This window comes from Cyprinus carpio, chromosome B8 (genome assembly GCF_018340385.1).
Source record: "Cyprinus carpio isolate SPL01 chromosome B8, ASM1834038v1, whole genome shotgun sequence".
Taxonomy (NCBI): Eukaryota; Metazoa; Chordata; class Actinopteri; order Cypriniformes; family Cyprinidae; genus Cyprinus; species Cyprinus carpio.
Window position 1 is genome coordinate 22,153,994 of NC_056604.1, and position 144,179 is coordinate 22,298,172.

The 144,179-nt window shown below is 37.3% G+C and overlaps 7 protein-coding genes, 2 long non-coding RNA genes and 1 pseudogene across 9 annotated transcripts; 9 read left to right on the forward strand and 1 right to left on the reverse strand.

The window, feature by feature from the left end:
- Positions 1–8,397: 8,397 nt before the first annotated feature.
- Positions 8,398–31,965, forward strand: aebp1b (AE binding protein 1b). Its single transcript, XM_042730135.1, has 22 exons — positions 8,398–8,661; positions 11,705–11,779; positions 12,417–12,626; positions 14,247–14,492; positions 15,109–15,231; positions 15,315–15,410; positions 15,507–15,587; positions 16,072–16,131; positions 17,636–17,701; positions 20,845–20,937; positions 21,942–22,051; positions 22,137–22,276; positions 22,394–22,478; positions 23,608–23,752; positions 23,925–24,013; positions 24,159–24,282; positions 26,824–27,020; positions 27,359–27,538; positions 28,939–29,635; positions 30,194–30,333; positions 30,605–30,704; positions 30,788–31,965. The coding sequence occupies exons 1-22, from the start codon at positions 8,514–8,516 to the stop codon at positions 31,360–31,362; spliced, it is 3,780 nt and encodes a 1,259-aa protein (XP_042586069.1). The 5' UTR covers positions 8,398–8,513; the 3' UTR covers positions 31,363–31,965.
- Positions 31,966–37,052: 5,087 nt separating this feature from the next.
- On the forward strand, positions 37,053–38,532 carry LOC122138265. Its single transcript, XR_006155460.1, has 4 exons — positions 37,053–37,308; positions 37,965–38,057; positions 38,150–38,219; positions 38,392–38,532. It is a non-coding gene; the product is annotated as an uncharacterized LOC122138265 (long non-coding RNA).
- Positions 38,319–40,617, reverse strand: LOC109103229. The gene is made up of 4 exons (XR_006155461.1): positions 40,341–40,617; positions 39,592–39,684; positions 39,415–39,498; positions 38,319–38,540 (listed from the first exon to the last, which is right to left on the reverse strand). It is a non-coding gene; the product is annotated as an uncharacterized LOC109103229 (long non-coding RNA).
- Positions 40,618–43,970: 3,353 nt separating this feature from the next.
- On the forward strand, positions 43,971–45,071 carry LOC122138180 (cystatin). Its single transcript, XM_042729124.1, has 3 exons — positions 43,971–44,256; positions 44,723–44,833; positions 44,924–45,071. Exons 1-3 carry the CDS (start codon positions 44,056–44,058, stop codon positions 44,999–45,001), a joined length of 390 nt encoding a protein of 129 aa, XP_042585058.1. The 5' UTR covers positions 43,971–44,055; the 3' UTR covers positions 45,002–45,071.
- Positions 45,072–52,842: 7,771 nt separating this feature from the next.
- Positions 52,843–53,897, forward strand: LOC109091649 (cystatin-like). The gene is made up of 3 exons (XM_042729125.1): positions 52,843–53,105; positions 53,560–53,670; positions 53,760–53,897. The coding sequence occupies exons 1-3, from the start codon at positions 52,905–52,907 to the stop codon at positions 53,835–53,837; spliced, it is 390 nt and encodes a 129-aa protein (XP_042585059.1). The 5' UTR covers positions 52,843–52,904; the 3' UTR covers positions 53,838–53,897.
- Positions 53,898–65,072: 11,175 nt separating this feature from the next.
- On the forward strand, positions 65,073–66,133 carry LOC122138181 (cystatin). The gene is made up of 3 exons (XM_042729128.1): positions 65,073–65,362; positions 65,785–65,895; positions 65,986–66,133. Exons 1-3 carry the CDS (start codon positions 65,162–65,164, stop codon positions 66,061–66,063), a joined length of 390 nt encoding a protein of 129 aa, XP_042585062.1. The 5' UTR covers positions 65,073–65,161; the 3' UTR covers positions 66,064–66,133.
- Positions 66,134–78,696: 12,563 nt separating this feature from the next.
- LOC109064282 lies at positions 78,697–79,805 on the forward strand (annotated as a pseudogene).
- A 9,400-nt stretch (positions 79,806–89,205) lies between these two features.
- LOC109092110 (cystatin-like) lies at positions 89,206–90,241 on the forward strand. Its single transcript, XM_042730136.1, has 3 exons — positions 89,206–89,467; positions 89,916–90,026; positions 90,097–90,241. The coding sequence occupies exons 1-3, from the start codon at positions 89,267–89,269 to the stop codon at positions 90,172–90,174; spliced, it is 390 nt and encodes a 129-aa protein (XP_042586070.1). The 5' UTR covers positions 89,206–89,266; the 3' UTR covers positions 90,175–90,241.
- An 8,365-nt stretch (positions 90,242–98,606) lies between these two features.
- On the forward strand, positions 98,607–99,688 carry LOC109087886 (cystatin). The gene is made up of 3 exons (XM_042729129.1): positions 98,607–98,873; positions 99,354–99,464; positions 99,554–99,688. The coding sequence occupies exons 1-3, from the start codon at positions 98,673–98,675 to the stop codon at positions 99,629–99,631; spliced, it is 390 nt and encodes a 129-aa protein (XP_042585063.1). The 5' UTR covers positions 98,607–98,672; the 3' UTR covers positions 99,632–99,688.
- Positions 99,689–110,432: 10,744 nt separating this feature from the next.
- LOC122138182 (cystatin-like) lies at positions 110,433–111,353 on the forward strand. Its single transcript, XM_042729130.1, has 2 exons — positions 110,433–110,694; positions 111,186–111,353. The coding sequence occupies exons 1-2, from the start codon at positions 110,494–110,496 to the stop codon at positions 111,336–111,338; spliced, it is 354 nt and encodes a 117-aa protein (XP_042585064.1). The 5' UTR covers positions 110,433–110,493; the 3' UTR covers positions 111,339–111,353.
- The last annotated feature ends 32,826 nt before the right edge of the window (positions 111,354–144,179 follow it).

Genomic DNA, 144,179 nt, shown 5'->3' on the forward strand with positions numbered 1-144,179 from the left:
CACGGAAACCTGGCTCAATGACACCATACCAGATAGCGCACTCCATCTGCCGGGCTTTCAGCTGTTCAGAGCGGACCGCGATGCAGAATCAATGGGGAAATCGCGCGACGGCGGGACATGCTTTTATATCAACGAAAGGTGGTGTACAGATGTAACTGTGTTAAAGAAGATGTGCTGTTCAGATCTAGAAGTGCTTTATGTCAACTGCAAGCCGTTCTATTCGCCGCGGGAGTTTCACTCGTTCATTCTGGTGAGCGTTTACATCCCTCCGCAAGCGCACGTAAGTCTGGGTTTACAGAAACTCGGTGATCAGATCACAGAGACAGAACAACAACACCCAGACTCTGTTTTAATCATTCTTGGGGACTTTAATAAAGCCAATCTCTCCCGTGAACTGCCAAAATACAGACAGCATGTTACATGTCCCACCAGAGACAGTAATATATTGGATCAGTGTTACACCACAATAAAGGATGCATATCACTCTGTTCCACGAGCAGCTTTGGGACTGTCTGATCACTGTCTGGTTCATCTTATACCGACCTACAGGCAAAAACTTAAATCTGCTAAACCTGTAGTAAAGACTGTAAAGAGATGGACCAACGAAACAGAGCAGGATTTAAAAGCCTGTTTTGACCTCACTGATTGGAGTGTTTTTGAAGCTGCTACCACTGATCTGGACGAACTCACAGAGACTGTAAAATCCTATATTAGTTTCTGTGAGGATATATGCATTCCTACCAGGACTTATTTAACATTCAACAATGATAAGCCATGGTTTACAGCAAAACTCAGACATCTTCGTCAGGCCAAAGAGGATGCCTACAGAAATGGGGACAGAGTCTTGTATAATCAGGCCAGAAACACACTGAACAAAGAGATTAGAGCAGCTAAAAGGACCTACTCTAAAAAGTTGGAAGACCAGTTTACTTCCAACAACTCAACTTCAGTATGGAAAGGAATGAGAGCCATTACCAACTACAAGACACCATCCCCCTGCACTGAGGCTAATCAACGACTTGCTAACGACCTGAATGAGTTTTATTGTAGATTTGAAACTCCCCACATCCATTCTGATCATCTCTCTACAGAACCGTTAACACCTCCTGAAATCCCCCTCTCCACACCTCCTGCTCTTCAAATTAGTGAAAACGATGTGCACCAGGTCTTCAGGAAGAACAAAAGAAGAAAAGCACCAGGCCCAGATGGTGTTACACCAGCCTGTCTGAGAACCTGTGCTGACCAATTGCCCCCCATATTTTCACAGATCTTCAACAGATCTCTGGAGTTGTGTGAAGTGCCGTCCTGCTTCAAACGCTCCACCATCATCCCCGTTCCAAAGAAAACCAAGATAACAGGACTTAACGACTACAGACCTGTGGCTCTAACGTCTGTCGTCATGAAGTCATTTGAAAAACTGGTTCTGGCTTATCTGAAGGACATCACTGGACCCTTACTGGACCCCCTGCAGTTTGCTTACCGAGCAAACAGGTCCGTGGATGATGCAATCAACATGGGATTGCACTTCATCCTGCAACATCTGGAAAAAACAGGGACTTATGTGAGGATCCTGTTTGTGGACTTTAGTTCGGCTTTCAACACCATCATCCCAACACCCCACAAAACCAAACTGACCAAAACCCCATCTCCTAGCTCTATCTGTCAGTGGATCACCAGCTTTCTGACAGATAGGCAACAGCTAGTGAGACCAGGGAAATTCATGTCAAACAGCTGCACCACCAGCACTGGTGTCCCTCAGGGATGTGTTCTCTCCCCACTGCTCTTCTCCCTGTACACCCAACGACTACACCTCTAAAGACCCCTCTGTCAAGCTCCTGAAGTTTGCAGACGACACTACACTCATCGGCCTCATTCAGGACGGTGACGAGTCTGCTTACAGACAAGAGGTTGAGCAGCTGGCTGTCTGGTGCAGTCTTAACAACCTGGAGCTGAACACTCTCAAAACAGTGGAGATGATTGTGGACTTCAGGAGAAACCCCCCTGCACTCCCCCCCCCACTCACCATCATGAACAGCACTGTGGCTGCAGTGGAGTCATTCAGATTCCTGGGAACCACCATCTCTCAGGACCTGAAGTGGGACAATCACATTGACTCCATTGTTAAAAAGGCCCAACAAAGGTTGTACTTCCTTCGCCAGCTGAGGAAGTTTAACCTGCCACAGCTGCTGAAACAGTTCTACTCAGCCGTCATTGAGTCTATCCTGTGCACTTCAGTAACTGTCTGGTTTGGTTCAGCTACAAAATCAGACATCAGAAGACTACAGAGAATGGTTCGGACTGCTGAAAGAATTATTGGTGCTCCCCTGCCCACCCTTCAAGAACTGTATACATCCAGAGTGAGGAAAAGGGCTCAGAAAATCACTCTGGATCCCTCTCATCCAAGTTACCCCCTTTTTGGAACTTTTGCCATCTGGCCGGCGCTTCAGAGCAGCAAATACCAGGACAGTCAGGCACAAGAGCAGTTTCTTCCCCCAGGCAATCTACCTCATGAACAGTTAAATGTTCACCACTTATGAAAAAATGTGCAATATTCTTATATTTATTTGTTACCCCTCCATCCAAGTACATCTCTGCATCTCACTCTATTCTATTCCATTATCATCTATAGCACAACTGGTCATACATTTTTTTGTGGTGTTGTTGTCTCTGTGTACTGGAAGCTTATGTCACTAAAACAAATTCCTTGTTATTTTTGCTGAGTTTCCGTTTTAAAAAATATCATCAATTTATTTTATAGTCATTTAGTCCAGGGGGACAGGGGGGTTGCAGGAGGTGTGAATGGTGTGAACGGTTGTGTGGAGCGGTGTTCAGGGTGGGTGTGAGGTGTTCTTTAAAACCTGCAGTAAAACTTGTTCAGATCGTTTGCCAGTTGTTGATTCTCCACAGTGCTGGGGGATGGTGTCTTATTGTTTGGTGATCTTCTTCAGACATTTCCACACTGATTCTGAGTCGCTGGAAGTGAATTGAGTCCTTATTTTTTCAGAATAATTTCTCTTTGCCACTCTGATCTCCTTTTCCAGTGTGTATGTAGCCTGTTTATACAAGACATTGTCCCCCTTCCTTCTTTGGCCTGACGGAGCTGTCTAAGTTTTGCAGTGAACCATGGTTTGTCATTGTTGTAAGTTAGATGAGTCCTGGTAGGAATGCACATGTCTTCACAGAAACTGATATAAGATGTTACAGTCTCTGTGAGTTCGTCCAGATCGGTGGCAGCAGCTTCAAAAATACTCCAATCAGTGAGGTCAAAACAAGCTTTTAAATCCTGCTCTGCTTCATTTGTCCATTTTTTTTACAGTCCTTAATACAGGTTTAGCTGGTTTTAGGTTCTGCCTGTAGATCGGTATAAGATGAACCAGACAGTGATCAGAGCGCCCCAAAGCTGCTCATGGAACAGAGTGATATGCATCCTTTATTGTGGTGTAACAGTGATCCAATATATTACTGTCTCTGGTGGGACATGTGATGTGCTGTCTGTATTTTGGTAGTTCACGGGAGAGATTGGCTTTATTAAAGTCCCAGAGAATGATTAAAACAGAGTCCGGGTGTTGTTTTTCTGTCTCTGTGATCTGATCAACGAGTTTCTGTAAAGCTGAGCTCACGTGCGCTTGCGGTGGGATGTAAATACTCACAAGAATGAACGAGTGAAACTCCCACGGCGAATAGAACGGCTTGCAGTTAATGAAGTGTTTCTAGATCTGAACAGCACATCTTCTTTAACACTGTTACATTTGTATACCACCTTTCATTGATGTAAAAGCATGTCCCGCTGCAACGCAATTTCCCCGTTGATTCTGCGTCGCGGTCCGCTCTGAAGAGCTGAAAGCCCGGCAGAAGGAGCGTGCTGTCTGGAATGGCATCGTTTAGCCAAGTTTCTGTGAAACACAGAGCAGCAGAGTGTGAGAAATCCTTATTTGTCCAGGAGAGCAGAAGGAGTTTGTCCATTTTGTTGGGTAGAAAGCAGAGGTTCGCCAGATGGATGCTAGTCAACGGCTTTCGAAATCCATGCTTTCTGAGCTTCACGAGGGCGCCGGCTCGCTTTCCCTGTCTGCGCGTCCTGAAGAGCGTGACCAGCGCAGCTGCTCCCCCGACAAAAATGTCCAGCAAAATATCAGAATAGTCAAAAACTGGTAATATATCGGGTGATGTGTTGTGCCGAATGTCCAACAATTCGTCTCTGGTATATAGGAATATAACTAAAGACAGGACAAACTAATAAAAACACAATAACAACTGCAGAGCATGTCACAGAGGCCGCCATCTTCATCGGCGCCAGGTAACAGAGCATCATCTAAATGCTCCTGTAGATCTTTGCAGTATTTATCAGTATTTAAATTATATAAATATAAAAAGCATACAGAAGCATTTTTGCCATCTACAATTTAGAATGCTTTAAATTTTGAGTTTTAATAAACTAATAAATCATGTGCATCACTGCTATCTATAGTATAGTTGATGCATTGTTTAAATGTTGACTAAAAACTTTTTACCCTAAAATGAATTTTGTAAATCCAGTGGTCAAATGCTGTGTGGCATCTCAGTTTTCTGTGTAATTGTAGCCACCTGACTAGTGACTTGTTTTTGTGTGAATTTTCACAAAACTGGAAGTCTTTCTGAATGTATTTAAGCAGTAGTCTCTTTTAGATGTTAAAATTTAAAAGATGAAAAAGGAGAATTAAAACAAATACCTTATTGCTAGTATGTGAAAAATATATAATCATGAAATCAATAAAAAAGTAATTAGTCTGATTACAAAGTACTTTAAAGTGAAATTTAATGACAATACTTGGAATCTAAATATGTAATCCACACTACATGTAATCAGTTACTACCAAGCACTGAGTATCTCCAAGTCAGTCTGTCTGTACAGTATCAATCTGTCTCTCCATCTGTCTGTCTGCTGTTGCTTCTTATGGTGGTGTTTTTTTTTTTTGTCCCCATTCACTTGGTATATTTTGCTATATTGGAAAAAGATCTGGACATTCTGCTAAACATCTCCTTTTGTGCTACATTCAAGAAACAAAGTTTTACAACTTTGCAAAGACATAAAGGTGCGTAAATGATAGAATTTTTTTTTTTTGGTGAACTGTCCCTTTAAATAATGATGTCATTTTGTGTGTCTGTCTAGCTGAGCAATTCTCTCTTTAAGTAGAAAACAAACTGATGTGCTGTGGACATTTAAAACAAGGGACATAGTGAAGATTTGCTTTTTGGGTCAGGAGATCAAGTCCAGGAAGGCTATGTGTGTGTGTGTGTGTGTTGGCGGATGATATATGAGGTGTCTTTTCCATATTGCTCAGATTTCCTTGCCTCCATGGGGATATTACATTAGTCTGTGACCAATAGCAATTCCATTCGAGATAGTGGAAGGAATTTTCTTACAGCAGTCAATCTGTGTGTGATAGTGATATAAGAATCTTTCTAAATTTACTTCAGTGACTAGTTTTCTTACAAAATCATGTTTTGCTAAGTATTGTTATACATGAAGTATTGTTATAATTTTTTGTTTTAATTCTCTTGGTAGGGGTTTTAATGACATTTTTAACTGCTATTTAATTCTTATCCACGTGAATTTATTTTTAGTGTCGCTCTTTTCTTACTAAAGCATATAATTTAAAGTTTAGTGTAAATTCTTTGGTTTAAAAATTAGACTACTGCTTAAATTCTCCACATTTTGCATAATGGCGGAGCTGGTGACATATTGCTTAAAGGGTTAATTCACCCAAAAAAGAAAATTCAGTCATCACTTACTCATCATGCATCATTTCAGATTGAATTGATTTTCCTTATTCTATGGAATGCATACAATGTTTTCTACATAATAATGAAAATTAAGTCTCAGAAATCTTCTTGTAGTCTTGCCCCTACTTCTCAAATTTAATTTGTGTATTTATATTCACATTTATCGGCAAGGAGACAGATCACATTACATTTGAGGTCAGCTTCATTAAAAAATTAAATCTAGGTTAAATAAATAAAATCTCCTCCTAAATGACAAGTAAATGTTTATAGGTAAAGGATTCATTCCAGCTTGAGCAGTTTTATGACACATTCAGTTTGGTTGGAACAGCTGCTGCAGTGACGACAGCCAAATGGCAAAACCAGGTCAACAAATCCCATATCTAGCTATCTATCTATCTATCTATCTATATATATATATAAATCTCTGTCCTCTGATTTGATCCAAACTGTAATGTTTCTCATAAATACAAAATAAATCAAAACTTAAACACTGCTCAAATTCTTCCCGATCCCCAGATCATGATATCACAATAATATTCCTCTGGAGACTCTTGTGTTGATGTACCTGTTTTTCAGAATCCATTCCCTTTGACTCATTCAAACTTTTTCTAGTTGTCTCTCATTCTGTACTTCCCCTTCATTCATCCCTTCCCCCAGTCTGCCACCAGACACTCTCGTTCACTCTTTCCTTTTTCTTCTTGGCTACCATTGGACTTCCAGCTTAAGGCTAATGGAAAAAGAAAACTGCACCCAAACCTGAAACAATTTAAAGTGGCGGTTGATCAGCTTTTTGTGAAGGCTTGATTGTGTTTATGGGGTGCACGGTAACATGTTCATGCCTCGTTTAAAAAAAAAAAAAAAAAAAAAAAAAATTATTTTCACATATTTTACCTTTATTCTACACTGCTGCTTCCGTTCTCCTGAAATGCTGACTTCCTGTTGAGTTCCTGGTTCTATAAAGCCCCTCCTTCAGAAATACACAATGGGCTCAGACTGGTTAGCTGGTGCAGTGTTTTGTGATTCGCTAACTGACTAGTGCACGTTGTCTTGAATCATCACGCCCCCTTACCATTACAGATAGTTGCATGTTCCTGGGGGCAGGATTTATGTAAACATCAAGGTTAGTGATGTTACAAACCCGGGAAGAAGCTTGTTGTAGTCCCTACCAGCCTTTTTCGTAGTCCTTTCTTTAAAAGAAAATATCTTCGTTTATATCTTTCAAATAAATAATTGATAACTACATAAATTATTCTGGTCACACTTTAGATTAGGGTCCAGTTCTCACTATTAACTAACTATTAACTATGACTTTCGCCTCAATATACTCCTAATTACTGCTTATTAATACTTAGTAAAGTAGTTGTTAAGTTTAAGAATTGGGTAGGATTAAAGATTTAGAATAAGGTCTTGCAGAATAAGACATTAATACGTGCTTTTTAAGTAATAATAAATAGCCACTATATGGGTATAGTGTAAAGGTATAAACACTGTGAGTCTCTGGCATTTTCAGCAGACTCTAATGGTTTGAGCACCCTAACATACCAATACTGGCTCAGCCATCTGCAAGAGTTTAAAACAGGATTATCTGCTTTGCAGATTCAGTTCAGTTTATTCATGTTATTTATGTTCCAAAGCAGCTGTACAAAGAATAGTACCTTACTACTACTACTACTTATTTATTATAATAATATTAGTAATAATTGAAAGGAAAAACTTGCAGGTAGTGGGAACCTTGAAGAAACAATTGTTATTTGTGCGATTCCGTTTTGAAGTATCAGTAAATAAAAACACACTACAGCTTTCATGTTTGCAATATTTTTTAAAAGAGCACATGCAGAATCTTTTGTGTAGAATATGAGTAAAACGTAATTAAATGTAGGTAACTTCAGTAATGTAGGGCTCCCAATTATTATTATTATTATTATTATTATTTTTTTTTTTTTGGATAGGACAGTACATAAGAGACATGAAGCAATGCAAATAGAGAGGTAATCGGGACAGGACCTTGAGTTGGGACTTGAACTCTGATCACCCAAAGCACAGCTGTGCCATATATCAAAGCATTGCCCTTAAGGCTTTGGCCATGATAATTAATTCAGTCTAGATGTCTAATCAATTGAAGGCTTTAATTCTTTATTGTAACATTGAAAATCCAACACTGAATTTAAATATTACATGACAAAATATATAATTCCAGACTCTGCCTTTTGCATAAGTCTATATAAGGTCTTCTTCATTGAATGATTCTCTGTTTATTCAGTTGACTGCATAAATTTTTCATCACCTAGTAAATCTCTTAAATGGATCTTAAATGGTTCTTTGCAGAACCTTGACTCAACAAAACATCCTCTACGTATCAACAACTAAACTTAGTTTTTTCTCCATATATGGTTCTTGAGTTTGCTCTTTGCAGAATAAAAAGGGTTAAAGCATCAATAAACTTTACAATAAAACTGTTCTTTTCTTTCTTTCTTTCTTTCTTTCTTTCTTTCTTTCTTTCTTTCTTTCTTTCTTTCTTTCTTTCTTTCTTTCTTTCTTTCTTTCTTTTTCTTTCTCCCACCCCCTCTCTTCAAGTCTGTTTTTACACTCCTCCATAGCTCCTCATGTGTCTCTCCCACCCTCCCCTTCTCCTTACACCCCTCTGTCTCTCTCGCACATTCTCTCTCTCCTTTTCCAGCGCTCACTCTCACTTCTCTCCTCAGAAATACTGTCCGTGGATCACCTCTTCTGTTTGCAGCAGTGAATAAGGCACCATGCTGGGACTGAGGGACCAGACAGCACTCTCAGTTCTCTTTCTGTCCCTGCTGGTTCGCTTCTGGACTGTAAACGGACTGACACAACTCAGCAACTCAGAGATCAGCCACACAGCCCCAGACCAACATGTGGAGGACAGAAGAGCAGGTACAAATGACAATATGCTGTTGTCTGTCATGTTCTTTTTTGCTCTGGTATATAAAAATGTACGTGCTCCTTTGCATGGAGAAGCCACGTTTAAGAAGGCAACTTATTGAGAAAGAAAAACGCTGCTGAACACCAGTACAATTTAATATTTAGCTGACACGGTGTGATGAATGGAGAAGCTGAAAACTAGTGCTGTACAAGTTGAAGACAGACTTTCATCCTTGTGTTTCCAAAGAATGTCATGGCTTCATTACGTTTGCAGTTCAGATTCGTTCTGGCTCAGTTTTGGAAAGTAATGCCAGCTTTTCACAAGCCAATAAATTAAATATAAGAAAATATAAGAAAATATAAGAAACTACAAAATCAGTCTCAACAGACCACAAGGGTTCAATGGGATGTCACCTTTAACCAAGTACAAATTTTCTGTGATTTGGAACAAAAACACTTAGTATACAGTTTTCCAGCAGCACACTGCATTTATGTTGACAGGTTATATTTTCCACATAGTTTACAGCACATTTTGAGTGGTACTTTACCAAAGACAGGGATTCTTCTTGAAGTATGCCAGATTTTTACAGTTATATTAGTAAAGCTCTTGGTGACAACAGCAGTAGGGTACTCAATACTTGCACCTGTGCTTGGAGAGGCCAAATCTAAGAAGCCAACTCACTGAGGAAGAAAACCTCTGCTGAACCCCAGTACAAATTAATATTTAGCTGGCACGGTGTGGCGAATAGAGAAACCGAAAAAATAGTGCGGTACACACTGCAGACAGACTTTCATCCTTGGGTTTCAAAAGAACATCACAACTTCATTACACTTGCAACATGGATAAGGAGTTAATTTAAGAGTTAATAGCAGCACTGTTGCTGAGGTTTGGAAAATATGGTTACTGGCAGGCTTTTGGTATTCAATAACACAGCATTTCCATTAAATGCAGGGAAGTAGACTCACTCTGACAAACTGGACAGATCAGTAAAATTATAAAAAGTAATGGGAAAAACAGAAGAACTATCCCAACGTGGTTGAATTACCCTGTGGAACCCAATAGGAATGCATGTGTTTACTATACATGTCTTAGACAGAAATATCTATAGTGTTATTGGTCATTCCTGAAGATGTGAGCAGCCTTTTCCTATATTTTCATAAAGGTTGCTGCCTTGGTGGGAGATTAAGAAAATTTTGGTTGTTAAAGTCAACGTGAAATCAATCATTTTTTTAACTTATTCACTTAATATATGTTCCTGGTCTTACTGTGAAGGATTCATCAATGTACGTTATTCCAAAGAAGAAAAGTTACTGAAATCTTTCATCAGAATGTAATAACTTGCTCTTCCTCTGAGATAAGTTTTGGTATTTATTTATTTATTTTTGTCACTAAGGCCTCACGGGCTATTGGCGTTAACTAATAGCTAGTATTATTTTAGCAAGCTCACATTCATTTTGGCTCTGTTTTGGTATGTAATGCCAACTTTTCACAATCCAATCAATTCCAAGTTGACAAAATCAAGTGCCACCCTATATTTTTTCCTTGTTGAATTTCGTTTTATTTAAAAATGTCACATCAACCTGTCACAAGTAAAATAAGTTTTGAACAGGGTTTCACATTGACATTAAAGGGATAGTTCACTCAAAAATAAAAACTCTGTCATTAATTACTCACTCTCATGTTGTTCCAAACTTGTAAGACCTTCGTTCATCTTCGGAACACAAATTAAAATATTTTTTAATGAAATCCGAGAGCTTTCTGACCCTGCATAGACAGCATCACAACTACCACGTTCAAGGCAGATGTTCCATGTTCATCTTGTTGTTGTATTGGGTTTGTGTACAGCGCATAAGGTTAATGTGCATGCTCTAAGTCTCTGTGGCAGAATTACAGCGCCACATACTGGTCTTGCATGAATACTACATCGATTTGAGTACATTTCAGTGATTTCGTCTGTACACAGATATTTCTGGAGACGATGCCATGTTTAAGGAAGAATAAGGAGAAAAAAAATACAAATTAAATAAGATAAAGGTTGAACCACTGATGTCACATGGACAATTTTAATGATGTCCTTACTACCTTTCTGGGCCTTGAACGTGTCAGTTGCATTACTGTCTATGCAGGGTCAGAAAGCTCTTAAGTTTTATCAAAAATATCTTAATTTGTGTTTCTGAAGATGATAATGACAGAAGTTCATTTTTGGGTGAACTATCCTTTTAAGATCTTTGGCTACTTGGCTCGGTTTTGGCACAACTGTGGCTCTTGAATCTGAAAAATGCTCTCATAGACCATCTAGGCTTCAAACACACCTGTGCACCAGCCCAGGCTTTGCTCCAGATGAGTATGACTGTCAGGCTGAAAAGGGTCAGATGTTTGATATTTTTCCAATCTGTAAAATCTGATCTTATAACTGACCTTCTGAAGTTGAAAAAGGAAACTGTTCTCCGGGAAACACTTGGAAGCTAGTATATTTTGGAAGTTTCTGAACAGTTTGAACCATTATGCATGGAAAGAAATGGTGAAACCTAGTGTCCGCTGTCGTTTGTCCCGTTTTGGCTTAGACTGTGGAGTAGTGGTTAGAGCATATGCTCTGGTGTTCATGTGGACAATATGAGTTTGACTGATCGTGTTCCTGCTTTTCTCCTCATTTTTTGTCCTCTCTGGCAATAAAAATCGCAAAAAGGGTAAAAAATAAAACAACTCTCCTGTTTGAACCCCCATTCTTTGCAAACCAGTGCTGATTGACAGCTAAGTAAACTTTTGCCAGATTACTCCTGAGGACTGGCGTTGTGGACTAGCTCTGTGTGGATAATGACTTCACAGCAACAGGCAAGAATGTTGCTCAAAACTTTCCCAGCAGGGAAGAAACTGCCCTTTGGAGACGGGACAGGATGAGTTTCAAGAGCCAGAGCGTCTGTGTCAGCACATGAGGTTTTGAACTCTAAATGAGACAGTCTGTGTGCCTATTAGTGTGCACCTTCAATTAAATATGAGATGACAATGTGGGAAAATGTGGAAATGAAGAGCCAAAAATAATTTATGTTTCTCTAGATCTTCTGCAAGTGAAGATAATCCCACGCTATGCAAAGATTCGAGTTGGACGAAACAAACGATTGACGTGCAAAGGTGAGAAGACAGTTTAACCATAAAATAATAGTTCTGTTATCATTTACTCAACCTCATGTTGTTCCGAACCCATTTCTTTTCTTCCATGGATAACAAAAGGTGAACTTTATGGAGAAGACCTTGGCTACTCTTTCCAATACAGTATATTGAAACTGAAGGGGATTGAATCAGTCAAAAGCTACATGTATTTTAAGTCATATGATAGGTTTGTGTGAGGGGTAGACTGAAATGTAAGTCATCATTTATTAAATAAACTAGCTAATAAAGCTCTAAATTGGACTACAGAAGTCAAATGCGTTACATTTGAGACTAAATTTCATTGACATTAATGGCACCATACAGTATTTCATTTGAGAGCATGGGGGACATTTTAACTGATGAAAACATACATTTCAGTCTGTTCTCCACACAAAGCTATCAAGTGCTTTGGAAAAGAGTGCAAAGGTATTTTGAAAAGAACAACTAGGAACAATTCATCCAAAAATTCTCCTTTTGTTTCCATGGAAGAAAAAAAAAAGGGTTCAGAACAGCATGAGACTGAATAATAAAAACATTAGGCAGTGGTTGGATATGCACTTGTTGTTGAACTAGCTCAGACGCTAGCTCAGTTCAATATTTTTTCTCTGTTCTTTGTTAGTTGTTGGGGGTGCAAAAGAGATTGACTGGTTTTCTCCTAATGGTGAGAAGATTCTAAGAATACCTGGCAATCTCATTGTGCTTAATCGTGGCAATTCCTGGTCGTCTCTCATTGTTATTAATGCCAATTTAAACAATGCTGGGATATACAAATGCGTGGCCAGAAATGGAGACCAAGAATTACAAGCCACGGTCAAGCTGGACATCCTTTGTAAGTATTTACTTTAATATTATCATTCTGCATTCAGTGTTTTGTCAGTAGCTATTAAAATACTGGACCATGTGACTTTAATATTACATGTATTCATTTAGCAGACGCTTTTATCCAAAGTGACTAACAAATAAGGAATACAACAAGTGGTTCACCATAAGGAGGCAATAATATGAAAAGTGCTACAGCATATTTAAGAATGATTAAATATTCTGCCATTTTGCAGAATATCCGACAACCACCCTTTCTCAAAACCTGCCCTTCAGTGTTAGCCAACCCAATATGAGCAAACCTGAACATGTAACATGAACCCCTAACAGAGTTTCTGTTGGATGTTCAAATATTAGAGATATTTATGCATTCTTTATAATAAAAAAGGGAATAATCTAACTGTATACAAGTAGAATATAGTTAAACAAACCTTAATATAGACTTGATTTTTGCTCAAAGATTTTTATTATTATTATGTATGTCATCGTAATTTCCTCTTTTAAAATCTGGAGCAGATGTGACTAGAGGCCCTGTGTGAATCATGCTTGAGTTAGTGAGTCGTCCAGAACAATGTGTTGGAAGTTTGAAGGGAATTATCAAAGTGTAGCCAGACATCCTAGGAGACACAGATACATTCCTTTCTCTTTGTACGCTCCTTATACAAAGCGTCCAAGAAGCGTGGGTTGATTGAGAGAGTCAGTATTGCAGAAAACTAGACCTAAGAAAGCCAGAATTGGCTGATTCTAGGTATGGTTTCCCGAAACTTCTTGCATTTGATTAAGCAGATCAAATCAATTAAGCCTGGCAGGATTTTGGTCATGACAGACATCTGTGAAATATGTCCACACTCTTTAAAATCACTCTTTAAAAAAGGTACTTAAATGATTTCTTCTTCAGATTATTCACACTGAGAAAAAATAACGGTACTTTTAGGAACTATTCTTAAGAGGACCTAAAATTGTTAAAACCTAAAAAAAAAAAAACACTTTGGATTATAAATTTTTAAGAGTGTAAAAGTAACCTAAAATCAGAGAAGTTTAACTCGGAGTGAAAACTTGAAAGAAAGCTTAAACTGGTGGGAAAAAGTACTTCCAAATAAGACTTGCAGTATACTTGGAGAATGTTTTGACTTTATTTATGTAGAGTCAATAAAAGTGAACTGAATAATGGAACCTAACTGTGTTGTTGTTGTTTTTATATTGTATATATATATATATAGAGAGAGAGAGAGAGAGAGAGAGAGAGAAAGACTTTTGACTGTGGGCATAAAGTATGGTCCACTTTGCAACTTATTCTAGCCACGAACCACCGACATAGACAGATCATCCAGCCGGCATGTGACAAAAACTTCTTTGTAAACACGGCCTGTAAACCCTGGAATGGAGATTGCATAAATGCAACCGATAAGATTAGCTTGCTGTTTTTGGAAAGTGACAGTTTTGTTTCCAATATGCATCAGACAGTTTGAGACTAACCACAAAGTAACCCTCAACTAGCTCTTACATGAACTTGATGTTCTAGTCTATGATTGAGCTATAAACTACAGTTTTCTCACTTGCTCCGAAATTCAATAGTTACTTCTGCCAGGTTGTTCTTTTCATTCTCTTTCATTTTCTCTGTGTTCTTTAGCTAAAAGAATGCGTCGAGAAACTGAGAGGGAGGGGAGAGGAAAACGACAGAAAGAACCCAAGCCCACCAAGAAACCCAAGGGTGAGAAGAAGAACAAAGGAGAGAAGGGTGGGAAGAAGAAAGGCAAGAAGAACAGGGTGGAGACCACCACAATGACCACCACCACTGTGGCTCCCACAACCACTGTGGTCACTGAGTACGATGAGGAGTATTATGACCCTGAACCTGACCAGTACTGGGATGAAGGTTAGAAAAGCCTTTCTCATTAAAATACTTGGTCTTTTAGATCTGTGTATTTTTGGTGCGGATTGGAGCAGAACTCTGACCGCCTTGGTTCCGTAGAAGTCCTTTTCCCACTTGTTTTCTCTTTATGGGGATTTCAAAACATTCTTTATAAAGACTAACCAAACCAAAAAAGCAACCAAACCAACAAGCTCAGAGATGAATTATAACATTGCACACTCTGATTTGATATAAATATCAAATTACATTATTTTACAAATGAATGAACTCGTGCAACCAACCATTGTGCATGGCAAACAATATAAAACTGCTGGAATAATTTTATTGAAAAAAATTCTAAGCATTTATAGACTTGTATGGTAACAGCAGCTTCTCTGATTGGTGGATCTCTCTTCAGGAATTATGAGTAGTTTAGTTCTTCACCCAGAATTCAGCAATTCGTCCATTTAAAAAATAAATAAAATTAAGGGAACTGTGGCTTCCACTGAAGCATGTATCATTGTTAAACAACTTTGGAGAACATGCTGCACCGGGAATAAGATCAAGATTTTATTCCGTGATCTGGATTATGACTCATAAGGATTGACTTGCATTCACAAAGACTGTTTGGTATCCACAGAATTTCCTGCAGAGACAACAACAGCAGCAAATCCCACAGACCCTCCAACAGAGAAAACCACAGGATTCCCAACAGACTTTCCTCCTGACACGGATGAGTATTCCCCACCTTATCCTGACTCATGTAAGCAGAATATCACTCATGTCTGTGTAAATAAACACCACTTTGGTTCATCATGATCAACATTTCCTTTAACCTAATTTTAGACGATGACTATTGGAAGGTGGATGAACCCACACCTACAACTTCTGTGATCACCAGCCGTCCACCTGATGAGGATGATGATTACTGGGATGCCAGATGTGAGTCTTCCAGTAATTTAGGTTTTTACATTAATTATGACCTGTAGTTAGTTAGTAACCGATTAATAAACATATACGTTTATTCTTTGGGAAAAGATGAGGTGGCAGAAAACATGCCTTTCCCTGATGACAAAGAGATCAGCTCTACTGACAATGACTGGCATTACACTACCACAGGTAGACCCATCATTATTACTAAACACTGTGTCCTATTCGATATAAAATGAGAATAAATTATGATTTATTACATTTTCTTGTGCTACTTCTTTGTTTTACTATTATTGCAGACTGCTGCTACTAACTGTGTCTTAAATTAACATTATGTACCCATTATGTAATTGTAACTATAGTTCTAAAACTTGTTAAACACAGACAAAAAAAGTATGTTTTAGTAATACATTTGACATTACAAAAGAGTGAATTTAAGCATCCTGTAAATTTGTGTGAATCAAATAAAACTTTTACCACAATATACACCCATCTCATAAAATATCCAGTTTTTACACCATTCAGAATCCACAATGTCTGGTGTGGTTCTTACAAAAGACAGGAGACCAGCAGCGACATTTTATGAGTCAAACATTTTATGAGTCATTAAAGTTTCTCTACTGTACTGTCAATAAAACTGCCAAATTGAACCTGCATTTCTTTTCTGTCACAGAAGAGCCCACCATCCCTCCATTTGAAAACAACTGGTATGAAGAATATGAATATGGACATGGTACATACTGCTTTGATACACTATTTTAAAAAGAAAACAAACATGCAGTGAGACGGCATGAGAGGTGTTGGCCTCGCTCTCGTCTTAATGATGGTACAAACAGAGTGACCTGTCATTTCTGCCCTCAAATAAACACTTTCAGAGACACAGAGGTGCCGCTTGATGTCAGGCTGAAAATTTTAAGTCATGTTGCAATTAGATGAAAATTATAAAAGGAAATATTTTTCCAACCACAAAATTACTGTTGTCTTGCAGCGTATCTCCTCACCAACTAAATCTTACTCATAAAACGGAAAGAAAAAACGGTAACACTTGGCAATATGGTTGATAAAATTGGTCAATGAAAAATACTTCAGTAACACTTTACAATAAGATTCCACTTATTAACTATATTTAATGCATTAACTAACAATGAGCATTACATTTAGTTTATAAAAATAAAACTGTTCATTGTTAGTCCCTGTTAGTTCAAGTCCATTAACTAACATTAATAGATAATACTTTTCATATTAATAATGTATTAGTAAATGTTGGAATCAACATGAAGTAAGATTAATAAATGCTTTAGAAGTATTTTTCATTGTTAGTTTGTTAACTAATGTGGTTAACTAATGTGTACAAATGGAACCTTATTGTAAAGTGTTACCAATACTTTTAAAGCATTTATTAATTTTGAAATGTACCAATACTTTATTAAAATCTAAAGTTGTATTTGTTAATATTTTGAGCTAATATGAACTAACAATGAATAGCTGTACTCTTTTTGACTCTTAACAAAGATTGTTAAATACTGTAACAAATGTAAGTTATTGTTAATTGATGAATTAACTAATGTTGTTAACTTATTGGACCTCATTGTAAAATACCTTAAGTGCATTTAGAAAAACCTTTTTATCTTTGTTATCAAGATTTATGAGGTAAGATGATATGTGGTGCATGGAACACTTAGCTTAGATACATTTTTCTTAAGTAACAAAACTCCTGGAGTAAAAATGAAAATGTCACACGTTTATGATTATGCAGCCAGAACCTGCTTTTATTACGGTATGAAAATGGAAATCTGGCAAAAGCTTTGAGGACAGTTTTCACTTGATTATCTGATTAAATTTTTAACTAATCAACTTAAATTGCAAATATGACTTTCAGCCAGTATTGTCTTATATATTTTGAATTTAGTATTTAGTTTATCCTCTTTTGCTTTAATGAAGATAGATAGATAGATAGATAGATAGATAGATAGATAGATAGATAGATAGATAGATAGATAGATAGATAGATAGATAGATAGATAGATAAATAATCTTGTGCCTCAATCTGACATTTTAACCTTTTGTACTAAACAGTTCGCATGATCCATGTCATTTACTTGATTAGTGACCTAAAAGCTCATAATTTGGATTATTTCCTACTCATATGTTGTAACTTCTAACTTTTCAGATTCAGTGGTCTCAAACATGTCAAATCTGCTGTACTTATTTAATGTTGGTTTCTGATTTGTCAACAGAAAGGAAACTGGAAGAGGAGCGAGAAAGAGAGAGAGAAAAAGAAAGAAAAGAGCTAGAGGAAAAAGGTAGTGTTTTATCCTCAAATAAGTTGTCATGTTTAAAAAGTGCTGTTGTACTAAACATGTAGACACTAAATTGCAGGTACTTACAGATGTACAGACATCCAGAACAACGATACAATTAAGAGGACCATAACTACTATTCAGTCTACCACAACAATAGTGTAGTAATGTGTTGTTTATTCCAGTAAGTGTATTGGATTTATTCAGATACTTGGACATACAATTCACAAGCAAGATCATGTAGTTTCATTTGTTCTTTCATTGTATTTCATTCCATTTGTTTGGATTGTCTTGAGCTGAAACTAAAAAATACTTTACTGATGAAAAACATTAATGTTTTTGGCCAACACTGACACAGTCCTCATCAAGTTTTCTAACTTGCCGTCTCCAAATTCTGTCTGCACTACAAATTATTTTAATAACACAGTTAGCATGGAAATCACCTCTGCTTTGTTTTCCAGCTGCCCCACAATCTGCTTACACTTGATTATAGACTTTGTGGGAAATTACCGAGTGACAAGCATTCATTAACAACTGTGAACCAGAACCTGTTCCCATGAGCTCTGTTTTAAGTTTTGGTTCCTAACAAACTGAATAATTTCCTTTTCACTGACCTAAGACAGTGGAGCAAGAAAGTTTTGATATGCAGGATATTGTAGAACAGGACTTGCCAACCAAAATTAGAAAGTGAACTGAAAAAGTAATGAAGAATAGTTCCAGGTTAAACAAAAGTTCAGCTCTATTAACAGCATCTGTGGCATTAATACTGAAAATAAGCATGTGGCATCCCTTGATTTGTATAAAGCGGTCAAAGAGCGGAAATACTGTGTACATTTTTGTACAAAAAAAAAAAAAAAGTATGGATAATCCAGTAAACCTAAATTGCTTCAGTACAGTAAATGTTCATCTTTAAACAATACTATCAATCTACGTTATTCTTACATTTTTATTTTTACATTTACTAAAAATTTAGCAAAAAGACGCATAAACCACAACCTGAAGTTGGACAGTTTTACTAACACTAAAAGGCTTTTTACTTGCTTAAAAAGCAAAGACTGATGCTAACTTACAGAGGACATTATATTTGATTTGCGAATGTATGGTCAAGATGTAACCTGGAAAACCATTATGTTACTATGATGGTTCTTTGAGCATTTTAAGAACTGTAACCTTCAGTTTTACAGGGCACAGATCTATGTTACATCCTCCCTTCTCTGGACTGTAAAGATAAATGTTAATGGAGCTCCAGAGGATTGTGAACAGTTTAGCAAGAATCTGAGTTTAGGATATTTGGTGCAAGAGTTATGTTTCTTCCTTTTTATTTTTAAAATGCTCACCTGATTGTTTGTAAAAAGGTAAGTTTGCTTATTTTTCATGTGTATTTTTTCAGCATACTTTCTCTTTTCAGTTTAATGTCCAGAAACTATTAGTGAGACACTCACATGTTGATTTATGTGTGGAGTGTTGCTCTGTGGCGCTCTTCAAACATTGATCTGTTGGTTTGAGCCAAGGAGATTTATATACAGTAATAACTGATGTAATTCATCAGAATGTGAATCCACTATTGGAATCATAACAGTTGTAGCTGATCAAATCTTTTTAACCAGTTAGCAATACGCCATGCTAGTGGCCAAGATGTTAATTTTCATCAATTTGCGCTTTTAGGAATCCTCTTAAGAAATTTGCACTGGTAAAATGTCTACTATAATGAGATAAAACAACTGTAAATGTTTAAATGTTGTTTTAGGTTTTGTGCTTTTGTCATTTTATTCATTTTTTTTTATTAATATTTCTGTCTAACTGCATTTTTTATTTCAGTATTAGTAATTTTATTACTTCAACTTACTCTTATTTCTTTCTTTCATTTGTTAGCAATAACAACACTGAATACTATCAGTTAAAGGGACAGTTCGCCAAAAAATTAAAATTTGCTGTTAATTTACTCCGTCAACCCATCCAAGATGTAGGTGACTTTTTCTTGAGTAGAACAGTAAAGATGATTTTTTTTAACTGAAAATGTGGTCCTTAAAGTGCCCCTATTATGGGTAATAAAAGGTTCATATTTTGGTTTTGGGAGTCCCTAATAACAGGATGACATGCATGCAAGGTCGAAAAACACTTTCATTGTCTTATAATATGCATTTATTTTTACCTTACTTGCCTTACCTTACTAACGACTCCCAAACGATTCACTCAACAATTAATTTTTCCAAACCCCTCCTTTGCGTGACTCAAATTGGCGGTGATTGGTCCGATTGGTCTCATTTTCATTTCATCATGAGCCTGTAATGCCTGATAAAGCAGCGTTTGTGAGCGCAGTGCTGCTTTGTGTACAGCGTTACCGGAGAAAACGCTATTTTTACCGCTCCAAAGTGGCACCTATTCATTCAGACCAACAAGAAAAGACCAACAAGTGGGCGTGCAATGTGCTAATGTTTCATGTTGACGTCAACATGAAACGACTTGGAATTTGTTTTAAAAACGACTCATTTCAATGATTTGGAGTCAACTCTTTTGAGGTACAATAACTTTATATACAGTGCACTTTCAGTTTTAAAACTTCCCAGGATGTTTTCATTCACTTAGAGCTGTGTTACACACTGCATAGAAGGTAATTTTCAAAAATCCATAATAGGGGCACTTTAATCATTCACATAATGCAAGTCAGGGGTTGCCCAATTTTGAGAATTAAAAAAACAAATACCAGGTAACATAAAATGAATTCACATGGCTCCTGACGATATATTAAGGTCTTATGAAGCGAAATGATCGGTCAGTGCAAGAAACTGAATGTTATTTACTACACAATTACCTGTAATCCAGAGCCTCAGACAAACAGTCTGGAGCGATGTCCAGTTCACGAATTAATCATTCTTTTACACCGGCTCAAGCAGCACAGATCTACAAGTTACTCAAATCAAAACTCACTTTTGGACATTCATGACAGTCACTCTGACTTGAAATGAGCCAAAATACCGGCATATATGTTCCTATGATGCTCGTTTTTTCCAACTTGTTCAGTGCTCCAGGTTTATTTTTGGGTAAACTATCCCTTTAACTACCAGGAACTTAAGAGCTCAATCTTTATATTTCATGCTCATATCAGTGGTGAACTTTGTGTTTTCTCCAATAATTTGTCTCCTCAGAAAGAGAAGAGAGGAGGTATGAGGAAGAGGAAGAGGAAGAGAGAAAACCCAGGATTCACAAACCTCCTCCACGCGTGTACAGAGAGCCTAAAAGTGAGTGGTGGGGATTAGGTTTAGGCACATAGCCAGATGGGATTCATCACGTTATAGATAACATAGAGCAATAAATACACTTGGGATCAAATAACTAAAAAAAAAAAATAAATAATAAAAAACTGACATGCAATAAACTTAAGAGCAGTGAAGTGATGTAATACTGAAGTTCTCCCAGCTCTCAGTTCTTACCAGACAAAGAAGATTCTAGAGCAAAACCTTGGCATTCAGTTCAATGTCTTAGACACAAATGCTAAAATAATTCATGCTAACAAACATAACTGCAATAGTGTTATCCTATCTTGACGAAGACTTCATTAGTTTCAAGTGAATATGAGTCCTTAAAACATTCTGTAGGACTTTTGTAGCTGTTTTTAAGTCATTACAGATGCTGAATCCTGCCAAATCCTGCTCCAATTCCACAGCTGGTTCTTTTCAAAGGAAATTCCAAATATCCTCCCTGCTTGTGAAACAGATGCATGGATGTAGTCCTTCATCTTCAGGCACATTACTCTGAATCAGGACAAGTGGCTGAGCAAATTGTTTTGAAGTTATACATTGTTAAATATAGCTTGTAAGGTATAGTTGTAAGTTAAATTTAAGTAATTTGGCTCCATTATAGTTAGTTTCATTATATCTCTATATTGTTTCCATTTATCTTGCTAGTTAAAAATAATATCAATATATATGTACCTGTAAATATTTATACATTGCCATACAAATTGGTGTCAGTTATAAAATAATATAAAAATGAATAAAATAGTAATAATATATGAAATTATGATACAAAGAAAAAAACATTTTAGAATGACTAAGAACATACAAAAAATATAAATTAAAAGGGTGTAAAAAAATAAAAAAAAATAACGTGGTGCAATCAGAAAATTGTAGCCCAGTGTTTAGTGAGAAAGCACAGATAAACCAATATCATTCTGTACTCCAGCTTATTGTGTGAAGGTATAGTCTATATTAAGTTTTTTTCTTTGGCTTGCATTGTCTGTCAGTATGTCCTCCTCTGGGTATGGAGTCTCATCGCATAGAGAATGACCAGCTACTGACTTCCTCTGTTTATCAACATCGCTACAGCTCACACAGAGCTCGTCTCAATATTCAGGTACAAACATATGCAGATACTCACTTTGAAAATTAATACTGGCATGAATGAAATGTATAGAAAAATGTAATGTGTCATCTCACAGGCATCTGGTGATGAAGATGATATGAATGGTGGGGCATGGTGTGCTAACCCTGAAGAGAAGATGCACTGGATTGAACTGGACGCTCGCACGCTAACAGAGTTCACTGGCGTTATCACTCAGGGTCGAGATGACCCCTTAGAGTAAGACATACAATAAAAACCTTGGAGTCTATGCACAGTATGCTTAATTGTGATTAGGACCTACCAAACTATCTAAAATTTACATCTACGGTCTTTGTTCTTGTTTTGTTGTTTCAGGAGCGACTACGTGTCTTCTTACTATGTGGCGTTTAGTAATGACAGCAGAGAGTGGACCGTCCTTGATGATGGATATGCTGAATGGGTAGGTTGCCAGATTGTCATTTTCGTCATCTTCTTTAGGTAGCCAAATCTGTCTGTGGTGCTCAAAAAGATAGTTCACCCAAAATGTAAAATTCTGTCATCAATTACTCACCTTCAAGTTGTTTCTTTCAGCTGAACACAAATTTTACGTTTTGAATAAAACAAGGATTACTGGAGTATGCTTCACAATAAAATGTCTTTTTACTTTAATTCTTCTTCAAAATGTCATGTTTAATTCAACGTGTTACTTGCTGTTTCCGAGTCATTTTGAGTGAAATTTGTTTCTATACATGTGTTACAGTAGGCCAGGCTTAAAGTGCCCCATTATGCCATTTTTAACGTTCCTAATATTGTTTTGGGCGTCTCCTACAATAGGTTTACATGCAAGGTCAAAAAATTATTTTGTTTTCTCAAAATATGCATTTAATATCACCTTATTTTCCAGTGATTCTCAAATGATTTCTTTCGAAGCAATTCTGAGATTCAATCTCTGTAAACCCATCCTTTCCGTGAGCCTACTCTGCTCCGATTTGTCAGATGGCCCAGTCTGTTGCAATTGGTCTACCGCATACAGCGCATGTCAGAAATGATAGGCGTATTGCCATAGTTTGTATTTTGAATGCGCAGTAGAAAATATAAACGTCTATTATTTCTCATAATTACAGGTTGTGTTTCAGTGGAGTCAGCTGGTCCAAATAAATTGGCTACTGAGCCACCTTTAAGAGCAAGTGTTTTGTGAATCCCACATTGAACTCCTTGAGATTAAAGAAGCAGTCGTCAGTAAAATGACGTGGTTGTGGGCTGGCCAACGTAGAACAGGCAAAAATTATGCAAATGTGTTACCCAGTGATGTGTAGCCATCACAGAAATGGGATTTGGATCACTAGGGACTCGTTCAGGCTGTTTGGAGTCGATTGTTTCTTTGGGAGACTATAACTTTAAAGTGCACTTTTGGTTTAACAACTTTGCAGAGTGTTTGCATTCACCTACAGCTTAATTACCCACTGCACGAAAGGCAATATTCGAAATGGCATAACAGGGGCACTTTAAAGTGCAGCACTTTTTCAAAATACATTATGTAATTTCAACAATTCAGTTTATTTTTTTGTTTTCCTTCTTTTTGCTCTCAGTTATTCTTTGGTAACTCTGATAAAAACACCCCAGTGTTGTCTCAGTTTATGGAGCCGGTAGTGGCACGTTATATCCGCATCTTGCCACAGAGCTGGAATGGCACTATGTGCATGAGGATGGAGGTTTTAGGCTGCCCAGTACCAGGTGAGAGACTCTGGACCTGTCTTTATTTTACTTTTTTTATTTGTTTTTGCATTGTGTGCTGACAAAGTATTTCCTATTACTAATATTCCTGTCTGGATCCACATTGTTTAAATACCTGTTTATCAATAGTTTATGTACATTACACAATATTGTGCATTTGCTCTTTACTCAGATCCTCTCAGCCAGTACCAGAGTCAGAATGAAGTGACGCATCGAGATGACTTGGACTATACCCATCACAACTACCTTGACATGGAGAAGGTAGTTTACATTTAAGAAAATTGTGGATGGCAACCAGGAAATTTCTCTCTTTCTAAGCCACAAAGTTTGAGGTGTCATTTGAATTTGTAGCAGAGACCATTTGGGATTAGTGGATTTGCAAATTTTACTTTTCTTATTGTCACAGCTCATGAAATCCATCTCTGATGAGTGTCCCAACATCACTAGATTCTACAGTTTGGGCAAGAGCTTTAAAGGTTTGGAAATTTATGCCATGGAGATTACTGACAATCCTGGGATGCATGAAACAGGTGAGGACCATTAGAGTAAATATGGAAGACACAGTATTATTACTCCAGTATGGTTACATGCAGGGCCGTCGCTAGTGGGGTGAAAGGTGGTGACGATTATATGGGTCCATGGCTGAGGGGGGGCCCCCAGCAATCTTAACTGACTGGCTAAGGCCAGGCTTATAAGTCGCTCAGGACAGTTATCATTATAATGGATGCATTGTCTCTTAAAGTGACCATGCCTAATTTACTAGCTGCTATAATTAGTGTTGCTTTCGGCAACGAAAATTATGACTAAATATCGTCGTCAACAAACCTTTATCATGTGACGAAGACGAGACGCAACGTAAATGCTGGTCATGTGACGATGACTATAATTAAATGTATAATGCAATATTGTTGACGAATAAAAACGAGACTAAATGTGGTTTACAAAATAAAAACTATGCTAAAATGTCTCTTCATTTTCGTTGACCAAAACGAGATGAAATGAAATGTTATAACATTTTTTCGTCTCGTTTAGTTGCGTTATTATTATTTAGCAGTATTTCTGTTTCTGCGCAGACGCAACCGACGTCACTTCCTCAAGCCCCACTTGCGGAATTATTTAGAAGATGACAACAAACAAAGTTAAGCGGGATTTATACTTTTGCCTGGCTCCGCTGAATGCGAGCACACCTTCCCAAATGGACGAGGCTTTTATACTTGTCGCAATCGCCGTTGTACTATTTGAAACGACAGGGGAGCGACGAGGAGTAATTGTCCCCTAAAACCGTCGGGAATCACCGGTGAGAAGTCATTTGCCAGTATGGCCAGTACAAGTCTTGTGTTGAATGAGTTGATGAATTAATAATTTCTTTATGTACAAACTTAAAACAATCTTAAACTATTGGCTGTATTTCGCATCAAACACAAGACAACTTTAAGCACATAGTGTATAATTAATATCTAAATGAATTCTATGAATGCTGTGGACTCCGCCACGCGAAATGAGTTCACGCGCACTCAAAGCAAACTTCTGGCAACACCGCGATGACGTCATATTTTCCACACTCACCCAAGCGAAATTGCGGACATGTCGAGTATAAATCAGCCTTGACACAGAGAACTGGCCCGAATGCTGGTCAGCCGGGTTCGTTTTTGGGAGAAAAATTTGCAGATTTTTTTATTTTTTATTTTATTTATTGTTTTTATATATCTTATTCAAATGTATGTGTGTGTACTTCTTACATGTTTGGTTGGTAAAGTAAATGTTGTAAAGTCAAATCAGAGCATCTTCCGTGTCTGGAATGGATGTATTCTTGAGTCTATAAGGTAACAATAATATAATAAGATAACCTTGTTTGAAATGGGTTTGGCTAAAATAAAATTTTGGTTTCGTCTATACTTCTAGGTACTTATACTAGATTGACTGGGTTAAATAGAATGCCATTACTAAAAAGAAACTAAAATACCATTTTCATTGACAAAAACTAGACTAAATGTCTAAAACTAGACTAAATGTCATCAGTTTTCGTCGACTAAAACTAGACTAAAATGTCATCAGTTTTCGTCGACTAAAACTAGACTAGACTAAAAAGAGTATGAACGTGACTAAAACTAATAAAAACTAAAATGACCTGATTCACATAAAGACTAGACAAAAACAAAAATTAAAAAAGGCCGCCAAAAACAACACTAGCTATAATGTTAATCCAAGAAAATGAAAGAAAGAAAATGACTCACTGCTCTTAACTGAATTTCTTTGTAGTTTTAACAAGAATTAATCCACAGTCAAACCAAAAATTATCCAGACACCAGATATATTTTTTTTTACTAGTGGGTGCAAGACACTATAGTTCATGTAAGTGAGTATAGTAAAATAAAGTAAACTGTGACATACCCAAAAATTCATACAGTGGACTACCAGTAAAACATTTGGGACCAAAAATGATTCAGACATTTGACCTGAGTATGTTTTGCGTAAGTGTTTTTTCTTTAATTGCTAATGTGAGCTTTTTACACCACAGATTGAACAAACTGAAGCATTACTCTGTAATTGGTTGACCTAAATTGGTATAATCTAATTGTGAACTTAAATTTAACAGCTGACAGCTATTCAACTGAATTCATTACATACACTTCTATCAAAGTTATCTGACATTATCAAGATGAATTTTTTCTGACACAGTTTAACTATTAGTTCTTGTCATATTGGATTACCATTTTCTAAATTATAGTAAATAAACTGTGATAATGTGAGAAATGTTGAAGGTGTCTGAATAGATTTTGGTTTGACTGTATATTTAATTTTTACAGTTAAGGCTATGCCGTGCTATTTTGCATTTGATTATTCGGTTTCTGTACCTGGACACCTTCAAACTTGAAAAAACTTAAACATTGTGTAAATAGCACAAATAAATAAATAGAACGAACATACAAATTAAACATTTTCAAACAGGGCCCACTGGTAAAACCTGCACTAGGGCCCCGCAAACCCCAGCTACGGCCCTGGTTACATGTACTGAAACGAGCAATGTGTGTTCATTATCCATTTCATGAACACATACCATTTTTCCTCAGGAGAGCCAGAGTTCAGGTACACAGCAGGCTATCATGGTAATGAGGCTTTGGGACGAGAGATTCTTCTGATGCTTATGCAGTACCTGTGTAGAGAGTATAAAGATGACAACCCTCGAGTTCGCCACCTTGTGGATGAGACACGAATTCATCTGGTGCCATCAGTCAATCCTGATGGACATATGAAAGCTTTTGAAAAGGTATGTTTAAAATGTATAAAAAGATAAAAAAAAAAAAATTGTGATTTCTGTGTTACTATGTTACAAATTGCTAAAATAATGAAGGCTTTCAAACAGATTTCCCCCAAATTCCACCACCTATCTTGGTTATTTAATATTTAGCATTTAATACATTACAAAAAAGCTAAAGTTAAGTTAAGCCAGAATTTGACATGCCTGACTTATCAATTGAACAGGATTAACTGATCAAAAATAGACAGCTAAATGTGGATAAAACAGTCTACTAAATCTACACATAGAAATGTTGATGCAACACTTTAATCACTAAGTACTGTAAGCAATATCACTTTGTTTCACAGGGCTCAGAGTTGGGTAGCTGGACATTAGGGCACTGGACTGAAGATGGCCATGACATCTTCCAGAACTTTCCAGACTTAAATAACATTCTTTGGGATGCAGAGGATAAGGGCATGGTGCCCAAATTGATACCAAATCACCATTTACCCATCCCTGAGGGTATACTGTCAAGCAATGGCTCAGTAAGTAAGGAAATAATGCTGTGTTATGTATGTAAATTTAATGAATCAAAGCACCACTCACATACTCTGGTCATGAACATATTGAAATTGGCAAGAGATCAGATTAAAGGGCACCTATTATGCCCATTTTTACAACATGTAATATTTGGGTGTCCCCAGAATTTGTCTGTGAAGTTTTAACCCAAAATACCCCACAGATCATTTATTATAACAGCTAGAAAATGTCATTTTTGGGGTGTGTCTAAAAAAAAAAGCTGTTTTGGAGTGTATTGCTTTAAATGCAAATGAGCTGCATATTCCCACCCCGTCTCCAGAAGAGGCGTAACATATACGTCATGGAATATGTGGAACTCTCTCAATGGACCAAGCCGCAAGTATAAAGAGCGAGGTGCAAACTAATCTCACAAGTGCGGCACTGATCAATTAAAATACTAAGATAACATAAGCACACAAATACTGTACAGTGAAAACGCTAACCACTATAACGACATGACATTCACAAAAGAGTCTGGAGTGATAAGCGTATTTAGGTATATTTTGAGGTGCATTACCTTGAAAAACGAAAGTAATCCACAGCATCCTCAGCAGCTCAGATGTTGGGAGAAAATAAAGACTCTTATGTTCAGCCTTACATTCAAATACAGAGCACCAGGATTGCTTACGAGACATTATTGACGTTACAGCTACCTGAGAGTGGAGAAAATGGAGGACAGCATACAGCCACTGAGGTCAGAAACTAAATAGCAATGCAGAGCTGTTAATCAACCCCTGTGGCCTGGTTCTATGCAATGTGATGTAACATTGCATAGAGAATCAAAACGGCTTGCCTAGTGAGACTGATTTGGTTTAAATGGGATTGAAAAATGAGGAGTGGGTGGATTTTTATCATTGTAGGGTGGTTGTGTTCACTCAATGCCAACACACATTTATGTCCAAAGTGGATTTTGCATAATAGGTCCTAGGGCTGCACGATTAATCGAATGTGATTGTCATCCGCATTTTCTTAGTAAAGCCGGTTCTGTAATCAACAGTAAATCATCAAGTACTTTCAGGTGGAGCAGCATTTACTACACAGAGCCGTAGTTCGCTGAAAAGTTACGCAAAAAAATCACAGACAATTTTATTGCACGATTATAAAATCAAAGAAAGAGAGCGCCCTCTGGCCTTTGGATGGAGATTAACTGGTGATCACAGGTTCTGTGATCAGCAGTAAATCTCCATTCAAAGGCCAGAGCCTGGAAGTTTTAATCTGGTGTTAAGTCTGATGTTGTAAGTTAACGTTTACGCATGACAATCGCAGCTTCTGTCAAATCGCGATTTCGATTCCATTTCAATTAATCATGCAGCCCTAAAAGGTACCCTTTAAAGGACATAAACTAACATAATGTTCTGCTTTGCAGGTTGCAGTGGAGACTCTTGCCCTAATCTCCTGGATGGAGAGCCATCCATTTGTGCTTGGTGCCAACCTGCAGGGTGGCGAGAGACTTGTGGCGTATCCCTTCGACATGCGCCGTCTCACCAAGGAATCTGAGGAGATGGAGAAAAAACTCAATTCTAGAGCAAACAGACGTAAGCGACAGTATGAAGAGGAAGAAGAAGAACCCAACCCTTACCTTCACATTGGATACCATCAGGAGAGCTACAGTGGCCCCAATGAAAATGCATATAATCAAGAGAACTATGGGTACCATCAAGAAAGTTATGGTTATCACCATCAAAACCAAGGATATCATGAGGAGAGCCAAGGGTATCATGATGAGAACCAAGGGTATCATGATGAGAACCAAGGCTATGACAATGAGAACCAAGGCTACCATGATGAGAGCCAAAGGTATCATCATGAGGATCGCTCTGAAGGGTACCATGAGAGTTATCAAGAAGGATACTCAGAGGGATATAGGGAGGGATATGGAGAGGGGGAACCAGAGGAGGAGATCAGAGTGATTGAGGACCAATCTTTGTTCCGCTGGTTGGCCATATCTTATGCCTCTACTCACCGCACCATGACTCAGACCTTTCAGGGAGGATGCCATGCTGATGACCCAACAGGTGGACTGGGAATTGTCAACCGTGCTAAGTGGAAGCCCATCCCAGGAAGTAAGCATTAGGAACTTGCGTTGCACCATCCTGTGATTGATCATTAATTTAATAATTTAGAAGAAGGTGTCCAATCCTGCTTCTGTGGGCCCTGCAAAGGATAGCTTCCCCTGGTCCAGCCTGGAAGTTTTTATATAGTGTCAAGTCTGATGTTGTAAGTCAACGTTTCGGGGTCCAAATGCTTTTTCTGATAGGAAGGTAGGAATTGCAGGAAGGTGGCCCGCAAAAAGCAGAATTGGACACCCTTGATCTAGGACACTGAGCAACTTTGGTCATGGAGGGCCACTGTCCTGCAGAGTTTAGCTCCAACCCTAATCAAACACACCTGAACAAGCTAATCAATGTCTTCAAGACCACTAGAAAGCTACAGGCAGGTCTGTTTGATCAGGCTTGGAGCTAAACTCTGCAGGACAGTGGCCTTCCAGGACCGAAGTTGCCCAGCCCTGATCTAGGAGGATCTGTGAGAATTGAATCTATATTGACACCCTAGAGACTCTAATTTGGATAATGTAGAGATTTTCTTTTTGATACCTGTTTCTGTCCCCTTTTCTCTTCTAGGTATGAATGACTTCAGCTACCTTCACACTAACTGTTTTGAGCTGTCCATTTTCCTGGGCTGTGATAAGTTTCCTCATCAGAGTGAACTTTTAAGAGAGTGGGAGCATAACAGAGAAGCCCTGCTGACCTTCATTACTCAGGTGAGCTACTCATATCCCCATCATGGGCACGGGACAGTTGCAAGTGCTTAGAAACAGAAAAACCCTTTAAGTTAAGACTTTGTGAACCCTGCGCCAGTGTTGTAGTACTTGAGCCTGGACAAAAACATATCAAATCTGTATCAAGTCCAAGTTCCTTGCTGAGTCCAAATACTCCTAAAAATACGGTCCTGGAATCAGGCATGAGATGTACTTCAGTCTGACTACAACACTGCCCTGTGCAACATTAAATTAACCATGGTCTTTTTCCCAGGTGCATCGGGGTATTAAGGGAGTTGTGAGGGATAAGGAGGGCAACCCTATTTCCAATGCCACTGTGTCTGTGGAGGGAATCAACCATGATGTTAGGACAGGTGAGATATTTTCTGTAGTTCTGAAAATTGCCTTGTTTTTAGGGTACTGAACAGTTTCAATAAAAAAAGTATTCCACTCTTAGGTGAATCTGGAGATTACTGGCGACTTTTAAACCCTGGTGAGTACCGTGTAACCGCCCGAGCAGAAGGCTACTCCCCCTTCACCCGTCTGTGTGTGGTAGGGTTCGACCCAGGCGCTACCTTGTGCAACTTTGACCTCAACAAATCTAACTGGGACCGCATTAAACAGATCATGGCTCTCCACGGCAATAGGCCCATCCGATTGCTGAGCAGTGGCAACAGGGGTAGTGGACAGCGCTATACACACAGCACTAACCAAATCCCAAATTCTAAATTCAGTAACAAAATTCCTAACGGTAATGGTGGGGACATGAATAGGGCTCGGCTTCATCGACTACGGCTAATGAGAATCCGCCGCCTAAGGCAACAGAGGCTTCTGGCCAGCAAAACAACAATGCTACCTACCACAACCACGATGACCACAACCACAGTTCCAACTACCACAGAGAGTACAACTCCCTGGTATGACTCTTGGCGTCTTGGGGAAACCTTTGAAGAGAACACAACCCCAACTGGAGAGATTGAGTTGACAGATTCACTGGACTACAACTACAATTACAAGATAGATGATTATTAAGAGTAAACTTCAGATCAAAGTTTTGCTCCAGAGATTGATTGTTTTGGACTAGTATAGGTCTTTATTGCCATGCTTTTGCCCCTTGGTTTGACTGGATCCAGTGACTATGAAGAGATATGAGCAAAGAGGTGTCACATCTAGAACCAAAGAATTCTGGCAACACTTAAAAAAAAAAAGAAAAAAAAAAGCTTTGCACAGTTTTGAAGTAATTACACATAAGATTTTTATTCCAGAATATAAATTATCATATTGATTATTAACACTCCATTTTCTGGTTGCAAAGCTGGTTGAAAGCAGCACTCAATGGTTTGCAAAGACTAGAAGTAGTAAGAATAATTTTGCTGTATATTCATGGCTAAACATCTGTACTGTACTACCAAAACGTAACAAAAACTTCTCATATTACCATCATGCCCACTGAGGGGAAATGAGAATGTTTGAACACAAGAGACGTGGCTGTATTACCACTTCTTTCTCACATAAACTGTCATCGTTTGTTGAAGGCAAGTGTACAGGGAAGATTTTCCCTCAAAGTTCCACCATATTTAATGGTCTGTGCTAAAAGACGGTTTCTTTTCAGTAAATAAAGTCTTTTCATATTCACACTGTTGTCGTTTTATCTACATGACAGTATCAAGTGCACATCAAGTCACTACCTTGATATTCTGTGTCATACTTGACAGTACATATAAGGGGTGACTGTATTCATAGTGTAGTCCAGCCTTACCTAGTACATTGATTCTTGTACTTAACATTTACATGCTAAATGTTAAGTAAATGTTGACTGAAGTCCACATAGGGGAGTCTTCCAAGATTAAGGGAAATTTATAATAATAACATTGTCATTTTTGAAACTTAAAATAATTTAGTTTAAAGGGAAAACAAGTAGTCAATCAAAATACTTGAATATGGACAAACTTTACATTAAGATTTCATTTCTTGACATTAGCATGATGCTCATGAGTAGCCTACATAGAAATTAACATTGGATACATGCTGTACAAGCAGGGTTGAACCTGGAAGATATTAGGCATTGTCAGATGGCACAACGACACGGACCATTTCAAATTGCTGATTTCTCTGGACCTGTATTGGGATGATGTAAGTAGCCTACAGAAGTCAATAAAATATATAAAATAGTTTTAGTGTTTTTTTTATGTTTTAATGCAAAAGTCTTACATATTGTGATGTAGGTTTTGATCCACTTGAATTACAAACTGCATTGGATCTATTGCATTGGATGCATGGCAATCACTTGGTCTGACCCAGCGGACATTAATTGGCCATGACGTTGGAACAAAATGTAGCCTATAAATAGATCCACTCAACCGATATCAACATTAGTACGCATTTCCCCTTTTATCGGCAACATGTTTGATCTTGGTATCTTCTTGCCTGTAAGTTAATTTGATTTAATCTTAGAATTGGTAAAGAAAAGGTGAATGAGGGTTTATTTCACTATTTTATCTTTCGGTGTTGTTTTGGTTGATCTGGTGTACAAGTACATACAGAGAAATAAAGACGCAGATTTATCCTTGATCTTAACTTTTTTTCCCTCATTTACTAAAAGTTATGTAGAAATGTTATGTATATAAATGCCTGAATCAGATCATCACCTCATTAGAGTACGTGTTTACTCATCAAACACCTTAAGTTAACTGTTAATATTTCGTTATTATCCACCTTATCCCGGAACGTGGAAGTCCCGCCCGACTCGTGCTGAAATGCTTTTCATTTCCGGTCTCTGGTGTTTTTAGCACAGACTCGGTGCATTCCAAATGGAATATATTGCCCTCTGAAGGGCACTTCGGAGTGAAAACAATCATATTGAAGGGTCGTTCCAAACCGAAGTGCTCAAAACTGGGCACTTCAAAGGACCTTTCGGAATTAAGGATTTTGAAGGGTACAACTGATGGACACTTCGGGCTCCCGTGATCCTTTGCGCAGATTGCTTGCATGATGACAGCTCCTCCGTGTGGGCACGTGATGGTGACGCAGAAGGGCACTTTAAGAAACAGTTGTTTGGTCCCCTACACCCTTCAAATCTTTGACGCGCTCACTCCGAAGTATAAACCCTTTGAAGGGATCAGGGCATAGGGATGAGCCTTTCCGAATGTAACGCAGGGTGTATAAAGATTTTTAGTCAAATTCCTAATCTAATTTCCGAGCTGATAATATAATGCTAAACCTATGAAAAGCTATTAATTATAATAATAATAAATATATTTAAAAAGTTTATGGGGCCGTATTTTCACTTTAGAGTGTCACAATGGCCGTCTTTTTTTAGTAATTCTGTCGCAGTTTAATGAAACAGCCGGAGGTTAGTTGCATTGAAAACACCTCACCGATAGGGGCGCCGTTCTGAGGACTGTGTCCACAAAATAAGAGCATACATCATTTAGCACACTGTTTTATTATTTCACATGCAGTATTTTAACTTAGGAGCTGCAAGCCATGCTAGTTTTTTCTTGTCGTTATGCAAGGCATAAAGTGGCAGACAGATTTGATGGTGCGCAAAATTACCTATAAAGGATACTTTACAGGAAATTAAGTTTATTTAAGGTAATAATAAAAAAAATAATAATATATTAATTCCATCATTGATTTCTACGGAGACCGCAACACGATGGCATCCTAACGGAAGTTATCCATCATGGTGGCGCTCATCTGTCAGGGATGGGTGGATACGTGGAGTTACGTTTTAAATCATTTTTAATAGTACAACGCTTCAGATAGTAGGCTACTAGATAGTTTCTTTGTATTAATTAGTGCCCATTTACTCGACATTAGGCTAAGTTTTAACCCTATAGAATACTTGAACCAAAAACCTACCTGAATTAAACAAACACACACACACATTGGTATTCATATCATTATGGGGACATTCCATAGCCGCAATGATTTTTCTACTGTACAAACTGCATTTTCAGTCAATTTATCCGAACCCTACACATAAACCTATCCCTCACACAAAACTTTCTCTTATATCATAATATAGATTCTCTGTTTTTAATTATAAATAAATGAAACAAATCTGTCTTTAAGACTTAAACCCTACATATAAAAGCGTAAACAAAGGGCTGGAGTTTAGCATCCTCAGCATCTTTTGGATCCTCCCACGTTAATAATGTTATGTGATGTCATAAAGCTTAAATTGCCATGAGGTAACTCAATACATACAAACACCCATTCGGTTCTGCTTGAAGTTTGATGACTTTTGCTCACACTCACCTTGTAACCAATGACAAATGAAACTCTGAAGCTGGAATCTCATCTTTTCAGAGACTGTAATAACATGTGATGGGTTTGTCCAGCATCTCAGTTGTGATAAGCTGTTGTACTGTCACACGATTATTTATTGTATTATATACAAAGTAGTCCATGATGTAATGATGCTTTTCTTTTATTCAGACTCTGGGGTGATCCATGTGCAGTCGGCAACCTGTGGCCGCACAAGCAGCCAAATCTGTAGCGTTGGACGATCCCAAAGTGAAACATCTGATGTTCAGTCTTTTTCACTATGGGCTGTGTTTGCACATTTTTTTTAAACTGACACCATCGCTGCATCCCAATATGCCTACTTCCGTACTATAAAGTAGGCGAAAAAACAGTACATGAAAATAGTGTCTGAATTTATTGTATTTAAAAAAAAACTTGTGAAAAGTACCTGGATGACCGATTATTTCTGCTGAGATTCTATGTGCATCTGATAGACACTTTAATGGTAAAAATAGATAAAAAAGTTTGTCAAGACAAACTTTAAGTTGGCTTGAGAAAGCCGGACCAGAAAGTTTGAACAAGTTTGAAAAGATTAAAAAGTTTAAGAAGTTTAAATAGTTTTAAGTTTGATGGTTTTCAGTCTCAAATACATAGTTTGAAGTTTAAAGTAGGTTTAAAAGCTTAAAGGGGTCATATGATGGGATTTAAATTTTTACATATTCTTTATAAAATTAAAAACTCTTGGTGCATGAAGAAGATCTGTAAAGTTGCAAAGACTAAAGTCTCAAATCCAAAGAGATATTCTTTATAAAAGTTAAGAGTCAACCACACGCCCTCCTAAAACGGCTCGTTCTAACACGCCTCCACATATCTATGTCAGTATGTGGGAAGATTTGCATAACACCACCCAAATGTTCACGCAAAAATAGAAAGTGCAACTTTTATTCTCGCAATGTTGTGGAGAAGCTGTGTTTCGTTGTGAAAGAGAAACTACTTTGTTTGGTCTTTCTAAAGGGGACGCAACTAGAAATCAGTGGTTAAGTTGTATTCCAGAACATCTCGACCCAAATATTCAAATGTGTGCAGCGCATTTTATGGAGGACAATGCCTCTCTGACTCACAGACTGTAAGCATGTTTACATTTAAATAATTTGCCACTTATGATTCAAACAGAGTTTTATGGAGTGAAGAGCAGACTGCTTGTTTGTTTTTCCACTCACAAATACAGAGTTGTGGACATTTAATAATTTCAGTTATTTAAATAATCAATTAATATTATTTTAATCAGTATGTATGTACTGCATGCAACAAATGGCTTGTTTGTAATGGATTTAATGTTTTTGTCTGGGCTGCGTTCAGCCCCGACAAAACGTTGCAAAACGTTTTTTAAACGGAAACGGTGGCGTGTTGAACACCCTGTTGTGATGACGCAAGCGTTGCAACTATGGCAGCTGAGAAGGCCATTCTCTGTGTTCTTTTTGAAGAATTTTCGGAGCCTGATGATATTGATATAAATACTTGTTTAATACTGCAAAGTACCGCTCGATGTTACAGTCACTGCCCTTGCCGTCCAGAATGAAAGAGAACATCTTACCAAATTCTGACTGAAAACACATCTATTTTATCTCCTGGTAGCTAATCAATTCTAATTTAAATTATTTTATTTCTAGTTCTTAATTTTTAAATACCTTGTATTAATTATCATTCACATTTTTTGTAAAGCACTTCATTACCACTGCGTATGAAATTTGGTATATAAATAAACTTGCCTTGCAATGAAGTTAAAAATATAAACAACTACATCATCATGGTGATATGCTATGTTTTACTATAAAACTCTTACGGCAAACATGTCTTCTAATGTCTTCAATTGTTGCATATACCGAGCTGCAGCGGTCACATTTGTAAACTACTTTACTAGGACCCATTGTGCTAGGTGTCTCTTTAATACTGCGTGGTTTATATACATGCTGCCGCTGATTGGCCCGACATTTCTGACACACCCACCAAACAAGAGAAAACGCATCTCAAACCCGTTGCACACCGTTTCCAGGAAACGTGTCGTTCAACCCGGAAAACGTAGCAAAACGTTGCGCACCGGTGTGAGCTTGAACGTGCCCCTGGTCTGCTGGGAGACGTCATCACAGTATGGTGAGGGGCGAAACATTTCCATCAACACACTTGAGGTATTCAGCCAATCACAACGCACTGGATAGCTGGCCAATCAGAGCACACCTCGCTTTTTATGGAATGATTTTTGTGTCTTTATTATTCAATCAAACATTCTGTGTTTGAAAGTAAAGCTAATTATTTTGTAATTAAAAAATAAAAGATTGCAAAAAAAGTCCTCTTAAGGCTCAAAAATGAAGAAATTCATAACAAAATTATTTGCAGCGCATATAAATCTTTGAAAATCTTTATTTTTCTTTATGCACTCCAATATTTTTTATAGCGAAACCACAAATGTTGCTCTTTTCTGCCGTATTTTTTTTGCGGGTCTAAAACTTTTATTTGCGAGTTGAAAAGTTTTGCTTGCGAGTTAAGCTGTCTCTCAGTGGGCAGTCTCTACCCACCAGGATGAAAGGCCTTTTCCTATTGGTCACTCTCGATTGAAGTCACAGGTTGACCACGCCCACTCAGTTTCCCCGGAATCCGCTGCACTGCCGCCGCAGTCTGACAGAAGAGCGAGCGAGGGTGCATCATGACGAGCAACAGGTCGTGTACTGGGTAAGATAACTAACTTAACATCTTAAACTCAGTGACAAGTCAACTTAATTATTATCTCATCTCATGCTCTCCCATCTAAATACGTAAGATTTGATTAGCCAACAGTATAGCTAGCTGCCAGAGCCCCCAATAGTAAAGCGTCAGGCCAATATTTTCAGAGATTATAGATTATCATAGCTTCAGTGAAGTAAGGTAAGTAACGCACATCAAATAACTAGCTCATTTGGCGGGTTATGATTCATCAATTATGACCGTATGCACACTCAAGTCTATTCGCGGCACCCCACAACTGTAGTCTGCCATTCAGTTTTCTAAAATACAACGATTTGGGACTGATGTCTGTACATTCTGACTTCACCCTAGTCTACAGAGCTGTGTATTGTGCATTTTAATAACAGGTTTGTTTTGTACTATCTTTAAGACCTGTGCAATGACAAATGCCAAACTTATTACTTCAATAGCAAGGACTGATATTCAGGACTTGTCAGCCAGTACCACTGTAGCCTTGCAAAGAATTTGCTTTGAAGACCTTTTAATGAACTAACTTCCACATTTCAATATGCCCCTGACTTCTAAGGGGTGTTTATATTTGTGACCACTCCAAAAAGCCTAGATTTCTATCAGTAGAACATCACATTTTTCTTTTCTGTTTGCAGGAAGATTTGGTGTTGATGGAGGAGGCAACATCTTCAAGGCAAAACCTTAGACCTGATGCAACATCATCCAGTGTCAAAATCACCCTTTAGGAGGTACACAAGCAAAAGCTAAATTGAACATCGCCAATTATCAATTCCTATTTTACAAAATTTGTCCTGCATACATTTTTATCTTTAATGTGTAGGCACTTGAAGACCAGTGCCCAATATGCACAGGAACATTTAGACCTGCCATGCCAGCTTTTGTGGAGACAGGTAATGGTAATAGGGACTCACATTGAAGCTTAAAAACACCTTTCAAAAAAAAAAAAAAAAAACTTACAAAACATCTAAAAGGGACACTTAAGACTGGAGTAATGGAGCTGTACATTTTGCTTTATTGTTTTTAGCTTTATATACATATAATTTTATTTATTTATTTTTACAGGCTCTCCAAGGAAGGTGATTTTCAGGGGATTGACTGGAATTCCTGGTTTTTTATGTTTCCACAACTTCAGACGTGTTATCTCGTGACAGACTTCAGATGTCTTTGTGGTGTTTATCTGTGCTGCTGCATGACGAATCACATCCTCCTCACTGTAAAAATAAATAAATAAAATCACATACATGTATATAAAAACAATAAAGCTAAATTTTCAGCATCATTACTCCAGTCTTAAGTGTCACAATATAACAATATGCTTTTTTCTTTTTTTTTTTTTGATCAACAAACATTATTATTGATGTTGAAAACAGTTGTGTACAATTTTTTTCAGGATTCTTTGATGAATAGAAAGTTCAAACGAGCATCATTTATCTGAAATAATATACACTACTGTTCAAATGTTTGGGGTAGGTAAGCCTTTTTTTTTTGAGGGGGGAACATTCTAATTATAAAAGAATCTTCAAAAGCAAATAAATGCTGTACAAAATAAAAAGTAAAGACATTTATAATGTTATAAACAGTTTTTACTTCAGATAAATTTCTATTCATCAAAGAATCCCCCCCAAAAAAAATTCAACATTGACAATAATAAATATTTTTTGAGCAACAAATCAGCATATTAGAATGCCTTCTGAATGATCATGTGACATTGAAGACTGGAGTAATGATGCTGAAAATTCAGCTTTGATCACAGGAATAAGTTACATTTTTAACATGTATTCAAATAGAAAAACAGTAATGGTAACAATATTTCACAATAATACTGTTTTACTGTATATTTGATCAAATTAATGCAGCTTTGATAAGCAGAAAACATTGTCAAAAAACATTTAAAAAAACGTAATGGTTCCAAACAACTGTGTGTGTGTATATATGTATATATACATTTTGATTTTTTATGACATTTGCAATGTACTGTTTTGAACGAATGTAATGAACAAAGGTAGGTTACCGTGAGGTATGATCCAAATCAGAGCACCTTTTAGGTGTTTTTAAGCTTCAATGTGAGTCCCTATTACCATTTACCTGTCTCCACAAAAGCTGGCATGGCAGGTCTACTTCTGACACTGGAAATGTTCCTGTGCATATTGGGCACTGGTCTTCAAGTGCCTACACATTAAAGATAAAAATGTATGCAGGACAAATTTTTGTAAAATAGGAATTGATAATTGGCGATGTTCAATTTAGCTTTTGCTTGTGTACCTCCTAAAGGGTGATTTTGACACTGGATGATGTTGCATCAGGTCTAAGGTTTTGCCTTGAAGATGTTGCCCCCTCCATCAACACCAAATCTTCCTGCAAACAGAAAAGAAAAATGTGATGTTCTACTGATAGAAATCTAGGCTTTTTGAAGTAGTCACAAATATAAACACCCCTTAGAAGTCAGGGGCATATTGAAATGTGGAAGTTAGTTCATTAAAAGGTCTTCAAAGCAAAGTCTTTGCAAGGCTACAATTGTACTGGCTGACAAGTCCTGAATATCAGTCCTTACTACTGAAGTAATAAGTTTGGCAATTGTCACTGCACAGGTCTTAAAGATAGTACAAAACAAACCTGTTATTAAAATGCACAATACACAGCTCTGTAGACTAGGGTGAAGTCAGAATGTACAGACATCAGTCCCAAATCGTTGTATTTTAGAAAACTAAATGGCATACTACAGTTGTGGGGTGCCGCGAATAGACTTGAGTGTGCATACGGTCATAATTGATTAATCATAACCCGCCAAATGAGCTAGTTATTTGATGTGCGTTACTTACCTTACTTCACTGAAGCTATAATAATCTATAATCTCTGAAAATATTGGCCTGACGCTTTACTATTGGGGGCTCTGGCAGCTAGCTATACTGTTGGCTAATCAAATCTTACGTATTTAGATGGTAGAGCATGAGAGGAGATAATAATTAAGTTGACTTGTCACTGAGTTTAAGATGTTAAGTTAGTTATCTTACCCAGTACACGACCTGTTGCTCGTCATGATGCACCCTCGCTCGCTCTTCTGTCAGACTGCGGCGGCAGTGCAGCGGATTCCGGGTAAACTGAGTGGGCGTGGTCAACCTGTGACTTCAATCGAGAGTGACCAATAGGAAAAGGCCTTTCATCCTGGTGGGTAGAGACTGCCCACTGAGAGACAGCTTAACTCGCAAGCAAAACTTTTCAACTCGCAAAAAAAAGTTTTAGAACCGCAAAAAAAAAAGACGGCAGAAAAGAGCAACATTTGTGGTTTCGCTATAAAAAATATTGGAGTGCATGAAGAAAAATAAAGATTTTCAAAGATTTATATGAATTTCTTTATTTTTGAGCCTTAAGAGGACTTTTTTTTGCAATCTTTTATTTTTAAAAATTACAAAATAATTAGTTTTACTTTCAAACACAGAATGTTTGATTGAATAATAAAGACACAAAAATCATTCCATAGCTTTTCAGAACGATTAGCTTTGTAAAAATCGACGTGTTTCAGGCGGGACATAGAGGAGAAACAATGTTCTTTATGAGGATTTTATTTTATTTTTTTACCTTAAACCACAAACACATTTCATTAACACAAAATAACAGAAATAATGCTATTTTTTTTAGCAACATCATATGACCCCTTTAAATGAATTAAGATTGTTTAAAGCAGTGGTTCTCAACACAGACAGTAAAAGAAATGGACACAGCGACCCCGATGGATTCAACGGAGACAAGTGAAGTCAATTAGAAGCACGCACTTCCTGGGGGTCGAGCGTACTGCGCAGACTCAAACTGAGCTTGATGACGTAAATGTCACATGAGCAACCTGTCTGACAATTGTAAGTCTTCTAATCGCTGTGCCAAGAGAAATCTGAATCACCCACCAAATCTTGCAGACGTTGTTGAATAATTTTGTTCCGTGTCTTTTCTGGACTCTCTATGGGTTTCTCCCTTGACTTCATGCCTCCACGTCCCCCCGATAGCCTCATAGAAAGTAAAAAATTGCCTGCGAGCTTCTCCTCCTGTCCATACGGTAATTTCTCTACTGTGCGACAGAGAGTCGCAGGTTATGACGCAATCGTTAGCCTATTTTTACAAAAACTGCTTCTACGGGGCCATAACGTAAGATACAAGGTAATGGGGTCTTTTATACATTTTCGTGTTTCTTTAGAAATAATGAATGGACAAATGGAGTCTTTAAACGCCTCAGATTTAAAGTTATTAGCTGTCAAAGTGACGCCAAAATGAATGGGAGTCAATGGAATGCTAACAGCAGGTGGGGGTCCGCTAGCCAATGGCGGCGCCCAGGGATGCTTCAATAAAATATGAAACCCTGCCCCCCTGGGTTCTCAAAATGTGGTACGAGTACCACTAGTGCTACTCAGGCTCCTTCTAGTGGTACGCAGAGGAATCACTAAATTAAATATAAACGTTTTACATTTAAGTACAGTACCGTTTTTATTTAACTTTTGGTACAACACTTTAATGTCATCAAGTTTTTCTCTTTTTTTATTTACCTGTATGTAAGCACAGTGGAGTGTTCATGTTCAAACTGTGTATTCACAATGTTAAAGTGGCTGACAACAAATATTCTTATTAGGAATAAAACTGCCTCGTTTCTGAGCTGTGCAGAGCTGTAGCTGAATAGTTAGGCCTACTACGCTACTGAAATTGTTGGTCATTATGGTGCTGCTTGGAGAGCCAAATATTTTCAGAAGTTGGTGCTTGGTATAAAAAGTTCGAGAACCACTGGTTTAAAGGAATGGTATAAAAAGAAATCCTGCTTTTTAAGAACTTCAGTAAACCATTTCTTCCTTCCCCTTGTACAGTCATCAAGGATCCAGCTTATTATTGGCAAATCGGCAAGGAATTGTTTATTAGCTACATTGCACTGTCACTTCTGGTAGAGATTCATTGACCTTTTTGTGATAGGTTTTGATTTCACTTAATTTAATAAAAAATTACTTAATTTGATTTGATTTGTTTTACTAAATACACTATAGTTAGGATTCTGATTAAAACTGTGTAACCGGGGGCTCTGAAAACTGCTTGTGAATTTAATATTGTAAACTTTCATCTGAATACATTGTGTTTCCAACCCCACTGTTATTGAACTGTAAAGTGAAAATATTGTATGTGATTTGTTTTGCTTTCAGTTAAAGATATTTCACAATATCAAAGTTGATATTTTGGCTATTTATTTTTAGTGGTTTTATTTATTTTTTAATACAGGACAGTACAGAATGTGCACAAGTGGGAGAGAAAGGAGGGGACGGCATCAGAAAGGACCTAGAGCTGGGACTCTTTCAAGAATCACCCGAAGCACAACCACGATATATACAAGGCTGTTGGTTCTAACATTTTATCAGAATTTGAAGAAACATTTCTACTTGAAATATTAAATGTTTTTCATTCAATGGTGTAAAGAATTAAGACGTAAAATTTAGTGCCACCTCTGGCTGTCGACAAAAATCAAGACGATCAAATCAAAAAATCAAGGTGGTTACATGCTCCTATACCTCTTTACCATCGACACATTTTTTTTTTTTGAGACTTTAAATGTTTGTATTTGGGTTTTTCTTCTACAGGTTTTTAACAATACATCTTAGCACAAACACTGCAAGTTAAGTTTGGGGTCATTTTCATCTGTTTTATACAGTATGTTTCCAAAATAAAACTTTTACAAAATTGAGCATTTGGTAGTTTATTGAAGTTGATTGTAAAGCCATTGCTGCCAGTCCTTTGATTTTTAAACTTTATAAATGTAGAGTGTTGATCTGAATACAAACTAGGTTCTAATAAGCAACAGTTGTGAAATTAGGCTTATGAGTTTGATGCTATACAATCAACCACAAAAGTACACAAGAGGGTACACAGGAGTGAAGAGAGCGTGTTTCAACATCAAGCGGAGGTGAGCCAAGCGAAGACTACGATAAAGAAGAGGAAGAGTGCTAGACGCAGACAGCAATGTAACAGACAGATGAAGAACATCCATCATGAGTTACAGACATTGATACATAATTGAAATTACCCAAAAAGTAGTATAAAAGGTCTGAGGAGTAAATCACTCTTCATATGCTGCCTGCATTCAGCTTGAAGGACACCTGATACCCTAACGAGGAGCACTTGACAGACCTCCAATATTGCTGTCTAGAGTTTCATAACAGAATGTTTGTATTAACTGATTTTTATTGCAACAATTAAAATGATATATTTTGTTGTTACGATTGATTTCATAACTTCAAATTGATCCTCTAACAAACATAGCAAGAAAGTCTTTTACGTCACTTCTGAAAAACTTCAACCCGCGAGTATTTGATGGTTTATACTAGATTTGACTATCCTTACCCTGCCTGATTAATCAAGGGTTAAAGGTGTAAGATACAAGGACACACCGAATAACACATAAGAATAAAATTATCCGCAAAATAATGTCAATTAATTGCAATGTGCAAAGAGAAAGACTAAAAAGAATGTTCCAACACAGTGCACGCCTTACAAGGGCTGTAATTAAATAAAAAAAGACAAAGCATTAATTAATTTGTCCAAACCCACTGCCTCTCCTTGAATCTGATTGGTAGAACTACAACGCCACGCCCCTACACGCAGGTATATATATAATCTCATTAAGCAGAATTGTTAGCAGTTACTTGTCGACATATCAAGGAACAAGAAAGAATCAAGACGGTGCGAGTTAAGTAATCCCATTCAAGCATGTATCTTAAGGTGATTGTGTTGTTTTTGGCCGTGACTTTGGTCGTGGAGAGCGCTGGGATTCCTGGAGGCCTTGTAGCTGCAGACATTAACGATAAAGATGTTCAGAAGGCGTTACGCTTCGCAGTGGACCATTACAACAGGCAAAGCAACGATGCGTTTGTGCGTAAAGTTTCCAAAGTCATCAAGGTTCAACAACAAGTAAGTACTTCAAACGTTTATTCGGTTTGTAATCGTTTAAACTGGGAACGTCGCTGAATCAAACCCAGTGATAAAGTTCCTCCTAAAACGCTGTCATGACTGAATAATGATGACGTAAAGATTTGTTCAGAATTGTGAAATCTCAGAACCATAAAATTGTTCCCAGTTGTACAAAGAGAACAATAGAACTGTTTGCCTCAACTTGAAAGATATTTATAGGCTACATAAATCTTATATACAGTAAGCGAGTAAAGTTCGTGTGACTTGCTACACCTGTTCAATAAATATTGAACCTTGAAAAGTGAGAGGGCTTTCTCCAGCATGACTTTAACAGTGGTGACTGCCCCTAACTTAAATTAAAGAATAACTTCATTTTCCAGACTTTTTTTTTTTTTTTTTTTTTTTTTTTTTATAAACTCCGGGTTGGCCCAACTATGTCTGAACATGTTTCTGGTTGACACTCCAGGTTGCTGCTGGCATGAAATACATCTTCACTGTGAAGATGGACATAACCAGCTGCAAAAAGGGTGGAGTTAAGACCATGTGTGCCGTTCCGAAGAATCCCAATGTTGCACAGGTAAGACACTCTACTTTACAATATTGTGATTATGTCTACATTTCTCGATGTTCAGGTTTTTTTTTTTTTTTTTTTTCTTTTGTCTTCAAGGTCATTCAGTGCAAAATAACGGTCTGGAGCCAGCCATGGTTAAACTCCTTGAAAGTCACTGAAAACACCTGCATGTAGAGCTTGTGACGAGTGCAGTTTGGGGTGTTTTAACATTCAAGCAGCAATAAAATGTACTTGCTGTTGGTAACAATGGTGAACTAAGTCTTTATTCTTGATAAAATGGAGACCTTTTGTCCTGAGAACCTGTCAACAAAAGAACGCTTGAGACGATTATCTGGGAAACAAAGCTATAGTTTGTAGAAGTTTCTAAATGAGACAACACATGTTTCTATATTAGCATACCCTTTACTATTAAAGCATGATTGAACAATGTCTATGTGCTCCCAGCTGGCACATGACACATGAAAATAATTTTCAATTTCAATTGAAACTGTTGAAAATATTTAATGCTAAATGGAGGAAAAAGGTTAAACACGTTGGTTAACGTTGACTTATTTTAAGATCTGTATGTTGAATCAATTTAATGTCTTTAACAGCATCCAAGTCTTAAGACAAGTCATGTCACTCGGTGGCCATCTTTGAAGCGTGTCTTGGGCATGCAAGTGCAACTACTCTCTTTGAATGGGGAAACATCAAGTTCTCAAACCGTTCACTAAGCTTACGATTGAACTTCATATTTGAAATCTGACAACTGTCATGTTACTTTTGCTCAAATAGCGTTATTAAAGTCTTATTTTTCAAGCTAGATCAGCCAGTGTGCATGCACAGTCCTGAGAGCACGTCTCAGAATGCTGTTTCTATAGATGGTTTCATTGGGCGCACGCGCCTGGCCTGAAGTTAACTTCTGGTCCATTTGTTAATCAATCTGGCTATGGCGCAGTCTACAGTACAAACGCGGTTAAGGTGATGTGTAGAATGAAGTTGGGCTCATGTGTTTGTGCTGTGGGATGTTTCCCATACATTTATTTGTGGCGCACCCAATATCAAAACTGACCAATTTTTCCATAAGGCTTCGTTGAATAAACATGAGCACATACTGCACGTTTAAAAATCAAAATGAGAAGCAGGTGTCTTTGTCACTATTTCTGAAGGAAGACTATCTTTAATTAGTCTATTCAGTTTTCAATGTCTTTCATTTCATCTTGCATGGGAAACAAAGGGTGCATTTGAAGTTGCTTTCAAAATACATCAGCCTTCGTTGTGCCACGGTGACCCAATTGGCCTTGGATTGCGGTCTTTGGTGGGCGCATATTGACATTGGGACAGCTTAGGCTGTGATGCAATCGCAATTCAAATGCACACTTCAGAGTCCATGCACTTCAGTTTGGGACACAGCTGCTGATTTCATTTTGCAGCAGGACTTTAGCACCTACCCACAGTGCCAAAACCACTTCCAAGTGGTTTGCTCACCATGATATTACTGAGCTTGATTGGCCTGCCAACTCACCTGACCTGAACCTCACAGAGAATCTATGGGGTGTTGTGAAGAGGAAGATAAGTAACATCTGACAAACAATACAGAGGAGCTGAAGGCCGCTATCAAAGCAACCTGGTCTTCAATAATGCCTCTGCAGTGCCACAGGCTGATCACCTTCATACCACGCCGCACTGAAGCAGTAATTCGTGCAAAAGGAGCCCCAACCAAGTATTGAGTGCGTAATTAAACCAGCTTTGGAGATCTTATTGTGATTGATCTTTGAGAAAATATTCTAATTTTTTTGGGATACTGAATTTGTAATTTTCCTAAGCTGTAAGTCGTAACCATCAGAATTAAAACAAAACTCTTGAAATATTTCAGTTTGTGTGCAATGAATTTAGAATATAAGAAAGTTTGCTTTTTTTGAATTAAATTACAAAAAATAAAGAACTTTTCCATGATATTCTAATTTTTTGAGATGTACCTGTATGTTTCAGGTAAAAATCAGGTAAGAAAATCTTAGCTTTCAAAAAAAAAAGTATAACGTTTACGGAGCCCCGCACATGTCATGCAGGAAAAAAATAGTAGGCTAAAACGTGCGCACGATTTACTAATTAGTTCCCTCAATGTACCAAAACGTTCACACGATTACTATTGCGTTCCCTCGATTTATTATTTCGTTCACTTGATTTATAAATTGTGCGCACAATTTACTAATTCGTTCCCTCGATTTGCTAAACCGTGCACACGATTTAGCAAATCGAGGGAACGCAATAGTAATCGTGTGCACGTTTTAGTACATTGAGGGAACGAAGTAGTAAATCATGCGCACAATTTATTTTTTCTTGCATGTTATGTGCGGGGCTCCGTAAACGTTACCAGAGTTTATAAATGGGTTAAAGGACATGTAACCTGCAGAAGATAAATACCTGTGTATCTTTGTATTGCTTTATCACAGATGCTAAAGTTACATGCGACATCTGTTGTTGTGGGTTGCTGGTAATTTGTTGATGTCTGTATTTTAGAGATTTTTCACATTGTTCTGATGTTAATGCTACGCATTAGATGTGTTATTTTAAATCGTATAATAGTCTCAAACATAACCTTCTCTGTTTGTGTTTTCTGAAGTCATATAATCGCAAATATTGGAACAATTTAAAAGGGTCATATGATGCGATTTCAATTTTTCCTTTCTTTTAGGAGTTACAAACTCTTTGTGCATAAAAAAAGACCTGTAAAGTTGCAAAAACTAAAGTTTTAAATCCAAACAGATTTTCTTTATAAAAGTTAAGAGTCACGCTCCACTAAAACGGATCGTTCTAACATGCCCCAACATGTCTACCTCACGATGTGGGAAGATTTGCATACTTGCAAATTCTATTCAGTCTTTCAAAAGACCGGCATCCACCTGGTCACTGAGGAAATGCATCAACTTGGCTTTGTGGATCGTCCACAGTGAAAGCAGATCTGGCGAAGGGGAGTCCTGCCTGCCTCCGCTCACTCGAGCCCACCATGTGTGTTTCGTTGTGAAAGTGAAACTACTTGGTCTTCCAAAAGAGGACACAACTAGAAATCAGTGGTTAAGTTGTATTTACAACACTGTTCCAGAACACTTCGACCCAAATATTCAGATGTGTGCAGCGCATTTTATGGAGGACTGTTTCCTGATCCTGGGAGAGACTACACTGCCCCGCTGTTCTGACTCTCAGACTGTAAGTATGTTTACATTTAAATAATTTGCCACCGATGATTCAAACACAGTTGTAAGGAGTGTAGAGTAAACTTATTGTTTGTTTTTCAAATCACAAATGCGAGCATTTAATAATTACAATTATTTAAACGATTAATAAAGTCATTATAACCAATATTTATGTCCCCACTGGATGCAACAAATGACTTGTTATTTGTAATGGATTTTAATGTTTTAGTCTGGTCTGCTGGGAGACATCATCACAGTATGGTGAGGGGCGTAATATTTCCGTCACACGCTTGAGGTATTCAGCCAATCACAACGCATTGGATAGCTGGCCAATCAGAGCACACCTCGCTTTTCAGACCGATGAGCTTTGTAAAAATCGATGCGTTTCAGAAAGGCGGGGCACAGAGGAGATACAATGTTCTTTATGAGGATTTTTTGTTTGTTTTGTTTTTACCTTAAACCACAAACACATTTCATTACACCAAATACACAAATAATGTTCTTTTTAGCAACATCATATAACCCCCTTTAAATGAATTAAGATTGTTTAAAGCGGTGGTTCTCAAAATGTGGTACGAGTACCACTAGTGCTACTCAGGCTCCTTCTAGTGGTACGCAGAGGAATCACTCAAATTAAATATACAGGCGCTGGTCATATAATTAGAATATCATCAAAAATTTGATTTATTTCACTAATTTCATTCAAAAAGTGAAACTTGTTTATTATATTCATTCATTACACACAGACTGATATATTTCAAATGTTTATTTCTTTTCATTTTGATGATTATAACTGACAACTAAGGAAAATCCCAAATTCAGTATCTCAGAAAATTAGAATATTGTGAAAAGGTTCAATATTGAAGACACCTGTTGCCACACTCTAATCAGCTAATTAACTCAAAACACCTGCAAAGGCCTTTAAATGGTCTCTCAGTCTGGTTCTGTAGGCTACACAATCATGGGGAAGACTGCTGACTTGACAGTTGTCCAAAAGACGACCATTGACACCTTGCACAAGGAGGGCAAGACACAAAAGGTCATTGCAAAAGAGGCTGGCTGTTCACAGAGCTCTGTGTCCAAGCACATTAATAGAGAGGCGAGGGGAAGGAAAAGATGTGATAGAAAAAAAGTGTACAAGCAATAGGGATAACCGCACCCTGGAGAGGATTGTGAAACAAAACCCATTCAAAAATGTGGGGGAGATTCACAAAGAGTGGACTGCAGCTGGAGTCAGTGCTTCAAGAACCACTACGCACAGACGTATGCAAGACACGGGTTTCAGCTGTCGCATTCCTTGTGTCAAGCCACTCTTGAACAACAGACAGCGTCAGAAGCGCCTCGCTTCAAAAAGGACTGGACTGCTGCTGAGTGGTCCAAAGTTATGTTCTCTGATGAAAGTAAATTTTGCATTTCCTTTGGAAATCAGTGTCCCTGAGTCTGGAGGAAGAGAGGAGAGTCACACAATCTACGTTGCTTGAGGTCCAGTGTAAAGTTTCCACAGTCAGTGATGGTTTGGGGTGCAATGTCATCTGCTGGTGTTGGTCCACTGTGTTTTCGGAGGTCCAAGGTCAACGCAGCCGTATACCAGGAAGTTTTAGAGCACTTCACGCTTCCTGCTGCTGACCAACTTTATGGAGATTCAGATTTCATTTTCCAACAGGACTTGGCACCTGCACACAGTGCCAAAGCTACCAGTACCTGGTTTAAGGACCATGGTATCCCTGTTCTTAATTGGCCAGCAAACTCGCATGACCTTAACCCCATGGAAAATCTATGGGGGTCCGTGTACGTTTTGATAGTTTGTTTTTTCGTTTGAAACACAAAACAAAATAACGAGAAACCACCTGTTTTTCGTTTGTCGTTTCAAACCAAAAACAAAGAAACGGTAAAAAAAGAGCCGTTCTCCCGTTTTTGGTTCTGAATCCAAAAACGAAAAATGAAAAAACCAAAATCAAATAACGGTCCGATTTAGTTTTTTTTGAAATTCCTTTTTCCCTTTTTTCGTTTGAAGATGTACATTGAAATACAGACAGGTTGGCCACGTGACCCGGAAGTAATAGTAAATATGGCCTATCAAAATAAAAGCCAAGCTTTTAGAACGGTCATAATATGCAGCGCTAACGTTATACCAGAGTAACGTTAGAAGAAGAAAAATCTATTAATAAATAGCCTTATATAATCCTGGACCGGAATAAATATGTTAGCAACAGTAGTTTATTACAGCTATTTAATATCGTGCCTATACAGACATCACCAGTCACGTTTAATGAGCGCATTGTTTGGCTCAATACAGTTGGTAATATAGGTTAACCTAAGAACTTATTGTGTGTGCAGAGTTGTTACTGTTAGCGCTATATTATATAATTAAATTTATATTTAATGTGGTTTCCACCGTAATGGACAGCGAACTGACAGTGATTCAACGTGACATTTTTATGTTAACATTGAAATATAAAGACAGTGCTGCAAGTCTGATCATAAGTAAGGACATTCAAAGTATGGACAGATTAGGTCACCACCAAGGAGAGCCTTGAGGATTATACATCATCAGTGTGACACGTTACATCAGCAAATGGTGGTGATCACCTGACTGGAAACATTACAAATTGCCATGGGATGTGCACGGCCCAGGACCGGATGGCTCTGCAGCGGGAGATTAAGGGAGATTTTGGTTTTTTCATTTTTCGTTTTTGGATTCAGAACCAAAAACGGGAGAACGGCTCTGTTTTTACCGTTTCTTTGTTTTTGGTTTGAAACGACAAACGAAAAACAGGTGGTTTCTCATTATTTTGTTTTGTGTTTCAAACGAAAAAACAAACTATCAAACGTACACGGACCAATTTGGGATTTTCCTTAGTTGTCAGTTTTAATCATCAAAATTAAAAGAAATAAACATTTGAAATATATCAGTCTGTGTGTAATGAATGAATATACAATAATATACGAGTTTCATATTTTGAATGGAATTAGTGAAATCAACTTTTTGATGATATTCTAATTATATGACCAGCCCCTGTAAATGTTTTACATTGAAGTACAGTACAGTTTTTATTTAACTTTTGGTACAACACTTTAATGTAATCAAGTTTTTCTCTTTTTTTTTATTTACCTGTATGTAAGCACAGTGCAGTGTTCATGTTCAAACTGTTTATTTACAGTGTTAAAGTGGCTGACAACAAATATTCTTATTAGGAATAAAACTGCCTCGTTTTTGAGCTTTCCCCTTGTACAGTCATCAAGGATCCAGCTTATTATTGGCAAATTGGTAAGGAATTGTTTATCTGCTACATTGCACTGTCACTTCTGGTAGAGATTCATTGACCTTTTTGTGATAGGTTTTGATTTTAATTAGTTTAATAAAAATTTACTTAATTTGACTTGTTTTACTAAATACACTATAGTTAGGATTCTGATTAAAACTGTGTAACCGGGGGCTCTGAAAACTGCTTGTGAATTTAATATTGTAAACTTTCATCTGAATACATTAAGTCAACAATAAATAGAGTTTCCAACCCCACTGTTATTGAACTGTAACGTGAAAATATTGTATATGATTTGTTTATCCATCAAAAAAAAATACACAACAACAAAAAAGATAATATTTTTATTAATTATTTTTGGTTTTTTTTTATTATTTTTTTTTTTTTTTTTTTAGTCAAAGTACAAGGGGTTTCTCTTGCAAGTGCAGCACAAAATATGCATGTTATTTTTACAGGTTTTTTTTTTTTTTTACTTTAAATGTATTTGGGTTTTTCTTCTACAGGTTTTTAACAATACGTCTTAGCACAAACACTGCAAGTTAAGTTTGAGAGCCATTTTCATCTGTTTTATACAGTATTTTTCTAAAATAAAACTTTTACAAAATTGAGCATTTGGTAGTTTATTGAAGTTGATTGTAAAGCCATTGCTGCCAGTCCTTTGATTTTTAAAACTTTATAAATGTAGAGTGTTGATCTAAATACAAACTAGGTTCTAATAAGCAACAGTTGTGAAATTAGGCTTATGAGTTTGATGCTATACAATCAACCACAAAGGTACACAAGAGGGTACACAGGAGTGAAGAGAGCGTGTTTCAACATCAAGTGGAGGTGAGCCAAGCGAAGACTACGATAAAGAAGAGGAAGAGTGCTAGACGCAGACAGCAATGTAACAGACAGAGAAGAACATCCGTCATGAGTTACAGACATTGATATATAATTGAAATTACCCGAAAAGTAGTATAAAAGGTCTGAGGAGTAAACCACTTTTCAGATGCTGCCTGCATTCAGCTTGAAGGACACCTGATACCCTAACGAGGAGCACTTGACAGACCTCCAATATTGCTGTCTAGAGTTTCATAACAGAATGTTTGTTTGTATTAACTGATTTTTATTGAAACATTTAAAATAATAAATTTTATTATTGTTATTATTTTCTCTAAGACTTCATAACTTCAAATTCATCCTCAAACAAAAACAACAAGAAAGTCTTCTACGTCACTTCTGAAAAACTTCAACCCGCGAGTATTTAATGCTTTATACTAGATTTTACTCTCCTTACCCTGCCTGATTAATCAAGGGTTAAAGGTGTAAGATACAAGGACACACCGAATAACACATAAGACTAAAATTATCACAAAATAATGTCAGTTAATTGCAATGTGCAAAGAGGAAGACTAAAAAGAATGTTCCAACACAGTGCACGCCTTACAAGGGCTGTAATTAAATTAAAAACGACAAAACAATTAATTTGTCCAAACCCACTGCTTCTCCTTGAATCTGATTGGTAGAAGTACAACGCCCCGCCCCTACACGCAGGTATATATATAATCTCATTAAGCAGAATTGTTAGTAGTTACTTGTCGACATAACAAGGAACAAGAAAGCGTCAAGACGGTTTGAGTCAAGTAATCCCATTCAAGCATGTATCTTAAGATGATTGTGTTGTTTTTGGCCGTGACTTTGGTCGTGGAGAGCGCTGGGATTCCTGGAGGCCTTGTAGCTGCAGACATTAATGATAAAGATGTTCAGAAGGCGTTACGCTTCGCAGTGGACCATTACAACAGGCAAAGCAACGATGCGTTTTTGCGTAAAGTTTCCAAAGTCATCAAGGTTCAACAACAAGTAAGTACTTCAAACGTTGATTCGGTTTGTAATCGTTTTAACTGGGAACGTCGCTGAATCAAACCCAGTGATAAAGTTCCTCCTAAAACGCTGTCATGACTGAATAATGATGACGTAAAGATTTGTTTAGAATTGTGAAATCTCAGAACCATAAAATTGTTCCCAGTTGTACAAAGAGAACAACAGAACTGTTTTCCTCAACCTGAAAGCATTTATATGCTACATATCTTATATACAGTAAGCAAGTAAAGGATTGTTCAAGTGTGATTTGCTAGACCTGTTCAATAAATATTGATCTTGAAGTGAGAGGGCTTTCTCCAGCATGACTTTAACAGTGGTGGCTGCCCCTAACTTAATTATTTAAGAAACTTTAGGCCCCAGACTTTTTTTTTTTTTTTCTTAAACTCCGGGTTGGCCCAACTATGTCTGAACATGTTTCTGGTTGACACTCCAGGTTGCTGCTGGCATGAAATACATCTTCACTGTGAAGATGGACATAACCAGCTGCAAAAAGGGTGGAGTTAAGACCATGTGTGCCGTTCCGAAGAATCCCAATGTTGCACAGGTAAGACACACTCTACTTTACAATATTGTGATTGTGTACATCTCTTGATTTTCATGAAAAGAGACTGACTTTTTTTCTTTCTCTTCAAGGTCATTCAGTGCAAAATAACGGTCTGGAGCCAGCCATGGTTAAACTCCTTGAAAGTCACTGAAAACACCTGCATGTAGAGCTTGTGACGAGTGCTCTTTAACATTCAAGCAGCAATAAAATTTACTTGCTGTTGGTAATAATGGTGAACTAAGTCTTTATTCTTGATAAAATGGAAGCTTTATTTGTCCTGAGAACCTGTCAACAAAAGAACGCTTGAGACTATTATCTCAGACTCTGTTGCTCTGGGGGAAAAAAAAGCTACAATTTGTAGGAATTTCTAAATGAGAACGCATGTTTCTATATTAGCATATCCTTTACTACTAAATTGTGACTGAACAATGTCTATGTGCTCCCAGCTGGCACATGACTGACCTTCAGTGTTGAAATAGTTAAAAAAAAAAAAATTTAAACTGTGTTAAATTTAATGCTAAATGGATGAAAAAGTTTAACAAACTTAAATCAACATTTATTTTAAGATCTGTATGTTGAATCAATTTAATGTCTTTAACAGCATCCAAGTCTTAAGACAAGTCATGTCACTCGGTGGCCATCTTTGAAGCGTCTCTTGGCGTGCAACTATCTCTATCAACAAAGAAAAATCAAAACCTCCAAAACCTTTCACCAAACATACTAATGAAAATCATATTTTAAACCAAATAAACCAGTGCACATGCGCAGTCACAATAGCAAAAATATCAACACTAAAGTAATACTTATTTTTTTTCAACAAGCTAGATCAGCCAGTGTGCATGCGCAGTCTAAAAGCACGTCTCAGAATGCTGTTTCATTGGGCGCATGCGCCTGGCCTGAAGTTAACTTCCAGTCTGTTTTGTTAATTTGTTTAGTTTATTTCAGACGGACAACTTAGGTTCAACACAACTGAGCTAATGTACAATCAATCAATTAATCAATCTGGCTATGGCGCAATCTACAAACACTGTTAAGGTGATGTGTAGACTGAGGTTGGGCTCATCTGGTTGTGCTGTGGGATGTTTCCCATACATTTATTTGTGGTGCATACAATATTAAAACTGACAGATTTTCCATAAGGCTTCATCGAATAAACATGAACACGTACTGTACGTTTAAAAATCAAAACGAGGTGCAGGTGTTTTTGTCACTGTATTTCTGAAGGAAGACTGTTTAATTGGTCTAAGTTTTCGATGTCATTTTCATTTCATCTTGCATGTTATATGCCTGATAAAGCCAAGAGGGTCTGGCTGCAGACATATGGGCGAGTGGAGCTCCACTCAAGAGCGGAAATACGTCACCTCCACCAAACTTCTGTTTTGCATTATTAATTGTTATATACATGTATAAAGGGTGCTTTGCAAGCTATGACACCTCTTTGTACATAATGTTAATATTTTCTGTACTTTTATCTTTGATACTTTTACCTAGTAGAAATAAGAAAAATAATAATATATACTAATCTCTTACGATTTATGACACGACAGCGTTTTTTTTTTTTCCCCAGCAATTTGCACTACAGACATCCACAATCCATATTTTGAGGGCTTCTGCCTTTTGTTCATGTTTGTTTTAACAATGTACAACTGCCAATGTAACATTCCATACATACACTTATGTTTGTGATATTTAGCAGTGAAAAATAAATGAAATATTAAATTAAAATAACACCTCAACCAGAATTTTGTGTTGAATTTTGTATTTTAAGCAAAATAACAACATATACAAATAAATCACAGTAAAATAATGAAGAATAATTTCCACAATATAAGTTTTAATTGTTTTTGAGTAATAATAATAATAATAATAATAAACACATCTTACACTACACTGAAAACACATGAACTCTAAGTGACCATTATTGTTACAGTAAAAACACAGTTTACTCTTCAAGACCTCCATCGTCTGTGAAGCAATCCCAGCTACAGTAGCCAGGGTGGTCATCTGAGGAGTAAAACCTTAAAAGCACTCCCTGTTGTCCATTTCCCTGGTGACCAGACCCACAGTCTTTGTGAAGCTGACTGCACCTAGAGATGATGTACAGCTTTGTGATAGTGTCTCTTTAAATATCTTCACTGCACCTGTTCAGTATAAAAAAAAAAAAAATGACAGCACATTAAGTAACAATTCAGACAATAAATTTTCATGTTTCAGTCAAAAGTTTCATGTTAGGGAAATGGAAGAGAGTGAGATTACTTAGCCTAATTATTATACCCACAAAAAACAATAAGGGGCAACTACACTTACTGAAGTCACTGTCAAGCCAGCTGAAGTGTGCCTCCTGTTAAATGTGCTCCTGACTGACAATGTTGTTAAATCTCTGGCATGAACAATTACGTCAGATGGGTCAAGTTTAATTACAATACTGACATTGCATTATCATTAATGTTAAAGCAATTTACTTGTTGCTGAAGGTGCCTGGGCCACCACAGTTGTGCTTTGTTGTTCTGATGCGTCTGATTGCTGGGCTGGGGTCACAAAAGAAGACATGAGCACAGCAAAACTGGAACAAAGCTATGTCTGTGTACTGACGTTATGTAAATTCAACACAGAAAAGTACTGCATCATTCACAGATGACAGTCACAAAGCAGACAAGGTGATGGTGCTCAGAAGTTCCAGTCTCTTTGTGGAGGTGTTATGAGGATGGATAACACTTGATATACATTTGATACGAATGACATGTCTTGGGTAGTCTTTGAACAGCATACAAAATTTCTACCTATTAAATTAAAATCATTATTTTATAAGCATTTTATAATATTTTGATAATGAAACCTATTCTAAAATCTAAAGGCATGTTAAAATATTACCATCACGAACCACAAAAACTAAATGCATTTTGCTGCGTTACCAAGATGAAACTATTTCTATTGGTGGTTTTACCTTTATCCATTGATCATGATTAGTTAACATGGCTGTCATCCAGGAAACTGGCCAATGAAAGTGTTAGTGCCTTTCTAAATTTGAAAACATGACCGTTATATCGTCTTTTTAAGTGAGCCAGTTTTTTTTCAACACCTCTCTCCCCAGTCTGGCATGAACGGCTCGAATAGTTCATGTTTCAAATGAAGGCCCGCCCTCTGGAATACGAGATGTGCTGTGATTGGTTAGCTGGGACAGTGTGTGCTGTGATTGGTTAGCTGGGACAGTGTGTGCTGTGATTGGTTACCTGGGACAGTGTGTGCTGTGATTGGTTAGCTGGGACAGTGTGTGCTGTGATTGGTTAGCTGGGACAGTGTGTGCTGTGATTGGTTACCTGGGACAGTGTGTCCTGTGATTGGTTAGCTGGGACAGTGTGTGCTGTGATTGGTTAGCTGGGACAGTGTGTTCTGTGTTTGGTTAGCTTGGACAGTGTGTGCTGTGATTGGTTGGCTGGGACAGTGTGTGCTGTGATTGGCTGCACTCAGCGCCTGGTCGGGAAGCATCCTGTCTCTTACCATAGCCACCTGCTGTGAGCTTCAGTGTAAATATTGCATCAAAATCAAATCAATTTGAGTGCGATTTAAACCCGGATGATTGTAACCACTCTAATCTCGTCTGTCTTGGGAACATAGGCCCCATTTACACTGCATGGTTCAAGTGACCCAATTCCGATTTTTTCCTCTCATGTGGCACAGATCGGATATGACCGGTGAACGTGTAAGCAGGAAAAAACCGCATGGATTCCGATTTTCACAGATCGGATTCAGGCCTCATTCATATGTGGTAATAATCGGATATGAATCGGATACGTGCATTTGCGTGTGCCATGTAAGCAGACAAATCGGATATTCCCAGTAAATGCGAGTCGTACGTCATTAAAAAAGTGACGTCAACTCAGGTGGACACCACCAACTGAGATCACATGACTTATTATAGGCGTGATAGAGGACGAAGGATACACACAGTGGAGCAATGCGGAGGTTTCATGTCTTTTAAGTCTTTGGGGCGAAGAGACAGTGCAGGCAAAAATGCAGGGTTTGTTACAGAAATAAATAAGTTTGAAGACATTTCACGAGATATGGGGAGGCACGGTTTAAGCGCTTTTTTCTCCGCCGTACGAGACCAATGCTTTGCTGATTTTTTTTTTTTGTTGACTTTTCAATATATTATGGAAAGCAAAACACTGTTTAATTTTATTTGCATCTGCATCCATTGTATTTCGTGCTGTTTTACTTCCTTTTCCGGGTCAGAACGTCTATGTTTGGTAGTTTCAGCAGTGTATAGTGTAAATGCAAAAATCAGATACGGGTCACTTTTAAAAGATGATGTAAGCGGGTCGTCAAAAAAATCGGATATAGTCAGAAAATCGGATTTGGGCATCAAGACCTGCAGTGTAAATGCAGCCATAGTGCATCTCCGACATTGTGATAACACTTGTTGTCTTCTCTAGTGCTGCTCAACCAGGTCTCGTCCCATTCGTCGATCTTTGTGATATCACAAATCCCAGAAAATATTCATCGTAGTCCAAACGAGTTGTTTGTTGTAGTTTTTGAAAAGTGATTTCTGTTAAATAAAATCTCCTTTTGAATTGGACTTTGAGCTTTGTAACTTTGCAGATCTTTTTTATGCTCAAACAGCAACATTACAGACTAACTAAAGTTGAAAAAGCATTATAGCTTCCCTTTAATTTAATCTTTGAGTAAAGTGTGTGTTGAAAGTCATAATATTGAAAATAAAAGTTGAAATTATGAGAGTAAAGTCGAAATTACGAAAGTAAAGTTGAAGTGTTTCGAGAATTTAAATCGTAGAAATTAAAGTTATAATATTTTGAGAGTAGGCTAGCCTTTATTGCGCTCGCAAATGGCCCGGATGGAGAGCACCGGGAGAAGCTGCCACCGGAATTGATTTGGATATTGTTGCGTTTGAGCGTCCGCATCTTACTGGGATGATTAGAGTCAATTTTAATGACTCAAGGAAACTGCTTAATATCAAGAATATGACATTAACAGACTGAACAGGAACAACTTTTTATCTTCACATCAGCTCACACACCCAATTCCTCTGGGGGGGGCGCTGTAGCTCTTATTTGACGCTTTTATAATGCACTACAAATATCTGGGATTATTAGCAGAAATCATACCATGTGTCATACTCGCGGGTACAGTATGTTTGGAAAATTGAATGTCTTCTATTGCATTCGTTATTTGTAGTGCGCCAACCACCCAATAGCAATAAGCTTTGTGCTTTTGGGAGGCCTACTTTTAATAGAGGTCTCAGCTTTCAAAACCAGTTTTATAGCGAAACAACACAAATTATGTGTCTTACAATAATGTGTTTTTCAAGATTGCTGTATTTATGTGAACCAATTCATTAAATTAAACTCCTCTTTGTGAAAATTCCACCACCTACTCCACAAAAACGTCTGTGGCGTCCAAACTTTTATTCCTCACATGTAGCCTATTAAAAATAATAAAATATTCCAAAAGTTGAAGTGGGCTCCAACTCGTTAACATAGACTAAGTTATATTGTTTTATTTTCTTAGGTAGGCTGTAACATGTAAGTGACTAGGCCTATTCACAAGCTGTTTTATTCATGGTATAATGCAGTAAATGATTGGATATAATATTTAACGTCTTCCATTCATTATTTTGTCATTCATTTTGTCAATCATTTTGTGCTTTGTTGCTTTTAATATAACACAGCTCAACTTTCTATTTTTGTCAGTTTTCACAAAATACAAATTAACGCTCCTCTTTAAGGGATGTAATAATTAACCGTGAGCTGGTAGAAAAACGATTCAAATGTGATGATTCAAATCGATTAAGATTCTAAACAAATCGCGATTCATTTAGGTGTAGGAGTTTATATGAATGCATGTCTGAGGAGAACTTACTGTCTTTAGAAAAGTTTAGATGGTATATGTTCTTTTCATCTTGCCTCTGTATAATGCATATTAAAGTTCATAAGTGCAGCGCTGCTTCGTTTACAGCAGAAACCAAGGAAACGCTCTACGCATATAAAAACACTTTCTCCTATAAAAAAAAAAAAAAAACTATAAAAAACAAAACAAAACTTTCAGAAAAAACCAAAAAAAATACACCACAAAAAAAGAAAAAAAAACACAATGAAAATGAAAAAAATGAACTCAGTTGCACAAATTTAACAGGCTCTTCAAATATGCTTCATTCTTTGTTAATGTTTTTCAAAGATTCGTTTTCACTAATCGTGGATTCTGAATGCATTGCCACAGATTTCGCTTACGCTTCGCAGCTTTTCGTTTGGTTTTTTTGACACGAACTTCTCGTGGGGGCGGGCTTAACAGTGATCTACTCTGATTGGATAGTGAGCATTTGATGCAGAGCTGTAGCTGAATAGTTAGGCCTGCTGCGCTACTGAAATTGTTGGTCATTATGATGCTGCTTGGAGAGCCAAATATTTTCAGAAGTTGGTACTTGGTATAAAAAGTTCGAGAACCACTGGTTTAAAGGAATGGTATAAAAAGAATTTCCTGCTTTTTAAGAACTTCAGTAAACCATTTCTTCTTTCCCCTTGTAGAGTCATCAAGGATCCAGCTTATTATTGGCAATTCGGTAAGGAATTGTTTATCTGCTACATTGCACTGTCACTTCTGGTAGAGATTCATTGACCTTTTTGTGATAGGTTTTGATTTCACTTAGTTTAATAAAAATGTACTTAAATGGATTTGACTTGTTTTACCTAAATACACAATAGTTAGGATTCTGATTAAAACTGTGTAACCGGGGGCTCTGAAAACTGATTGTGAATTTAATATTGTAAACTTTCATCTGAATACATTAAATAAGTGTTTAATAAATAGTGTTGTGCACTGTTTCCAACCCCACTGTTATTGAACTGTAAAGTGAATTTGTATTTATTTATTATTTTAATTTTTTTCGGTTAAAGATTTCACAGTATCAAAGTTGATATTTTGGGTGTTTATTTTTGGTGTTTTTTTTTTTTTTTTTTTTTTAATTTAATACAGGACCGTAAAGAAAGTGCACAAGTGGGAGAGAGAGGAGGGGACGGCATCAGAAGGGACCTAGAGCTGGGACTCTTTCAAGAATCACCCGAAGCACAACCACGCTATAAAAGACTGTTGGTTCTAACATTTTATCAGAATTTGAAGAAATTTCTACTTGAAATATTAAATGTTTTTCATTCAAGGCTGGGTTTTTCCTGTGTAAAGAATTAAGGCGACTGTCTGTCAAATTTAGTGCCACCTCTGGCTGTCGACAAAAATCAAGACAATCAGATCAAAAAACCACCGACACGGTTTCTGTTGCAGGTTCCATTCTCAAACTGTTCAACATTTTCACTGCACAGATGTACAAATATCTAGTAATGTGACACACTAGTAAAACATGTTTTCACAGAAACTATTTTTTTTTCACCAAAATAAAAGATCAGCTGTTTTCAGTCAAAGTACAAGGGGTTTCTCTTGCAAGCGCAGCACAAAATATGCATGTTATTTTACAAAATGTAATTATTTATTTATTTTTTGAGACTTTAAATGTATTTGGGTTTTTCTTCTACAGGTTTTTAACAATACGTCTTAGCACAAACACTGCAAGTTAACTTTGGGGACATTTTCATCTATTTTATACAGTATGTTTCCAAAATAAAACTTTTACATTGCTGCCAGTCCTTTGATTTTTAAACTTTATAAATGTAGAGTGTTGATCTAAATACAAACTAGGTTCTAATAAGCAACAGTTGTGAAATTAGGCTTATGAGTTTGATGCTATACAATCAACCACAAAGGTACACAAGAGGGTACACAGGAGTGAAGAGAGCGTGTTTCAACATCAAGCTGAGGTGAGCCAAGCGAAGACTATGATAAAGAAGAGGAAGAGTGCTAGATGCAGACAGCAATGTAACAGACAGAGAAGAACATCCGTCATGAGTTACAGACATTGATATATAATTGAAATTACCCGAAAAGTAGGAGAAGCACCCAGCCCCGCCCCATACCTACTCTGATTGGTTTGATCGTCTTTCATAGACATACATGATAAGAAATGTGTGTGTAGTTGGTGTAGGACAGAGTATGTTGATTAAAAAGCTAAAAATGCTGTGCAGTTTTATAAAGCCTTCATTATAATGCACAGAAGAATAAAAAAACATTAGTCTGTAAATCTCCATGTCTGTGAAATGATTGTTTTGTTAAATTAAGCTGATTTTTAGGCTAACAGACGAACAACCCACCACATTTAGTAAATTAATTAGGTTTATTATCCACAGTGGGAGGATCAGGTCTTTAGATAGAAAAATTAATTATGAATTGAAAAATTTTTGAAAATTTTATTATTTCATATCATCAGAGTATGAGAAAGGAAATGAAAAGGATGTATCAGTATTGTTTTAATTTATATAACATGACATATTGTTACATATAATAATCTGTAATGCAGTTGATAAATGTGTGCCATTTCAATTTTTATGAAACTTGAATTTTCTTTACTATATTGCAATTTTGCTCCCCTTTATTTCAGGAAAATATGCTGCTCCTCATTATTTTAAAGTGAAGAAATCGAGAAACTTTTATTTCTACCGGTCATGATGATTCTGAAAGGACATACCTGTAATCTCTTGCTATAGTAACGAACGCAATTTCATGATCATCATGCTCTTATTTTAGTGCAGTTGTGTCACAGCCAGTGCAGTCAAATATTGAGATAAACTTTATAAAGTATAATCTATTTATATTAAATTAATATATTAAATTGGTATCTTCTCTGATACCCATTGTATGACCATTATTGAGCCGATTCTTTTCAATCAGCTGGAATGATTCGGGACATTCTACAAACCCGATTCCACAAAAAAGTTGGGACACTGTACAAATTGTGAATAAAAACAGAAAGCAATGATGTGGAAGTTTCAAATTTCAATATTTTATTCAGAATACAACATAGATGACATCAAATGTTTAAACTGAGAAAGTGTATCATTTTAAGGGGAAAAATAAGTTGATTTTAAATTTCATGGCATCAACACATCTCAAAAAAGTTGGGACAAGGCCATGTTTACCACTGTGTGGCATCCGCTCTTCTTTTTATTACAGTCTGCAAACGTCTGGGGACTGAGGAGACAAGTTGCTCAAGTTTAGGAATAGGAATGTTGTCCCATTCTTGTCTAATACAGGCTTGTAGTTGCTCAACTGTCTTAGATATTCTTTGTTACATCTTCCTCTTTATGATGCACCAAATGTTTTCTATGGGTGAAAGATCTGGACTGCAGGCTGGCCATTTCAGTACCCGGATCCTTCTTCTACGCAGCCATGATGTTGTAATTGATACAGTTTGTGGTCTGGCATTGTCATGTTGGAAAATGCAAGGTCTTCCCTGAAAGAGACTACGTCTGGATGGGAGCATATGTTGTTCTAGAACTTGGATATACCTTTCAGCACTGATGGTGCCTTTCCAGATGTGTAAGCTGCCCATGCCACACGCACTCATGCAACCCCATACCATCAGAGATGCAGGCTTCTGAACTGAGCGCTGATAACAACTTGGGATGTCCTTATCATCTTTAGTCCGGATGACATGGCGTCCCCTGTTTCCAAAAAGAACTTCACATTTTGATTCTTCTGACCACAGAACAGGTTTCCACTTTGCCACAGTCCATTTTAAATGAGCCTTGGCCCAGAGAAAACGCCTGCGCTTCTGGATCAAGTTTAGATATGGCTTCTTTTTTGACCTATAGTGTTTTAGCCGGCAACGGTGAATGGCACTGTGGATTGTGTTCACAGACAATGTTTTCTGGAATTATTCCTGAGCCCATGTTGTGATTTCCATTACAGTAGCATTCCTGTATGTGATGCAGTGCCGTCTAAGGGCCCGAAGATCACGGGCATCCAGTATGATTTTCCGGCCTTGACCCTTACGCACAGTGATTGTTCCAGATTCTGTGAATCTTTGGATGATATTATGCACTGTAGATGATGATAACTTCAATCTCTTTGCAATTTTTCTCAGAGAAACTCCTTTCTGATATTGCTCCACTATTTTTGGCTGCATCATTGGGGGAACTGGTGATCCTCTGCCCATCTTGACTTCTGAGAGACACTGCCACTCTGAGAGGCTCTTTTTATACCCAATCATGTTGCCAATTGACCTAATAAGTTGCAAATTGGTCCTCCAGCTGTTCCTTATATGTACATTTAACTTTTCCGGCCTCTTATTGCTACCTGTCCCAACTTTTTTAGAATGTGTATCTGTCATGAAATCCAAAATGAGCCAATATTTGGCATGACATTTCAAAATGTCTCACTTTCAACATTTGATATGTTATCTATGTTCTATTGTGAATAAAAAATAAGTATATTCCATTCATTTATATTACTCACAATTTGTACAGTGTCCCAACTTTTTTGGAATCGGGTTTGTAAGTTTAATGTGGCATAATGCATTAAAACAGTGTTTTTAAAAGACTAAACTCAGTAAACACATTATTAATAAAGTATTATATTCACAGACAAGCAGATGAGTCCAGAATAAGAATGCAATGCGTTTAATCACGCGTTAAGCGTTTTCCTCCCATAGAAAACCATTAGACTAAAAGGAAAATGCTTAACGTGGCGTAATGCATTAAAACTGTGTTTTTAAAAAAGCTGACCTAACTCAGTAAACATTTTTAATAAAGCATTCTATTTACAGACAAGCAGGTTATGGGAGGAAAATGCTTAACGCCTAATTAATCGCGTTGCGTTGTATTCTGGGCTCATATCTGCTTGTCTGTGAATATAATGCTTTATTAATAATTTGTTTACTGAGTTTGGTCTTTTTAAAACACCATTTTAATGCATAAGTCCACGTACTTTCACGTTACATGCTTTTGAATGTCCCAATGATTAATTTGTGAATTTGACTGGTCCAGATTAAACTTGCAGTAAACGTCTCTTGATTCAATTATAGTGAGTCAAGTTAACAATAAACAACTGCATTATAGTAAAGGCTTTGTAAAACTGCACAGCATTTTTAGCTTTTTAATCAACATACTCTGTCCTACACCAACTACACACACAGTTCTTATCATGTATGTCTATGAAACACGATCAAACCAATCAGAGTAGGTATGGGGCGGGGCTGCACGTGCAACCCCACCCCAGGTGCAGCCCCGCCTCGATCTGCAGGCTGCAGCCGGGTGTACTTGGGATATAAGGACACACCGAATAACACATAAGACTAAAATTATCCACAAAATAATGTCAGTTAATTGCCATGTGCAAAGAGGAAGACTAAAAAGAATGTTCCAACACAGTGCACGCCTTACAAGGGCTGTAATTAAATTAAAAAAGACAAAGCAATTAATTTTTCCAAACCCACTGCCTCTCCTTGAATCTGATTGGTAGAAGTACAACGCACCGCCCCTACACGCAGGTATATATATAATCTCATTAAGCAGAATTGTTAGCAGTCACTTGTCAACATAACAAGGAACAAGAAAGAATCAAGACGGTGCGAGTCAAGTAATCCCATTCAAGCATGTATCTTAAGGTGATTGTGTTGTTTTTGGCCGTGACTTTGGTCGTGGAGAGCGCTGGGATTCCTGGAGGCCTTGTAGCTGCAGACATTAACGATAAAGATGTTCAGAAGGCGTTACGCTTCGCAGTGGACCATTACAACAGGCAAAGCAACGATGCGTTTGTGCGTAAAGTTTCCAAAGTCATCAAGGTTCAACAACAAGTAAGTACTTCAAACGTTGTTTCGGTTTGTAATCGTTTCTCCTAAAACGCTGTCATGACTGAATAATGATGACGTAAAGATTTGTTCAGAATTGTGAAATCTCAGAACCATAAAATTGTTCCCAGTTGTACAAAGAGAACAGAACTGTTTGCCTCAGCTTGAAAGCTATTTATATGCTACATAAAAAATTTTATATATAGTAAGTGAGTAAAGGATTGTTTAAGTGTGATTTGCTAGACCTGTTCAATAAATATTGAACCTTGAAACGTGAGAGGGCTTTCTCCAGCATGACTTTAACAGTGGTGACTGCCCCTAACTTAAACTAAGAGATTTTGGGCCCCAAACAGGCTTCCATTATTATTATTTTTTTAACTATGGGTTGGCCCAACTATGTCTGAACATGTTTCTGGTTGACACTCCAGGTTGCTGCTGGCATGAAATACATCTTCACTGTGAAGATGGACATAACCAGCTGCAAAAAGGGTGGAGTTAAGACCATGTGTGCCGTTCCGAAGAATCCCAATGTTGCACAGGTAATACACAAATTCAACATTAAAATATATTTACATTAAAAAACACTTAATTTTCATCAAAACATACCCTCAATTTTTTTTCTTTTCAAGGTCATTCAGTGCAAAATAACGGTCTGGAGCCAGCCATGGTTAAACTCCTTGAAAGTCACTGAAAACACCTGCATGTAGAGCTTGTGACGAGTGCAGTTTGGGGTGTTTTAACATTCAAGCAGCAATAAAATGTACTTGCTGTTGGTAATGGTGAACTAAGTCTTTATTCTTGATTTATTTGTCCTGAGAACCTGTCAACAAAAGAACGCTTGAGACCATTATCTCAGACTGTTGCTCTGGGAAAAAAAAAAGCTATAACTTGTAGGAATTTCTAAATGAGAAAAATGCACGTTTCTATATTAGCCTATCCTTTACTATTAAAGCATGATTGAACAATGTCTGTGCTCCCAGCCGGCACATGACTGACCTTCAATGTTTAAATATCATTTAAAATGACTGTTTCAAAATTGAGACAATGTTGAAAGTGTTTAATGTTAAATGGATGAAAAAGGTTAACACACTTGTAAATCAATGTTGATTTTAAGATCTGTATGTTGACTCAATTTAATGTCTTTAACAGCATCAAAGTCTTAAGACAAGTCATGTCACTCAGTGGCCATCTTTGAAACGCATCTTGGGCATGCAAGTGCAACTACTATCTCTTTGAAAGGGGAAACATCATATTCTCAAACCGTTCACTAACCTTACGATTGAACTTCATATTTGAAATCTGACAACTGTCATAAATTTTATTTTTGCTCAAATAGCGTTATTAAAGTCTTATTTTTCAAGCTAGATCAGCCAGTGTGCATGTGCAGTCCTGAGAGCACGTCTCAATGTTGCCACAGTCCATTTTAATGGCGCAGTTGTCTTTGTCACTGTATTTCTGAAGGAAGACTATCTTTAATTAGTCTATTCAGTTTTCGATGTCTTTCACTTCATCTTGCATGGGAAACGAAGGGCGCATTTGAAGTTGCTTTCAAAATACATCAGCCTTCGTTGTGCCACGGTGACTCAATCGGCCTTGGAATGCGGACTTTGGTGGGCACATACTGACATTGGGACAGCTTAAGCTGTGATGCAATCGCACTTCAAATGCACACTTCGGAGTCCATGCACTTCAGTTTGGGACACAGCTGCTGATTTCATTTTGCAGCAGGACTTTAGCACCTACCCACAGTGCCAAAACCACTTCCAAGTGGTTTGCTCACCATGATATTTGATTGGCCTGCCAACTCACCTGACCTGAACCTCACAGAGAATCTATGGGGTGTTGTGAAGAGGAAGATAAGTAACATCTGACAAACAATACAGAGGAGCTGAAGGCCGCTATCAAAGCAACCTGGGCTTCAATAACGCCTCAGCAGTGCCACAGACTGATCATCTTCATACCACGCCGCATTGAAGCAGTAATTCGTGCAAAAGGAGCCCCAACCAAGTATTGAGTGCGTAATTAAACCTGCTTTGGAGATCTTGAACATTTCTGTTCTGTAAATCTTTTTGATTGACCTTTGAGAAAATATCCTAATTTTCTGAGATACTGAATTTTAAATTTTCCTAAGCTGTGAGTCGTAACCATCAGAATTAAAACAAAACTCTTAAAATATTTCAGTTTGTGTGCAGTGAATCTAGAATATTCATGGAAAGAACTTTTCCATGATATGCTAATTTTTTGAGATGTACCTGTATGTTTCAGGTACAAATCTGGTAAGAAAATCTTAACTTCCAAAAAAAAAGTATAACGTTACCAGAGTTTATAAATGGGTTAAAGGACATGTAACCTGCAGAAGATAAATACCTGTGTATCTTTGTATTGCTTTATCACAGATGCTAAAGTTAAATGATACTCTGTTGTTGTGTTGCTGGCAATATGTTGATGTCTGTATTTTAGAGATTTTTCACATTGTTCTGATGTGAATGCTACGCATTAGGTGTGTTATTTTAAATCATATAATAGTCTCAAAGATAACCTTCTCTGTTCGTGTTTTCTGAAATCATATAGGCCTAATCGCAAATATTTGAACAATTTAAAAGGGTCATATGATGCGATTTCAATTTTTCCTTTCTTTTAGGAGTAACAAACTCTTTGTGCATAAAGAAGACCTGTAAAGTTGCAAAAACTAAAGTGTTAAATTCAAACAGATTTTCTTTATAAAAGTTAAGAGTCACGCTCCACTAAAACGGATCGTTCTAACATGCCCCAACATGTCTACCTCATGATGTGGGAAGATTTGAATACTTGCAAATTCTTTTCGGTCTTTCAAAAGACCGGCATCCACCTGGTCGCTGAGGAAATGCATCAGCTTGGCGTTGTGGATCGTCCACAGTGAAAGCAGATCTGGCGAAGGGGAGTCCTGCCTGCCTCCGCTCACTCGAGCCCACCGTGTGTGTTTCCTTCTGAAACAGTGAAACTACTTGGTCTTCCAAAAGAGGACACAACTAGAAATCAGTGGTTAAGTTGTATTTACAACACTGTTCCAGAACACTTCGACCCAAATATTCAGATGTGTGCAGCGCATTTTATGGAGGACTGTTTCCTGGGTCAGGGTATATTCTGGCAAACCGTTTACCAATCACGTTTAGCAATCGGCAAAGCAAACTGTGGTACACGCCACTACCAACACACGATGGGTAACTCGCAAAGCACATTAATCCTTGCTGTTTTCCCATCACGATACCATAGACAGTACGAGGTTGAGAAGTAGAAGGCGGGGCAACAGTTAAAACATTTCAAAGTAAAAGTTCATGCAAACAGATATTAATAGACAAGTTTCAGTCAAATATTTATGGTTATAGCAGAATCCAGTGTTAAAGTAGAGCGCAAACAATTATATTTGGAACATTACAATATTGTATCCAATATGCGGTCACTTCAGCGTATTCATTCCTGGGCTAAAGAACACACTTTTTTTTAGGGATCACATGCATAGTTATGCACAATGAAGAGTACAATATACAACAAACACAATATAAGAAAAATCAGATATAGTTTAAATGTCCTTTGAAATAACATTGAGCACTTGTATTGGTATGCTGGTAATTTTAAGTAGATCATTAATTATTAAATACATTTACACATCTACATTTAATCATTTAGCAGAAGCTTTTATGCAAAGCGACTTACAAATGACGACAATAGAAGCAATCAAAACCAACAAAAGAGCAATAAAATTCAAATCCTATGACAAGCCAGTTAGCCCAATGCAGTAGCCCTACACATAGCAAGGTTTAATATATATATATATATATATATATATATATTGGTCGAATTGTAAAAATATTCCAAGGGGGATGTTATGGTCAATTTCTTGTGTGTGGGGGTGTGTGGGGCGGGGGCGGGGGGGGGGGGGGTGTTTGGTATTTGGGGCTTGTCCCATAGCTAATTTTACACAGTAAATACAAAATTTTTCTAACTTTTTTTTTAATTAATTAAAAATTTGCCTTATAAAACAAACTATTATTTTTAAGATTTTTTTCTGAAATGGAGGAATTTGGGTCAATACTGCTAATTAAACAATATTTTGCTAAATGTGTTTTCGTGCTGGCACCTTGGTTGGTTTTGGACTGTCATGGATAAATAAAGATGATAATAAAACCTGTTTTAATAAATGATTTATTGAATCATTCAAATCATACGATTCACTCAAAACGGATGATTCAATTAGAAACGAAACAAGTGATTTCGTTCTTGAATCACTGGCTCACACGATTCGTTCAAAAACAGATTCATTCAAGGAATGAAACACCGCATTGCTCTACACTGATGTATAAAATTATTAGCATATATATGTGCTGATATTCAGAAAAGTACATTGCTTGTGCAATGAATAAAACAACACAAAAACTCATACATAGGTATTTTTTCTTTCATTGCTTGAATTATAAGGGCATTCTAACTGCATTCTAATGGGCTTCATCACGCAGTGAATGCTTCTGGGCTCTTAAGATGCGTTTTTTTGTGTGTGTTTTTTTGTTTGTTTTTTTGCAAATCTAGGGTCTCTCAATCCCTCACAATTACACATACAGCACAACTGCATTATGTCAGGGGAATGTCTTTAAATTCTAATCAAGGAAAAATCATACCTTCAGTTTTCTTCTTTTTTAAGAACTTCAAAAGTTGCGCTTGAACCATTTTGCACGAAAAATTACTGAAATTTGCTTTAGCTTGTGTGCAGCTTGTTACAGTACTGAGTTCTAATTGGTCAATCGCCGTTGTTTAGTTTGTGAATTATCATAAGTAGAGAATTTTAACATTTAATTTGCACAATAAATTTTACATTGGCTAATACAGAACATTATTAATCTAAAGGGGATGGTTGGGGGGATGCTTTTTGTCAATTTTTTCCACCAGGGGGATGCCATTGCCCCGCATCCCACCTCAGTTCGAGCCCTGCATATATATAGGCCTATACACACACACACACACATACAAAGAAAACAAGTTGATAGAATAGAAATAGAATATAGAAATCTATAGTGGTTTTTTTTTTTTTAAGAAAAACAAGCAGTTATAAAACGAATAGAGAGTGCAGGTACAGTGAAGTGTTTTTATTTAAATGTAAACATGTAAACAAATATGTACAGAACTTTTTTTTACAGTAACATTGTGTGGCATGATGGGTAAGGATAGTGGTTCTCAGATTTTCTTGACTTCATCAAACCAAAGTCACATTAGGCGCATTGAGTGGTGTATCATTCCTGAATCCTGATATGAATCTGAGTCTTTGAAAGACCCATTATTATAGACAATTCAGTGACCAATTATATAAAAGACAGACACTTGAATTTATTCCTGAATGAATCAGAATCTTGAACGAATAGATTCAATAAAAGGCTTCTTTAACACAATGACTTACCGACACCTAGTGGCGTATCATAAAGTATCATAAAGTAAGTATCATAAGATTCAAAATTCAAGATTTTTATTTGTCACATACAGAATTATATAGAGCATATATAACCAGCAGTGAAATGTGAGTCAGGTCCGCTCCATGGACAGTGCAATTATTAAAGAATACAACACAGATGAAAATATACATAAATATAGCTATGAAAGAATGAAATAAAAGTAAACAATAAAAATATAAGAATAAAATATAAAATATAAAAAAAAGATGTATACTGTAGAATTAAATATATAGTGGAAAATAATGTGCATGAAAGTAAACTGTAGTCTTAAATATTAAGATACACAGGAATGTACAAGAGGCAAATGTGCAAACAGGTTGACACTGTCAGTATGTCAGTGTGAGGTAGTGAATGATGAATATCTTACTTATAAAGTGAATATTAAGTGGAGACATGAAGATGTTAAGAGGCTGGTTTTGAGTTTAGGAGCCTGATGGCCTGGGGGAAGAAACTCCTCCTAAGTCTCTCGGTTTTTGCCATCAGGCTACAGAAGCGCTTACCAAATGGCAGCAAAGTGAAAAGATGATTACTGGGGTGAATGGAGTCCTTGATTATTTTAACAGCTCTGCTTTTGCAGCGTTTGAGGTAGATGTCCTGCAGAGAGGGGAGAGCAGACCCTGAGATGTGCTCAGCTAAGTGCACAACTCTCTGCAGGGCTTTGCAGTCATGACTGGAGCTGTTCCCATACCACACTGAGATACAATGAGTCAATACACTTTCTATGGCCCCTGAATAGAAAGTTTTCAGGATTGCAGGTGAAACCCTGAATTTTTTTCAGCTGTCTCAGATGGTACAGTCTTTGCCTGGCTTTATTAACCTGTGTTTGAATGTGGGTAGTCCAAGTCAGGTCCTCAGAGATGTTTACACCGAGGTACTTCAAGCTGCTCACACTCTCCACAGGGGTCCCGCGTGATCATTAGTGGAGTAGTATAGGGCTGCTGCTGTCTCTTCCTGAAGTCAACAATCAGCTCTTTAGTTTTGCTCACATTCAGAGAGAGACAATTGTCCTGGCACCATGATGTTAATTTCTCTACCTCATCCAAGTATGCGGTCTCATTATTGTTGTGAATGAGACCCAGAACCACAGTATCATCAGCAAATTTGATAATAGATGTGGAGCTGTGGGAAGACACGCAGTCATGAGTAGAGAGTAGAGAGAGTAGAGCAGGGGACTCAGGACACAGCCTTGGAACATAACAGCAGCTTCAGGATGTTTGTTGATGTTGCCGCTGAGCACATCGTGAAGCTCGGACAAAGCCAAACCGGTGTCTGCTTGTGGTGGGATGCAAACAGCAGTGATGATGATCGATGAAAACTCCCGGGGCAGATAGAATGGGCGGCAAATAATGGATAAATGTTCCAGATGAGGCGAGCAGGAGCACGACAGTGTGGAGATATTCCTGGGGTCACACCATTTCTTGTTGATCATGAAACACACTCCTCCACCTTTGGATTTACCGGCCTCAGCTGTCCTGTCCATCCGTAAAGCAGAGAAGTTTTCAGACGGCATTACAGCAGCGTCCGGGAACGAGGGCATGAGCCATGTTTCAGACAAACAAAGGATGTTACAGTCCCTAATGTCCCGTTGGAAGCTTATCCTGGCTCTAAGATCGTCCATCTTATTCTCCAGAGACTGGACATTGGCGAGCAGAATGCTCAGCAGAGGAGGACTGTGAGCTCTTTTTCTCAGTCTGTTGCGGATCCCAGCGCGTTTCCCGCTGTGTTTCTTGATCCGTCGCCTCGGGTGGTTATTCAGGTGGCCATTGTTCATCTCAGCGTTCCGGAGAATCTCAGATGGCCACGATGGGTTGAGGGATAAAGTGTCCTGAAACAGGTTAGTGAAGCGGTATCCAATGTCCAAAAGTGTTCCTTTGTCGTAAGTGATCAGTGCAGAGGTTATGTGTGTAAAAAGAGAAAGCAAAAGTAGGTAAAAAAGTAAATAAAAACACAATCTAAGCGGAGCGACCTGGACGGCGCCATCTTGCTTACATAAAGTAGGCCTATCATTTCATTTTGTCATTACGTATCATATTTCATATTAAAAATGTTATATAAAATATTAATCTCATTTCATTTTACAGTTGTAATTGCTATGTAAATGCATGTACAACCATCTGATCAGCATTAAACTGGTAATAGGCCTACATCTAAGTTAATACTGATTTAATTGGTAACAGCCTATTGTCATATTAGGCTACATATATTACAATTTAACATTAACATTTAAGAATTTAACATTAAGAAAGACATACATACTTAGGCCTTAATATGAAATTCTGTATAAATGGTTAAAAAAAAAATCAGTTGCCCCTAATGGGAAAGTTAATTTCTGACACTGATAGAATCATCTCTGGTTTATTTCTTGTTGCAGGTATGAAGTAAATTCATGAGATAAATGAATATTTCATGGGGTAGGTTGCAGAATGTATGCTGCCTACCCAAAAGCAAGCTTTGTCTGCCTTGGTATAAGGTTTGCGTCAAGCCATTCATTAAATCTGGCTGTTTGATGAAGAGAAAGAGATTAGATGTAGTAGAAATAAAAGTCATTAAGAATCCGTAGAAGCGGAGGACTATTATTATGTTTTTTAAATACTTTTTGTATAAATATTTTTGTTGTGTGTGTATGTGTGTGTTGTATATATATATATATATATATATATATATATATATATATGTGTGTGTGTGTGTGTGTGTGTGTGTCATGGATATGTGTATATTTATATAGAAAAACAAAAATAAAATGAAGATCCTGTATGTGTACTGTGTTAGGCTAACTGAGGCTTATCATAGCATTTGAATTTTATTGCTCTTTTGTTGGTTTTGATTGCTTCTATTGTCGTCATTTGTAAGTCGCTTTGCATAAAAGCTTCTGCTAAATGACAAAATGTAAATGTATTTAATAATTAATGATCTACTTAAAATTACCAGCATACCAATACAAGTGCTCATTGTTATTTCAAAGGACATTTAAACTATATCTGATTTTTCTTATATTGTGTTTGTTGTATATTGTACTCTTTATTGTGCATAACTATGCATGTGATCCCTAAAAAAGTGTGTGTTCTTTAGCCCGGGAATGAATACGCTGAAGTGACCGCATATTGGATACAATATTGTAATGTTCCAAATATAATTGTTTGCGCTCTACTTTAACACTGGATTCTGCTATAACCATAAATATTTGACTGAAACTTGTCTATTAATATCTGTTTGCATGAACTTTTACTTTGAAATGTTTTAACCTAACAGCAACAGTTTCGGCCCAGATCCGGCCCACAACAGCAACAGTTTCGGCCCAGATCCGGCCCACATCTGGCCCACATGTATTTCACACGGGTATCGTGATGGGTCTGGGAAAAAAACAGCAAGGATTAATGTGCTTTGCGAGTTACCCATCGCGTGTTGGTAGTGGCATGTACCACAGTTTGCTTTGCCGATTGCTAAACGTGATTGGTAAACGGTTTGCCAGAATATACCCTGACCTTCCTGATCCTGGGAGAGACTACAATGCCCCGCTGTTCTGACTCACAGACTGTAAGTATGTTTACATTTAAATAATTTGCCACTGACGATTCAAACAGAGTTTTAAGAAGTGTACAGTAGGCTTACTGTTTGTTTCTCCGATCACAAATGAGGATATTTAATAATTGCAATTACTTAAAAGATTCATAAAATCATTATAATCTGTATTTATGTTTTCACTAGATACAAGAAATGCCTTGTTTGTAAAGGAATTTTAATGTTTATGTCTGGTCTGCTGGGAGACGTCATCACAGTATGGTGAGGGGCGTAACATTCCCGTCACACGCTTGAGGTATTCAGCCAATCACAACGCACTTGATAGCTGGCCAATCAGAGCACACCTCGTTTGTCCGACCGATGAGCATTGTAAAAATCGACGTGTTTCAGAAAGGCGGGACATAGAGGAGAAACAATGTTCTTCATGAGGATTTTTTTTGTTTTTTACCTTAAACCACAAAAACATTTCATTACACCAAATACACAAATAATGTTCTTTTTAGCAACATCATATAACCCCTTTAAATGAATTATGATTGTTTAAAGCAGTGGTCCTCAAAATGTGGTACGAGTACCACTAGTGCTACTCAGGCTCCTTCTAGTGATACGCAGAGGAATCACTAAAATTAAATATAAAAGTTTTAAATTTAAGTACAGTACAGTTTTTATTTAACTTTTGGTACAACACTTTGATGTAATCAAGTTTTTCTCTTTTTTTATTTAGCTGTATGTAAGCACAGTGCAGTGTTCATGTTCAAACTGTGTATTTACAGTGTTAAAGTGGCTGACAACAAATATTCTTATTAGGAATAAAACTGCCTCGTTTTTGAGCTGTGCAGAGCTGTAGCTGAATAGTTAGGCCTGCTGCGCTACTGAAATTGTTGGTCATTATGGTGCTGCTTGGAGAGCCAAATATTTTCAGAAGTTGGTACTTGGTATAAAAAGTTTGAGAACCACTGGTTTAAAGGAATGGTATAAAAAGAAATCGTGCTTTTTAAGAACTTCAGTAAACCATTTCTTCCTTCCCCTTGTAGAGTCATCAAGGATCCAGCTTATTATTGGCAAATCGGCAAGCAATAGTTTATCTGCTACATTGCACTGTCACTTCTGGTAGAGATTCATTGACCTTTTTGTGATAGGTTTTGATTTCACTTAGTTTAATAAAAATGTACTTAAATTGATTTGACTTATTTTACTAAATACACTATAGTTAGGATTCTGATTAAAACTGTGTAACCGGGGGCTCTGAAAACTGCTTGTGAATTTAATATTGTAAACTTTCATCTGAATACATTAAGTGTTTCCAACCCCACTGTTATTGAACTGTAAAGTGAAAATATTGTATATGATTTGTTTTGCTTTCAGTTAAAGATATTTCACAATATCAAAGTTGATATTTTGGGTATTTATTTTTGGTGTTTTTTTTTTTTTTTAATACAGGACAGTACAGAAAGTGCACAAGTGGGAGAGAGAGGAGGGGACGGCATCAGAAAGGACCTAGAGCTGGGACTCTTTCAAGAATCACTCGAAGCACAACCACGCTATACAAGACTGTTGATTCTAACCTTTTTTTTAGAATTTGAAGAAACATTTCTACTTGAAATATTAAATGTTTTTCATTCAAGGCATGAAGAATTAAGACATAAAATTTAGTGCCACCTCTGGCAGTCGACAAAAATCAAGACGATCAAATCAAAAAATCAAGGTGGTTACGTGCTCCTGTAATTAGTTTGAAATAGTTTGATTTCACTAGATTTTCCTGTTTATGCATTCAATGCATTTCAATAGTTGTTGAAACCAGTGTTTGTAAAAATACATTAAAAAAGGGTCTGTCAGGAGGTGATGGGTTCACCCTCTCCTTTAACAACAAAGTGGTTCAGTCCAGACAGCCATATCTGCTGTATTGTTCTCTTAGCGGTCTTTTCCTTCTCTCTCCCGAACGGAAGAGGTATGCTGTGTTCCATGCTACAGATTAATAATTAGCATTGGTTGAAAATAATTCACACACAGAAATACATGGTTTAAGTTGGTTTTATTTTTTTGTTGTTGTTGTTGTTTACAGATGTAAGATCATATATACTTAACATACATGTTTCATTGATGTGAACTGGGGGGTATTCCAGAAAGCAGGTTATGTGACATACCCGGGTATGTTTAAGAGGAAGTAAGCGGATAACCTCAACTTTCGGTTCCAAAAACAGAGGTAACTTTCAGGGTATGTTAGTAGTCATAGCAACTCAAAACTCCGGAGCAGGTTATGTTCCAGGGTTAGTTCACTTCAGCGAGCCTTCAGTGGGCGTGACAGTTAGCGCACAACATTATTACAATATGTAATATAGCCTATTATATATATATATATATATATATATATATATATATATAAATAATGTTAATGAGGAAGCACTAATATAAGTAATAAATAAGGTAATATATTATTCTAATATGATTATTTCTTTTATTGGCATATATAAGAGTTATCTGTATAAATTATAAAAGACTATGACAAGGTAATGTTTAACTTATGTATATATTTATTTATTTTATTTATTACATGTTATCTCACACATGGAGAGGCATTTTATATAATGTCTAAATTCTAAATCAAAATACATATCTAATATGACTTAATATATAATTGGAATAAAACAAACAATATAATTCATATTCTTCTTAGGGATTAAAGATTAAATGGGAAAAAATACAAATTCAATTAGGTGGCGATATGCACTAAGCATGTAAACTACAAATGAACAAAAGAAGAAGAAAGAAACAGCATGGCGCGCTTTTTCTTAGCGTCCGTTTCCATAGCAACTCATCGATTCGTCGCTCTGTTGAGAATGTCTTGAGTCCTTAACCAGGAACATACTCTGAGTTGAATGAACTTACTCCCGGATGTGTTTTTGGAACCACATACCTAGAGTAAGCAAGGTTTGGGGTTAATCAACCGAGAGTTCAGGGTTTAGTTCATGGTAAGTTAACCCTGCTTTCTGGAATACACCCCAGGTGTACTTTGGGATTTTATTTCTGTTGACTGTTACTGATGTGTGAGCTGAAGCTGTTGTGACGACCTGTCTATATAAAAATACATTCTCTATTCAGGTATGCATTGACAAACCATATTTTTGTGTTTCAGTTGTTATAAAATCAATATTGGCGCGTTTCATATGCTCCTCTGTATAAGTTTGTGTACGGAGTAACTGCTTTTTCTCCTTGTTTTACCTTGGCCTTGTTTTTCGTTTGTCCGTTTTCCTTCTCTCTCCCAAACAGAAGAGTGTTACTGATGTGTGAGCTGAAGCTGCCACCGACACGGTTTCTATTGCAGGTTCCATTCTCAAACTGTTAAACATTTTCAATGCACAAATGTACAAATATCTTGAGACACACTAGTAAAACATGTTTTCACAGAAACTATAAATTTTCACCAAAATAAAAGATCAACTGTTTTCAGTCAAAGTACAAGGGGTTTCTCTTGCAAGTGCAGCGCAAAATATGCATGTTATTTTACAAAGACTTGTTGTGAAATTAGGCTTATGAGTTTGATGCTATACAATCAACCACAAAAGTACACAAGAGGGTACACAGGAGTGAAGAGAGCGTGTTTCAACATCAAGCTGAGGTGAGCCGAGCAAAGACTACAATAAAGAAGAGGAAGAGTGCTAGATGCAGACAGCAATGTAACAGACAGATGAAGAACATCCATCATGAGTTACAGACATTGATATATAATTGGAATTACCCAAAAAGTAGTATAAAAGGTCTGAGGAGTAAACCACTCTTCAGATGCTGCCTGCATTCAGTTTGACGGACACCTGATACCCTAACGAGGAGCACTTGACAGACCTCCAATATTGCTGTTTAGAGTTTCATAACAGAATGTTTGTATTATCTGATTTTGATTGCAACTATTATATATCGATTTTATTATTAAGATTAAATTTTCAACAACTTCATAACTTCACATTGATCATCAAACAAAAACAACAACAAAAAAGTCTTCTACATCACTTCTGAAAAACCCGCGAGTATTTAATGGTTTATGCTAGATTTGACTATCCTTACCCTGCCTGATTAATCAAGGGTTAAAGGTGTAAGATACAAGGACACACCGAATAACACATAAGACTAAAATTATCCACAAAATAATGTCAGTTAATTGCAATGTGCAAAGAGGAAGACTAAAAAGAATGTCCAACACAGTGCACGCCTTACAAGGGCTGTAATTAAAATTCAAAAAGACAAAGCATTAATTAATTTTTCCAAACCCACTGCCTCTCCTTGAATCTGATTGGTAGAAGTACAACGCCCCGCCCCTACACGCAGGTATATATATAATCTCATTAAGCAGAATTGTTAGCAGTTACTTGTCGGCATAACAAGGAACAAGAAAGAATCAAAGCGGTGTGAGTCGAGTAATCCCATTCAAGCATGTATCTTAAGATGATTGTGTTGTTTTTGGCCGTGACTTTGGTCGTGGAGAGCGCTGGGATTCCTGGAGGCCTTGTAGCTGCAGACATTAACGATAAAGATGTTCAGAAGGCGTTACGCTTCGCAGTGGACCATTACAACAGGCAAAGCAACGATGCGTTTTTTGCGTAAAGTTTCCAAAGTCATCAAGGTTCAACAACGAGTAAGTACTTCAAACGTTGATTCGGTTTGTAATCGTTTTAACTGGGAACGTCGCTGAATCAAACCCAGTGATAAAGTTCCTCCTAAAACGCTGTCATGACTGAATAATGATGACGTAAAGATTTGTTCAGAATTGTGAAATCTCAGAAACATAAAATCCATCCCAACAAAAAAAACAAAACAAAACTTTCCCCCACATCTAAAAATCAAATTATACACAAAAAAAAAAAATACATAAATAGAAAAAAAGATTAAGATTGTTTAAGTGTGATTTGCTAGACCTGTTCAATAAATATTGAACCTTGAAACGTGAGAGGGCTTTCTCCAGCATGACTTTAACAGTGGTGGCTGCCCATAACTTATTTAAGAGAAAATTTGGGCCCAAGAACTTTTTTTTTTTTTTTTTTTTTTTTATATATATATAAATATATATAAAAATATAAACTCCGGGTTGGCCCAACTATGTCTGAACATGTTTCTGGTTGACACTCCAGGTTGCTGCTGGCATGAAATACATCTTCACTGTGAAGATGGACATAACCAGCTGCAAAAAGGGTGGAGTTAAGACCATGTGTGCCGTTCCGAAGAATCCCAATGTTGCACAGGTAAGACACACTCTACTTTACAATATTGTGATTGTTTATTTCTTGATTTTCAGGGGATCTTTTTTCTCTTCAAGGTCATTCAGTGCAAAATGACGGTCTGGAGCCAGCCATGGTTAAACTCCTTGAAAGTCACTGAAAACACCTGCATGTAGAGCTTGTGACGAGTGCGGTTTGGAGCTTTTTAACATTCAAGCAGCAATAAAATGTACTTGCTGTTGGTAATGGTGAACTGAATCTTTATTCTTGATAAAATGGAAACTTTATTTGTCCTCAGAACATGTCATCAAATTATGATAAAGCTTAACACAATTATGTAATCTCATTAGACTGTTGCTCTAAAAAAAAAAAAAACCCCTGCAATTTGTAGGATTTTCTAAATGAGAATGCATATTAGATTATTCTTTACTATTAAAACATGATAGAACAATCCCTCACATCACCCACCCTCAACATTGAAAAGGTCAGTTTTAACGTTGTCAGTCAACCCTTTTTTTTTTTTTTTTTTTTTTTTTTTTTTTTTTTTTTAAATCCGTATGTTGTGTAGTGCTGGGTGATAGAATAATTATCTCTGTCAGCTGTTGATATTCAATATCTCTGTTCGCATTTACATTTAAATAAAAAATTTTTGTCCCATTTAAAAAAAAAAAAAAAAAAAAAAAACCCAAACAACTTGGATTGAACAGCCAATTTAAGCAGTTTAAAAAAAAAATCTAGACCAAGTGATCACTTCCTGCTTTTTATTAAATGAACACATGTATGCCTGAAGTAGTGCAAAAGAAGTACAGAAAGTGCTTTTTTATTTTTTTTTTTTTTTTTTTTTTTTATAAATACACAAGTTTAAGCTAAGAACACAAGAATAACATTGGTTTCATGGACAATTGGATGAGCTTTTGGGGCAGACCTGAACTGTTGAAAAGAGATGGTGTTCATCCCTCCTGGGGTGGTGCCGCTCTTCTCTCTAGAAATATGGCACAGAGTTTGTACTTGACTAACTGGGGCCCAGGTCAGGAAGCAGACAGACTGGCTAAACTGACTGTCTGATAGGTGTCTCACGTCACAGAAGTCAGTTAATTCTCAGCACATAGACTTTCACCTAAATATCACACTATAGAGACCGTCTGTTCACCAAACTAGAAAATACAAAAAAAACGTTCAAACCAATTTAAGAGCAACAATTTAATTGAGGTACAACAACAAAAAAAAGATGCAATACGGAAAAACAAATGATAAAGCTTGGCTTATTGAATATCAGGTCCCTTTTTACGAAAGCACTTTTTGTTAATGATAAATCTCCTGTGATGTTTGTACTGGCTACTGTATACAGGGCACCATACAGACTTTATGAAAGAGTTTGCTGATTTTACATCCGAGTTAGTGCTGGCTGCAGATAAAGTTTTAATTGTTGGTGATTTTAATATCCATGTTGATAATGAAAAAGATGCATTGGGATCAGCATTTATAGACATTCTGAACTCTATTGGGGTTAGACAACACATCTGAGGACCTACTCATTGTCGAAATTGTACTCTAGATTTAATACTGTCACATGGAATTGATGTTGATGGTGTTGAAATTATGCGGCCAAGTGATATCTCAGATTATTTAGTTTTGTGCAAACTTCATATAGCTAAAACTGTAAATTCTACTTGTTACAAGTATGGTAGAACCATCACTTCTACCACAAAAGACTGCTTTGTAAGTAATCTTCCTGATGTATCCGAATTCCTTAGCAAATCCAAAACCTCAGAATAACTTGATGTAACAGAAACTATGGACGCTCTCTTTTCTAGCATTTTAAATACAGTTGCTCCTTTACGCTTAAGGAAGGTTACCGAAAACAGTCTGACACCATGGTATAATGAGCACACCTGCACCCTAAAGAGAGCAGCCCGGAAAATGGAGCGCAGCTGGAGGAAAACAAAACTAGAGGTATTACGTATTGCTTGGCGGGAAAGTAACCTATCCTACAGAAAAGCATTAAAAACTGCTAGATCTGATTACTTTTAATCTCTTTTAGAAGAAAGCAAACATAACCCCAGGTATTTATTCAATACAGTGGCTAAATTAATGAAAAATAAAGCATCAACAAGTGTTGACATTTCCCAACATCACAGCAGTAATGACTTTATGAACTACTTTACTTCTTAAATCGATACTATTAGAGATAAAATTGTAACCATGCAGCTGTCAGCTACAGTATTGCATCAGACAGTGCACTATAGATCCCCTGAGGAACAGTTCCACTCATTCTCTACTATAGGAGAGGAAGAATTTAATAATAATACCTAGAATATCAAAATCAACTGCGGGCAGCAGATCCTTTTCCTATTTAGCGCCTAAACTCTGGAATAACCTACCTAACATTGTTCGGGAGGCAGACACACTCTTGCAGTTTAAATCTAGATTAAAAACCCATCTCTTTAACCTGACTTCTAATATCCAAATCCATTAAAGGATTTTTAGGCTGCATTAATTAGCTAAACCGGCACTGGGAACACTTCCCATAACACCTGATGTACTTGCTACATCATTAGATGAATGGCATCTACGCTAATATTAGTCTGTTTCTCTCTTATTCCGAGGTCACCGTAGCCACCAGATCCAGTCTGTATCCAAGTCAGAGGGTCACTGCAGTCACCCCGATCCAGTATGTATCCAGCCCAGATGGTGGATTAGCACCTAGAAAGGATCTCTACAGCCCTGAAAGACAGCGGAGACCAGGACAACTAGAGCCCCAGAGACAGATCCCCTGTAAAGACCTTGTCTCAGACGACCACCGGGACAAGACAATAGGAAACAGATGATTATTCTGCACAATCTGACTTTGCTGCAGCCTGGAATTGAACTGCTGGTTTGTCTGGTCAGAGGAGAACTGGCCCCCTGAGCCTGGTTTCACCCCAAGGTTTTTTCTCCATTTTGTCACCGATGGAGTTTTGGTTCCTTGCCGCTGTCGCCTCTGGCTTGCTTAGTTGGTGACACTTCATTTACAGCGATATCGTTGACTTGATTGCAAATTATTGCACAGATACTATTTAAACTGAACTGAGATGATGACATCACTGAATTCAATGATGAACTGCCTTTAACTGTCATTTTGCATTATTGACACACTGTTTTCCTAATTAATTTTGTTCAGTTGCTTTGACGCAATCTTTTTTGTTTAAAGCGCTATATAAATAAAGGTGACTTGACAAGTCTGTCAACTGTCTGCGGTTTTAAGAGAAGCTCTGTGGCATGAAACTATGCTCCCACTGACACTAAAATTGTTGTGTTGCTGGTAATTTGTTAATGTCTGTCTTTTAGAGATTTTTCACATTGTTCTCATGTGAATGCCATGCAGTAGGTGTGATAAAAAATTAACCCTATAATAGACCAAAAGATAACCTACACTTTTCTTATACACTAAAAAAAAACAATCTCAAATGTCGGTACAATTTAAAAGAATTAAGATTGTTTAGAGCAGTGGTTCTCAAAATGTGGTACGAGTACCACTAGTGCTACTCGGGCTCCTTCTAGTGGTATGCAGAGTAATCACTAAATATAAATTTAATGTTCATTAACATTTAAATTAAATTTTTGAGTAAAGGGTTTTTTTTAAAACTTAAGTACAGTACAGTTTTATTTAAATTTTGGTACAACACTTCAGTGTACAACTGCGTCTTTGTGAAAAATTTTTTTTAACTAAAATTCTGAGATTAAAGTCGTAATATTGAGAAAAAAGTCGAAATTACGAGAGTAAAGTTGAAATTTTTCAAGAATTTAAAACGTAGAACTATAACTCTCATTATAATCAGTATTTATGTCCCCAGTGGATGCAACAAATGCATTGTTTTAAAGGGTTTTAATGTTTATGTCTGGTCTGCTGGGAGACGTCATCACAGTATGGTGAGAGGCGTAACATTTCCGTCACATGCTTGAGGTATTCAGCCAATCACAACGCACTGGATAGCTGGCCAATCAGAGCACATCTCGTTTGTCCGACCGATGAGCTTTGTAAAAATCGACGTGTTTCAGAAAGGCGGGGCAAAGAGGAGAAACAATGTTCTTTATGTGGAAAATTATTATTATTATTTTTTTTTAAATATACATTTAAGTACAGTACAGTTTTTATATAACGTTGGGTACAACACTTTAATGTAATCAAGTTTTTCTTTTTTTATTTACCTGTATGTAAGCACAGTGCAGTGTTCATGTTCAAACTGTGTATTCACAATGTTAAAGTGGCTGACAACAAATATTCTTATTAGGAATAAAACTGCCTCGTTTTTGAGCTGTGCAGAGCTGTAGCTGAATAGTTAGCCCTGCTGCGATACTGAAATTGTTGGTCATTATGGTGCTGCTTGGAGAGCCAAATATTTTCAGAAGTTGGTGCTTGGTATAAAAAGTTCGAGAACCACTGGTTTAAAAGAATGGTATAAAAAGAATTTCCTGCTTTTTAAGAACTTCAGTAAACCATTTCTTCTTTCCCCTTGTACAGTCATCAAGGATCCAGCTTATTATTGGCAAATCGGTAAGGAATAGTTTATCTGCTACATTGCACTGTCACTTCTGGTAGAGATTCATTGACCTTTTTGTGATAGGTTTTGATTACACTTAGTTTAATAAAAATGTACTTAATTTGATTTGATTTGTTTTACTAAATACACTATAGTTAGGATTCTGATTAAAACCGTGTAACCAGGGGCTCTGAAAACTGCTTGTGAATTTAATATTGTAAACTTTCATCTGAATACATTAAATAAGTGTTTAATAAATAGTGTTGTGCACTGTTTCCAACCCCACTGTTATTGAAATGTGAAGTGAATTTGTATTTATTTACTATTTATATTTTTTTTCGGTTAAAGATTTCACAGTATCAAAGTTGATATTTTGGGTGTTTATTTTTGGTGTTTTTTTTAATTGTTTTTTTTTTTATTATTTTTATTTAATTTTTTTTTATATACAGGACAGTACAGAAAGCACACAAGTGGGAGAGAGAGGAGGCGACGGCATCAGAAGGGACCTAGAGCTGGGACTCTTTCAAGAACCACCCGAAGCACAACCACGCTATACAAGACTGTTGGTTCTAACATTTTATCAGAATTTGAAGAAATTTCTACATGAAATATTAAATGTTTTTCATTCAAGGCTGGGTTTTTCCTGTGTAAAGAATTAAGGCGACTGTCTGTCAAATTTAGTGCCACCTCTGGCTGTCGACAAAAATCAAGACAATCAGATCAAAAAATCAAGGTCCTTACATGCTCCTATACCCCTTTACCACCGACACGGTTTCTGTTGCAGGTTCCATTCTCAAACTGTTCAACATTTTCACTGCACAGATGTACAAATATCTAGTAATGTGACACACTAGTAAAACATGTTTTCACAGAAACTATTTTATTTTTCACCAAAAAAAAAGATCAACTGTTTTCAGTCAAAAAGTACAAGGAGTTTCTCTTGAATGCAGCGCAAAATATGCCTGTTATTTTTATTTTTTTATTTTTTATTTTTTGAGACTTCATATGTATTTAGGTTTTTTATTTTACAGGCTTTTAACAATACATCTTAGCACAAACGCTGCAAGTTACATTTGGGGTTATTTTCATCTGTTTTATACAGTATATTTCCAAAATAAAACTTCCACAAAATTTAGCATGTGGTAGTCTATTGAAGTTGATTGAATGATATAAGAATATTATATTTTATACTATATATTACACTCCCCACACCACACCATAAAAAAAAAGTTAAAAAAGTAATAAAAAACAACAAAACAAATAACAAATAGAATAAGAATAAAATTATCACAAAATAATGTCAGTTAATTGCCATGTGCAAAGAGGAAGACTAAAAAGAATGTTCCAACACAGTGCACGCCTTACAAGGGCTGTAATTAAATTAAAAAAGACAAAGCAATTAATTTTTCCAAACCCACTGCCTCTCCTTGAATCTGATTGGTAGAAGTACAACGCCCCGCCCCTACACGCAGGTATATATATATAACCTCATTAAGCAGAACTGTTAGCAGTTACTTGTCAACATAGGTCCGTGTGCGTTTTGATAGTTTGTTTTTTCATTTGAAACACAAAACAAAATAACGAGAAACCACCTGTTTTTCGTTTGTCGTTTCAAACCAAAAACAAAGAAACGGTAAAAACAGAGCCGTTCTCCCGTTTTTGGTTCTGAATCCAAAAACGAAAAATGACAAAACCAAAATCAAATAACGGTCCGATTTTGGTTTTTTGAAATTCCTTTTTCCATTTTTTTCGTTTGAAGATCTACATTGAAATACAGACAGGTTGGCCACGTGACCCGGAAGTAATAGGAAATATGGCCTATCAAAATAAAAGCCAAGCTTTTAGAACGGTCATAATATGCAGCGCTAACGTTATACCAGAGTAACGTTAGAAGAAGAAAAATCAATAGCCTTATATAAACCTGGACCGGAATAAATATGTTAGCAACAGTAGTTTATTACAGCTATTTAATATCGTGCCTATCCAGACATCACCAGTCACGTTTAATGAGCGCATTGTTTGGCTCAACACAGTTGGTAATATAGGTTAACCTAAGAACTTATTGTGTGTGCAGAGTTGTTACTGTTAGCGCTATATTATATAATTAAATTTACATTTAATGTGGTTTCCACCGTAATGGATAACTGTTCCCCCTTTCTATCAGCAGGTGGCAGTATTTAAATGACTGACTGTATGGTGTCTTTGGTAACTGTTTTAAATCAAGATTACTGATACAGATGTATTTATTGTTGTTCATTTTATTTTGTTTTTGATTTTATTTGCCTAGTTATCATCATCATCATTCACCCAGCCCAGAGTTAAACCCTGCTTCTGTTTTAACCTGATTATAACACTGCTATCAGCTTCTTATAGCAGCTCAGACAACAAACTCACATCAGACATGTCCTAATCCTAATGTAGGCCATCTGGCCAAAAGAATGATTTACCAGTGTGCTATATACTGTGTGAATCTTTCTTCTCTATACACATTCCAGTTTGTATAACATACAAAACTCCGATTGTGTCATGCAAGTGAAGAGAATCCATACAAGTCTTGAAACTTTATATAGCACATACATGCTTTCAAGGGCATTGCATGTACAATCAATGGCTGCAGAACATTTGTTAAGCCCTAAGGTAAGAACATTTTACAAGGTCCTCAAAAGAAAACCCAAAAACATAATTACATTACTAAAAACAGGCTGTCAACGCTGATTACATCAGCAATAACTGCAACAAAACGTTTCCAGTAACTTTTGATACGTCCTGCTTATTGACTTGGACAAATCTTTGCCCATTCCTCTGTACAGAACAGCTTCAGCTCTTGGATGTTGGTGGGTTTCCTCACATGAGCTGCTTGCTTCCTCATCCTTCCACAACATTTCAATCATTTTAAGGTCATAACTTTTGACTCTGCCTTTCCAAAACATTCACTTTATTCTTCTTTAAGGTAGGTGGGTATATTTTGTCACAATATAATATATATAATAGTATAAAGTATAAATTGAGTTTGTAACCCCCTTCTGGTACATAGCAGACATTATCAGGCTAATATAGAAGTAATTATAAAAATGGTAAACAGAAATAAACTATGATCAGTGGAGCAGTGCTGAGGATGAACTATAGTTTAAGAGTCTGATAGCTTGGGGGGAAAAGTTGCTCTGCAGTCTGTTGGTGCGGGCAGCAGCAGAAACTTCTATATCTCTTCCCAGAAGGCAGCAGGATGAACAGGCTGTGGCTGGGGGGGGGTACTGTCCTTTTGTATCCTTTTGGCTCTGGGTACCAGTGATCTTCTGAGCAGTTTTAATCTCCCGCTGCAGAGCCCTCCGGTCCTGGGCCGTGCACATCCCATGACAATTTGTGATGTTTCCAGTCAGGTGATCACCACCATTTGCTGATGTAACGTGTCACACTGATGATGTATAATCCTCAAGGCTCTCCTTGGTGGTGACCTCATCTGTCCATACTTTGAATGTCCTTACTTATGATCAGACTTGCAGCACTGTCTTTATATTTCAATGTTAACATAAAAATGTTTTAGAATGGCATAAAATTAAGAAATGAGAATGTGTCTGTACACCTAGCATGTGTGTCTTAATCAGCATAAGCATTCAACTTTTGTTTGCTTTCAGTCCCTCTGACTGCAGCTCAATATATCATTTGGACTGTGCAATGACAGATATCACAATAGATGATGGAGAAGAAGTGAACTGTGCATCACTATGCTTACATGAACTTTATCTGAAAAATGTATGTAAAAGTAGAATTCCATAAATTATATTCCATAAATATTATCAAAACTTTAGGTGTTCTCATAGTGTGGTCTTGTATCAAATAATGATGGCAGTTGTTAAGTATAGGCTATTCTGCTTATCATTGTCAATATGCCTAGTAATTGCTGACAACAACTAGCCTTTAAAATCAATCTGGAATGGAAACAAAACATTTCAAGGTACACATTTCAAAGAAGACTATTATACGTGAATTAATATGAGGTACTAGAAAAACAAAATTCATCAGGCGGTATTCAATGATAGACCCACCATGGGCCCAAACTTTTCTGTAGCTTTTCCATAGACAGCTTTTCAAAGCTGCCTCAGTATAATAGCCTACCGCTGTCACGCAATTTCTATGCGCAATCTGTGCTTCGGAGAAGTGCGGTCGCGCCCATGGTCGCACCATCTATAGCCTATTGCGCGTCTATGTCAGCTTAAGCGCGAATGCATGTTTAAAATACATACATGTAAAGAATGATTTTCATGACGACTAAATATTTTTTGCTATGGTATAAATATTAAAGAATGCTCTGTGCAAAACAACACTATTTAATTGTTATTTACCGCATATATTTTGTTTTGACAATATAGTCGATGTCCTTCATTATCAGATACGGTCAGGAATTTACGTCAATTTAAAAAATATTTTTTAATGTTATTATTGCTCATTAAAACCATCCTTGATTTAACCTAAGCCGAGTCATTTCCAGAAGTGGTCCAGATCCGGAGCCGGTTTTTATGGTGAGGCCCAGTGCTTTACAGCCGTAACAAAAATGCATGTGCTAGAGCGAGCTGCGGGCCACAATCGGCCCGGTTAAACACACGCCGATGCCGAATAAGCCGCAGACGCCGCGGGGCAGCCGAGCTCGGGCCGATTGTACATGCTGGGACACGAAGTTGCGTAGGCTCAAGGTGTAGCTATGCGCTTGGGTGTCGGCAGAATTAAAAAAAAAAAAAAAAAAAAAAAAAAACATAATAAAATCAAATTGTTTTTAGCAAAATCCACCAGAATCTTGTTCTAAATCTCACAGACTACCACTGGCTTTTATTTTGATAGGCCATATTTACTATTACTTCCGGGTCACGTGGCCAACCTGTCTGTATTTCAATGTAGATCTTCAAACGAAAAAATGGAAAAAAAAGGAATTTCAAAAAACCAAAATCGGACCGTTATTTGATTTTGGTTTTGTCATTTTTCGTTTTTGGATTCAGAACCAAAAACGGGAGAGACGGCTCTGTTTTTACAGTTTCTTTGTTTTTGGTTTGAAACGACAAACGAAAAACAGGTGGTTTCTCGTTATTTTGTTTTGTGTTTCAAATGAAAAAACAAACTATCAAAACGTACACGGACCAACATAACAAGGAACAAGAAGAAATCAAGGCTGTTTGAGTCAAGTAATCCCATTCAAGCATGTATCTTAAGGTGATTGTGTTGTTTTTGGCCGTGACTTTGGTCGTGGAGAGCGCTGGGATTCCTGGAGGCCTTGTAGCTGCAGACATTAACGATAAAGATGTTCAGAAGGCGTTACGCTTCGCAGTGGACCATTACAACAGGCAAAGCAACGATGTGTTTGTGCGTAAAGTTTCCAAAGTCATCAAGGTTCAACAACAAGTAAGTACTTCATACGTTGATTCGGTTTGTAATCGTTTAAACTGGGAACGTCGCTGAATCAAACCCAGTGATAAAGTTTCTCCTAAAACGCTGTCATGACTGAATAATGATGACGTAAAGATTTGTTCAGAATTGACAAATATAACAACCATAAAAAACTTCCCAGTTGAAAAAATATAACAACAGAACTGTTTGCCTCAACTTGAAAGATATTTATGCTACATAAATCTTATATACAGTAAGCGAGTAAAGGATTGTTTGTGTGACTTGCTACACCTGTTCAATAAATATTGAACCTTGAAAAGTGAGAGGGCTTTCTCCAGCATGACTTTAACAGTGGTGACTGCCCCTAACTTAAATTAAAGAAGAACTTTAGGCCCCAGACTTTTTTTTTTAAACTCCGGGTTGGCCCAACTATGTCTGAACACATTTCTGATTGACACTCCAGGTTGCTGCTGGCATGAAATACATCTTCACTGTGAAGATGGACATAACCAGCTGCAAAAAGGGTGGAGTTAAGACCATGTGTGCCGTTCCGAAGAATGCCAATGTTGCACAGGTGATACACTCTACTTTACAATATTATTGTCTACATTTCTCGATTTTCAGTTTTCTTTTTTTTCTTCAAGGTCATTCAGTGCAAAATAACGGTCTGGAGCCAGCCATGGTTAAACTCCTTGAAAGTCACTGAAAACACCTGCATGTAGAGCTTGTGACGAGTGCAGTTTGGGGTGTTTTAACATTCAAGCAGCAATAAAATTTACTTGCTGTTGGTAATAATGGTGAACGAAGTCTTTTATTCTTGATAAAATGGAGACCTTTTGTCCTGAGAACCTGTCAACAAAAGAACGCTTGAGACGATTATCTGGAAAACAAAGCTATAATTTGTAGAAATATCTAAATGAGACAACGCATGTTTCTATATTAGCATACCCTTTACTATTAAAGCATGATTGAACAATGTCTATGTGCTCCCAGCTGGCACATGACACATGAAAATAATTTTCAATTTCAATTGAAACTGTTGAAAATATTTAATGCTAAATGGATGAAAGAGGTTAAATGCGTTAGTTAACGTTCATTCATTTTGAGATCTGTATGTTGAATCAATTTAATGTCTTTAACAGCATCAAAGTCTTAAGACAAGTCATGTCACTCGGTGGCCATCTTTGAAACGCATCTTGGCCATGCAAGTGCAACTACTCTCTTTGAATGGGGAAACATCAAGTTCTCAAACCGTTCACTAAGCTTACGATTGAACTTCATATTTGAAATCTGACAACTGTCATAAATGTTACTTTTGCTCAAATAGCATTATTAAAGTCTTATTTTTCAAGCTAGATCAGCCAGTGTGCATGCACAGTCCTGAGAGCACGTCTCAGAATGCTGTTTCTATAGATGGTTTCATTGGGCGCACGCACCTGGCCTGAAGTTAACTTCTGGTCCATTTGTTAATCAATCTGGCTATGGCGCAGTCTACAGTCGTGGCCAAAAGTTTTGAGAATTACATAAATATTGGAAATTGGAAAAGTTGCTGCTTAAGTTTTTATAATAGCAATTTGCATATACTCCAGAATGTTATGAAGAGTGATCAGATGAATTGCATAGTCCTTCTTTGCCATGAAAATTAACTTAATCCCAAAAGAACCTTTCCACTGCATTTCATTGCTGTCATTAAAGGACCTGCTGAGATCATTTCAGTAATCATCTTGTTAACTCAGGTGAGAATGTTGACGAGCACAAGGCTGGAGATCATTATGTCAGGCTGATTGGGTTAGAATGGCAGACTTGACATGTTAAAAGGAGGGTGATGCTTGAAATCATTGTTCTTCCATTGTTAACCATGGTGACCTTCAAAGAAACGCGTGCAGCCATCATTGCGTTGCATAAAAAATGGCGTCACGGGCAAGGATATTGTGGCTACTAAGATTGCACCTAAATCAACAATTTATAGGTTCATCAAGAACTTCAAGGAAAGAGGTTCAATTCTTGTAAAGAAGGCTTCAGGACGTCCAAGAAAGTCCAGCAAGCGCCAGGATCGTCTCCTAAAGAGGAGACTTTTGGAAGATGGCCTGGTGTCAAGAACGGCAGCAAAGAAGCCACTTCTCTCCAAAAAAAAACATCAGGGACAGATTGATCTTCTGCAGAAAGTATAGTGAATGGACTGCTGAGGACTGGGGCAAAGTCATATTCTCCAATGAAGCCCCTTTCCGATTGTTTGGGGCATCTGGAAAAAGGCTTGTCCGGAGAAGAAAAGGTGAGCGCTAACATCAGTCCTGTGTCATGCCAACAGTAAAGCATCCTGACACCATTCATGTGTGGGGTTGCTTCTCATCCAAGGGAGTGGGCTCACTCACAATTCTGCCCAAAAACACAACCATGAATAAAGAATGGTACCAAAACACACCTCCAACAGCAACTTCTTCCAACAACCTAACAACAGTTTGGGTGAAGAACAATGCATTTTCCAGCACGATGGAGCACCGTGCCATAAGGCAAAAGTGATAACTAAGTGGCTCGGGGACCAGAATGTTGAAATTTTGGGTCCATGGCCTGGAAACTCCCCAGATCTTAATCCCATTGAGAACTTGTGGTCAATCCTCAAGAGGCGGGGTGGACAAACAAAAAACCACTAATTCTGACAAACTCCAAGAAGTTATTATGAAAGAATGGGTTGCTATCAGTCAGGATTTGGCCCAGAAGTTGATTGAGAGCATCCCCAGTCGAATTGCAGAGGTCCTGAAAAAAAGAAGGGCCAACACTGCAAATACTGACTCTTTGCATAAATGTCATGTAATTGTTGATAAAAGCCCTTGAAACGTATGAAGTGCTTGTAATTATATTACAGTACATCACAGAAACAACTGAAACAAAGATCTAAAAGCAGTTTAGCAGCAAACTTTTTGAAAACTAATATTTATGTAATTCTCAGAACTTTTGGCCACGACTGTACAAACGCGGTTAAGGTGATGTGTAGAATGAAGTTGGGCTCATGTGTTTGTGCTGTGGGATGTTTCCCATACATTTATTTGTGGCGCACCCAATATCAAAACTGACCAATTTTTCCATAAGGCTTCGTTGAATAAACATGAGCACATACTGCACATTTAAAAATCAAAATGAGATGTCTTTGTCACTATATTTCTGAAGGAAGACTATCTTTAATTAGTCTATTCAGTTTTCAATGTCTTTCATTTCATCTTGCATGGGAAACAAAGGCCGCATTTGAAGTTGCTTTCAAAATACATCAGCCTTCGTTGCGCCACGGTGACCCAATTGGCCTTGGAATGCGGTCTTTGGTGGGCGCATACTGACATTGGGACAGCTTAGGCTGTGATGCAGTCGTAATTCAAAATCACTTTTCAGTCCATGCACTTTAGTTTGGGACACAGCTGCTGATTTCATTTTGCAGCATGACTTAAGCACCTACCCACAGTGCCAAAACCACTTCCAAGTGGTTTGCTGACCATGATATTACTGAGCTTGATTGGCCAGCCAACTCACCTGACCTGAACCTCACAGAGAATCTATGGGGTGTTGTGAAGAGGAAGATAAGTAACATCTGACAAACAATACAGAGGAGCTGAAGGCAGCAACCAGACCAACCTGGTCTTCAATAATGCCTCTGCAGTGCCACAGGCTGATCACCTTCATACCACGCCGCATTGAAGCAGTAATTCGTGCAAAAGGAGCCCCAACCAAGTATTGAGTGTGTAATTAAACCAGCTTTGGAGATCTTTTTTTGATTGATCTTTGAGAAAATATTCTAATTTTTTGGGATACTGAATTTTTAATTTTCCTAAGCTGTAAGTCGTAACCATCAGAATTAAAACAAAACTCTTGAAATATTTCAGTTTGTGTGCAATGAATTTAGAATATAAGAAAGTTTTCCATTTTTGAAACAAAAAACAAAAAACAAATAAATTATAATCAAATTCTGAAATATTTTGAGATGTACCTGTATGTTTCAGGTAAAAATCAGGTAAGAAAATCTTAGCTTTCAATAAAAAAGTATAACGTTTACGGAGCCCCACACATGTCATGCAGGAAAAAAATAGTAGGCTAAAACGTGCGCACGATTTACTAATTCGTTCCCTCAATGTACTAAAACGTGCACATGATTACTATTGCGTTCCCTCGATTTACTATTTCTTTCACTCGATTTATAAATTGTGCGCACGATTTACTAATTCGTTCCCTCGATTTGCTAAACCGTGCACACGTTTTAGTACATTGAGGGAACGAAGTAGTAAATCGTGCGCACAATTTATTTTTTCTTGCATGTCATGTGCGGGGCTCCGTAAACGTTACCAGAGCTTATAAATGGGTTAAAGGACATGTAACCTGCAGAAGATAAATACCTGTGTATCTTTGTATTGCTTTATCACAGATGCTAAAGTTACATGCGACATCTGTTGTTGTGGGTTGCTGGTAATTTGTTGATGTCTGTATTTTAGAGATTTTTCACATTGTTCTGATGTTAATGCTACGCATTAGATGTGTTATTTTAAATCGTATAATAGTCTCAAACATAACCTTCTCTGTTTTGTGTTTTCTGAAGTCATATAATCGCAAATATTGGAGCAATTTAAAAGGGTCATATGATGCGATTTCAATTTTTCCTTTCTTTTAGGAGTTACAAACTCTTTGTGCATAAAAAAGACCTGTAAAGTTGCAAAAACTAAAGTGTTAAATCCAAACAGATTTTCTTTATAAAAGTTAAGAGTCACGCTCCACTAAAACGGATCGTTCTAACACGCCCCAACATGTCTACCTCACGATGTGGGAAGATTTGCATACTTGCAAATTCTTTTCAGTCTTTCAAAAGACCGGCATCCACCTGGTCGCTGAGGAAATGCATCAACTTGGCGTTGTGGATCGTCCACAGTGAAAGCAGATCTGGCGAAGGGGAGTCCTGCCTGCCTCCGCTCACTCGAGCCCACCGTGTGTGTTTCCTTCTGAAACAGTGAAACTACTTTGTTTGGTCTTCCAAAAGAGAACACAACTAGAAATCAATGGTTAAGTTGTATTTACAACACTGTTCCAGAACACTTCGACCCAAATATTCAGGTGTGTGCAGCGCATTTTATGGAGGACTGTTTCCTGATCCTGGGAGAGACTACAATGCCCCGCTATTCTGACTCTCAGACTGTAAGTATGTTTACATTTAAATAATTTGCCACTGACGATTCAAACAGAGTTGTAAGGAGTGTAGAGTAAACTTATTGTTTGTTTCTCAAATCACAAATGCGAACATTTAATAATTACAATTATTTAAACGATTAATAAAGTCATTATAACCAATATTTATGTCCCCACTGGATACAACAAATGACTTGCTTGTAACGGATTTAATGTTTTAGTCTGGTCTGCTGGGAGACGTCATCACAGTATGGTGAGGGGCGTAATATTTCCGTCACTCGCTTGAGGTATTCAGCCAATCACAACGTATTGGATAGCTGGCCAATCAGAGCACACCTCGCTTTTCAGACCGATGAGTTTTGTAAAAATCGATGCGTTTCAGAAAGGCGGGGCATAGAGGAGAAACAATGTTCTTTATGAGGATTTTTTTTGTTTTGTTTTTACCTTAAACCACAAACACATTTCATTACACCAAATACACAAATAATGTTCTTTTTAGCAACATCATATAACCCCCTTTAAATGAATTAAGAATTAAGACAGGCTCCTTCTAGTGGTACGCAGAGGAATCACTAAAATTAAATATACAGGCGCTGGTCATATAATTAGAATATCATCAAAAAGTTGATTTCACTAATTTCATTCAAAAAGTGAAACTTGTTTATTATATTCATTCATTACACACAGACTGATATATTTCAAATGTTTATTTCTTTTCATTTTGATGATTATAACTGACAACTAAGGAAAATCCCAAATTCAGTATCTCAGAAAATTAGAATATTGTGAAAAAGGTTCAATATTGAAGACACCTGTTGCCACACTCTAATCAGCTAATTAACTCAAAACACCTGCAAAGGCCTTTAAATGGTCTCTCAGTCTGGTTCTGTAGGCTACACAATCATGGGGAAGACTGCTGAATTGACAGTTGTCCAAAAGACGACCATTGACACCTTTCACAAGGAGTGCAAGACACAAAAGGTCATTGCAAAAGAGGCTGGCTGTTCACAGAGCTCTGTGTCCAAGCACATTAATAGAGAGGCGAGGGGAAGGAAAAGATGTGATAGAAAAAAGTGTACAAGCAATAGGGATAAACCGCACCCTGGAGAGGATTGTGAAACAAAACCCATTCAAAAATGTGGGGGAGATTCACAAAGAGTGGACTGCAGCTGGAGTCAGTGCTTCAAGAACCACTACGCACAGACGTATGCAAGACATGAGTTTCAGCTGTCGCAGTCCTTGTGTCAAGCCACTCTTGAACAACAGACAGCGTCAGAAGCGGCTCGCTTCAAAAAGGACTGGACTGCTGCTGAGTGGTCCAAAGTTATGTTCTCTGATGAAAGTAAATTTTGCATTTCCTTTGGAAATCAGGGTCCCAGAGTCTGGAGGAAGAGAGGAGAGGCACACAATCTACGTTAGTTTCCACACCACAGGTAAAGTTTCCACAGTCAGTGATGGTTTGGGGTGCCATGTCATCTGCTGGTGTTGGTCCACTGTGTTTTCGGAGGTCCAAGGTCAACGCAGCCGTATACCAGGAAGTTTTAGAGCACTTTCACGCTTCCTGCTGCTGACCAACTTTATGGAGATTCAGATTTCATTTTCCAACAGGACTTGGCACCTGCACACAGTGCCAAAGCTACCAGTACCTGGTTTAAGGACCATGGTATCCCTTTTCTTAATTGGCCAACAAACTCGGCTGACCTTAACCCCATAGAAAATCTATGGGGTATTGTGAAGAGGAAGATGCGATATGCCAGACTCAAGAATGCAGAAGAGCTGAAGGCCACTATCAGAGCAACCTGGGCTCTCATATCACCTGAGCAGTGCCACAGACTGATCGACTCCATGCCACACCGCATTGCTGCAGTAATTCAGGCAAAAGGAGCCCCAACTAAGTATTGAGTGCTGAATGTATTGAATGTTCATACTTTTCAGTTGGCCAAGATTTCTAAAAATCCTTTCTTTGTATTGGTCTTAAGTATTCTTAATTTTCTGAGATACTGAATTTGGGATTTTCCTTAGTTGTCAGTTATAATCATCAAAATTAAAAGAAATAAACATTTGAAATATATCAGTCTGTGTGTAATGAATGAATATACAGTAATATACGAGTTTCATATTTTGAATGGAATTAGTGAAATGAATCAACTATTTGATGATATTCTAATTATATGACCAGCCCCTGTAAATGTTTTACATTGAAGTACAGTACAGTTTTTATTTAACTTTTGGTACAACACTTTAATGTAATCAAGTTTTTCTCTTTTTTTTTTTTATTTACCTGTATGTAAGCACAGTGCAGTGTTCATGTTCAAACTGTGTATTTACAGTGTTAAAGTGGCTGACAACAAATATTCTTATTAGGAATAAAACTGCCTCGTTTTTGAGCTTTCCCCACAGTCATCAAGGATCCAGCTTATTATTGGCAAATTGGCAAGGAATTGTTTATCTGCTACATTGCACTGTCACTTCTGGTAGAGATTCATTGACCTTTTTGTGATAGGTTTTGATTACACTTAGTTTAATAAAAATTTACTTAATTTGATTTGACTTGTTTTACTAAATACACTATAGTTAGGATTCTGATTAAAACTGTGTAACCGGGGGCTCTGAAAACTGCTTGTGAATTTAATATTGTAAACTTTCATCTGAATACATTAAGTGTTTAATAAATAGTGTTTCCAACCCCACTGTTATTGAACTGTAAAGTGAAAATATTGTATATGATTTGTTTTGCTTTCAGTTAAAGATATTTCACAATATCAAAGTTGATATTTTGGGTATTTATTTTTGGTGGGTTTTTTTTAGTTTTTTTTTTCAGTCAAAGTACAAGGGGTTTCTCTTGCAAGTGCAGCACAAAATATGCATGTTATTTTACAAAGACTTTTTTTTTTTTTTTTTTTTTTTTAACTTTAAATGTATTTGGGTTTTTCTTCTACAGGTTTTTAACAATACGTCTTAGCACAAACACTGCAAGTTAAGTTTGAGGGCCATTTTCATCTGTTTTTATACAGTTGTGTATTTACCCATGTTGAAAGGTATGACTGCGAAACAACGTAGTTTATTGAAGTTGATTGTAAAGCCATTGCTGCCAGTCCTTTGATTTTTAAACTTTATAAATGTAGAGTGTTGATCTAAATACAAACTAGGTTCTAATAAGCAACAGTTGTGAAATTAGGCTTATGAGTTTGATGCTATACAATCAACCACAAAGGTACACAAGAGGGTACACAGGAGTGAAGAGAGCGTGTTTCAACATCAAGCGGAGGTGAGCCAAGCGAAGACTACGATAAAGAAGAGGAAGAGTGCTAGACGCAGACAGATGAAGAACATCCGTCATGAGTTACAGACATTGATATATAATTGAAATTACCCGAAAAGTAGTATAAAAGGTCTGAGGAGTAAACCACTCTTCAGATGCTGCCTGCATTCAGCTTGAAGGACACCTGATACCCTAACGAGGAGCACTTGACAGACCTCCAATATTGCTGTCTAGAGTTTCATAACAGAATGTTTGTATTAACTGATTTTTATTGAAACATTTAAAATAATAGATTTTATTATTGTTATTATTTTCTCTAAGACTTCATAACTTAAAATTCATCCTCAAACAAAAACAACAAGAAAGTCTTCTACGTCACTTCTGAAAAACTTCAACCCGCGAGTATTTAATGCTTTATGCTAGATTTGACTCTCCTTACCCTGCCTGATTAATCAAGGGTTAAAGGTGTAAGATACAAGGACAAACCGAATAACACATAAGACTAAAATTATCACAAAATAATGTCAGTTAATTGCAATGTGCAAAGAGGAAGACTAAAAAGAATGTTCCAACACAGAGCACGCCTTACAAGGGCTGTAATTAAATTAAAAACGACAAAACAATTAATTTGTCCAAACCCACTGCCTCTCCTTGAATCTGATTGGTAGAACTACAACGCCCCGCCCCTACACGCAGGTATATATATAATCTCATTAAGCAGAATTGTTAGCAGTCACTTGTCAACATAACAAGGAACAAGAAAGAGTCAAGACGGTTTGAGTCAAGTAATCCCATTCAAGCATGTATCTTAAGGTGATTGTGTTGTTTTTGGCCGTGACTTTGGTCGTGGAGAGCGCTGGGATTCCTGGAGGCCTTGTAGCTGCAGACATTAACGATAAAGATGTTCAGAAGGCGTTACGCTTCGCAGTGGACCATTACAACAGGCAAAGCAACGATGCGTTTGTGCGTAAAGTTTCCAAAGTCATCAAGGTTCAACAACAAGTAAGTACTTCAAACGTTTATTCGGATTGTAATCGTTTAAACTGGGAACGTCGCTGAATCAAACCCAGTGATAAAGTTCCTCCTAAAACGCTGTCATGACTGAATAGTGATGACGTAAAGATTTGTTCAGAATTGTGAAATCTCAGAACCATAAAATTGTTCCCAGTTGTACAAAGAGAACAACAAAACTGTTTTCCTCAACCTGAAAGCATTTATATGCTACATATCTTATATACAGTAAGCGAGTAAAGGAATGTTCAAGTGTGATTTGCTAGACCTGTTCAATAAATATTGAACTTGAAGTGAGAGGGCTTTCTCCAGCATGACTTTAACAGTGGTGACTGCCCCTAACTTAATTATTTAAGAAACTTTAGGCCCCAGACTTTTTTTTTTTTTTTTTTTTTTTTTTTTTTTTTTTTTTTTTTTTTAACTCCGGGTTGGCCCAACTATGTCTGAACATGTTTCTGGTTGACACTCCAGGTTGCTGCTGGCATGAAATACATCTTCACTGTGAAGATGGACATAACCAGCTGCAAAAAGGGTGGAGTTAAGACCATGTGTGCCGTTCCGAAGAATCCCAATGTTGCACAGGTAAGACACAATGTCTACTTTACAATATTGTGATTGTTTGCATCTCTTGATTTTCATGAAAAGAGACTGACTTTTTCTTTCTCTTCAAGGTCATTCAGTGCAAAATAACGGTCTGGAGCCAGCCATGGTTAAACTCCTTGAAAGTCACTGAAAACACCTGCATGTAGAGCTTGTGACGAGTGCTCTTTAACATTCAAGCAGCAATAAAATTTGTTGGTAATGAACTAAAGTCTTTATTCTTGAGAAAATAGAAACATTATCCTGAGAACCTGTCAACAAAAGAACGCTTAAGACGATTATCTCAGACTCTGTTGCTCTGGGGGGGAAAAATAGCTACAATTTGTAGGAATTTCTAAATGAGAAAACACATGTTTCTATATTAGCATATCCTTTACTATTAAATTGTGACTGAACAATGTCTATGTGCTCCCAGCTGGCACATGACTGACCTTCAGTGTTGAAATAGTTAAAAAAAAATTTAACTGTTAAATTTTAATGCTAAATGGATGAAAAAGTTTAACAAACTTAAATCAACATTTATTTTAAGATCTGTATGTTGAATCAATTTAATGTCTTTAACAGCATCCAAGTCTTAAGACAAGTCATGTCACTCGGTGGCCATCTAAAAATCACCTCTTCTCAAACAACTATCTCTTTGAATGGGGAAACATCAAATTCTCAAACTCTTCACTAAGCTTACGACTGAACTTCATATTTAAAAATCAGCAAAGAAATCTGACAACTGTCAAATGTTACTTTTGCTCAAATAGCGTTATTAAAGTCTTATTTTTTTTCAAGCTAGATCAGCCAGTGTGCATGCGCAGTCTAAAAGCACATCTCAGAATGCTGTTTCTAGACGGTTTCATTGGGCGCATGCGCCTGGCCTGAAGTTAACTTCCAGTCTTTTGTTAATCAATCTGGCTATGGCGCAATCTACAAACGCGGTTAAGGTGATGTGTAGACTGAGGTTGGGCTCATCTGGTTGTGCTGTGGGATGTTTCCCATACATTTATTTGTGGTGCATACAATATCAAAACTGACAGATTTTCCATAAGGCTTCGTCGAATAAACATGAACACGTACTGCACGTTTAAAAATCAAAACGAGGCGCAGGTGTTTTTGTCACTGTATTTCTGAAGGAAGACTGTTTAATTGGTCTAAGTTTTCGATGTCATTTTCATTTCATCTTGCATGTTATATGCCTGATAAAGCCAAGAGGGTCTGGCTGCAGACATATGGGCGAGTGGAGCTCCACTCAAGAGCGGAAATACGTCACCTCCACCAAACTTCTGTTTTGCATTATTAATTGTTATATACATGTATAAAGGGTGCTTTGCAAGCTATGACACCTCTTTGTACGTAATGTTAATATTTTCTGTACTTTTATCTTTGATACTTTTACCTAGTAGAAATAAGAAAAATAATAATATCTACTAATCTTGTATGATTTGTGACACGACAGCGTTTTTTTTTTTTTTTTTTTATTTACCCCCAGCAATTTGCACTACAGACATCCACAATCCATATTTTGAGGGCTTCTGCCTTTTGTTCATGTTTGTTTTAACAATGTACAACTGCCAATGTAACATTCCATACATACACTTATGTTTGTGATATTTAGCAGTGAAAAATAAATGAAATATTAAATTAAAATAACACCTCAACCAGAATTTTGTGTTGAATTTTGTATTTTAAGCAAAATAACATGTACAAATAAATCACAGTAAAATAATGAAGAATAATTTCCACAATTTAAGTTTGAATTGTTTTTGAGTAATAATAAATAAACACATCTTACACTACACTGAAAACACATGAACTCTAAGTGACCATTATTGTTACAGTAAAAACACACTTTACTCTTCAAGACCTCCATCGTCTGTGAAGCAATCCCAGCTACAGTAGCCAGAGTGGTCATCTGAGGAGTAAAACCTTAAAAGCACTCCCTGTTGTCCATTTCCCTGGTGACCAGACCCACAGTCTTTGTGAAGCTGACTGCACCTAGAGATGATGCACAGCTTTGTGATAGTGTCTCTTTAAATATCTTCACTGCACCTGTTCAGTATAAAAAAAAAAAAGTGACAGCACATTAAGTAACAATTCAGACAATAAATTTTCATGTTTCAGTCAAAAGTTTCATGTTAGGGAAATGGAAGAGTGTGAGATTACTTAGCCTAATTATTATACCCACAAAAAACAATAAGGGGCAACTACACTTCCTGAAGTCACTGTCAAGCCAGCTGAAGTGTGCCTCCTGTTAAATATGCTCCTGACTGACAATGTTGTTAAATCTCTGGCATGAACAATTACGTCAGATGGGTCAAGTTTAATTACAATACTGACATTGCATTATCATTAATGTTAAAGCAATTTACTTGTTGCTGAAGGTGCCTGGGTCACCACAGTTGTGCTTTGTTGTTCTGATGCGTCTGATTGCTGGGCTGGGGTCACAAAAGAAGACATGAGCACAGCAAAACTGGAACAAAGCTATGTCTGTATACTGACGTTATGTAAATTCAACACAGAAAAGTACTGCATCATTCACAGATGACAGTCACAAAGCAGACAAGGTGATGGTGCTCAGAAGTTCCGGTCTCTTTGTGGAGGTGTTATGAGGATGGATAACACTTGATATACATTTGATACGAATGACATGTCTTGGGTAGTATTTGAACAGCATACAAAATTTCTACCTATTAAATTAAAATCATTATTTTATAAGCATTTTATAATATTTTGATAATGAAACCTATTCTAAAATCTAAAGGCATGTTAAAATATTACCATCACGAACCACAAAAACTAAATGCATTTTGTTGCGTTACCAAGATGAAACTATTTCTATTGGTGGTTTTACCTTTATCCATTGATCATGATTAGTTAACATGGCTGTCATCCAGGAAACTGGCCAATGAAAGTGTTAGTGCCTTTCTAAATTTGAAAACATGACCGTTATATCGTCTTTTTTGAGTGAGGCAGTTTTTTTTCAACACCTCTCTCCTCAGTCTGGCATGAACGGCTCGAATAGTTCCTGTTTCAAATGAAGGCCCGCCCTCTGGAATACGAGATGTGCTTTGATTGGTTAGCTGGGACAATGTGCGCTGTGATTGGTTAGCATGGGACAGTGTGTGCTGTGATTGGTTACCTGGGACAGTGTGTCCTGTGATTGGTTACCTGGGACAGTGTGTCCTGTGATTGGTTAGCTGGGACAGTGTGTGCTGTGATTGGTTAGCATGGGACAGTGTGTGCTGTGATTGGTTACCTGGGACAGTGTGTCCTGTGATTGGTTACCTGGGACAGTGTGTCCTGTGATTGGTTAGCTGGGACAGTGTGTGCTGTGGTTGGTTAGCATGGGACAGTGTGTGCTGTGGTTGGTTACCTGGGACAGTGTGTGCTGTGATTGGTTAGCTGGGACAGTGTGTCCTGTGGTTGGTTAGCTGGGACAGTGTGTGCTGTGGTTGGTTAGCTGGGACAGTGTGTGCTGTGGTTGGTTAGCATGGGACAGTGTGTCCTGTGATTGGTTAGCATGGGACAGTGTGTCCTGTGGTTGGTTAGCTGGGACAGTGTGTGCTGTGATTGGTTAGCATGGGACAGTGTGTGCTGTGATTGGTTACCTGGGACAGTGTGTCCTGTGATTGATTAGCTGGGACAGTGTGTTCTGTGGTTGGTTAGCTTGGACAGTGTGTGCTGTGATTGGTTAGCTGGGACAGTGTGTGCTGTGATTGGCTGCACTCAGCGCCTGGTCGGGAAGCGTCCTGTCTCTTACCATAGCCACCTGCTGTGAGCTTCAGTGTAAATATTGCATCAAAATCAAATCAATTTGAGTGCAATTTAAACCCGGATGATTGTAACCACTCTAATCTCGTCTGTCTTGGGAACATAGCGCATCTCCGACATTGTGATAACACTTGTTGTCTTCTCTAGTTCTGCTCAACCAGGTCTTGTCCCATTCGTCGATCTTTGTGATATCACAAATCCCAGAAAATATTCATCGTAGTCCAAACGAGTTGTTTGTTGTAGTTTTTGAAAAGTGATTTCTGTTAAATAAAATCTCCTTTTGAATTGGACTTTGAGCTTTGTAAATTTGCAGATCTTTTTTATGCTCAAACAGCAACATTACAGACTAACTAAAGCTGAAAAAGCATTATAGCTTCCCTTTAATTTAATCTTTGAGTAAAGTGTGTGTTGAAAGTCATAATATTGAAAATAAAAGTTGAAATTATGAGAGTAAAGTCGAAATTACGAAAGTAAAGTCGAAGTGTTTCGAGAATTTAAATCGTAGAAATTAAAGTTATAATATTTTGAGAGTAGGCTAGCCTTTATTGCGCTCGCAAATGGCCCGGATTGAGAGCACCGGGAGAAGCTGCCACCGGAATTGATTTGGATATTGTTGCGTTTGAGCGTCCGCATCTTACTGGGATGATTAGAGTCAATTTTAATGACTCAAGGAAACTGCTTAATATCAAGAATATGACATTAACAGACTGAACAGGAACAACTTTTTATCTTCACATCAGCTCACACACCCAATTCCTCTGGGGGGGTGCTGTAGCTCTTATTTGACGCTTTTATAATGCACTACAAATATCTGGGATTATTAGCAGAAATCATACCATGTGTCATACTCGCGGGTACAGTATGTTTGGAAAATTTAATGTCTTCTATTGCATTCGTTATTTGTAGTGCGCCAACCACCCAATAGCAATAAGCTTTGTGCTTTTGGGAGGCCTACTTTTAATAGAGGTCTCAGCTTTCAAAACCAGTTTTTATAGCGAAACAACACAAATTATGTGTCTTACAGTAATGTGTTTTTTCAAGATTGCTGTATTTATGTGAACCAATTCATTAAATTAAACTCCTCTTTGTGAAAATTCCACCACCTACTCCACAAAAAAACGTCTGTGGCGTCCAAACTTTTATTCCTCATATGTAGCCTATTAAAAATAATAAAATATTCCAAAAGTTGAAGTGGGCTCCAACTCGTTAACATAGACTAAGTTATATTGTTTTATTTTCTTAGGTAGGCTGTAACATGTAAGTGACTAGGCCTATTCACAAGCTGTTTTATTCATGGTATAATGCAGTAAATGATTGGATATAATATTTAACGTCTTCCATTCATTATTTTGTCATTCATTTTGTCAATCATTTTGTGCTTTGTTGATTTTAAATATAACACAGCTCAACTTTCTATTTTTGTCAGTTTTCACAAAATACAAATTAACGCTCCTCTTTAAGGGATGTAATAATTAACCGTGAGCTGGTAGAAAAACGATTCAAATGTGATGATTCAAATCGGTTGAGATTCTAAACAAATCACGATTCATTTAGGGGTAGGAGTTTATATGAATGCATGTCTGAAGAGAACTTACTGTCTTTAGGAAAGTTTAGATGGTATATGTTCTTTTCATCTTGCCTCTGTATAATGCATATTAAAGTTCATAAGTGCAGCGCTGCTTTGTTTACAGCAGAAACCAAGGAAACGCTCTACGCATATGGAATTACTTTTGCTTCTATAAAAATGAACGAAACTTTATAAAAACTGAACGTAACTTTTTCAGAAACTATTAAAAATATGCCATTACAAAAGAAGAAAAACACAATGAAAATGAAAAAAATGAACTCAGTCGTCGCACAAATTTAACAGGCTCTTCAAATATGCTTCATTCTTTGTTAATGTTTTTCAAAGATTCGTTTTCACTAATCGTGGATTCTGAATGCATTGCCACAGATTTCGCTTACGCTTCGCAGCTTTTCGTTTGGTTTTTTTTGACACAAACTTCTCGTGGGGGCGGGCTTAACAGTGATCTACTCTGATTGGATAGTGAGCATTTGATGCAGAGCTGTAGCTGAATAGTTAGGCCTACTGCGCTACTGAAATTGTTTGGTCATTATGATGCTGCTTGGAGAGCCAAATATTTTCAGAAGTTGGTACTTGGTATAAAAAGTTTGAGAACCACTGGTTTAAAGGAATGGTATAAAAATAATTTCCTGCTTTTTAAGAACTTCAGTAAACCATTTCTTCTTTCCCCTTGTAGAGTCATCAAGGATCCAGCTTATTATTGGCAATTCGGTAAGGAATTGTTTATTAGCTACATTGCACTGTCACTTCTGGTAGAGATTCATTGACCTTTTTGTGATAGGTTTTGATTTCACTTAGTTTAATAAAAATGTACTTAAATGGATTTGACTTGTTTTACTAAATACACAATAGTTAGGATTCTGATTAAAACTGTGTAACCGGGGGCTCTGAAAACTGATTGTGAATTTAATATTGTAAACTTTCATCTGAATACATTAAATAAGTGTTTAATAAATAGTGTTGTGCACTGTTTCCAACCCCACTGTTATCGAATTGTAAAGTGAATTTGTATTTATTTATTATTTTTATTTTTTTCGGTTAAAGATTTCACAGTATCAAAGTTGATATTTTGGGTGTTTATTTTTGGTGTTTTTTTTATTTTATTTTTTAAATTTAATACAGGACCGTAAAGAAAGTGCACAAGTGGGAGAGAGAGGAGGGGACGGCATCAGAAGGGACCTAGAGTAGGGACTCTTTCAAGAATCACCCGAAGCACAACCACGCTATAAAAGACTGTTGGTTCTAACATTTTATCAGAATTTGAAGAAATTTCTACTTGAAATATTAAATGTTTTTCATTCAAGGCTGGGTTTTTCCTGTGTAAAGAATTAAGGCGACTGTCTGTCAAATTTAGTGCCACCTCTGGCTGTCGACAAAAATCAAGACAATCAGATCAAAAAATCAAGGTGGTTACATGCTCCTATACCCCTTTACCACCGACACGGTTTCTGTTGCAGGTTCCATTCTCAAACTGTTAAACATTTTCACTGCACAAATGTACAAATATCTAGTAATGTGACACACTAGTAAAACATGTTTTCAAAGAAACTATTTTTTTTTTCACCAAAATAAAAGATCAGCTGTTTTCAGTCAAAGTACAAGGGGTTTCTCTTGCAAGCGCAGCACAAAATATGCATGTTATTTTACAAAATGTAATTATTTATCTATTTTTTGAGACTTTAAATGTATTTGGGTTTTTCTTCTACAGGTTTTTAACAATACGTCTTAGCACAAACACTGCAAGTTAACTTTGGGGACATTTTCATCTGTTTTATACAGTATGTTTCCAAAATAAAACTTTTACCAAATTGAGCATGTGATAGTTTATTGAAGTTGATTGTAAAGCCATTGCTGCCAGTCCTTTGATTTTTAAACTTTATAAATGTAGAGTGTTGATCTAAATACAAACTAGGTTCTAATAAGCAACAGTTGTGAAATTAGGCTTATGAGTTTTGATGCTATACAATCAACCACAAAGGTACACAAGAGGGTACACAGGAGTGAAGAGAGCGTGTTTCAACATCAAGCTGAGGTGAGCCAAGCGAAGACTACGATAAAGAAGAGGAAGAGTGCTAGATGCAGACAGCAATGTAACAGACAGATGAAGAACATCCGTCATGAGTTACAGACATTGATATATAATTGAAATTACCCGAAAAGTAGGAGAAGCAAACAAGCCCCGCCCCATACCTACTCTGATTGGTTTGATCGTCTTTCATAGACATACATGATAAGAAATGTGTGTGTAGTTGGTGTAGGACAGAGTATGTTGATTAAAAAGCTAAAAATGCTGTGCAGTTTTATAAAGCCTTCATTATAATGCACAGAAGAATAAAAAAACATTAGTCTGTAAATCTCCATGTCTGTGAAATGATTGTTTTTTAAATTAATTAGGTTTATTATCCACAGTGGGAGGATCAGGTCTTTAGATAGAAAAATGAATTATGAATTTAATAATTTTTGAAAATTTTATTATTTCATATCATCAGAGTATGAGAAAGGAAATGAAAAGGATGTATCAGTATTGTTTTAATTTATATAACATGACATATTGTTACATATAATAATCTGTAATGCAGTGGATAAATGACACTGCAATAATGTGTCTGTGTGCCATTTCAATTTTTATGAAACTTGAATTTTCTTTACTATATTCCAATTTTGCTCCCCTTTATTTCAGGAAAATATGCTGCTCCTCATTATTTTAAAGTGAAGAAATCGAGAAACTTTTATTTCTACCAGTCATGATGATTCTGAAAGGACATACCTGTAATCTCTTGCTATAGTAACGAACGCAATTTCATGATCATCATGCTCTTATTTTAGTGCAGTTGTGTCACAGCCATTGCAGTCAAATATTGAGATAAACTTTATAATGTATCATCTATTTATATTAAATTAATATATTAAATTGGTATCTTCTCCAATACCCATTTTACGACCATTATTGAGCCGATTCTTTTCAATCAGCTGGAATGATTCGGGACATTCTACAAACCCGATTCCAAAAAAGTTGGGACACTGTACAAATTGTGAATAAAAACCAGAATGCAATGATGTGGAAGTTTCAAATTTTCAATATTTTATTCAGAATACAACATAGATGACATCAAATGTTTAAACTGAGAAAGTGTATAATTTTAAGGGAAAAATAAGTTGATTTTAAATTTCATGGCATCAACACATCTCAAAAAAGTTGGGACAAGGCCATGTTTACCACTGTGTGGCATCCGCTCCTCTTTTTATTACAGTCTGCAAACGTCTGGGGACTGAGGAGACAAGTTGCTCAAGTTTAGGAATAGGAATGTTGTCCCATTCTTGTCTAATACAGGCTTGTAGTTGCTCAACTGTCTTAGATCTTCTTTGTTACATCTTCCTCTTTATGATGCACCAAATGTTTTCTATGGGTGAAAGATCTGGACTGCAGGCTGGCCATTTCAGTACCCGGATCCTTCTTCTACACAGCCATGATGTTGTAATTGATACAGTTTGTGGTCTGGCATTGTCATGTTGGAAAATGCAAGGTCTTCCCTGAAAGAGACGACGTCTGGATGGGAGCATATGTTGTTCTAGAACTTGGATATACCTTTCAGCAATTCAAGCTGCCCATGCCACACGCACTCATGCAACCCCATACCATCAGAGATGCAGGCTTCTGAACTGAGCGCTGATAACAACTTGGGATATCCTTGTCATCTTTAGTCCGGATGACATGGCGTCCCCGTTTTCCAAAAAGAACTTCACATTTTGATTCTTCTGACCAGAACAGTTTTCCACTTTGCCACAGTCCATTTTAAATGAGCCTTGGCCCAGAGAAAACGCCTGCGCTTCTGGATCAAGTTTAGATATGGCTTCTTTTTTTTGACCTATAGTGTTTTAGCCGGCAACGGTGAATGGCACTGTGGATTGTGTTCACCGACAATGTTTTCTGGAATTATTCCTGAGCCCATGTTGTGATTTCCATTACAGGTGCATTCCTGTATGTGATGCAGTGCCGTCTAAGGGCCCGAAGATCACGGGCATCCAGTATGATTTTCCGGCCTTGACCCTTACGCACAGTGATTGTTCCAGATTCTGTGAATCTTTGGATGATATTATGCACCTGTAGATGATGATAACTTCAAGCTCTTTGCAATTTTTCTCTGAGAAACTCCTTTCTGATATTGCTCCACTATTTGTGGCTGCAGCATTGGGGGAACTGGTGATCCTCTGCCCATCTTGACTTCTGAGAGACACTGCCACTCTGAGAGGCTCTTTTTATACCCAATCATGTTGCCAATTGACCTAAAAAGTTGCAAATTGGTCCTCCAGCTGTTCCTTATATGTACATTTAACTTTTCCGGCCTCTTATTGCTACCTGTCCCAACTTTTTTAGAATGTGTATCTGTCATGAAATCCAAAATGAGCCAATATTTGGCATGACATTTCAAAATGTCTCACTTTCAACATTTGATATGTTATCTATGTTCTATTGTGAATAAAATATAAGTTTATGAGATTTGTAAATTATTCCATTCCTTTTATACTCACAATTTGTACAGTGTCCCAACTTTTTTGGAATCGGGTTTGTAAGTTTAATGTGGCATAATGCATTAAAAGGTTTTTTTTAAAAGACTAAACTCAGTAAACACAATATTAATAAAGTATTATATTCACAGACAAGCAGATGAGTCCAGAATAAGAATGCAATGCGTTTAATCACGCGTTAAGCGTTTTCCTCCCATAGAAAACCATTAGACTAAAAGGAAAATGCTTAACGTGGCGTAATGCATTAAAATGTGTTTTAAAAAGCTGACCTAACTCAGTAAACATTTTTAATAAAGCATTCTATTTACAGACAAGAAGGTTATGGGAGGAAAATGCTTAACGCCTAATTAATCGCGTTGCGTTGTATTCTGGGCTCATATCTGCTTGTCTGTGAATATAATGCTTTATTAATAATTTGTTTACTGAGTTTGGTCTTTTTAAAACACCGTTTTAATGCATAAGTCCACGTACTTTCACGTTAAATGCTTTTGAATGTCCCAATGAGTAATTTGTGAATTTGACTGGTCCAGATTAAACTTGCAGTAAACGTCTCTTGATTCAATTATAGTGAGTCAAGTTAACAATAAACAACTGCATTATAGTAAAGGCTTTGTAAAAACTGCACAGCATTTTTAGCTTTTTAATCAACATACTCTGTCCTACACCAACTACACACACAGTTCTTATCATGTATGTCTATGAAACACGATCAAACCCAATCAGAGTAGGTATGGGGCGGGGCTGCACGTGCAACCCCACCCCAGGTGCAGCCCCGCCTCGATCTGCAGGCTGCAGCCGGGTGTACTTGGGATACAAGGACACACCGAATAACACATAAGACTAAAATTATCCACAAAATAATGTCAGTTAATTGCCATGTGCAAAGAGGAAGACTAAAAAGAATGTTCCAACACAGCGCACGCCTTACAAGGGCTGTAATTAAATTAAAAAAGACAAAGCAATTAATTTTTCCAAACCCACTGCCTCTCCTTGAATCTGATTGGTAGAAGTACAACGCCCCGCCCCTACACGCAGGTATATATATAATCTCATTAAGCAGAATTGTTAGCAGTCACTTGTCAACATAACAAGGAACAGGAAAGAATCAAGACGGTGCGAGTCAAGTAATCCCATTCAAGCATGTATCTTAAGGTGATTGTGTTGTTTTTGGCCGTGACTTTGGTCGTGGAGAGCGCTGGGATTCCTGGAGGCCTTGTAGCTGCAGACATTAACGATAAAGATGTTCAGAAGGCGTTACGCTTCGCAGTGGACCATTACAACAGGCAAAGCAACGATGCGTTTTTGCGTAAAGTTTCCAAAGTCATCAAGGTTCAACAACAAGTAAGTACTTCAAACGTTGTTTCGGTTTGTAATCGTTTAAACTGGGAACGTCGCTGAATCAAACCCAGTGATAAAGTTCCTCCTAAAACGCTGTCATGACTGAATAATGATGACGTAAAGATTTGTTCAGAATTGTGAAATCTCAGAAACATAAAATTGTTCCCAGTTGTACAAAGAGAACAGAACTGTTTGCCTTATCTTGAGAGCATTGATATGCTACATAAATATCTTATATACAGTAAGTAAGTAAAGGACTGTTCAAGTGTGATTTGCTAGACCTGTTCAATAAATATTGAACCTTGAAAAGTGAGAGGGCTTTCTCCAGCATGACTTTAACAGTGGTGGCTGCCCATAACTTATTTAAGAGAAAATTTGGGCCCAAGAACTTTTCTTAACATTTTTCTTTTTCTCAATATATTTTTCTTCTATTTTTTTTTAAAACTCCGGGTTGGCCCAACTATGTCTGAACATGTTTCTGGTTGACACTCCAGGTTGCTGCTGGCATGAAATACATCTTCACTGTGAAGATGGACATAACCAGCTGCAAAAAGGGTGGAGTTAAGACCATGTGTGCCGGTGTTCTGAAATATTCGGTGTCTGAGATTTTCTGTGACGCTGGGCGGAGCATACATGAATATTCATGAGTTTCCTGTTTCGCGTTAAAGCGACTCTGAAAATATCAGTGCACTCTAGCATCATCACCGCACAGAAGTTTTACGTATGTGGGGTTCAGCGACAGCGGTTTTTTTTTTAGTTTTGTTCATCCAAGCACAATAGTTTTGTAGTTTGTAATACGTTATGTTTGATTTCATAATTACAGCCATTGATGTGCCTTCCCCATCATTAGGATACACTCCTGGTAAATGAGCCAACAGCCATTAAGTAGATACATACAAGCGTTTTAAACCCTTTCCAGGGTCTTTTAAACTTTTGTTTGATAACTTGTATACAAATATCTGAGGGTGGCATTAAGATCTAATACAATATGTATTTTTTCTTGTTTTAGATTTATACATCATCTGAAAGCTGAATAAATAAGCTTTTATTAAAATAGGACAATATTTGGCCGAGATACAACTATTTGAATGTCTGGAATCTGAGGGTACAAAAAAAAAAAAAAAAAAAAAAACCCCAATCAATAAATAAAAAATACTGAGAAAATCGCCTTTAAAGTTGTCAAAATTAAGTTCTTAGCAATGTATATTGCTAATCAAAAATTAAGTTGATACATTTATGGTAGGAAATTTACTAAATATCTTATGGAACATGATCATTACTTAATTTCCTAATGATTTGGCATAAATGAAAAAATAGTTTTGACGCATACATTTTTTTTGGTGGCTCTTGCTAAAAATATACCCCAGCGATTTAAGACTGCTTAATTAGCACAGTTACTGCTGTAAAGAAATTAAGTATAATGTTGAATACATTAAAGACATCAAATGATTTGGTGTTAAGTTTTTATTTGACATAAGTGTATGCGGACAAGACATATTGGTGGTGGGGGTGGGGGTGGGTGGGGGGGTAAACACTTTAAAATAGGGCCTTGACATCCTGGACAAATAAAATGTGCCTCCAAACTTGGCCTGCTTATGCAGTCCCAGTGGTACCAGCCATTGCAAGAGTCACATGCAATCTAAACAAAATCAGATTTGAATGAATGAATATGGTAGTGCAACTTTAAAATACACATGTAGTGTTTTATACACAGACACACACATACATATATATATATATATATATATATATATATATATATATATATATATATATATATATATATATAGGGTGTAAATAAATAAATAAACATACCCAAGTGAGCTTCCATCTCTTCTGTTTTGTGATAATATTCTTCTCCACAAGCCAACAACATATCAACAAGAAATCAAGTTGAAATTAAACAATTTAACACAATATTCTTTATCGCATGAATCTTCTCCTACATCATCCCTTTTTAAAATAATGAAGAAAAACCTGATTAATTCAGAAGGCATAGAGCCAGGTCTTCACGCATCTGTGCAATGTTTGCGTCTGTGCATGAGAAGGTCAAGTCTCCCCCGAGAAGAAGTGCTTCTGCAAACTAGAAAATGGGGGGTGAACAAGTGTAATGCAATTATAAAAACAATTGTTACAACTGCTTACCTTACACACAAACACCCCACATGAAGTGGCATCTGGTTGTAGGCTGTGAGGTAATTTTACACACTTCCATGTGGCACCCTTGAAACCTTTTGTATCCATGAAACCCCTTTTATTGAAGAAAGACAAATTTGTATAAAACTTATAAACCATTACCTGATGAGGGTTCTTAATTTCTCACCTCACAGCCTTAAGGCAGTGGGCAAATTTCCTGGTGCTTTCATCACAGGAGTTCATATAAATGATATTTCCTTCCTTTGGATATATTGCCTGGCAAGACATTGAATTTATCTTTCAGTCTTAAAGGAACAAAAAATCCATTTGCTTATAGTGTAATAGAACAACAGACATCATAGAGTGAAACAAACCAGCAGTGTCCAGTGGTCACCCTCATTTACAGAGCCCACCAACAAATCATAAACCTGCAGATTCATCTATGGGTACACAGACAATTACAGATGAAACATGAACATTAATGATAATCATATCAAAATAAACAAGCTTGTTTACCTTCTTCATTTCATTGGCCTTGCCATTCCACAGATTTGTCATTTGAAATGAATCAATGACAAATGCCTTTCCTGCATACCTGCTTGCTATGCAAGTGAGGTAGGCATTGATAACCTGAACAAGAATGTGGTTCAATCATTTATCTGTTCCACACATTAAAAAAAATGCATTATGATAAAGTCCAAATAAATGAATTATTAGGAATTGTGTGAAAACTAGCTCACCTCACTCTCAAGCTTCTCTCCAGGTTGGAGGCACTCAAGATCCCAGGTAAATATTTTATATGGACCTATTTTGCTCCACAGTCTTCCTCCTACTTTTCCTGTCCAGATGTCTTGTAATACAGAAAATAGTAAGAAAAAGAGAAAGAAACACACACACACACACACACACACACACAACACAACACAACACTAGTGATAATAGAGTGGTGTTCTCTTTACACACTGTAGGTTTTAAAAGGTGGATACATACAATCAGTGCTAGGCACGGCAGAGGAGGCCGCAGCAGAGGCGGCAGCAGCCTGGGGGGCAGCAGAGGAGGCAGCAGCCTGGGGGGCAGCAGAGGCGGCAGCAGCCTGGGGGGCAGCAGAGGAGGCAGCAGCCTGGGGGGCAGCAGAGGAGGCAGCAGCAGAGGCGGCAGCAGCCTGGGGGGCAGCAGAGGAGGCAGCAGCAGAGGCGGCAGCAGCCTGGGGGGCAGCAGAGGAGGCAGCAGCCTGGGGGGCAGCAGAGGAGGCCGCAGACAGGGTGGTATGAGGAACTGAAAAAGTTCTTGCAAATAATTTTCCATTTTCAACCACAAAATCTACCCTTTCAGCTTTTGGTGGATGATCTTCTAAAAAGTGTACCAGATGATCAAGGTTTACTCTGGGAAATAGTTTTCCATGGTCATCCACAATGTCCATGCTTTTGCCATCAACTTTAGTGACAGTGTGTGGGCCTAAAAAATCAGGATCCAATTTGCCCCCCCTTTCTCTGTTGACTTCTTTTGTTTTGCCTCAGGACTGTCCCCAACCTGCATGACAACAGCCTCTCCTTAATCAAGTTTCCTCTTTCTTATTTTTTTTTTTTTGCACCTGTGCCATATTCTCCTGAACAGTTTGGTACAACCTGTCCTGCAGTTTAATACATTCAGAAATGCACTCCTCTGCAATCATTTCCTCCACACTTTCATTGATCTACAGTATAGAAGAAAATTGTGCTTACACAGTGGAAAAAAAATACTGCTATAGAAAATTTATAGTGCTTACCTCATAGGTGTCTGGTACCTCACATGGGTACCTAAGCCTCACGACCAAATAGCAGAAAGTATGGGGAAAATTTGTTTGTTATCTGCTTTTTTGGTTCGCAGACCAAACATTGTGGCCTCCAAATAATCAGCCCACGAGCTTGGCCTGTTCCCTACCAACTTGCTCAAACATCTGTATAGCGAAAAATAAATAAATAAGATTATATTGCCATATACAAAGGTCTCATTTTAAAAATATGGAGTGTGTGTTACCTCTGAATTGTGCCATTGAGTCTCTCAACCAGTCCATTTGTTTGTGGATGGTATGGCACACATAGACTTCTCTTAATGCCCAGAGTTTGGCACACACCCAGATTGATCTGTGTACAGATCAACACAAATCTCATTTACAAATTAGTGAGAATAAGGTATTTCCTTATAAAGAACAATTAATGGAATAAAAGACAAATAAAAAGCAAAGCACTAACCTTATTTACAAATTCAGTGCCTTGATCCTGTTAGGAGCCTTTTAGGGGCACCAAATTTGTAGAACAATTTTATTATGCAGGCAGTTACCTCCTCTGCGCTTTTGGTTTTCAGTGGGAAAGCCTCACACCACTTTGTAAAGTAATCTACCATGACACAGATGTACTGGTAGCCTTCTTTTGTTGGTGTGAGCTTTCCAACTAAATCCATCCCCACAATATCCCAAGGCTGAGCCACCTAATAAACATTAATGTTTAATATAAAATTGAGGTTATAAAATATTCCTTGTGTTTTTCATAAAAATCATGAATTACCACGATAGGGGTATATTCCATTGGGTTCTTCAGAGAACATTGCTTTTTCTGACAAGCGGCACAGTGTTTGACCTAAAATGTATAATCAAAATCAGTTTTGATGGACTAATAGAAATGAAAAAGGATTCACATATTAAACTCACCAATTTTTTATGTCCACAGACATACCAGGCCAATAAAAGTGCTTACTTATGGCATCCAGGGTTTTTTGAATGCCACAGTGAGCACCTATTGGGCTGTTGTGGAGCACTTCAAAAATTTCTTGGGCTCTTTATTTTGTGCTGACCACTTTTGCCAAAGTACCCTCTTTTTTAATATAATACAAAGCTTCATCTAAAAAGTATAAAAATCATTATAAACAACCAGTGAAACCACTAAATCCAGGTATACATTTTACATTACTTACTTTCAAAAACAAAGCTTTTAGCCCTTCTAAGAAAATTTTTTCTTGTCTGGAAAGACCCTGAGGTATCTTTCCAAGTCTTTTAAAGTCTGTCAGTGCTTTGATATTAGCCTCATCCACCTTCAAGTGCAAACTCTAATAAATAAGTCTTATATTGAATTGGTGATTACATGTAATTGTGCACCACTGGTCTCTGTCATCTAGCCATTGAACCATTTACACTGATTGGACTTTATTTTATTATCTATAAATATGGTAACCATGGTATTAGATAGATAGATTTTGTTTTTCAATCTGAATGATAAAAAATACAATTTATCTTATGATCACTGTTACTTGAGAGTTTAATGTAGGTCAACAAAGGTCAACGAAATGATAAAAAAAGTTAACTTAGCTTATGAATTAAAGCCTGTTATGTACATAAATAGCCCATGAATAATCAGAACACTGTGTGCTGTACATGCCTTTTGCCAGTTATGTTATGTCTTCTCCATACACACATTTACGATTAAAACTTACACCAACATTACCTGCTGTCTTTATTGCATTCATACATGCAAAATAGCCACATAACGACTTTATCTTTTACCATCTCACCATGTTTCTAACCATTTGGAACACTGCGTTAAGAATGTTTACAATTTAAATATATTACAAAAAAGGTAACATTAATTTATTACTAAAGTTGTGTTGATGTTATGTAGGCTACCAACTGAGCAAACAATAAGAAACACCACAGAACGATCACAGCTGAAACTTTATTATGCCACCAACACCAAAGATACATTTTGACACAAGATTGTCAAAATAAAATAGGTACATAAACAAAAATGTTTGTTGGATCATATGTTGGAGTGTATCCTCAGGCACATCAACAAATTAATAGCTGTAATAATTGAATTAAACATAACACACGACACAATCTACAAACTATTGTGCCCAAATGAATAGTAGCCTTAATACCTGCGGAATCTCATCACAACCATATGCTTATTCTGAAAACAGTTTGTGTGTGATCCGAAGAGTCAATATTTTCAGTGGCACTTTAACGCGAAACAGAAAACTCATGAATATTCATGTATGCTCCGCCCAGCGTCACCGAAAATCTCAGACACCGAATATTTCAGAACACCGCCATCTTATGGTGCGTTCACACGCGCTTGTGATTTCAATGTTAAGTCAATGTAAAGACGCCATATACGCGCGTCAAAAGTTCCTGCGGCGCGAATGGGGCATAGAACGCGGCGCGGTACACGCGAATACGCCTCATTCGCGCGAATTGAGCGTCTGGCGCATTACGCGCTAATAATTTTATATGGTGCTTTTTGTGCATTCACGCATTTGACGCGAATTCGCGTCTGCCGCCCGAGTTGAAAAATCTGGCGTCTATCTCTATATTATGTCTATGGTTTTAAACATGAGCTAACAAGGTAACGATAACGTAAAGTATTTTGAGCTAATGTTAGTCCCCAGTTCTGGAACCCAGAGATACTTCATTTCAGAAAGTCAGTTGTATTTTCCTGTGTTTACTGGGTAAGTGTTTTAACTTATACAGTCTATTGGTAAATAGAGATAAAAAAAAACTACTTTGGGGGTGGGGTACTTAGCCCCAGCCATGTTAACTTTTTTGTGGCGCAAACACCCAAAAAATACTGCTTTGCCATGAACAGCATTATTGTTTTAAGTTGTTTGATACATTTTGAGTAAGTTTAACCTTTTAGAAAAGACAAAGGGTCACTTAATCTACAAAATGTGTTTTAAAATGGTTTTTAGCTGTTCATCTTAAACAAGGAGGAGTTTAACTTGAAAGGCTTATGATTTAACGTTAACATGTAGTCTAGTTTTTAATTATTTCATGGTAACATTAATTTATGTTCTTGCTCTTTGTTGTTGCAGATGGACACTAAACTCACACTCTGTACATGTCATGTGGAGTCAGCTCTTTCACTGTGGGCTCAAGTTTGTGTGGTGAGTAATGTTTACAGTTTTTACCTCACAGGGCAGGGTTCTGTAGTAGGCTATTCAGTGTTTCCCACAGAATGTCAGTCTAAAATGTTTTGCTCGCATTTTGCAACCATTTTTTGAGATAGTGCCAGTAGTTTTTACAACTTGTGCAACCTACAAATTTGACTACCTGTTGTTGTTGTTGTTATTGTTTATTTCATGTTTAAAAACAGGAGGGAGTCTGCAAAGGGAGATCTCCCAATGGCCTGTAGGCCGTTTTGGCCTGCCGTTAAATAATAACTTGACCCGCCGCAGCTATAATATAGCAAGCTTCTTTAAAAACTATAATATAGAAAGCAGGAGAATCCAGTATCTGCCGTCTCCTTGTCTTTCTCTCTCTGTTTTTCTGCCAAATAATACGTTGACGACCATTAATAAGTCGGTGTTGATAACTGCCACGCAGCTGGCCACAAGTTTTAACGTTCGTGCTTCTAAAGCCTTTTCAGATGGGATGCGACGGTCTGTTTGCGGACACATTTGGATAAATACATAACCCATTCAGTCAATAAGTAGAGGCTGCAATCACTTTTTTGCAAGAAGGTTAAGCTACTGCTTTTATATTGGTTGTATTGGCCATTTAAAGGTTAATTTTTAAAGGTTAATTTTAATACTTAATATACATTGTTGTAAAGGAATATTTAAATAAAAATATAATTCCACAGGCTTCATTATAGACACAGTGATTGGTTTCGGATCATACTGTGTCCAGGAAATGGTGATTGTCCCCAAAAATCCTGATAGGAGTACCCCTAATATGTTTTGTTGTTGTTGTTTGATATTTCATAATTTGCCAGCATGTAAGTATTTCTAATTGAAAATTAGTGTTTCATTTGTGAAACCTGTCTTTGATTTATCCTTATTTATTTTATTTTTTATTTCTTTTTTTCAGTGACGAATGATGCAGAAAATGCTGTGAATGTGGCATTGTAAAGCCTGCCCCTCAGTTTTACCAAGTAGGTCCCATGTGTTAAAGCATTATCGGGTAAAACATAGTTTTTACGGGAAGCAGTTACAATTTATTTGGATCACCTCTCAACTTAAGAAAAAGAAAGATATGGACACAAACTGCAAGTGTTGGGCACTTCCGATCCATGTTACGGCATACGCTGCCGCATTTCTATCACTCAAAAGCGCCAGGTCCCTGCCACGGCTCGACTGCGGTATTTTTTACGTTTACCTTGCGGGGAATCCCTCACCTAACACAGCCCAGGCTTGTCTCTTCCGCGATTAGTGTATCAGAAATACGGCTGTGCAAAAAATCGAATACGATTTTCATGCGTCTCTTCAGTAAAGACGCTCCTGTGATTAGTAGTATATCTCCAGCACGTGCGTTCAGATCACGGTTGCCAGGTTTTCACAACAAATCCTGCCCAGTTGCTTCTCAAAACTAGTCCAAAACTAGCCCAATCGCGTTTCCAGGAGGTTCCCCGATAAAAATTGCATCCCGGGGTTAAAATATACGTTTTTTTGGGCAGGGTTGCCCTGGTAATATTCACATTTTAGGGGCTAAATATCACGTTATTGGTATTGGGGTCGCTTCAACCCGCGGACATGAAAAACAACCGCAGACTTGGCAACACTGGTTGGCATTTACTACACAGAGCCGTAATTCACTGACAATCTACACAAAATCGATTTTAAATCGCAGGCGTTTCTTTGTCGATTTTGAAAGCGATTTTGTGTAGCTTGTCGGTGGACTACGGCTCTGTGTAGTAACTTAAATGCCGCTCCACCTGAACCAGTGTTGCCAAGTCTGCGGTTGTTTTACATGTCCGCGGGTTGAAGCGACCCCAATACCAATAACGTGATATTTAGCCCCTAAAATGTGAATATTACCAGGGCAACCCTGCCAAAAAACGTATATTTTAACCCCGGGATGCAATTTTTATCGGGGAAACCTCCTGGAAACGCGATTGGGCTAGTTTTGGACTAGTTTTGAGAAGCAACTGGGCAGGATTTGTTGTGAAAACCTGGCAACCCTGATCTTAACGTACGTGCTGGAGATATACTACTAATCACCAGGAGCGTCTTTACTGAAGAGATGCGCATGAAAATCGTATTCGATTTTTTGCACAGCCCTAATCAGAAAGCACAACTACCATCCAGCATTTTGGAAACGCAAAAGTAACAAACTTAAAGTAACTTTGTATCACTTGCTTCCTGGTAGGCGAGCAGTGGAAAATGTATTTTTTGCCCTCCTAGGGATCGATTTTACTTAGAATGTGATGTCATGTGAAAACTATGAATATGCTGCTCTTGTTGGTTGCTATACAACCACAGAATTAGCTGTAATTTTGCTGTAAATTGAAATTGCACATCTGAAAAAACATCTACATAAAAAATAAATGGATGGGCAGAACCGCAGAAGTTGAATAGTAGAATATACTTTGTAATCTAAATGTAAAAATTTAGAATACAAACATGTTTTATCTGCTTTAACAAAACAATACAAGTTAGATTGCCCTTGAACTTAAAATAATGTAAATAAAAATAGGACGTCTATTCCATGAAATTCCTTTGCCAGGGTAGCAAACAAAATCTTAAATATTAGTTTAAAAAAATGGATCACAAAAGCCCTGGCACATTTTATGTATTCAACTGTAGCCAAATTTTTTTGTGCTGCATTTTGTACTGCATTTTTATACACTTAGGGGGCTTTCACACCTACCAAACAGACGAAATTTGGTCAGACGAAAAGAGCCAACTAACCGTATGTATCAAAACATGAAGTTTGGTTCATTCAGGTGTGAAAGCCCCCTTTAGTGTGTTCGCTAGAGTTTGGGTACTGGTCATCTGGAATTCTGTATCAGTACCCAAACGTTACATTTTAAGGTACTTAACTGTCCCTGTAATAACAAATGTACTGTAATTTCAGTTAACCAAACAAAACATTAGTGTGTCTGCTGCTTCTTTATGCAAAAGCACATATGCCAGAGGGATTTGGATCTTTATAACTAGGCGTGTAACAAAACGCTCACGAGATGAGACACAAAATTGGGTTCACGAGATAGAGACGAGATTTTGACAGTGCTTTTAAGAGATCTTCAATGCTGAATTATATGAAGATTTTGAGCATTAATTTATTTCCTGCAATTGACGGTAAAACATTTATGTATGTAAAGAGTTAAACAAAATTCTGTATTTTTAAGCACAAAAGTAATGTTGGAAATAAAAATGCTCTATGTCCTAATGAGGTCTGAGTTTAAATAATTGTGTCCTTTCTTTTCACCAGGAAATGACTGAGACCCATTTCTTCAGTGCCATAGAGATGACGACAGTGGGGATCTATGTTGTGAAAGACACTGCCAACAGCGAACCCTCTGACGTCGGAATAGTCATCGAGGGTGTGGTGGCACTTCGAGATCTTGAGAATGTAGCCCTTGCGTCTGCAATGTTGTTTGGACTCTTTTATGCATTAAACATGCAGTACCCTACAAAGCTCCGCTACACTTTTGAGGTAATTCAAAAAATAATCATGGAGGTGGATGCAGGTGAACTGTCAGGAAAGGCTCAAAGCTTGAAAACTAAGCTCCACCAGTGAAGAGAGCTCATTGTTCTTGGCTCTTGGTTGGACTAGGACATGACTTTTGGCAAACTCTACATTGCTGGACTGAGTGGTGTTGCAACATGGTTTTGGGACTACCAAGTCCAGTGATGTTTTTCTTTTACAGTTGTGATTACTTCACAGTACAAGGCACATTTGCATTTTACCTTTCCATGTGTTAATGTGTTGAAATATAATACATTGTTCAAAAACCATATCTTCCCATGGCACATTTGGAGTGAATTGTTTTATAGATGCAGTTATATTTGTACAGTACCAGGCACATTTGAATTTAAAAACGTTCCATTTTATTGTGTTAATATATAATACATGTTCAAAAACCTTGAGCTTCCCACAGGACATTTCATGTGTATTTGTTTTTATTGATGCATATGCATTTTGGAAAAAGCTTTGGCATGTTTGGCCAAACTAAGCTACATCTGGGAAGAAAGTGCATTATTCTTTGTTTGATAATTGTTAGTAAACTCATTTTGGGCTCTTAGATACTATGCAGTACACCCCAGGATGCAGTGTTGCAGCCTGGTTTTGGAACCACCAGGTCCATGTTTTACAGTCTTGATTACTGTACAGTACACCAGGCACATTAGGATTTTACCATTCCATTGTTTTGCTCTGTTAATATAGCATTGTTCCAAAACCTTAAGCTTCCCACAGTACATTTAAGGGTGTATTTTCTTGTGTTTTTTTTTTTTTTTAAATAGATGCAGATGCATTTTGAAAAAGCTCTGGCATGTTTTAGCCAAACTTAGCTACATCTGGAAAGAAGCGCATTATTCTTAGTTTGATTAGCCCATGGACTATTGTTATACTTTTTTTGGGGCTCTTAGATACAGTATGCAGTACACCCCAGTACACACCAAGTTTTACATTGACAGTCTTGATTACTGTCCAGTACTAGGCACATTTACCTAGTCAACGTGTTAAATATATCTTACATTGTTAACAAATCTTGACATCCCCTGGCACATTATGGTGAACTTTTAATTTTGGAAATTCGGTGCCATTTTTTTCTAGCCACACCTGTGCAGTGCATTCATTTGTTTAATAAAATGTCAGAATTGAACAGGCTTATAGTTTTTAATGAAAATATATTGTTAATGTTTACAACAGTAAAGTGAAATGTCAACAACAATACATTTGATAATTGTTTATTTCTTAACTAAATTGTTTGTGAAGTCATCCAGTTCATGGTTATCCAAGAAATGTTGAAATCAATCGACTGGACTGGCTAAAGTTTCTTGAAGACGTTTCACTTTTCATTCAAGATGCTTCTTCAGTTGTGACTGAATGGTAGTTGTTCAGTCAGAACTAAATAAGCCTCTCATATGAGAAGCGAAACCCCTTCAAGAAACCTTAACCAGTGAAGTTGCCTATGATTTCCACTTTCCTTGGTTAACTGTAATTTATTTTATTAATACATATAGATTTAGAACATAGAAATTACAATTTAACTTAATGTAAAAAGAATATTTACATTAATTACATTCCATTAACTTTATATCAATATAAAGTACTTGTGTTGATTGAACATGAATAGTCTGTGTTGATTGAACGTGAATAGTCTGTGTTGATTGAACGTGAATAGTATGTGTTGACTGAACATGAATAGTCTGTGTAGTTTAAACGTGAATAATCTGTGTTGATGGAACACAATTGTGTAAGTGGCTACCAAAGCAAACAATTTGTGTGCAACCAATGTCCACTATTCAATTGAGTAAATCCAATGAATTATTTTTTTCAGTGTACATAGCTAATACTTAGATGGTAACACTTTAATTTGATAGTTCACTTTAGACATTCAGCTGACTTTAAGTAACTTTGCAAGTGCACGTCACTTACTAGTCATTAGAGTATTAATAGTCTGTCTGCTTGATATCTGCAGATATTCTTAGGGGAAGTCGTGGCCTAATGGTTAGAGAGTCGGACTCCCAATCGAAGGGTTGTGAGTTTGAGTCTCGGGCCGGCAGGAATTGTGGGTGAGTGGGGGGAGTGCATGTACAGTTCTCTCTCCACCTTCAATACCATGACTTAGGTGCCCTTGAGCAAGGCATTGAACCCCCCAACTGCTCCCCCGGGCGCTGCAGCATAAAAAAAATGGCTGCCCACTGCTCCGGGTGTGTGTTCACAGTGTGTGTGTGTTCACTGCTCTGTGTGTGTGCACTTCGGATGGGTTAAATGCAGAGCACGAATTCTGAGTATGGGTCACCATACTTGGCTGAATGTCATTAACAAAAGCTAAGTAAATCACTTTCACTTTTCTACCATCTATTATTTCTCAAATATGTTCTACTAACCGACTGGAAAACTGGGTCAGGCTTTCTGGGATGGTAATCAAATGGTTCAAGTCATACTTAGAAGGGAGAGGTTATTATGTGAGTATAGGAGAGCATAAGTCTAAGTGGACGACCATGACATGCGGAGTCCCACATGGCTCAATTCTTGCACCACTCTTGTTTAGAACCTGTATATGCTCCCACCAAGTCAAAATAATGATAAACAACTAAAAATCAAGTCAGGAATCTTGGTGAGATTCTTGAGACAGACCTTAGTTTCAGTAGTTATGTCAAAAGCAGTAACTAAATCAGCATACTATCATCTAAAAAACATTTGCAAGAATTAGATTTTTTTCTAGTCAAGACTTGGAAAAAATTGTTCATGCCTTCATCACCAGCAGGGTGGACTATTGTAATGGTCTTCTCACTGGCCTTCCCCAAGAAGACCATTAGACAGCTGCTGCTCATCCAGAACGCTGCTTCCAGAATTCTGACTAGAACCAGAGAATCTGAGCATATCACACCAGTCCCCAGGTCCTTACACTGGCTTCCAGTTATATTCAGGATTGATTTTAAAGTACTTTTACTGGTTTATAAATCACTCAATGGCCTAGGACCTAAATACATTGCAGATATGTATATGGGGAAGTCATGGCCTAATGGTTAGAGAGTTTGACTCCTAACCCTAAGGTTGTGGGTTCGAGTCTCGGGCCGGCAATACCTCGACTGAGGTGCCCTTGAGCAAGGCACCGAAGCCCCCAACTGATCCCCGGGTGCCGCAGCATAAATGGCTGCCCACTGCTCCGTGTGTGTGTTCACAGTGTGTGTGTGTGTGTGCTCACTGCTGTGTGCACTTTGGATGGGTTAAATGCAGAGCATGAATTCTGAGTATGGGTCACAAAAATATACATAAATACACACAACAAAAAAATATATATGTTCACTAAATATAAACCTAACAGACCACTCAGATCATTAGGATCGAGTCATACCAAGGGTTCACACAAAGCAGGGGAATCTGCTTTTAGTTATTATGCCGCCCGCAGTTGGAATCAGCTTCCAGAAAGAACAATAGTCACAAAAAAAATAATCACAAAAAAACACATACTCAAAACTCAACTTATTAAATGCAAAATTAAATACCCAAAACTATTCAACAACATAACTGAATAAACTATATAATGTATAATCATTTTCTATTCTTAACTGTTTTAAACTAGTTTTAAACCTCTTAAATAAAATTTTAAATCATTTTCAAAGTATTTAAACTCCTTGTTTTATTGTTGTGATTTTTTATTTTTTTTTCTTTGATGTAAAGGACTTTGAATTACCATTGTGTATGAAATGTGCTATATAAATAAACTTGCCTTGCCTAACCCTAATCTAACAGTTTGCTTATACTAGTGATATTTAGCTAACATGTAGTTACAAAGTTACTTACTGTAACCACTTTGACTTTGATTTAATAATGTGCATAACTGTGGCTTTTTTTTCTATTCAATGTAAAAAAAAGTCCCTAAAATAGTCAATAATCGTATTTTAACTTGTAAATCCAAATAAAGCAATTAAATATGTGTGCAATTATGTTTCTTGAAATGTGTTTGAAAGAGATACAGAGTGAATCTATCAGTCTTGTATTGATTAATAAGTTGACATTTATAAGTTTACAGTTACGTCAGGGTGGCACAGTTGCTGTACAGTAGTGATGAACACTGGACAAAACACTTGCTGATTAAGAGATCATATAGCATCTCCCATTGCTTTTTAACACTTCAACAGTCTGGGGATCCTAAATCAACGGCAATATAATAGAGCATACAACAAAAGTGTAAGTACATTTTACCTTATTGTTTGGGTTATAATCTCTTAACCCTTGTGCGGTCTTCGGTCACTTCTGATCGGAGAATTTGTCATTTTGAATTTGTAGAATTCGAAGCTTCACAAGAATGGTATGAAACTCTGTGACTTTTATGGCACTTGGTATGTGAACACACACAAAAGAAAATTGATTGGAAATAAAAGGGAAATGGGGGGAATAAAATCAAAAAACAAAACTCATTATCATCTGCAAAAAATGACAACACACCAACTCTCTCACACACACACACACACACACACACACACACACACACACACACACACACACACACACACACACACACACACACACACACACACACACATAGACAAGTTTACTTAGTTATCTAAATGGGGACATTCCAAAGGCGTAATGGTTTTATATTGTACAAACTGTATGTGCTGTTGCCCTACACCAACCCTACATCTGACCCCCCTTACAGGAAACTTTCTGCATTTTTACAATTTAAAAAAAACTTTGCATACTTTATTTCTATACCAGGTTTACAAATGAGGATGTCCCCAATGGGAGGTTTTTGGAGATTTTGTCAGGTTTAGCTCACTTTTGTGTACAAATTTGTCACCAAAATATGGTTAAGTAGGTACACACACACACACACACTTACAGACACACACATACAGAATTATACATACTCAAATGAACTGGTATGGCTATAACCATATAGCTAAAATGAGTCAGAAGACTGAAATAAGAGGTTAAAATCAGATCAGACCCAGAAGGATTAAGCTCTGATAAAGCATTCCTGTTTATTTTTATAGAATTTTAATGTTTTGTGTGACAAAATGCTCTGTGTTCAAGTTTGAATTTAGTTGTAGTAGTAGTAATAATATTAATAATAAAAACCTACACTTCAGATCAACATTTAAAACAACAAAAAATATAAACCTTAACAAAAAGTAGTCTTTGAGAATGGCTCAATATACATTTAAATAAACAACCTAATAAAAGTAAACAATTATGTATAAAAACTACTAGGGGATTCACAAGCCTCTCTACAGAGTCCTATACCGAAATCTAGTGGTTACACCGTGAAATTACAGGTTTTTCTTTCATTTTTTTCCTTTCCTTTTTTTTTTTTTTTTTTTTTTTTTTGGTCTCACCAGGAGGTGCTATTCTGCCTTCAAAAACTGGATTTTAAAGGCCTAGTCTCTATTTTAATCTGAAATACTGCATTAATTGAGAAATAGTTAAAAAAATTAGATTTTTTTTTTCAATGAGAAAAATTTATCATAATTATTGCATTAATATTAATTAGTACCACATAATTCTCTTAAAATACAAAAGAAAAATGAAAAAAATATTATTGAGCAAAAATATATTAGATTGATTTTACTGAAGGAAAAAAAAAATACATTTCAGGTGTCACTTGAACTTTTGACCGCGAAGACCATGAGTGTGACTCCCAATAGAGGAGTGCACAAGTTTGTGAATCTTTACGGACTAATAACAAGAACGAACACCTGAGAGCACAAGGCTCCATTTATAAAGCACAATGACCACAATATTGTATATGGTTTGACCATGTAGTTACATGAAATCTGAAAAAAAAAATAGGTTTTCTTAATCACTTTGGATTAATTCTCTCTTTTTTCTCCTAAGAACAATAGAGTATGCTGATATCATCCACCCAGTTATAAAATTCTGTCAGATACACATACAGTACATTCCATAAATATCTATGACATAATGTTTGTGATGTGTGCTTTGGCATGTGACCTGCTATTTTATCAATCAACCAATAATTTTAGTCACATTTATATGGAGCTTGTCATCATTTTGAGTCAAGTTTACATTCACTATATATCACTTCACATGTAATAAATAAATAAATAAATAAAATCAAATTGACATGCAAATTTGAATTTTTATGTTTGCATAGATTGCTGCAAAATTAAATGTAGGCCTACTATATACATGCATGTGCATATCATTTTTCTGTGTATTGACTTTTCTTGGTACATTTTTGAAATATGAATGAAACGCTTTGGGTAAGTTCATGTTTTGTATAGCCTACATGCATTAGAAATTTGATTTTCCCTAAAACATATGACAGATGCACTTACAGTTCAGAGATTATTGGGTTTCGATTTATTTTGATGGGTCCCCTTTAGAAATTCAGTTTAGTACTTTGCAACTACTAACTCCCAGAGTATCACCGTTTGAAATATAACGATGTCTTGCTTTTAAATGTTTTTCTTAAAAGTGTGCTTAAGATCCTTCATTAAAATAAATGCTACTTGGTTTTTATATTAGTCATTCATGGATTTCAAGGCGTGTCTAAAGTCTTTTTAAGTGCACATGGGAAACCCGTTCTAATCGGAAACATAACACGGAAGTAGCCTGAACAAAACAATTGTACACTATAAAGCCAACTCACATGCATACGTGTAAAATGATACAAATAATTAGTGTCTCTTGTTTTCATAAAAAGAAACAGAGTTTTTATCCCTGCTGTAAATGGCAACTCTACACCTGTCAGTGTTCTTCTTCGGACAAACACTTTTCTGTGGGCGTAAGGGTCAGTAGTGCGCCATTGATTTAAAAGGCCTTGACCAGCGCGCTCTTTTCTCATTGGCTGACGGGCGGAGTTTGTTTGGCCAATGAACGCAGACTTTAGTTAAAGACACTGCAGCAATGCGTTGAGCAGGACGCGCTACAAACTTCACTTTCAATGGATGTTTGTCTTATTTTAAAGACTGATGTTAGTTAAAATTACAGCAGAACAGCGAAGGGAGTTCTCTCGGGCGCTTAGCAGTGGCTCAGATAAGGTGTCCTTCAGCATATCATTAGTTAAAGATAATTAACGTGATGTTTTAGGGCAATGGAGAGTGAGCAGTCAGGAACATTTGGAGGCGGCGGAGAAGATTCATCAGGCTCCGACACGCTGTCAGAGGGCGAGACGCAAGCAGAGCCGTATGAATCCCAGTTACACTTTGAGGATTTTAAATGTCAATCCTCAGATTTTGTAGGTCTTGACGACAAAGTGAAGGGAATTGATTCTGATGAATGCAGCAACGAGATAAAAGCGAGAAATGGGGATTACCAAGAAGAGGGAGAAAATGATGGAGACGAGGACGAAATGGTAAAGTCAGGGCAGGACTTAGGGGGACGGGGGCCCCTGGGCTTGAGGTTTTGTTTGGGCCCTATACCTACACTACAAATGCCCTCAAATAGAACATCATTATGGAGTAACACAAAATGCACAAACATGCTTTGAGGTGTACAGTTAATATGCAACATGTCTAGGCTATAGTCTAAGTTTAAATGTAATATTAAATATTCATTATAATATAATAAACAGGATGTGTTCTCTCAGCTGAGAGATCTAAACACTGAAATAACTTTGAGCAAAAAACAAACAAAAAAAATTAAAAAAAAATAAAATAAAAACAACAGATGTTGGCTTATTAGTATTATAAAAGTTATTGTCATATATGTGTCCTCTTATGTCAGGTTCTTATTTAATCAATAAATTAAATTGAATAAAAAGACATGCTGGCTATTAATAATCAAATTAAATCACTATCAACAAAATTCATAGATGGATTGTGCATAAATGTTAAGTTTAAATATAACATTTTAATGTAGAAATATTAAAAATATAAAATAAGCTACTTATTTAAATATGCTTCTTTATTTAAATATGAAACTACAACCGCCAGTTGGTGGCAGCAAGTGACTGTCTAAATGATTGAGTTGAATCTACCAATTCGTTTTAAAAACTGATTCATTTAACTTTGCAAATGACTACTTTACTGGTCCGTGTAACCCTGAGGAACAAAACACTTGTTTGGAGACGCAGCGGTTTTGCTGTGTGTTCTATTTTCTTTCTGACATAGCAAAACGAAATTCTGTAAGTTGTTTACTGTACATTTGCGATCTTGCATATAAGACGGACTTGTTTGTGTGATAGGCTAAGTCCTATATCATAGGCATAGCTATGTTATAAAAACAGAAACTCATTAAATAGCCATTTTTATTTAAAATCATTTTAATGATACATCTTCCCCACTATGTGTAATTGCAGTAAGACAAGAAAGAGCGCTCAAAACTCATCAGATGCTCGCATAATTTAGTGGAACATTAATATATTAATATATAATCACCCTCTGTAAAGAAATGAGGTGTGAACATTTGAGAATTTATGATTATCTTTATAAATGTGCAATCTTCGGGGCTAAAGGCTTAATGGAGCTGAAGTAGCCATATGATAACAAACCAATTGGTGCAGACGCGATTCAGTGTCCTTCTATGTAAAATAATCATAAATACCAGTTTATGCTGTTTGATTGTGAACTCGAAGGTCGTAGTTGTAAGCTATAACCTCGGCGGGCCCGTTTAGATCTCGCGTGCAGGGTTGCCAGGATTTCACGACAAAACCCGCCCAATTGGTACTCAAAACTAGCCCAATCGCGTTTTGAGGGGTCCTCCGGTAAAAATCGCTTTTTAGGGGTTAAATATCATGTTGTTGTGGTTGCATAAACCCGCGGACATGAAAAACAATCCGTGGAAACAGTGTTAAAGTAGCCCAATTCCGCGGGAAAACAGCTGACTTGGCAACACTGCTTTGCGTGCGCAGTGGAAATGCGGCTTATAATTAATGAATTCTGAATGGCGTATAATAACGAACAAATCAAACAAACATAAACTGGCAAAGGCGGGGCCCCCTACAAGGTGGGGCCCATGGGCTGCAGCCCACTTAAGCCCAATGGTAAGTCCGGCCCTGGGTAAAGTACATGAATTATGATAGCACACTCATGACACACTCATGACATTAAGTTTGTGTGTGTTTGTATAATGAAAGCTGTAAGCGAGCCACTGCGGGTGTGTTTGTTTGAGCGAAAACGCTCTGCATGTTTGTTGTTAACTGGTAAAAAAAAAGATTTACCATGTTGTTAGTTTTGGAGAAGGTTTGGGAGATAATACTGCTTGATTGATATTGATAATCAGCAACCATAGGCTATATTTTGCTCAAACCTCTAACCTAAGTGTTACATCTGCTGTTTGTTTCTTTGTTTATTTATTAATGAATGAATGAATTACTTAATGCATGAATGATATGATAAAATTGGAATTTCTCTCTATGAATAATTAGCCTTTTCAAACTATACCGACAGTCACGTGTTCATGCATACTAAATTGCGATTGAAAGGCTGTAGTATTCGCATATTGAATTATGGTCGGTCTCGTCTTTTGCATACTCGGTTTCCTCCACGTTTCACTTGTTTTCTGACTCAATGTTTTTTTCTTCTTCCACGTTTAACTATTAACAAAGATATAGTTGCTTTATTCATGCATGCCTAATATATAAATAAACAAAGAAACACATTTGCATTTTGTGTTGTAATATTCATTGCAAACAGAAATTTGTCTCTTTTTTTATAGGCTATATAGTTCAGAGTTTATTAATTAATAAATCCCTTTATCAGAAGACTTAATTATTGAATCAAATATTTATTTACACATTAATATTTACTTGTTTGTTTAATCAAAAATATTTAATAACATTATGGAAATGGATTTGTCCTTTTATTAGATAAAAGTGGGAGACATTATGTTTATTATATTAGCACAGTTACACTTAATATAATATTTAAAATAGCCTAAACAGTGTGAAGATTATACAAAAGCATACAGTTGGCATGTTTGTAAATTGGCTTTTTTCTTTTATTATATTATAATAATTTTTTTTTAATCCATCCTAAATTGTGCATTACCTTAAAGTCAACATGAACTCAACCCCGTTTACTTTATGAATACATTTACCAGGTCTTATTGTGAATGATTCTTTGGAGCATATGTGTCTTCATATTATTTCATCAAAATGTAATATCTTACTCTACATCTAAACAGGCCTTCCTTTCCGCTTGACATCACCAAATCATCTTATTTATTTATTTATTTATTTATTATTCATGTTCTCTAATTACCTTTCACAATTAATTCCTTGTTAGTCTCACCCTTAACTTAAAATTAAAAAGCTATTCGTCTAGAGGCATATATGCAATATTGTACTCAGTGTATCTCAGTTGTATTGTATCTCGAGCAGACAGGGAGTTTCTGTCGTTCTGTCTTGTCATTTGTAGGTGTTCTTTACAGGTACTCTGCATTTGTACTTTGAACTTTCTCACATGCATTTTCATCTGCTTTCAGTTTCATTCAGCTGTATATGTTGTGTTTGGTTTACACATAATCTAAAAACAAAAGATCCTTTCGCTTGTTTCATAAAGTAAGTCCTTTAAACCAAGGAGGGATTCTGTGGCCTTTGTTTGCAGAGTCTAACTTGAAAAGTAGGTTAGTCATTGTCAAACAATTCCTGACTGGTTTGTCCAGCATAGCTAATATGTCAGACCCTATTCACTGGGAGTGACGTCTAATTGGCTTGCCCGAGGATTAGATGGCTTTGCCACACCAATCAGATACCTGAGATGCTGGTCGCTCTCAGAGCCATGTCATCACCTGTTTACTTACAGCCAGGTCAAACGAGTGGAAACAAGCCATCTGAAGCTCATAGAGATAGAGCTACCCTTTTGCCACAATTGTATTACAATGCAGAAGACAGACTTCAGAGAGCCAGTGCAGCTTATCTTCCCTCGCTGCTGTTTGTTTACATGAAGGGATTCCAACTACTGCATATTTATACACCCTTCGTGTGAACAATCAAAGAGCCTGGTCTACATGTACTTGTGATATTGTAGCTAACAGCACTTATGACATTTAAGTGTCTGGATAAATGACCACATTTAGTGGAAAAAATAAAAATCAATATACACTAAGGAATTATCATCACTGGACTTTGTTATAATGTCAAAATGATGAATAGAAAGACTTTAAGTCAGGAATTACAAAAAGGACATGGACATTATGGACTTTTTTGAAATATCTTAATACTGTTTTAAATGTTAATATTGTAATCATTCAGTATGTGTATAAACCGTGGCACGGTCACAAACATTCTTAAAGAAGAATATTGCATGGTCCAGTTATAATTATTTTTATTTTTATTTAAATAAACTTTGTTCAAAATCGTAACATTTGATTTTATGTAGAACACACCAAAATGTTTGGATCCTCAATTTTATTTTGCCTTCTTAATGATTTCTTGTGCACTTACAGTATTTCATCCCAAACTTGACCGCTTTCACTCACCAACCCCGTTTTAGTTCTCTTAAATAGCCTCTTTCTCTTTTCACACTTTCCCTCATGAATACTGCCCCAGAAAAGCAAAAGATGCAAAGACAGCAACACTGCGACACTGTCCTGAGCGTGTCTTTGATGCTTACAGTTGTTCCTTTAGAGACTATATGAGGACAGACAGCTTTCTGGGACGGTGGTTGTGGTGTAGCGGTTAGGTTTTGATTTTAGCCAGGTGGCTTTGAATGGTAAAAACTTTCTCCTTTCCAGTCTTAATGTGCAGTTTTTTGTATGTTGATTCTACTGAGGCAGGTTCTCTTCTATTTGTTTGGGCATGTCAACTGGGCAGACACAGCAACATTGACTCAACCAGTTCCCTTCAATGCTGCTAATGGTGCAGTAACCTTTAAATAATGAACTTATGATGAAAGAGCAGCAAGTTGTTGAGAGATAGTAAAGCACCCAGGCTTTGTTCAGACAGGCGTTTTGTCTTTATTAGCTCATAGAGTGTCCTAAAGTGAAGTGGGAAAGGGTGGTCTGGATCAGAAAGGACCACAGTCAGGGATTTGAACTTTGGTTGCCAAAGCAGAACTTCCAACTGCCTGCTAACATCAAGAAGTTTCTTTACCTATTTGATAAAAAATACAGAAAAATATATATTTTGTGAAATATAATTGCAATTTAACGTTCTGTATTTTAAACAGATTTCTATTTTAATATACTTTAAAATATAATTTATTCCTTTGAAGCAAAGATGAATTTTCAGCATCATTATCCAGTCTTCAGTGTCACATGATCCTTCACAATTCATTCTAATATACTGATTTATAATAAATGTTGGAAACAGTTGTGCTACTTAATACAGTATGTTTTTGGAACCTGTGATACTTTTTTCAGGTTTCTTTGATAAATAAAATGTTAAAAATAACTACTGTTCAAAACTTTGGGGTCAGTAATTTTTTTTCTTTCTTTCTTTTTGTAAAGAAATCAATACTTTTATTCAGCATTGAATGGTTAAAAAGTGAAAGTAAAACTTATATTGTTAGAAAAAAATTATATTCTGAATAAATGTTGTTCTTTTTAATTTTTTAAGGATCATGTGGCACTGAAGACTGAAGTAATGGGCGATAAAAATTCAGTGCAGTGTCACAAAAATAAATTATTTTAAAGTATATTAAAATAGCAAACCATTATTAGAAATTGCAATAATATTTCACAATATTACTGTTTTTTTCTGTATTTTTGATTAAATAAATACAGCCATGATGAGCATGAGACATTAAGAAATCATTAAGAATCAATAGCAGTGAATGTACATATACTCTGGCTGTTCTGTACTAATGCATTTGTACAGGAAAGACTTAATCCTCAACATGATAGTACATTATTAAAATTATATTAATGTTTCCCTGATTATTGTCATAATCTCTCAGTCTCAATTTCATACCTTTAATCTTTTCATCTGTTGTGGAGCTCTCAGCAGGGCTCAACAAGTGAAACTCCATTTCCGGAGTTATAAATAACCATCCATTTATTTTAACAGGGTTTCTCGGACCTGTAAAGAGGATGTAGAGTGTTGGTAGAATGAATGGCTTGCTTGCTAAGAGGATTTGCTGTTAATCTGTTTAGGGTTTCTCCTGTGTCTATTGTGGGTGATGTCATCTCATCCCCAGCATGCCTGTCTGTTTGCTGTTGATTTATTGGTTTTCGCTTGGTCCACTGTTGATGAGACTGATATAGCATTGGCTTCTGGGAAAACCTTTTAATGGCATTGAAAAGGAATTTCATAGCACCAATGTGGACATCTTCTGATGGGTGTAGGGTAAGATAGAGAAACTTTTTGTTTTCAAACTGTATAGCTTTTGATATTGGCCATTAATGTATTCATGTTATTGACTCATCACATTTTTGTTGTAGTATAGGTAGAATATAACCTTATAAGAACAAAACGTTATTTGAATTCTGAATTGGTGTTGAATTTGAAGCTGCAGATCATATAATAGCAGTATAGCTGACCGTGTGGTTTGGTTGTTGCTATTATGAGGTTTTATGGCTTACTGTTAACACCTGTGTGGAAACTTGGCTGAGGTGACAACAAACCATTTTGTAATGTATCTAATGTAAACTATGGTGTCTGTTCTTCATAAATTGTATCTGTATTCAATCTTGTGGGTTGATGGCTGTTTGAGATGGATTCTGTTTACAATACTCCATTATCAAAGACGCACGCTAAGCCTGAAGATTCAGGAAAAGTGAAAGGCTTGGCAAATACATCTGTTTTTTTAGGGAAGTGTGTACTGGTTGCTTAACACTCTTTAAGCACTGTCTACACTGTAAATGAGCAGTGGAACTTTATAACTAGCAGAAACTTTATAAACCTCCATTATTCATGAAGGCCGGGTTAATTAAAATATATTTGTTGTCTATTTATTATATATTGAGGAAAAATTTTTTTTTTTTTTTTTTTGTCTAATTAATGTGCTGATTTATTAATCAAATTCATCGCAGGTTAATCACATGCTAATTTAGTTTAGAAATTACCCCCAAAAGATGAAGTCATTATTGTGTTAAATGAGATAAACATGGAATATACATTACAAAAAGTAGCTTTAGAATGAAATATTTTGATTCAGTATAGATTTTTTGGTAACACTATAGCGGAAAGTGAACACATTCACTATTAATTTAGACTTTTCCCTCAATAAACTACTAAGTTGCTACTTATTAATAATTAGTAACGTAGTTGTTAAGTTTAGGTATTGGGTAAGATTAAGGATATCTAAAATATGCTCATGCAAAATAAGGTGTTAATATGTCCTTTATAAGTACTAACAAACAGCCAGTATGCCATTACTAATATGCTTGCTAATAAGCAGTTAATAGTGAAAATTGGTCCTTAAAATAAAGCATTAATGATTTTTTTCCACATAAACATTTAAGGCTACAATGTGCCCATACATTTGTTTTCAAAAGCTGCATCTGAAATGGAATTTATGTATTTTTAAGGTCAATTGACACTGCACCGACAGACAGACCAATACCGAATCCGTGAAAACAAGCACCAGTCAATGTGTAAACTGCATTTACACTGCAATTAGAATTGCATAATAAAAAGAAATGCAATCAGATTAATGGATTTTAAATGGACATTAATGATTTAAAAAATGAATTATGAAACTGATAACAACAATAATAATACTTATTATTATTATTATTATTATTATTATTGTAGTAGTAGTTGTTGTTGTTGTTATTATTATTATTATACTGATTGTTATTATTATTATTATTAATAATATATTTTTTTCATTAATTGATATTGTAAATATGAAACTAAAACCACCAATAGTTGGTGGCAAGTCATTCAGTCATTCATCCAACCAGTATGTTCAAGAGGCTGATTCATTCTGAAAAGAAGCAAGTGACTGAAATGGGTCACTAAATCATTGGCACACTTGATTTGTTCGTAAATGTGGACTCATTCAGTAATTAAAAAAAAAATTTGTGTGTTGTTTGGAAGGGCACAACAGTTCTGGTGTGGCTTTGTTTGGATCTATTTTCATTGGCAAAAAACATTGAATCTAGAATGTAACAATATTAACTTATTGTTTTTGGAATTGCTGTGTAAAATCATTATAATCATTCTCACAATTGCTCTCTAAGATGACTTACAGGTTTGGGCCGAGGCAAGGGTTGTTGAAAGCATTAATCATTTTAACTGTGGCTTACTATTTTTGGAGTATCCTATGATTTGGGATGCAGTAATCTTATCTTGATTTTAGACAGATATACTGCACAGTGCACACAGCAAACAAGCATAGTGACTGAACTTGATCCTATGTATCCCCATTATAAACACAAAGCTGTCTACACTGCAGGTGTGATCTAGTTTTACCACATTGTGCGAAGACTTTGTTGATTTATAATGGGAATGATCCAGTTTTGTCTTGATGCTTGCTTTCTCTTGAGTACAGTACACACTATGTTCCAGTTCACATACTGTCCATCTTAAATGTTATATGAAATGACTGCTTTTCAAATGATCTTTTTTTTTGTTTATTTGATGGGTTTCTGTTTTCAAAAACAGAATTTTCTTTTTGATGAAGCAATGTCTTATTTTTGTGCCTTTTAAAGGAATATTCTAGGTTCAGCACACGTTAGGTTTATACAGTGAAACAGCAATTGTGAATTATTGTTGATTGCCACAAAATAATTTCAACCTGCCCCTTGTGTTCTTAAAATAAGTAAACAAACAAACAGGGGAAGTGAATGGGACCATATTTTTTTTTTTGAAGTTTTAAAAGTAGAAAAAAAAATGCATGGCATTTTATTAAAGCAATTGAATTTAAATTATCCATAGTATTTGAGTTGTTAGGTTTTTTTTTATTATAATTGTTTTATATATATTTGAGATTATGTTGTTGGGCTTTCATGGCAACAAAGTTGTAAACTTTAATTTAACTTTACACAGAATATTAGTGTTAGACTCATGTTCAGTATTTTAGCATTTATGGATTGTTTCTCACTTTAACCTAGATTTTTGTTTTTGTTTGTTTTTTTGTTTGTTTGTTTGTTTGTTTAAGAAAAGGAAGAAGTGGACGTGTTATAGAAATCATCATTATGCCACAAATGTTGTAGATTGAGCTTGACTGAACTGAACCCATAATGTTGAACAGTGAGTCTGCATGGTGTGGTTTGATGTTTGCTAGTAGGCACACTGTCATCTGGCATACTTCTCTGACATTTTGGGAGTTCCTTCATGAATGAACATGTCCAAATAATGATGAAGAGCAATTTCCTTTTCCTCCAAATATAAGAAATGTGCAAGCATGTGTACTCGACCATGCTTCTAAAAACCACACATCAGTTTATATCCAGAGGGAGGTTTTGTCAACACAGAAAACAAGGCTTTGCTACTGAGATTTAGTAGGGCTGTTGACACCAGTAAAACTTCAGGGGAAAGGAGCAGTGCAGTGTGAGGGGTGACATGCCTCTTTTAGGGCAGCAGGAACTTCTGTGACACCGGGACGTTCTGGTGAGGCTGACCCAGCAGCACAGCACAGCACAGTAATGTGAGCTGTTTAACCTTCAGAGGAACATGATTTAGTTGGAAATGGAGCAGGGGAAATGTTAAGGTCAGGCAGATGTACAGTTATGATGTTAGCTGCTGCACTGGAGTTGGCTTCTCAATTATGGCAAAAAAGACACAAAAAATATACAAATGAAACAAACTGTGCTGTTTTTTATGCAAGTCTCAAGTAGCCTATTCAGTTAACAGAAATTAATAATCAAATGTAAAATAAAACAGCATAGTCTTCACTGTAAGAATTAAAATTTCTTTGTTTCTTATTAAAGCTACAAAAGTCCTTCACTCAAGAGCAGTGTGTGATTTTTTTTTTATTTATTTATTTATTTTATTGAATTTGTCTTTTGTTGTGTGATATAAAAAACAGTCGCAGCAGGAATATAGCCCACTGTCACTTTAAAAGCTGCACATAGGGCCCTATGAAATCAGTTTTATTTTTTCCAAATTCTGTTTCACTTTTTTCCAAATTCTATTTTTTTCTGTTTTAATTTTTCTGGATTCCATTTTTTTTCCGTTTTAATTTTTTGACTCCTTCTTAGTGGTTAAATTAAGTTGTATTAATCAAAAGCATGTCTAATTAATTAAAATCATAAAACTTATACATTTTCACATCAATTTATTAAAGTTTAACAAAAATTACATGTTTGTATTAATCAAAAAGCATGTCTAATTAACTAAAATCATAAAACGTATACATTTTCACATCAATTTATTAAAAGTTTAACAAAGATTACATGTTTGTATTAATCAAAAAGCATGTCTAATTAAAATCATAACACATAAATTTTCACATCAATTTATTAAAAGTTTAACAAAAATTACGTTTAGGGCCCTATGAAATTTTTTGTTCACCATATGTTTTATTGTTACCTAATTCTGTGTTTTAGCATGTCTAACTATTTAAATGCATAAAAACTTTTTTTCTTAAAATAGCCTTATGAATTTTTTCCCCCTCAGAAATTCTGTTGTGTATTCACATTTTTCTGGTTATCGAACGAAGGCATAAAACATTAATTTAATTTATCTTTAAATTATTGAAAATTAAGCTAACTTTACTTTTTGGTAAACAAAGGGGATTTACTTAAAAAATTATGTTTTTTTCTTTTTAGTAGTAGTAGTAGTTGTAGTAGGCTATATACAGTACATTCTGCTGAACAATAGTACTAATACATTTCTGCTTTTTTTATGATTTTAAATTGACTTATTTTGACGGGTTGCCATGAATACCTTTACAGTTCTGTGTATATGATATGACGCCAGTTTTACTCAAATCAAATGGTCAAATACTCATGAAGTGACTCTCAGAGCAGTTCTGAAGATTTTGTTCATGTGTTTACGTCCTCATTTAGTTAGATGGCAGACACTGAAATCACCTCTAGCGTCACGTGCGCTTCAGTGTGTGTGTAGTAAATGAAACCGCACGTCTGTGCCATTCATTATCATAGACACGCAGAACATGCAGGATTCATATTTAAATCGACTTTTCTGGCTTAAAGGGATAGTTCACCCAGTCTACATAGCATCTCAATGCTTGGACGGGACAGAGCAAAGCCAGGGCTGGGTCTGCCTCCTCCAGGGGCAGCGCTTGCAGGTTCACCACTTGGTCTTTGAAGGGTGTAGTGGGAACCTTGGGCACGTAGCCGGGCCGGGGGCCTCAGAATTACCTGGGAGTTAGCCAGCCCAAACTCTAGGCACGAATCGTCGACCGAAAATGCGTGCAGGTCCCCTACCCTCTTGATGGAGGCCAGTGCAAGCAGGAGCAGAGTTTGCAATGAAAGAAACTTGGGCTCGACTGAATGCAAAGGCTCGAATGGGCCCTGCTGTAGTATGAATGCCGATGAAGGAACCGGTTCAAAACTCACAGATCCAAGATTGGTCGTAACCCACTGCCTATCTTGGGTACAATGAAGTAAGGGCTGTAAAACCCCGTCCTCATATCGGCTGGAGGGACCGGCTCTATTGCGTCCTTTGCCAGTAGGACTGCGATCTCTACCCACAGAACAGGGGCATAGGACGCTTTCACTGTAGTGAAGCGGATACCGCTGAACTTGGGGGAACGCCGGGCAAACTGAATCGCATAGCCGAGGCTGATGGTCTGCAGAAGCCAGCGAGACGGGCTGGGTAGCGCTGACCAGGCGCTTAGAAACCGTACAAGCGGGACCAACAGAACCACAGCCGTACCCGCAGTGGGGCAGCGAGGTGGAACACAGGGACCCAACTCGGGCGGCTTGTGAGCGGACCGGAGAGGGGTGTGAGTGTGGGGTGCAAGGCTCACCTGGTTCCACAGGTTGGCAGAGGGTGTGTGAGTACGGCCTTCGTTGACGCTCTCAAACTGCCCGCTGCTGCCAAGGAGGAGGAGGATGAGTGAGGTCCTGTGCTTGGCTGTCCGCAAATCTCCATGCCCTCCTGGGACCCAGAGATAGAGAAAACCGCTCACTCGTCGAGATTTCCAGATTCTCCACCCAGCCCTCCTCCAGGGGAGGGAGAGGTGCTTTCACCATCCCCAAGAAAGCGGCTATCTCTCTCTGGGTCACCCATCCCGAGGCCTCTTGCTCTTCCTCTCACCGCCAGGTTTGACGGGGGCCAGGACGGGTGGGGCGGCCTGGCTACACCCAGCTCTATGGCGCCACTTGCTGGAGGCTGCTGCGGATGCGGCGCGGGAGCGGGGTGGACGCAGGGGGCCGCCCTCGGCGACGAGCAGGCTGGGGCGCTGCAACCGGCGGACGGGTGGAGGCAGCAGCTGCCCGCCAGGCAGAAGGTTGGACCGCCTCAGTCTGCTCCCGTGCAGCTGAGAACTGCTGGTCCAGGTTCTCGACCACGTCACCGAATAGGCTTATCTGGGACACAGGCATTAAGGAACTGATCTTTGTCGGCGTCCCTCATTTCAACCAGACTCAGCCAGAGATGGCGTTCCTGGACCACAAGCGTGGACATTGCATGACCCAGAGAACGAGCCGTGACCTTCGTCGCTCGGAGCGCAAGGCCAGTGGCGGCTCTGAGTTCTTTCAGAACTTTTGGATCGTGACCACCCTCATGCAGGTCCTTCAGTGCCTTGGCCTGGTGCACCTGCAGTAATGCCACAGTATGTAAGGCAGAAGCAGCTTCCCCACAAGCCATATAGGCACCGCCTGTTAGACCAGACGAATGCCTATAGGCCCGGGAAGGAAGCACCGGGTCTCCCTGCCAGCAGGAGGCAGACTTAGGACACAATTGCATTCCTACCGCCCGTTCCACTGGGGGAAATCACCGAATACCCCTTCGCTGTACTGCCATCGAGGGTGGTGAGGGAGGAGGAGCCCACCGGCCGGTTTCTGGCAGTAAAAGGTGCCATCCACGACCTGGTGAGCTCGTCATGCACTTCCGGGAAGAAAGGCACCGGTGTGGGGCGCTGAGAACAGCGCGAGCCACCTTGAGAAACCAATCATCCTGCCTCGAGGGCTCGGGACGCGGTGGAGATTTCCACTCGAGCCCTACCCTCTCGGCGGCCCAGGAAAGCATAGCTGTCATCTCCGGATCCAATTCAGGCTTTGCCACCATCCCAGAGGGTGGCAGCGCAGCCGAATCTTCATCCGACAGCTCTCCCTCCAATGCTGAGATCGATATCTGGTCGGGGGGAGGCCCACTGGAGTGATGGTCCCCAGAGGGTTGGTTCCCTGCGGGGTTTGCCACCACTGTAGTCCTCAAACCGCCCATGCTACTGCTGGTCGGCCGCCAGAATGAGCCCCAGATCGGGTGAAAAGGCATCCTTATAAGGACGAACCGTCATCTTTACAAAGACGCACCCATGAAGCTCTTTTAGAGACATTTGCTCTTTAGGAAATGCTCTTTTAGTGCTGAGGCGCACAGGGGAATTGGTTGCCTGCAACACGACAGGGGGTAGTGCAGCCTGAAGTGTGCAATCCACTCGATGCTGGAACGACCACCGCTGAAGCGCCGTCTCGCCAACACACGAAGCTTCCGAGAGCATGCTGAACTCGTAGTTCACAGCAGACACAGTTGACCAGAACGATACTAACGCTCAGCTCAGAAGCGAAAAGCTGGTATGCATTGCACCTGCTGCCTTATTATACTCACGCTGTGATCAGCGGCAGCTGGATGCAATAATTGCATGCCAATGTGCACTGGCTCGTTTAGTTAACACTCGAAGTAGATTGGTCTATCGAAGTGATATCCCATTTGCGTCGGTCACTGACGTGGCGTCGAGAGTGACCGACTGAAAGGGAACTTGCACTGTTCCTCAGGTGGAGTTCTGTGTATGCGGTCAGAGATGGAACAGAACACGGACATGTAAAGTCATCTTTTAGCTCAAGGTGCGCGCCTAAACAGTCAAATGCACGCAAAAATGTGTCAAAATGCAGTGCTTAGTGATTATTTACTTAAACCTTAGTCGGTCATGTAATAAATGAACATAAACAGCTGAGAATGAAAATTGCCATGCATAGGGCCCTATGATTTCCGCGATGCAGAAAACGCGGACGGAATCGCGGAATTCTGTCATAAAAATGGAATTTACAGTTTAACGCGGAATGTCAAAGAATTTGTCAAATTTTGAATGACTTAATCAAAAGTACGTTATTACACTTAAGTCAAACCACTAAATGGACTAATATCCGTAAATATTAAAGGGATAGTTCACCCAAAAATGAAAATTATGTCATTAATGACTCACACTCATGTCGTTCCAAACCCGTGAGACCTCCGTTTATCTTCGGAACACAGTTTAAGATATTTTAGATTTAGTCCGAGAGCTTTCTGTTCCTCCATTGAGAATGTATGTACGGTATACTGTCCACGTCCAGGAAGGTAATAAAAACATATTCAAAGTAGTTCATGTGACATCAGAGGGTCCGTTAGAATTTTTTGAAGCATCGAAAATACATTTTGGTCCAAAAATGTCAGAAACTACGACTTTATTCAGCCTTGTCTTCTCTCCCGGGTCTGTTATGAGCGCGTTCACAACACTGCAGTTTAGTGATATCCGGTTCGCGAACGAATCACTCGATGTAACCAGATCTTCTTGAACCAGTTCACCAAATCGAACTGAAACGTTTGAAACGGTTCGCGTCAACAATAAGCATTAATCCACAAATGACTTAAGCTGTTAACTTTTTTAACATGGCTGACACTCCCTCTGAGAGTTCAAATAAACCAATATCCCGGAGTAATTCATTTACTCAAACAGTACACTGACTGAACTGCTGTGAAGAGAGAATTGAAGATGAACACCGAGCCGAGCCAGATAACGAACGAAACATTGACTGGTTCTCGAGTCAATAACCGGTTGCATAGGTTTTCGGATCACCAGTAGTGATGGGAAGTTCTGTTCTTTTCCTCGAACCGGTTCTTTCGGACAGTTCGATTCAATAAACCGGTTGCCGAAAACGGTTCACCAGTTCTTTTGCGCTCGACGTAATGACTTCATTGGCGATGATTGCCCTTGATTCAAGCCTTTGGTTTACCCGCGCTCATAACATTAGCACAGAATCAGTTCAGAATCAATCATCAAAAGAGCCAGTTCGGTTCAGACGTGCTGTGTGTCAGTCTGCTTCACGCTGAATCACGCATGCGCAGTATCATCAGCTCCTCGCTTCTCGAACCGGAAGCGTCCGACAGAAACGGTTCTTGACTCGAGAACGAGTCAATGTTTCGTTCGTTATTTGGCTCGGCTCGGTGTTCATCTTTGGTTCTCTCTTCACAGCAGTTCAGTCCGTGTACTGTTTGAGTAAATGAATTACTCCGGGATATTGGTTTATTTGAACTCAGAGGGAGTGTCAGCCATGTTAAAAAAGTTAACAGCTTAAGTCATTTGTGGATTAATAATTATTGTTGACGTGAACCGTTTCAAACGATTCAGTTCGATTTGGTGAACTGGTTCAAGAAGATCCGGTTACATCGAGTGATTCGTTCGCGAACCGGATATCACTAAACTGCAGTGTTGTGAACGCGCTCATAACAGACCCGGGAGAGAAGAAAAGGCTGAATAAATTCGTAGTTTTTGATATTTTTGGACAAAAATGTATTTTCGATGCTTCAAAAAATTCTAACGGACCCTCTGATGTCACATGGACTACTTTAAAGATGTTTTTATTACCTTTCTGGACCTGGACAGTATACCGTACATACATTCTCAATGGAGGGACAGAAAGCTCTCGGACTAAATCTAAAATATCTTAAACTGTGTTCCGAAGATGAACGGAGGTCACACGGGTTTGGAACGACATGAGGGTGAGTCATTAATGACATAATTTTCATTTTTCAATTTCAATCACGGCTGGCTTAACCATGTTTTTCTGAAGTGCGGCTGGCTTGACCACAGTCGCCTGAGTGAGTAACAACCACCCACCCACACACACTCGGCTGAAAAAGTCAGAACAAATCATATATATCGGACACACACATCCCAAACAAACATAGCAGACCACTTAATAGTGATGACAACAGCATCAGCATCACGCATACACGCGC

Bases quoted from the DNA above. Each gene is read 5' to 3' on its own strand.
- aebp1b (XM_042730135.1), top strand. From the start codon at position 8,514: ATGCTGGGACTGAGGGACCAGACAGCACTCTCAGTTCTCTTTCTGTCC. The intron at 22,052-22,136 runs GTACAAACATAT...GTCATCTCACAG, and splicing joins GAGCTCGTCTCAATATTCAG to GCATCTGGTGATGAAGATGA. The intron at 29,636-30,193 runs GTAAGCATTAGG...TTTCTCTTCTAG, and splicing joins GTGGAAGCCCATCCCAGGAA to GTATGAATGACTTCAGCTAC.
- LOC122138180 (XM_042729124.1), top strand. From the start codon at position 44,056: ATGTATCTTAAGGTGATTGTGTTGTTTTTGGCCGTGACTTTGGTCGTG. The intron at 44,257-44,722 runs GTAAGTACTTCA...TTGACACTCCAG, and splicing joins TCATCAAGGTTCAACAACAA to GTTGCTGCTGGCATGAAATA. The intron at 44,834-44,923 runs GTAAGACACTCT...TTTGTCTTCAAG, and splicing joins AGAATCCCAATGTTGCACAG to GTCATTCAGTGCAAAATAAC.
- LOC109091649 (XM_042729125.1), top strand. From the start codon at position 52,905: ATGTATCTTAAGATGATTGTGTTGTTTTTGGCCGTGACTTTGGTCGTG. The intron at 53,106-53,559 runs GTAAGTACTTCA...TTGACACTCCAG, and splicing joins TCATCAAGGTTCAACAACAA to GTTGCTGCTGGCATGAAATA. The intron at 53,671-53,759 runs GTAAGACACACT...TTTCTCTTCAAG, and splicing joins AGAATCCCAATGTTGCACAG to GTCATTCAGTGCAAAATAAC.
- LOC122138181 (XM_042729128.1), top strand. From the start codon at position 65,162: ATGTATCTTAAGGTGATTGTGTTGTTTTTGGCCGTGACTTTGGTCGTG. The intron at 65,363-65,784 runs GTAAGTACTTCA...TTGACACTCCAG, and splicing joins TCATCAAGGTTCAACAACAA to GTTGCTGCTGGCATGAAATA. The intron at 65,896-65,985 runs GTAATACACAAA...TTTCTTTTCAAG, and splicing joins AGAATCCCAATGTTGCACAG to GTCATTCAGTGCAAAATAAC.
- LOC109092110 (XM_042730136.1), top strand. From the start codon at position 89,267: ATGTATCTTAAGGTGATTGTGTTGTTTTTGGCCGTGACTTTGGTCGTG. The intron at 89,468-89,915 runs GTAAGTACTTCA...TTGACACTCCAG, and splicing joins TCATCAAGGTTCAACAACAA to GTTGCTGCTGGCATGAAATA. The intron at 90,027-90,096 runs GTGATACACTCT...TTTTTCTTCAAG, and splicing joins AGAATGCCAATGTTGCACAG to GTCATTCAGTGCAAAATAAC.
- LOC109087886 (XM_042729129.1), top strand. From the start codon at position 98,673: ATGTATCTTAAGGTGATTGTGTTGTTTTTGGCCGTGACTTTGGTCGTG. The intron at 98,874-99,353 runs GTAAGTACTTCA...TTGACACTCCAG, and splicing joins TCATCAAGGTTCAACAACAA to GTTGCTGCTGGCATGAAATA. The intron at 99,465-99,553 runs GTAAGACACAAT...TTTCTCTTCAAG, and splicing joins AGAATCCCAATGTTGCACAG to GTCATTCAGTGCAAAATAAC.
- LOC122138182 (XM_042729130.1), top strand. From the start codon at position 110,494: ATGTATCTTAAGGTGATTGTGTTGTTTTTGGCCGTGACTTTGGTCGTG. The intron at 110,695-111,185 runs GTAAGTACTTCA...TTGACACTCCAG, and splicing joins TCATCAAGGTTCAACAACAA to GTTGCTGCTGGCATGAAATA.